The sequence below is a fragment of the Polyodon spathula genome, chromosome 6 (genome assembly GCF_017654505.1).
Source record: "Polyodon spathula isolate WHYD16114869_AA chromosome 6, ASM1765450v1, whole genome shotgun sequence".
NCBI classification, from domain to species: domain Eukaryota; kingdom Metazoa; phylum Chordata; class Actinopteri; order Acipenseriformes; family Polyodontidae; genus Polyodon; species Polyodon spathula.
In genome coordinates, this window is record NC_054539.1 from 57740323 (window position 1) to 57861353 (window position 121031).

The window sequence follows — 121031 nt, forward strand, 5'->3', positions numbered from 1 at the left end:
GTCTCGTTTCACGTAAAGCGTTTTGTGAAGGTGGTCCACTATGAAAGGCGCTATATAAAAGTAAAAATTATTATTATTATCATCTTGAGTGTGTTTTTTTCTATTTTTTTTTTTTTTTCGCTATCTTCTAATGTAATTTCTCTTCATACAAATCGGCATGCCTACTTTCCACTTTGCCATGTTGTGCCCTGGCGTGTCAGCACCATGCAGTGCCAGCATCCTTTCGTACCTGTTATTGGCACGGCACGGTTTAAAAAATATAAGCATTTTGTCCGTTCACAAGGCTTACTGAAATGGAAGAGAGCTAGTGGGAAAGTTACACATTTGCAGCAGCTGAAAACCAGCGATTTGTAGATTTGCTTGTTTTAGTAATAGCAGAAAAATTTGCTCTCACTTAATACTGTCCATAAGACTGCTGCCTTCTATGTAAATACTTCATTTATATTTATTCTGCTTTCGGTCACTTTCATATTTTGTTCATGAAGTTCAATAGTTCAATAATTCATACATTTTCTGTAAATAAGATAAATAATTTAATTAAATTTAAACAAAACGTTATTGTCAAAGAGTTTATGCAAAACCAATGTCGAGTCGTCACAATAACCATCAGTGCAAGAAACATCAATAAATTCACCTGGCAAATTCCGTTGAAAATTGCTTACCGTCAAACAGGCAGATATATCAGACTGAGATAGGGATTGATAGCAAAAATAAGTAAATAAATAAAAATAACAACCGAATAACTTACCTTTTAATTTACCAAAATGAAAATTATGTATTATGGATGCGGGGGAAACACATTAACAGTACGCTGTGCAGCGTCAATCTGGAAATCTGGGTTGTGTGAACTTGTTTTTGTTCCATTATGAAGCTACACAAACGGGAAATACAAAGGGCGGCCAGTTCGTATTTGCTTGCTCGCCGAACCTCCAGTCTCGTAATGAATTGAGGTGCCCCCCTTCTGGGTGATGTGCTTTTCATTTCCCCCTCTCACGTGACACTGGCACATCAACAGCGCAGTTCATCCCATCTGTTTAAAGGGATGAAGGCGGGCTGTGCTCGCTCAGAAATGGGAGCGCCAAAATCCCCCTTACACGTGCAGTAGCAGTCAGCCGTCAGCCAGAACTGGCTACGATGGTTTTAAAATGTCTGGATGGAGTGCAGCCAGTTAGCGAACATGGTGATCAGACGATCAGCACTCATGTGCCAAGAAGTAAAGGCTACAAATATGCGCCGCTTGACTTCGGCTCTCAGTCTTGTGTAGTGTGTTACTTTGCAGAAAGATAGAGAACGTTTGAGCTGTTTAAATATTAAAATTCACAAGTGTAATTATCTTTGTCTAACTTTAAATTAATTTGTCTTAATGTATTAAAGACTTCATAAAAATGCAAATTCAATGCAGGTGAAACATAACGTTTCTGTTTTGCAAAACAAATAATAAAAATACTAAGTTTACTATTTAAGAACACAGTATATATACAGTTCTGGCAATGTCCAAGTCAGATTGGCAGATTTTACCCGAACTGAAGTCAAAGTAGATGCTATAGTCAGAGGTCAAAGTACGGTGGGGTTGTATTACAACCTTGCTTCCCTAAAAATAAAAACAATAAAAAGCTCTTTCTAAGGGCGTGAGCCAAAGCAGAGCAGCAGTGCAGAGCCAGAGCGGCGATGGCCCTCAGTACTACCCCTTCGAATCCTGGGAGGCACTTGCACCACTGCCAGCATTGGCACTGCTTGAGTGCCCCACACCATAGTCGGAGCCGGAGTGCCCAGCTTCAGTGACAGGGTTCATACGCTAATTGGGAAAAAATTGTGGAAAAATGCCAAACAAATTTCCAGAGCTTGAAAATGCTTGAAAAACCATGTTTCTGTTATGAAAGTATGACAGTCTGAAATTTTACTAGCAACACGGGAGAATGAAAATAACTCTGGGAAGGCAGGTCAGTAGCTCTAGCAGCAACTGTCTAAGCAGTTTACTAGTAGCAACTGTGTGTATTGTATTGCTTGCGACCAAATCCCACGAGGATTGCCCCATGTAACACCCCTGACAACTCAAGCAATCCTGTACAGTCAGCGTACTGGTATGTCACATGACTGCCTGCTGTAGAGAAACAAAGGAAAATGGACAATATGTCCAAGTCCTTGTAAATGCTCATAGGGTTTGGCGAATTGAGCATCTATTCTTGTAAATACTTTCATCAAACTATGATTTCATTTTATTACCATACTGCAATAATTATGAAGCAGTATCTCCTAATTGTGCACACCACAGGGCTTTTACACATCCACAGCAGACCATCTCAATAAAACCTTAAAGTGGTGTTGGTACTTGTCACAATTACTGTATGCAGCTCATCATTTCAGCACTTTTTAAAAATATATTAACCCATTGACGTGGAAGAAAATTACAACTCACATCATTTGTAAATGTTTTAATACAGTATAGCTGGCCAGAAAAGGTTTGCATTGGGGAGGGAAAAAATAAAAATAAAAAAAACACAAACAAGGTATTTGTATTAAGAGACTTCACCCAACATTTCTTTGCTGATCCCTTTATTAGGCCCTGTAGGGATGTCAGTAGTGGATGCAATCAAACATATGCTTTTTTTTTTTGCTGCCAGCAATGTTGTTCCTGCCAAGTTAGAAATGTAATTGTAGTCAGGGTACAATAGTGGCATCTTTGTTATCAAAACAAGTTCTGTACAGTAGAACAAATGTGCATTTATAAATGGACCACCCAGCACGTTACCCCACATTCCCCTTTTTTTTCAGTCATTGAATGATGTTCAGCCTTTCACATGGAAATGTTATGGACGTGTTTACTTTGTGTTTCCGGTATCCAATCTTTTGAATATCCCGACCCCAGTATCCTAAACAACATTAAGTTAAAATGCTGTGCTTGTAGACATGTAATCATTGCATGTTTTCAAAAAAGAGTGTCTCGCAAAAATAATTTGTAAAACATGTTTATTTTTTTGTTACATCTTTCAACATTTATTGGATGGATATCAACGTTAGCTGACCTCTAGATTTTCAGAGATGGTATCCAGACAGACTGATTTGTTAATAATTTACAGAGACATAAATGTAATGTGTATTTCTTGATTAACTAGAGTTGTCCTCAACCAGTATACAGTAGTAGTCCAAAGAGGCGCTTTTTCTTTCACACAGGGTTACTGGAAGATTTCATGCATTCAGAGACATCAAGTTTTATGCCACTGTTGCACATCTTTGCCAAGTTCTGCAATACAGAGTACATATTTGAAATATTGATGTACAGGTATAAGACAGGCTTGTTCTTTACAGATAATATTTTTATATGCCACATATTTCAAACATAGTACCAAATTATGTTGTGGATGCCAGGCACAATGGAATGCAAATATCATATTCAGCACTCTGAACAGGACCCTGCAGAGCTGAACTGAGTGACTAAATCTGCATTCATATTTAAAAAAGGATGGAATCTAAGAACATCAACTTATTACAATGTTTTATTTTTGGGGATCCTGTATACTTACATTAGCCGCTCTGGAGATGCTATTTGGTGAATTAATAGAAGCCAGCTCGTTAAAGATGCGCTTCAGTTCTTGGGAGGTAATCTGTTGCTCTGCAATAATGAAAAGTATTAATATAATACTATTGATTCAATCAAGATTCTAGTACAAAAATGCATTATATTTCAGGAAGCACAGTTTCATGCATGTAATGCAAATGCAAACATTTTGAATGATGGTAACATCTGTTCATTTACCTGGTTCCCGGGCTGGTTGCAGCTGCATCTGCAGGTAGGAATGTCTCAAGAGTTCACTGATGGAAACCCTCTCTTTAGGGTTGCGAACCAAACACTTCTGTTAAAAAAAAAAATAAATAAATAATAATAATAATAATAATAATACTGTTCTTTATCAGCTTTCATACAGCATCTTTAAGTACAAAATTTAAAAACAAAAAACATTAACCATAGCTAAAATACTGGTACTATACATTAGGTTTCCTAAGAGTTCTAGACCCTTTTGTGCTCTGTGCGATTTGCTCAATTCTCCTCTAAGTTTTTAGTAGCATCAGTACATATCTAACATGCCATGGCACAACAGAAAGTAATGCCATAACTTACCATCAACACATCCCGAAGGTCTTTTTCTGGAATATCAGGAAACTCAATTTCATAAGATGGATCTATTATGGCCTGCAGTTTAGTAATCTGGTTTGTAATGTGTTGGAATGGAGTTTTTCCATAGGTCATACAGTATAAAATACAGCCAAGTGACCACACATCACTTTTAGGACTAATCTGAAAAAAAGACATGCATTTTAGTATGAAACAGTGACCGTTGTCTTTAAAAATAAATAAATAAATTAGATAAACTAAAATAATGTTAACATGAATACATCAAGAAGACTATCTAAGCTAAACCACATTTATCAACCATATTAAGATTTCTAATTTATTCTTCACATTTAACTGACTAATATGACAAAGGATTCTTTAAATTAATTGTAAGACTAACATTAACATTATTGAAGATTACCAGTTCATGGATCAACACTAACTTGCCTTTGACCTGGGTTTTCCTGCAATGGACGAATTGTCTTTAATTGCCTCGGGAGGCATGTAGTTAAGTGTGCCAACCTAATATTGAAAGATTTAACAGTATTATAGAAACAGATAAACAGATAGTACATGGAACAAATCCCCAACAATTAGTTTTCAAATGTTGTCCATCCCCCATCTCCGTCCACCCCAAATTACACAAGTCCGTAACAGTTACTACTGATAAATTGACTTACCTGGGAATCCTTCACAATGCTGGTTACATCTGGTTGGATTTGGTTGGCAATTCCGAAGTCAATAAGTTTTAAAGAGGCATTCACTATTACGAAATTGGCAGGCTTCAAGTCACTGTGAATAATACCTGAACAAACAAAGAAAACCCAATATGAAATTGAGCAATACAAAAGAATAAAAAAGGAAAGAAATAGGGGGGGAAATGCTTCTAAAAATCAAGAACTAGCACGGCAAAACGACAAGTAGTTCCTACCAATCTGATGGATGGTTTGAACTGCTTCCAACATGTTTTTCCAATAGAATTTGCGCTCCAATGGATTTACTGCCTTTTTGCTTCTTAGCCAAGAATTCAGGTCAAGATTTCCACACTCCATTAACATGTATATGTAGCTGTTAGTTATTTCACTAAACAAAAAAGAAATCCCACACTAAGATCAATAAACTACTCCTATATAAAAAGTAATTATTTTGCCAACAAGACTGTAAAACCATTTTTTCCTTTAATGTACCTGTTCAGATTTAATTCATTGCTGAAAACTCATTCCCATCTATCAAGAAAACTACACACAACCATTGTATTTGGATTGGTTTTCATTTTAAAATAAACCGTTCACAATTTAAGCGATTCTACAAAAATATTGCAAAATTATCTGCTGAATAAAATGTAGCTTGAATGTCATGTATTACAAAAAAATAAAAATAAATCATGTAGCATTCTATGTCCTACAATATTATCTACTTACTAGTCATAAAGCTTTATTATCTGATCACTGTGTTGCTGTAGTCTATTCAGATGCTCAATCTCATTCTTGTAACTTTCAATAGTCTGGTTGTCTGCATCCTCTAGATTCACATATTTAACAGCAAACAACTGTTTCTTGTGGTCCAAAACTTGGAAGACCTATTAAAGAGAAAATTATGAACATGAATACTCAAACACAACCACCTAGCAAATTTTTATTTTTATTATTTTTTCTTTAAAAACAGTAAAGGATGTCCTGGTTGCATTTGTCATAACAAATCCCCTTGTGTAAGATTCCTTTGTTCCCATCCTCCTGTTTAGAGTTTTGCAGAATCAGTGCATGTCAATCAGAGTCCACACTGAAACCTCACACTAAAAATGCAGTGACTTTCTAACACTTCAGACTAACTGAAGCAGTGCAGCCCCAGTGAATTTGAGGTTTCTTTAAGCGACAGTACCTTACTTGAACCTCCTCTTCCGATTTGTTTTAATACATAGTAGTTTTTTCCTTTGATCATAATGTAGTCATTGGAGTGCACAGGCGGTACCTATTAAAAAAAGGGATTAAATACATATTATTCATGTGTTGTAGACACATTACATAAGGCTGTACTTTCCTTGTTTTTGTAAACTAATATGGATTGACCGGTTCTAAAATTATAATGTGACCCAAGTCTTAATCTGCATTACGTTTTTGAACAAAAGTATGCATTAGTCAATTACCTGCTGGAACTGCTGTGAACAGCTGACCTGGTTAAACGAAGTGGACGGGCGATATGGTGTGGATGACACATTTTGACCAGGTTGTTGATAAACTGAACGGTAGTTATATGGTGTGGAAATCTCTGCCACCACTCGAGGTTCCTTTACAACTGGCGTTCTGTAGTTAATAAATAAATAGATGTAAAAATAGAAACAAAAGGTTGCAGCCGAGGAGGTCAGAATCAAAAGTAGATCATTTTAACTTGCTATCTTGCCAAAATCCATTGTAAGACTTTCAGAAGATTGAATATCAGCTACATGCATGTTAAGGTACCATCACCTCAATAATCAAGTAGCATTACTTAATGTAAATTACAATGTACACTCAAATACATTAGGCGAACAACAGAAAACCAGTTTAGAATAGCAATTAAAAAAGAACAGGTGTTCAAAAAGTTATAAAAGGAAGTGGACATGCTGGCTAACCTGATAATACAGGACATCTTGGCATTTGGCGTCTCATATACAAAACCTGGAACCTCTCTGTTTGATGCAGGTAACCTGTCTTGGCTTTGCTGTGGATTAGGCTGTTCAGCAGGTGACTGCTTATTCTAAAAAAAAATGTAATTTATGAATAAGTAGCATATATACATACATAAACCATTGTTTTAATATAAAAGTTGAATGATGGAGCAATAACTGGTATAAGGTTAAAGGCTTGAAGAAACAGTTTACTTTCAACCTAGTAATCTTACCTCAGGAGAGATTTGTCTGCCTATTCGTGCTGGTATTTTCCATTCTGAGACAGTTTCCATATATGATGGTTTAGGGCTCTGCTTCCCCACACTTGAAAAAATCTTACTATGGTTTGACACAACTTGCTCCTTTAGTTGGCTTGAGAATAATGGAGCCGGTACTTGTGACCAAGTTTCTAGAGAAAATAAATAAATACTTAAGGTAGAAGACCAATACAATGTGCACAACTAAATTAATATTAACTGTTGAAGTTGATTGCAACAAGCAGTACTGTACCAACTTGTATTAGTTATCAGCCAGAACTTCAAAACCCTCAATAATTGCTATCAAGGTAACATTTTTAAGCCTTTGTCCATGTATTAAATTTAGGCGGCAAATGACTATGTGGAACGGCACTAACCAAAAGGGTTGTCTACTTTAACAATAAATACATTTTCAACTACAAAATTATGTGCATGCTACAATTTAAGTAAATAACATATAAGTTACCTTCTCGTTTGGCAGTGACACTGGTATCTGTTTTGTTAAACAGTGTCATAGTTGAATCAGCTGTGCTTACCCCTTGGTCAACTGAGTTTACAGGGCTGACATTTGAGGTAGGCTGTGGGGAGGGGGAGACACTGGTTAAAAATTAAAAATGACCCCTTCAGTGAAAGCTGAAAACATTTCAATAAACAATTTTTTCACACACCAGCCAACACAAGTATTTTTTTTACACAGTATACTGTACATTTGACTCTCTCTAGATGAATTGAATGCACTAGAGTTCTTAAACTACAACAGTTAAATAAAATATTGTTTAAATACCTTCCAACTTGAAAGTCTAAAAGAGTCCCCATCTCCAGCAACTCTAATTTGACTTGATTTCGACAACAAAGGCGCAAACATTCGATTAGCTCTTGTTCCAGAGGTTTGTCTGAAATATATATATTTTTTATTTTTATTTTTTTTATCAAAATCACATCAAAATACAGCAGTACTGAAAGTGAAGTTCAGATGCATTCTGCTGGAGTGCCTTTCAAAAGCCCCATACATGCGACAGTAAAGCCATATTGGAAAATGTACTTAAGACATTTAAACTAGTCATATTTTACAAACTACTTAATTTGGGCTCCTTACCTTTTCATACTACGTCCAAGGCCAGAAGGGTCACCTCTCTTCAGACTAAAAGTATCAGGAGTCATAAGTGGCTGCATGGGAACTCGTCCCAAGTTTAAAAAAAAAAAAAAAGATACAAAAAAAAATAATAGTATCATGTAATATCAAGTTAAATAAACAGTTAACCATATCAATATATAAAATGAATATAAAACATGAGCAATACCATTCTGTCTGATTTTCTAAATTGTGTTTGTTTCCAACCAACATCAACCTCTTCTAGGGAACTGCTCTTTTGATTGATTCTGAAAAACACAAATATCTGTAAGTGTTAAGGATTTATTTATTTATTGTCATGGCTGAAAAGTCTAGAGGTTTAAATAAATCTGTCTAAATGTACCCTTGTGAAACGGCTAAAGTACACCGCATGTCTCCAGTTCCATCATGGTTTTTGCTGCTCTTGGAATCTTGCATGCTGTGATATGTTGGCACTATAAAGATAAACAAAGTAAATCACTTCTCTAACTAAACTAGTAACTTTGCATTTAAATTGTACACAATTAAAATGTATTATTAACATATGCTATTGAGGCTAGAGCACAACAGTATTGTCTTGTGTATTGTTCAATTGCATCTGTTATGGAAAACACTTGGGTTTCACACACTTGTTCCAGATTTAAGCCTGATCAAAATGTGGAAACAAAAAATATATATAGACCAACCAATCATATTTTCTTTATCCTCAGGTGACAGCAGCTGCATTTTTCCAGATCTTAAATTGCTCATAGCAGTCTCTAAAAGTTCAATGGGCTTAGCATTCATGTCCCATGCCTTCTGTAGAATTGAAGTACTTTTCTTTAGATTACCTTAAAAGAAATACATTTGTTATCATTACTAGTATTAACAGCAAAATAAAACCAATTGTTTGCTTTTTTAATTGTAGGATTTACACATTTTACAGTATAAATATAAAAAGCTGCATACCTTGAGACAACTCATATTGTGCATGAGCAACATGTACAAAGGCAAATATTTTGCAGTTCACTCTAGCCATATTGAAGTCATCACAGGCATTGTCTGGCTCTTGAATGCTTCAAAGAAACAGGAACATTTAAAATGAAATTATTCTTACATTTCTGATTAATTCATAAACGTTGTTTTAGTTTAACAGAGTTCTGACATTTATGAAATGAATCAACCTCCCTAACCACCAAATCATATACTTAAGCCTTGCATATAAAATACACCAATATTTACTGAGATAATATTAAGTATATACTTGCAGTACTGGAAAGTAAATAGTAACACATTTGTAACACAATTTAGATGTATGCAGCCCTCAGATGGTGACTGCTTTTCTGTCAGTCCACTAAATTTTGTTCCAGAACATAACTATTATTCAGCAGTACCACTCTACCATATAACTTTTTGAACACTCTATACTTACGCTTTCAGCTCTGCAAATCTGACCAGAATCCTTGCATAGCTTTCATTTTTACAATGTTTTTCAATAGGTAGAGAAGCCAACACTTGGCTGTAAATGTCAATCAGCTTTCTGAGTAAATTTGAGTCGGTTTTAGGGTTCCCTCTCTCTTCAGTCTTCATCAAAAATGAAAGGCATGTTTCAGGGGAGTTGGAACTTAAAATCTGCTTTACATTTCCACTGTGATCTAAAGGGGAAGGAGAAATTCCAGGTGCATAAATACAGAAAATGTTGGTTATAGACAAGCAAAAGCTCAAACTAAAATTGATAAAACATCTACCTATAGTGAATGAACAGCATAATGGTTATGTCATAACCAGAGTTTGCTTATCTTATAGGAAAAGGCTATAGGAAAAGGTAGGGTGCCCTGACAACCAGTGACATTTCTCTACTCAAAACCTGGCAATGGGTATGACTGTGTGCCCTAGTAGAATGATGTACATGTTATTTTTTAAACCAAACAGGGTTTTATCTGGCTTATGTAGAACACAGAACTTACCGGTGGCAGAACTTTTCATCAGATTCAATTCACCAGTAGTATTACCTTCAAACTGGAATCGTGTTTTAATGTTCTTAAGCTTTTGAGAAATCAGGGCAAATTGCATCTGCCTGTCAGTGAGTTCATCGTCCATTTCTAAAAACAAAATATATGGTGAGAGGGATGTATTTTTTATGTAACTGTATACAAACACAGACTAAATGGCTAGATTTTATCCATGCTGTGGCATCTATGACTTTCACATACAGGGGAAATGACCATCTACAGTACTCCCTTTGAAAGTGAGGTATTTAGAAAACAGAAGAAAAAAACTCATCACTGTAAGGTACTGTCATTCAATTAATTACTCTTTTCCCATTCACAACTGCCATAGATGATAATCTAACTGAACAAAACTGCACATATGTCAAATAAAACCATCCGAAAAATGCGTTTATATAAAGCAATTTACTGTTCATACTATCGACAACAAAAAGGAAGTTTGTTGTCAGATCCTTGCTTTGTGTCTATACAGTTGTAGTACAACAATATTACTAACGGGCATGGCCGAGGTGAAATGAATGCTTAACGACATAAGTTAAACACAGGTAATATTATATACTGATGCCACAGTATATTCAATGAGACATAATAACTGTCAACTAACTGTTTTTCTTTGTTCACTAAATTCACTAATAATACAATAGCAAATAAAAAACAAAAACCACAACACTCACCAGCGGTTGTTTATTCTTCGAGACTTTCAAATTTCGCCACTTCCGCTCTGCTCGAAGCTCATTGGTTGTTTTGCATTTGCCAATAAGAATCAAGATAATATACGCAGGCTCCACCTCCCCTTTTCTGTTCATATGATTACCTCGGGGGTAGTTAATAATTCATGAGATTGTAGGTGACCAATCACATGGGAAGTAACTCACGCGCTTCATACTGTAAACTGCAAAATTGCTTCTGGATCGGGGATAATTTGTAAATGAATTTGTTAATTCATCAATCAATTTGTAAAGTAAGTTGCCATTAGTTCGTAAATTAGCTTTTGCGAATTGAAGTTTCAATTTAATTTGTCAATTGATATTTGAACATTGTCAATCATACGGGGCGAAGGGGGCGGTGGGGGGGGATGTGTCTACAATCGATTGCGCTGTACCCAAATATTGCTATATATATATATATATATATATATATATATATATATATATATATATATATATATATATATATATATATATACACACACACACACACACACACACACACACACACACACACACACACACACACACACACAAACCACATAACCTTTATGTCGTTGGTTATTCCTGATACAAAGTGTTCGTACATTTTATTCATTATTTTAGTGCATGGTTACATTCCTGATACAAAAGTGTTCGTACTTTATTCATTATTTAGAGTGTGTTGAAACTCAAAAATAAATTCCAGAGTTTAATGAATACCAATTCTATAATACAGGTCTTGTGGGATAATAATATTTGAAATACTATTTATAGTGTTTTCATGCTATAGGCTGGGGTTGAACAGCAAATGGAACCCAAGCATTGCTACAACAACGTGTCATGTTCTGGAAAAGATACATGCCCGTTCCTCAGCAATACCCCCTCAAGACGTTCCGGGTTCATACACTATTGCAAACGTTAGGTTATTACCATAACCCTGGTTCCCTGAAAAAGAATGACAACCATTACCAAATGGGAAGAGCCTGTTCGTCACACTTTTATTCATTAGGGCCCTAGAGTGTGTTGAAACTCGAAAATAAATTCCAGAGTTTAATGAATACCAATTCTATAATACAGGTCTTGTGGGATAATAATATTTGAAATACTATTTATAGTGTTTTCATGCTATAGCGCTGGGGTTGAACAGCAAATGGAACCCAAGCATTGCTACAACAACGTGTCATGTTCTGGAAAAGATACATGCCCGTTCCTCAGCAAATACCTCAAATTCTGCAAGGAAGTATGTGAAACGTTTAGTTATTACCATAACCCTGGTTCCCTGAAAGAAAGCCCACAAAGTTGCTTGGCCCCTGGTAGAATGGGCTGTAATGTCCCCCTGCAAGGGGGAGTCTGTCTGTTCATATGCCAAGCGTATGGCATCCGACACCCAGTGTGCTAGGCGTTACTTCAAAAGTCATTACCAGTGAAAGGTATACAGGTGTCATCGATGGACAGCGCATGAATCTCACTTACTCTTTTGGCAGATGTAATGTCTAATAAAAACGCCACTTTGAGGGAAACAGGGCGCAGCTCTGTTGAGGCCATGAGCTCAAATGGGGGACTTGTAAGGATCCCCAGCACCAGCTACAGATCCCATTTAAGGACCATGCTTTTCGTCGGAGGATGGAGCCTACGGGCCCCTTTAAGAAACTGCACTGCCAGGAAGTGTGCCCCAGATGGACAGAGTCATGATCATCAATTATTGCTGCCAGGTAGACCTTCAAAGTGGATGGCATCATATATTGCTGCCAGGATTGTATACCTTCAACTGATATTGTGGAAAGTGGCAGATTTTCCTGCATCAAACAAATGTTGTAAGAAGGTTAGAATTGCCTCAATAGGGCATGTCACAGAGTTGTGACCCCCAGCAAAGCACCAGTTTTGGAAAACCTTCCATTAATATGAATACTGGGTGGTGCTAGGCACCCTAGCAGACTGTAGTGTCTCTACCTCTGCGTCTGGCAGTCCTTGTCTGGATAGATGGCTCCATTCAACAGCCAAACCCAGAGTTGGAGCTGTGCCGGGTTCGGGTGCCACAATAATCCCCCCGCTTAGCTCAGGATAGTTCAAGATCCAAATACCCCGCAGCCTGAATGGAGCCAGTGCAGCATCCATGCACTTGGAAAATGTGCGGGGCACCAGCGAGAGGCCAAACGGCAGAATGCAGAATTCGTACGTGCTGCCTTGAAAGGCAAATGGGGACAGGCGTCTTTCAGGTCGATCGATGTGAACCAGTCGCCCGGCTGGACGGACTGGAGGATATGCTGTGTGGTCAACATGTTGAACTTCCTTTGTTTGAGGAACGTGTTGAGGACCCTGAGGTCCGGAATAGGTTGGAAACCACCGTCCCTCTTGGGTACCAGGAAGTACCTGGAGTAGAACCCGCTGAGGGCATCGCTTGGATTTACCAAGTGCATGCTGGTCCAACAGTGGTAGAGAGCACACCCTTGAAGGGTGTAGGCCTTAAGCGGAATTGCAGAGCGTAACTGTGTCTCATAGTCGTCAGCGCCCAGGAGTCCTGGGTGCAGCCTTGCCATGGGTCGTGTCCAGCGGTCAGTCTGGTTGTGAGGGGGGAAGGTGGCAGCTGGAGCCCCTCAGGGGCAGTCTCCCTTGGGCTTGGGAGGGGGCACATCTTTTTTAGGCCCCGGCCTCAGTCTTCAGCTGGAGAACCGGTTACCCCTGGCCGGTGGTGGTCACTTGTCGTCAGCTTTTCTTCTGCCAGTTTGCTTGGCCTGAGGTGGAGGGCGGCGTTCAGGCCTAGCTGCCCCAGCAGACTGGAAAGGCCAACTAGGGCGCTGGCGATAGGCAGGAAGGTGTGAGAACTTTGAAGCGACCACCGTGGCCTTGTGGGACCTCTCAAGGCTCACATCCACAGTCGCTCCAAATGCCTGCCCTGGTGTTATTAGGGCATCCAGTAATGCAGCCTTCTCTGTCTCCACCACTTTGGCCTGGGTCAGCCAAAGATGTCGACGGGCAGCCACCAGCACCGCCAGAGACCTCCCTGATGACTGACCTAACTCCCGCATCAGGTCAGTCATCACTCCTGTCACCGCGTGAAGCTCCACCGTATCTGTCTCCGTTGCCCGCTCATGCAGTCTTGCTGCTAACTGCGACTGGTAGAGCACCAAGATGGACATGGCTTCGCTGCTCTCCCCGACAACGCCGCTGAAGCATATGCTTTCTTCAGCACTGTGTCAGTTGTCCTGCATGGAATGGAAGGGCAGGTAGGGTCTTTATCCCCCCTGGTGAAGGTGGACCCTTGCACCAACACAGTGACCGTGTCCCCGATGGGAGGGAACGTGCCCAGGCCAGCTTCTTGGGCTCTGGTGGTGTGCAGCAGGAACTCTTCTGTTCTGGAGACAGAGGGAGCAGACACTGGGTGGTTCCAGGCAGTGCGAACCAGCTCCAAAAAGTCCTCACAAAGAGGAATAGCATGTTATGTAGGGTGCCCTCTTTGCTTGAGGAAGCAATTCCCCTTTCCATCCTGCTCCACAGGCCAGGGAACATCAGTGGCAGCAGCTGCTCACTGCATCAGGGCACGGAACTCCTCCCTCTGAGAGGTACGCAGGAGGGTCGGTGTGGAGCCCCGGCTGTGGCCTGCTTGACCGAAGTGACGAGGTCGGAACAGTCCGACCTTGAGGCAATAAAGGTGAGCTCACCGGGGCTTGGGGTTTTGATGGGGCTGGAGACGGACAGCAGGAGTGGAGGAGCTGGGGCTGCCTGATAGCAGAGGGCAGTCTATCCTGAGCCTGCAGCAAGGACTCAAGCATGGCCTGCTGGGCTCTCACAGTCTGAGCCAGCTCTTCAAAGCGCCTCTCCGCAGAGCTCTGGTGTTTCTCCAGGGATGCAGAAGAGCTCTGACGTTTCTCCGGTGACGTTTCTCCGGTGACGTTTCTCCGGGGACGCAGAAAGCCCAGTGAACGCCCCCTCGAACGGTGCCATCAAGGCGGTGTCAACTGCGATTCCATGGAGCATTTACGTCTCCCTACTGGTGGTGGGGTAGGAGAGGGTGAAGCAGGGGTATGGGGGAGCTCCCTTGCCACTGTAGCAGGCGGGGTTCCGGAGGTCCTTTGAGAAGGGTGCTGGGCTGCAGCAGACAGTACCCTTCCATGCCCCGAGGAATGGGAATCCGATGGGGAGAGGGCTGCCCTCCTGCGCCTGGTTCTATTAGTGAACCGGCGACAAGGAAAGCAGTTCGACTCTCCTGTCAGCACCTTGGCTGCATGAGCTGGTCCCAAGCACCGGGCCCAGCGAGTGTGCCCATCCTTCTTTGGGAGCTTGGCTGCACCCTGGTCACACTGGTGAAACCCAGTGGAGGACACTGCAGAGCGCACTGACATGAGAGCATGGTGTGGGTGCCGAGCATTAAGCGTCGGTGCCGAGTAACTGTCAGCGTCGGTGACCGTAGTCGGTGCCAAGGTAGGGATGCGCTAATCAGCGTCAGTGTCGGCGGCGAGGAAGAGCACAGTCAGTGCTGAGCTGTTGTGGTCAGCGCCGAGAGAGTCAATCAGCGTCGGAACGCCGAGCTGGATGGTAGCTGGAGCCGAGTCAATCGGTGTCGGGGTCGGCGCTGCGTGACAGCGGGGTCACCCAACAGCAGCTGCCACAATAGCTCATGCGATCAAGCATAGTAAGTACTACCACGAGATAAGAAAGAGAAAGAAAAGCTTAGCACCAATCTCTTTAGAAGGGTCAGTATAATCTATCTGAGGAGCCTAAGGCAACTAGCAATCTCAATATACTCATAAAATGTAGAATCTTACCGTAGCAATCAGTTTTGCAGGCTAGAGACTCGATCCTGAGTGTTTTCGCCATGCAAAAAAGCCAAATTACAGCAAAAGGAAAGCGCAAAGCGATCCTAGTGTTGTCTCAGTGAGGTGAGAGAGAAAATGGCGATATGCTACTGTGAGGACGTCCCACTTAAGCAGGTGGTGGGAGGGACTTCCCTCTCACAACAGGGTCCTGATATGGCAACTTTTTTTGTATGTGCTCAGTGACTGACGGGTCAGAGAGGCTCTTCCCATTCGGTAATGGTTGTCATTCCACTTGAAAGAACATAAGAACATAAGAACATAAGAAAGTTTACAAACGAGAGGAGGCAATTCGGCCCATCTTGCTCGTTTGGTTGTTAGTAGCTTATTGATCCCAAAATCTCATCAAGCAGCTTCTTGAAGGATCCCAGGGTGTCAGCTTCAACAACATTACTGGGGAGTTGATTCCAGACCCTCACAATTCTCTGTGTAAAAAAGTGCCTCCTATTTTCTGTTCTGAATGCCCCTTTGTCTAAACTCCATTTGTGACCCCTGGTCCTTGTTTCTTTTTTCAGGCTGAAAAAGTCCCTTGGGTCAACACTGTCAATACCTTTTAGAATTTTGAATGCTTGAATTAGGTCGCCACGTAGTCTTCTTTGTTCAAGACTGAACAGATTCAATTCTTTTAGCCTGTCTGCATATGACATGCCTTTTAAGCCCGGAATAATTCTGGTCGCTCTTCTTTGCACTCTTTCTAGAGCAGCAATATATTTTTTATAGCGAGGTGACCAGAACTGCACACAATATTCAAGATGAGGTCTTACTAGTGCATTGTACAGTTTTAACATTACTTCCCTTGATTTAAATTCAACACTTTTCACAATGTATCCGAGCATCCTGTTAGCCTTTTTTATAGCTTCCCCACATTGTCTAGATGAAGACATTTCTGAGTCAACAAAATCTTTTTCATAGATTCCTTCTCCAATTTCAGTATCTCCCATATGATATTTATAATGTACATTTTTATTTCCTGCATGCAGTACCTTACACTTTTCTCTATTAAATGTCATTTGCCATGTGTCTGCCCAGTTCTGAATCTTGTCTAGATCATTTTGAATGACCTTTGCTGCTGCAACAGTGTTTGCCACTCCTCCTACTTTTGTGTCGTCTGCAAATTTAACAAGTTTGCTTACTATACCAGAATCTAAATCATTAATGTAGATTAGGAATAGCAGAGGACCTAATACTGATCCCTGTGGTACACCACTGGTTACCACACTCCATTCTGAGGTTTTTCCTCTAATCAGTACTTTCTGTTTTCTACATGTTAACCACTCCCTAATCCATGTACATGCGTTTCCTTGAATCCCAACTGCGTTCAGTTTGAGAATTAATCTTTTGTGCAGGACTTTGTCAAAAGCTTTCTGGAAATCTAAATAAACCATGTCATATGCTTTGCAATTATCCATTATCGATGTTGCATCCTCAAAAAAATCAAGCAAGTTAGTTAGACACGATCTCCCTTTCCTAAAACCATGTTGACTGTCTCCCAGGACCCTGTTACCATATAGGTAATTTTCCATTTTGGATCTTATTATAGTTTCCATAAGTTTGCATATAATAGAAGTCAGGCTTACTGGTCTGTAGTTACCTGGTTCAGTTTTGTTTCCCTTTTTGTGGATCGGTATTACGTTTGCAATTTTCCAGTCTGTCGGTACCACCCCTGTGTCAAGAGACTGCTGCATGATCTTGGTTAGCGGTTTGTAAATTACTTCTTTCATTTATTTGAGTACTACTGGGAGGATCTCATCCAGCCCAGGGGATTTGTTTATTTTAAGAGCTCCTAGTCCCTTTAACACTTCTGCCTCAGTTATGCTAAAGTTATTTAAAACTGGATAGGAACTGGATGACATGTGGGGCATGTTGTCAGTATCTTCCTTTGTAAAAACTTGTGAAAAGTAATCATTTAATATATTTGCTATTTTTTTTTTCTTCATCTACGATTTTGCCATTTGTATCTCTTAAACATTTAATCTCCTCTTTGAATGTTCTCTTGCTGTTGTAATATTGGAAAAACATTTTGGAATTGGTTTTAGCTCCCTTAGCAATGTTCATTTCTATTTCTCTCTTGGCCTTTCTAACTTCCTTTTTGACTTGCGTTTGCAGTTCTGTGTACTCTTTCTGCGTACTTTCTTTTTGGTCCTTTTTTAATGCTCTGTAAAGTGCCTTTTTTCGCTGAATATTTTTTTTAATTGATCTATTAAACCATTTTGGCAATTTAGTTTTACATTTAGATTTGTCTACTTTAGGGATATAATTGTTTTGCGCCTCTAGTACTACATTTTTGAAGAACAACCATCCTTCTTCTGTGGGTGTTTTCTCTATTTTACTCCAATCTACTTCTGTTAGTCTCTGTTTCATACCTTCATAGTTTGCTTTTCTAAAATTGTAAACCTTAGCTTTAGTCATTACTTTTGGGGTTTTAAAAAACACTTCAAATGAGACCATGTTGTGGTCTGAGTTTGCCAGTGGTTCTCTGACCTCTGTTTTAGTTATTCTGTCTTCGTTATTTGAAAAGACTAAATCAAGGCATGCCTCCCCTCTAGTCGGTGCCTTGACAAATTGTGTTAGGAAGCAGTCATTTGTCATTTCCACCATTTCTATTTCATCCTTCGCGCTACCCACCGGGTTTTCCCATTTTATTTGGGGGAAGTTGAAATCCCCCATTAGTATGGCTTCTCCTTTGCTACACGCATTTCTAATGTCATTGTATAACAGATTATTGTGCTCACCGTCTGAATCTGGCAGTCTATAGCATGCTCCTATTATTATGCCCTTTGAATTTTTGTCCGTTATTCTGACCCATATTGATTCGGTTTTATTTTCTTTGTCCAGGTTTAACACCTGGGCTTCAAGACTGTTTCTTATATATAGCGCTACCCCTCCTCCTCTTCTGTCCTGCCTGTCTTTCCTATACAGTGTATACCCACAAATATTATATTCGTCCCCATCACTCTCAGACAACCAAGTTTCTGTAACACCTATCACATCATAGTTACCTGTTAGTGCAGTAGCTTCAAGTTCTAGAATTTTGTTTCTGATACTTCTAGCATTTAGATAAATACATTTAATGGTTGTCTTACCTGAGTTGTTGTTCTTGTTTTGATGCGGTCTCCCTTCTGTTTTTTTGTTGATTTCTCCCCCCTTCCTTTCTAGTTTAAATGCTTCTGAACCTGCTCGAGGATCTTTTCTCCGAGTAGACTGGTTCCCTTGTTATTTAAATGCAGTCCATCCCGTCTATACAGATAGTCCTCGTTGTAGAATGTGGTCCAATGATCAAGATAGGTGAAGCCTTCCCGTGTGCACCACGTCTTCAGCCATGCGTTTTGATTAATTATTTCCAGCTGTCCATATGGTCCTTTGCAAGGTGCCGGTAGTATACCAGAAAATACCACAGTTTTGGTTTTCTCTTTTAATTTCCTTCCTAGCTCTCTGAATTTGTTTTGCAGGGATTTTGGTCTGTCTCTTCCAATGTTGTTTGTACCGATGTGGACGACTACTACCGGGTCGTCTCCTGTTCGTTCTAGGAGCCTGTTCACATTCTCAGTGATGTGCTTGACCGAGGCTCCCGGAAGGCAGCACACTGTTGTAGTAAGGGGGTCCAAACTGTGAATTGAACTTGCTGTGTTTCTCAATATGGAGTCCCCAACAATCATGACCTCCCTTCTTTTTGCTGTCTGGTCACCACTGTCAATGGGATCCTGGATGTTGTTCCTTTCATTCTCTTGTTGTTGGTTCTGCTCATCAAAATTCTGAAGTGACTCAAATCTGTTGGTTGTTTAGATTTTTGGTGGTTGTGTTTGACGAAGTTTCTTTTTTTCCCTGCTTCTGCCTACCTGAACCCAGCTGTTCTGACCTTCTATCTCCCTGGTGGCTTTCAGTCTGTTAGGGGTGATGCAGACTTCCATGAATTGTGGGCGTGCCTGTTCCTCAAGATCCTGTTGCTGACTCATTTCTTCCAGCTCCATTTCTAGCATACTTACTAGTTTATGGAAAAGGGAACATGCTCTTGTGAAATGTATGTAATATTATTGCATACAGCCACTAACACAGTAAATTAACGAGTTATGTGAGAGGCTTAACTAAAGAGTTAATTTGTTTTTTGTTTACCAACCCCTGTATTTGCAAAAGACATAAGGAGCAAACTGTCGGAGAAAACTGAAAACCAAGTGGCATATGTGGTGAGCAGACAGTGAGCGCATTACTGACTGCAGCTAGATTCTCAATGGATACTTGGAGCAGAACAGCTGTCTCTGAGTTGGCGCGTGCGTGTTCTCCGCATGCGCAGTGTTCCTCCTTTCTCCGGTAACCAGGCTGTGTTGGCAACAGCAGCAGTGCATTCCAAATAGCTCGTGTAGAATCTCAATATAGACACATTTTGACTTAGTTTTTTTTGCCAGACCCATGACATATATTCAAAAATAAATAAAGTCCTTTTACATCATTGCAGTTTTGTAATAAGGAGGGTATTTATTGCTGTGTTTTTTAAGACGCTGACCTTGTGCTGAATGTCACCTGGAGGATCGAGTTATTGGTACGGTAAGATGTCGGTGTATTACCATTATGATAGGACAGTAGTGGACATGATTTCAGCTTTACATTTAAACAAGGGAGTTTAAAATAAATAAATAACATTGGTGTGCATTGCAAGATTCATCGACTGTCTTTTGATTTAATTATTTTGTGGGTTTTTTTGTATTTAGTTCTATATTATCATTATGGTGCAGTCAGCGAGGTTTGCAGTATCTGGTAATAATCTGATCATGTATAAAGATGTTTTAGCAATACATCTTTATTTAAGTGTTTTATATTTGTTCTATTATAACTAGATTACTAGCAACTAGATTAGAAACGTGTTTATCTACTGTGCACATTATTTTACTGTTCAGAAACCTGGCATGTATTATTACAATTATAATTATCATTACTATTAATATTGCTATTGTTATTAGTAATAGTAGTTTTCCAAAATATTTATTTTAGTCAGGCAAAAGAATACGCTTTAATGTTGGCAGTACATACTGCATGTTTATCCTTGAGGTTTCCATACTGGAAATCAGCATCTGCACGAAGGATAATAGGCATATTTGTTCCTTCTTAAAATACCCTTGGTTGGTGCATGCATTATATATATATATATATATATATATATATATATATATATATATATATATATATATAATAATATATATATATATAATATATATATATATAATTTTTTTATTATAAAAATAATAATTAGGTTAATTATTTTTCATAAACAATGCAACTCGGAACGTATTGCGCATTGTTATATTTGTAATTCCATTGTAATTAGAAACGATTGATCGCCTGTACTGCTTGTGCTACTGTACGTTTGGAAATAAGCCGCTGTCTGGGCTGTGAAAAACCTGCTGACACATTCAGACTGCTTTTGTGTTTCACAGAGCTGACGATATCTATTTCGCATGGGCAAGCTCTTTTTTTCTCTTTTTTAAAAAAAAAAAATGTAAATCTGATGTCTTAAATTTGGCAACTTATTGCATTGATTTTATGATGGTGAAAATGTTATTGTAACGCTACCGGATGCAATGTAATCTTACAGCTGACATTAATAAGATAATGCAGTTTTGTGCTACTGGGTTGAAACGGCAATCCAAACAGTACTGCATAGAATAATTAAGAAACCATTATTCTGTCTATTGTATCACCGAAGTGCTGGTCTGCATGTGTTTATTTGGATTCTAACAGTAAAAACAAATAAATAAATACATGTCACCTATGTATCACATTACAAGTAAAGCACCCGATTTGTAATTTGAGAGGTTAGCGCAAGAAATCAGATATATTTACACTTCGTCCTACAAAGGAAAAATTAGGAAACCCATAAGGCAGATGTAAATTACCAAGGGATTTTTATAGGCGCAAAGGAAGCTACTTTGATTGCTAATGGCTGTACAAATATATACCTACCAATTTCACTTAATGTCAAATTTAAATAGTCCTTAAGACCAAATACTTACTGACAGTAGAATTTTGTGCTGATTGGAGTTACTCAGAATATTAAAATAATAAAAAATCACCAAAAACACAAAAAAAAACAACCCTGTAATTGTTCATCATAGCTCAAATTTAGAAGCTTGTGCAGCAATTTATTTAAAAACTGGCAGATTGTGACTTTTTGACCCTGTGTTGAAAGGTAAAGCTTGTGAAATTGTGGCCCTGTCCATACTACATAACCGATCTCGAGAACTGTACTCACAAACATATTCATTAATCCAGCTCAAAGCGTCCACTATGGAGGGTTATTTGTGTCAAAACTATCCAGCAATTAATTTGTCAATTAGTTTGTCAATTCATGAATTGGTCCATTTGCCCAGCAATTCGTCCATAAATTTGTCAATTCATACAGTAATTCATAATAATTCATTAATTAAATTGTCAATTAATTATACGAAAGGCCATAAGGACTTTAGTGTGAAGTGTTTGCTCGGCGCTTGACTTGCAAATTTCCAATCAACCAGACAAACTTCCCTACAAACTTCCCAACAAACAAACTTCCAACTGTCAATCTTGCACTGTGCCGAAAACACTGCACCCTTTCTAGCCAATGGGAGCACACACTAATATTTTAACCAATAAAAATCCAAGCTTACTCAAAACTGATTCAGTCAATAATATTGCACTTTATTAGAAATAGTGTTTCAAAAAATATTCTATTTAGCAAGATACTTGACTCCTCTGATTATCAGTGTAGAGTTCCGTTTTTTCCGTTGCTATTTTCAGAGCACTGTCCCATTTGGTGGAGCATGCCAGTAACACTGGTTACTTTAGAAATACATAACATTACAACATAAAATATTATTAAGACACAGCAATGTAGTACAGTAAACAAACTACCGGTAGCTACTTGGACAAATTAGGTAAAAAAAAAGGTACTGTTCATCTGTATATTTGTTAAAAAATGACTTCACAAATAATTAACATACACAAAAATAGTAATAAAATATACACAAAAATAATAATAAAATATATCTGATATGATATAGCTTTTACATGTCCCGCTACCCGCTTCTGAAAGCTGTCAATAGATATGATCATCAATGACACGTGTGATCAGCAGTAACTGTATTTACTGCGCATGCACCACGGAACAGGACAGTGCTCAGAAAATAGCATTTTTCATAATAATTACGTATTGTTATAATTTGCTAATGTTCCTGTTTTCTTCAAAAGGCCTTGGGCAAATGTGAAATCTACTTCAAAAGTTTGATGCATTTTTTTAACATGATGAAAACCAGCAACATTTCGTACACCTCCATTAACTCTCCATAGAATTTTTTTGCCGAGCTCTCTCCACAAAGCTTTGTGCGCAGTGAGACGGAAGTCTCCATTGAAAATCAGCAGTCGAGTACCTTGTTAAGTAGAATATCTTTTGAAACACCCTTTCTAATAAAGTGCAATATTATTGGCTGAAACAGTTTTGAGTGAGGCTGGATTTTCATTGGTTAAAATATTAGTGTGTGCTCCCATTGGCTAGAAAGAGTGCAGTGTTTTCAGCACAGTGCAAGATTGACAGTTGGAAGTTTGTTTGTAGGGAAGTTTGCAGGGAAGTTCCCCTGGTTGATTGGAAATCTGTAGGTCAAGCGCCGAGCAAACGCTTCACACTAAAGTCTGTATAGCCTTTCGTATTAATGAATTGACGAATTAATGAATTATTAGATGAATTAACAAATAAGTTTGTGAATTACTGTATAAATGGACAAATTGCTGGACAAATGGACCAATTCATGAACTGAAAAACAAACTGACAAATGAATTGACAAATTAATGGCTGAATAGTTTTGGCACAAATGGCGCTCCCTCTTTTAATCATGTGACGCCCCTTTAAACAAATTGAGCTGATTCTGTTTCATAATTAAACTCAGAAAAAGCTGTTAATTACAAAACAATCGTTGTTTTTACCTTCATATTTTGCGTGAGCCTAAGTCTGGTCCCTGTAATTTTATTTCAACCAGAGCTAACAAATGACGCGAATCATCCCCGATCCTCCTTTTAACTTGCATTTCATTTTTGCAGTCGCCTAATTTAACGCTGTGCTTTTGTTATTTTCCCCACTAGTTTAACAGAGATGTCCGGACAGATTTTTTTTTTTAAACATAAAAATGAATACCCAGTGTGGAGTGTAGACTGACAGCAAGTCCTTCTGGAGCCTGTTATGAGTATTTAGCGAAACATATCACAAAGCATGGGATATTGCGATCTGATTTAGAACCGGACTCGATACTACACCATGAGGTGGTCCCGAGTCTGGTTCTCGAGTGAGGTATTAAACGCTGTGTAGTGTGGCCGCCAACCGTATTTAGTACTTTTAAGTTTTAAATGCATACTATGGTTTAAATGCATAGTATGGACAGGGCCTTAGCTGAAAACACAAATTCCCTTCCCCCCTCTGCCCCATGGACAGATGTTCATGCAACAGTGCTACATATGTCACAATTCTGCATTAGCCTAAATCCAAGAATAGCAATTCTACTGAACATTACTCAGATGTTGGAAACAGGAAACAATTGTGGTGTAATAATTACAGAATCTTTCACAGATAACACAGATGTTTAAAGACCAATATGTTTTTTTCATTATTAATTGAGCCATGCCTACATGAATCTATTTCATTAACCTGATTGCTAGTTAGCTGGATGTATCTGCAGTTGACAATTAATCCCTTGTTCTTGTTAAATAATTCAGTTGAATAAATTGCCATAAATAAATAACTGCACATGCTGCTATAAAATGGTAATGAAAAAGAAGTTTCCAGGGCAGGGATTGTGTCCTTGCCCAGTTTCATGGACATGAACAATTGATTAACAATGTTTTTTATGTATTTTTTTTTATATATGTATATATAGGTCTTAACTGGATAACCAAGGAGGAGTTAACATCATGGAGATTGTTACTCATTTCATTAATGATACAATTCAGTTCTACACATGGAGCCTTACCATAGCAGGTAATTAAAAATGTTCATGGGTTTGTTAAAGATTTGATCTAGGAGTGTTGATCTAATAAAGTTACAGTATCTATGTGTTGTTTAAATGCAAACAAAAGCTTAAATGTTTCAAATAAAAATTCCCCAGACAAAATATAATGTGAGTCAATAAGGACAAAGGTCCTGATATATATATATATATATATATATATATATATATATATATATATATATATATATATATATATATATATATATATATATATATATATATATAGTGAGAAAGTGTAGTTCGGGGAAAACGCAGGACCACACCTCCCAGAAGGACACGGGATGAAAAGCCCTAATTTGATTATTATTTTATTGTTACTTATCACCTGCACCTTGCTATTATTGTAAAATAGAGCCAGGTGCAGGGTATTAAAGGAGAGCAGTCAGTCTGCTCAGGGCTGCTGCTGTGTGGAGACACCGATTGATAGTGTGTTCAGTTGTAGCAAAAGATACTGTGTGAAGCCTTTTTACTTGGTCTTGAAAAACTGTGGTTTTGTATGATTTGTCAGGTAAACAGCTTAGCTGTCCCACAAGTGAGTCAGGGAACCTACAAATGTTTAGTAAGAGCTCCGAAGGAGCTAGGTGTTTTGCTTCGTTTTTGTTTATTTTGTTAATTATATATAATTTTTTTAATCAAATTCTGGTTAATATCAATGACCTGCCATACATCCGATTTCCACCTCTCTTAATATCACTTTTGAAAATGTACATGCAAGTAATTTTCTGTACAGGAATGAAATGTTTACACTTGGGATGTAATGATGACTAATGTCACAATATGATACATATCGCAATATACAGGTTGTGATACGATATATACAATACTTGTGATGGCCCTGATGATGCATAATAAGATCAATGGATCATTTAATGATAGACCATTTTGTTAAAAGACAAAAACAATTATGAGTTCGGGAGAGTATATATTCGTACAAACTATAAACACCCTTATTATTCATTCAAAAACCACAATGTTGTGCTTTTGATCTTGTATCACTGTGCAAACCACACATATACATATTCTTTATAGTATTGTTTCTGTTTCACCTCTCATAAAGGAAAGATTATTGTTGTTCATATTTGGCTTTACTTGCATATCTGCAGTTTTGTGCCAAGTGTTTTGAATGTAATATTTAGATCTGACTCTAAAGCTATGTAACTGAGAGCCATTATTTATATGCTCATTTTTTATATTACTTGGGCATGTCACTTCAGCAAGGTCTTAAGAATGTAATATTTCTCTGTTTCATCTTGTTCGTTTCACATTTCACAAGCTCAAATTTCACTTTAACTGCTCAAGTTTCTGAATTACGTCTCACGCCATCTTGCTGTGTGATAAACTATTATTCACTAAAATATGAAGGCAAAAATAATAAGCTTGATATTATTTACTGTATATACATTTTGAAGGGTTTACTTCTCTTGAAGAAAAACGAAGTTTACACTGCTTCTCTTTGTATTTTTCTGTTTCCCAGACAAGCGGGTGGAGAAGTGGCCCCTAATGCAGTCCCCTCTACCCACGCTAGCAATAAGCTCTCTCTACCTTTTCTTCATCTGGCTGGGTCCAAAGTATATGCAGAGCAGGGAGCCGTTTCAGCTGCGCTCCACGCTCATCATCTATAACTTTGGGATGGTGATACTCAATTTGTTCATCTTTAAAGAGGTAGGATTACTTCATTGTACACTATGAAATCAAAGTATTATTATTATTATTATTATTATTATTATTATTATTATTATTATTATTATTATCAGAGATGATTTTAATTATTTATGACTACAAATGAACTTACCTTTTGAAAAGGCTTATAATGAAAAACAGTAGGTCAATGAGGGTTTTTTTTAAAGAATCTTGTCTTGAAATATTGCTCTTAAAGTGTGGCTATGCATTCAATACAGTATCGTGGCACCCACAGCCTCCATCTGTTCTCATTCGCGTTAGTGAACCACACCAGCATCTCTTCAACAAATGCATTTGGAAATACAGTATTTTGGGGGGGATGCATACCGGAAGTGTAAACAACCCAACAGAACCATCACTCAGTGCTATGTATTTAAAATGTTTAGTGTTGGATCCTGCAAGCCATTTACAAACAGGTTTAGGGTATAATCCAATTGTGAACAGTGACGCACACTTTGGGGAGACTATCCACTTGGATGCTTTAGCTCAGCCTCGAGTAACTGAAGAATCCCTTAGGCTGCTAAACCTGGAACTTTAAATAAAATAAAAAAGAATAGTAATTGACATAGTCTGCTTGTGTTTTATTTGTGTTCATTCTAAACCTGGACCACTTGGGTGAAAAGGTGATCCCTCTTTCCTATTTTTGTTTTGCTTCCTGAGCTTTAACACATTTTGTAACTGCTGCAGTGGTAGAAGGAGGGTAACTGTTTGACTATTAGAATGACAGTTTTGACAGGCAAGTGAGTTTTGTTTTTTTAACTATACAAAATATTTTTTTAACTCTAATGTGCCATGGTGCAAGGATTCAAGAATTGGGTTAATTTTACCAGGAATCAAAAAATTATTCTGTCATGTTCTTATGAGCCAAGTGCAAGTAGGTTAAGCATACTGCCCTGCATGTGTACTATTTACGTACTGTACGTGCAGAAAATATTTCACTTTCAGTAACAGGTGTGTGATTAGGTTTGGCGATGGTAAACTTTGTTCTGTTTTTGTTTTAGCTCTTTCTTGCTGCAAGAGCAGCTGGATACAGCTACATTTGTCAGCCAGTGAGTTACTCTGAAGATGTTAATGAAGTTAGGGTAAGTATTCTTTTGGCCTGTTAGTGGTTGCTGTCCAATGTCCTGAACAACATTGCTAATACCAGTCTTAAGAATTAAAGAAGATCTGCAACCCAGCACATTGAAACTTAAACCTCTTGTATACTGAAAATCAAAAGAAACGTGTCACTTATATTTGAGCATCAAAAAAAAAAAACATATCACTTATATTTGGATACAATTCACTAGATGTGATCGAAAAATGACAAACTCTGTTTTAGAGCAGGTGCAGTGACTTTTTGTAGTGCTGATTAACAATTGACATCAGGAAGATGCTGCAAAATGATCTGTCGATCTTGGGCAGGTGTTGAGACTCTTGGTCGCAGTTTGTGGCCTGTCATTGACAGTGTGTGTCTGGTTATACCGTCTTGCCAGGTTTGACATTGCTGGCTGTGAGCACCCAAGACAACAAGATACAGTAGGCTGTCTTAGTCCAGCCTCCAATATGCCGATTGCACGAAGGCGCTTTTCTTTTGACAAACGTGGCTTATTGTTTTTTTCTGTGATTTTCTTTATTGGTTTTATTCATGAAATCACTCCATATCCAGTGTCCAATCAACTGTCTCACTAATTAGGTGATTAAGTGCGTATGGTTCAGTCATAGTCACTTAAGAGTGTCATTGTCAAGGATGAATGATTGAGTGATTAAAAAGAAACCAAAAACATTTTGTCAATGTCCATCATATATATATATATATATATATATATATATATTGCCTTGCAAAAGTATTCAGACCCCACACATTAATATTTGGTAGATTTGCTCCAGGTTGTTCAGGTTGGTTGGACGATGCTTGTGGACTGCAATTTTCAAATAGTGCCACAGATTCTCAATGGGATTGAGATCAGGACTTTGACTGGGCCACTGTAGGACATTCACCTTTTTCTTCTTGAGCCACTCCAATGTTGCTTTGGCCTTGTGTTTGGGATCATTGCCCTGCTGAAAGGTGAATTTCCTCCCAAGCTTCAGTTTTTTAGCAGACTGAAGCAGATTCTCTTGCAGTATTTTCCTGTATTTTGCTCCATCCATTCTTCCTTCAATTGTAACAAGATGCCCAGTCCCTGCTGATGAGAAGCATCCCCACAGTATGATGCTGCCACCACCACACTTCACTGTAGGGATGGTGTGTCTTGAGGCATGGGCAGTGAAAGGTTTGCGCCACACGTATCGCTTTGAGTTTTGGCCAAAAAGCTCTATCTTGGTCTCATCTGACCACAAAACATTTTCCCACATCGCAGCTGCGTCATTCTTATGCTTTCTTGCAAACTCCAGACGTGCTTTCAGATGGTACTTTTTGAGTAACGGCTTTTTTCTCGCCACCCTCCCATACAGGCCAGTGTTATGCAGAGCTCTTGATATGGTTGACTGGTGCACCATTACTCCACTCCCAGCCACTGAACTCTGTAGCTCCTTCAAATTGATTGTTGGCTTCTCTGTGGCTTCTCTCACAAGTCTTGATGTACAGCCCTCAACACACTTTTTAAGACAAGTAAAATAGATTCTGTGTGCTGGAAATATGTAGTAAAAAGCAGGCTGTTTATTTTACCTTGATTTTTACTTAACAATTTACAAAAGCTCTATTTAGTTTTTTATATTAAATAAAAAAAGGAAAAATAGTTAAACCATTTAATTTGCAGTTGTAAATGTTTAAGTAGAACCTTAATGCCTGATGAAAAAAGGCATATAGAAGGGTTAAATATATAAGCAACTTGCCTGAATCAGTGGTACCCATGAAAACAGTGAATAAAAAATAAAACATTTGCCTTTTCTGTGCAATAAAAAATGTCCCTGACTCACAGGCTTTCCAAGAGACCTGGAGAAAACATACTATAGGGCCATATTTATAAAGCATTGACCTTTTTTTTCTTATTAGAAAACAACACATTAGAAGTTGTAGTGTCAGATACATCTTTCATGTGCTAATTAACAGTCCCTATAGGCAGTTCAGATGTTTATTTTTGATTTTGGTTGAAAATGTACATTTTTTATGGCTTACATTACCAGTCCATATTCCGATAACAGCTTTGTCGCAAGATACATTTTCATTCCATACATGTAATATAGTAAACTAGTTTTGTTTGATTAACTTTGACAAAAAAATTAACCGGTATTTTAAAATTTTTCCATTCAAGGGTGAAATTGACCTTTATGCTTTAAATTTATGCCATTGAGAAATGTCTTATTTACCAAAACCCCTTTATCATGTTCAACATGCAACAAAACCATGGTTACCAACATGCTAATTGAAATAATGTTTGGTCACAGCAGAGCTATACGTATAGATAAAGATCCTCAAATAAACTGTGTATTACACAGACTTCTATAGCATACATTTACAGGTAAAAATAATGTGCACAGAACAAAACTGGAGATAGTTGAACAGAACTAACTTGCACTTATTATTCAGAGTCTGAGGTCCGCCCCTCTCCTGCTTCAGCACAGCTGAACTCAGAGTCACGGCAAGGTAAGGCAGACGGGCCCGCTGCGTCCTGCCGCGGAGACTGCAGCCGTTGGCCAGTGTATTGTGCACAATATTCATTAAGTGTTTTCCTCTTCCGCCCCATTTTCAAATCAAACTAGTAACTGTCACTGTATACCTATAGCAAAAGCTTACCTACACCTTAACCTGCTGATTTCAAAGTAGGCGCTTAGAATGACAGGCGCTGTAGCTGGCAAATGAAAGTGCACAGGGTGCAGGTCTTGATGATTGATAGTCATTTAAACAAACGAGAGCATTATAGCGCTGCTTCAGTCAACAAGATCTGTCAGAACAAGAAATGACTGACAGTGAAACTACAGTAGCCTATTGAGGGACCACTGAGTTCACTGACAGCATATCTAGCCGTTTAGAGTGGAACGGAGAAGTATAAAAACTACAAAAACTAGAGATGATTTATAAATGATTATTTTCAGTAAGAAAAAAAAATAGCCAGTTGTTTTACTGATTACGATTGAAAGTAACAAGCCTAACTATAACTAAATGTTTTGGTTTTTTTTGTTACTATTTTGTTATCATTTTATTTTTTAGTTATAGTTACTATTAACGGATATGATTTATGTTCGTTAATAGACATTTTTGTTATTGTTACAGTTAACTAAAAAAACATTGCAGTGGAGCCATGCTTACGGCTTTGAAGGTCACTAATGCATTCAATACCATCAGCCTGAGGGTTACACAGTCTTATTTTACAGAGCAGTCTGTATCGGCCTTTCTTAAATTGCTTCACAGAACATGTGATGAAATACTGGGCTTTACTAAAAGCTATTTACACCAAAAAAAAAAAAAATAATTGAAAGGAAAACCATTAATAATTCTAAATTGGACATTAAATAACTTAAGCCCTTAAATTAACTGACAAGCCCCTTAAATTGAATAATTAGTTCATTTTGTTATTTGGTATGTTTTTCCTTTCAGTAAAAACTGTGGTGATGACAATTTGGCGCTTTCAGCTAATTGTGTCCTTCAGAGGAGGCCAGATCCTGTGGCAGGCTTGTTAATCCCAGTGTCCTTTCACTGCCGGCAGACCCTGTCCTCATAAATCTGGAACGATGCTGATGAAATATGGAACTGTTAAAATAATTTGTACAGATTTTCCAGTTGTTTGGAAGTTTACCTACCAAAAGAATCCTTAAATATGAATACTGAATGTGTTTGCAGTTCAGATGCACTATAACTATGGATAACACTCCAAATTTTTACATTATTATAAACTGCAATAAATAAATATCTTAATTGTACTACTTATGAAAACATTACTGATTCTACAGTTTATCCCTGCCTTTTATATATTTTTTAATTTTGTTATGATGTACAGCACATCAAAACTACACAAAAGGCTGTAACTGCATCTCGGCATCACTCATGTGGTTTATCACACGAACAGAACCCTGCGATGAAATTAGAGTTTCGGTCTACATTATACCAAGCTTTTCCCAACATTTTTTGTAGTTGGTTACCTTTCCTTACCACGCTATTATAATGTGTTAGTACCTGTTTCTATGCATTTGCAATGCTCTACCACAGTAAACTTATTAAGGAGCTTCCAGCAACTCCTGATCTGGTTTACCTCAGTCAGGAGTCAGCAAGGGCAGTGCTTCATGAAGAGGACACATTCAACATCATAATGCACTTACCAGAGTCTAAAAGATGGGGAAAAAATCCTGCTGTTGAACCCCAAGACTGTTGTGGACAGCACAATAGATAGATTCTGCTCTGTACTGTACTTCACAATCTGCTTACTGTCAAGCTCCTAATGTCCACAGAGCTTACGGGGTCATTAGACCTCCTTATCTCCAGGTTACAATTGTAGCTTTATTCCATATGGCTTGTGAGTTCTTCTAGCAGCTTTTTAGTCTGAAGGGTTGGGAAATAAACTTTATATCTGGTGTATTTCACCTAATCTGAATTTCAGTTAAAAGGCTGTAAGCAGTATGTAGAAATACAAACCCTAAATGGCACTAAACTGTGCAATCAAAAATATCATGTGCCCCCGCATACAATCTGCATTGATTTTTACATTTTTCTAAAAGTTTAATCATTTATTGTATCATGATGAACTGTAAATAACTGTAATTGAATGCTGTGCTGTAGGTGACAATCAATGTGACATTTTGAATAAATACAAAAGTATAATGTAAAGATGACAATGCTATAAATAATACTTTTCTCACTGAAAAAGTGCATGAAAGCTTAAGCAGTAAACCTAAACAAAGAGTATTTTATTCAACTAAATCTGCAGCCTTAATTTGGAGATTATTTATACAGTGACACCAACAAGTATTAACACAGTGTAGTAGCAGATACTAAATTAATAATTTCACTCACTGAAGGAAACTAGTTACTAGATTATTAAATCCTTAGGTAACCTTCGAGGATAATGCATATTTTTTACAATTGTGCTTATTATATTTTATTTAGTACGTTGTTGCAAGAAACTTTATTATTCTGTTTGAAGTAGGCAACACTATTAAATATGTTGCCCACAAATTCATAATGAATTCTGGCTGAATGCTACAGAAATAACACCTGAATATCATATGCACTTCCTCTGAGTTCTGATTTGATTCATTTTGAATTCAGTCCTGTTAATTCATGTGGATTTAATTACCTGTATTCATTCCATGTTGCTTTGGAACAAATTATGTTGTAGTTAGATTTTTTATATAGACAGGCTTAGTTGGGTCTTCTGTAGACCTGATTTTAAACTGTGACATGAGGATGTAGGTGGTTTAACATGTCTAAAGTTGCTGTTGGTGCACAGAGATGTCTAAATCTCTACATGAGGTTACAATTGGATTTAGATGTCTAAAAATAAATGTGATTTTCATTGGCTTAGCGCTGTAGTCCTCCTCTATCTAAGCTGCATACTTGTTTTTTTATTGTAGGCAAATTAATAGGAAGTGATGTATTCTGTCTGTTTTTGACATTTAGACGTGTGCACCTGACCTGCTTCAGAAGAAAGGATAGGTGGGAGACAGTATTAGCAAAAGTAAAGGCAGTGTTTGAGGTTAAACAAATGGAGTGACACAATCCCATCACGTACAGATGGAGCCTTTATTATGAAATATTTTTCTTTCAAGCGCCAGTTTCTAGTCTTTATAAAAAATAAAAAATAATCCACAAAAAGATGAGCAAGTAATGCTGTCTTTTAGCTTATATAATGCCACTAAACACAGTTCACTTACATGCATTACATACCAATCACCTCTTGCGATAGCCTACAGAAATTGAATATTTATAGGTCTTCTAGTTTAACAAAAAATAAAAATGGCCGTCATTGTGTGCAAGTTCTCCCTTACTCAGATGAATTGCACTGCTTTTTGGATGCAGTTTGAACATTAAAACAATAATACATCACCCTGCTCTTGCAAAGTAAACGCATTCAGCCTCAGAACCTTGGAGGACTGGGCTTGGGCCAGCACGAATTACCTCTGACATAGTTTAAAAAAAAAAAAAAAATGTTATAAGGTAATTTCAATGTTGAAGGATGTGATTGCAATTACCGTACAGAATTACAAACATTTCCAATTATATTTTTCAGATATATGGCCCTAGGGGAAATATAGGGATTAAGAAGGAAAAAAAGGTTTGACTATTGTACATATGCTTCTGTAGGAAGTTGTTGTTATACAATATTACAATTTGTATATGTTTCCCTATGTTACAGTGACAACACGTGTGCCCAACAGGAAGGCAATTTGAACTTCCGGCAGTAACTGATGTTTTTATTTTTTTATAATGAAACATACCTGAATTGTCACATCAGCCTTTCTTTTTCACAGTTTTGCTTAATCGTGTTTGTCTGTCACACTCTACAGGGTGAATAGGATAACTGGCTTCATTGCACAAATCTTCACCTAACATTTATCATACACTCTTAGCCTCATATAGACGCTTCAAATTGATTTGGCTACATTCTGTTACATTTATACAAATATTTTAACCAGTACATGCACTCTTTCACGTTCTTTTGCGATTTCTGAGGACCCTCTGGTTACAGATAATTTTATTCATTGAGGACAGTAACTGGATATGTTCATTTACAGGAGGGAGTGAAAAAGTAGGATAAATATTTGTCCAGCAGAAGGTGTAGGCTACATAAAATCATAGACCATAATGTAGTTTACTTATAAATTGAAACACATTTTGTAGCTTGTGTGGGAGGAACAAAAAAACATTACAATCTAATGAAATAAAAATAAAATCTACTTTTATATCTCTAGTAGGTAAATCCAACCTGTGTAGCAAAACTAGTGGAATCAAGTTTTGTTATCCAATCAGTTCACTGACATTGTTTTACTAAGTAGCATGACTGTGCACTGGTTTCTCTCCTGCCAGTTGATTTGATATCACTTATTGGTCGTTGATATTTTTTTCATAACTTTTCAAGATTCTGTTATGTGTGTTCTCAGTCATTCTTTAATTGTTGTTTTTGATTAGATCATTATTTACCAGACTTGGTAACTATTCCAGCAAAAACGCCTTTCAGATGCTTCTAAAACAAAGAGTGCATTTCTGAAGTTATGACTTGGGGAGTGCAGTTTTCTAGTTGAAGAGATGGCCAGAATTGCAGTTGCACACCACTAATTATAATTTATGTTTTGCTGGAAATAAGCGTATTAAACAATCAAGCAGAAGCAAGAACTGACAATGAGTGAGAACACACATGATATTAAATGGGTGTGAAATTACAGAGTACACGTTTATGCCATTATGTTTGATAACCTTTTATTTGATTCTGTTTTGCTGTATACAGTACTGTGAACATGTGTGACTGATCCATTCTGCCTGCCTCACAGATAGCAGGTGCTCTGTGGTGGTACTATGTCTCAAAGGGAATTGAGTATTTGGACACCGTGTTTTTCATCCTGCGAAAGAAATTTAACCAGGTCAGCTTCCTCCATGTCTACCACCATTGCACGATGTTCACTCTCTGGTGGATTGGAATCAAGTGGGTGGCTGGAGGACAATGTGAGTACAGAGAGCAGCGCTGACTGCACAGAGGGAAGGGGATTCTCCAGGGGTTATAGAGGTTGTTCTCTGATTAAAATGGGAGGTAGGTCAACTTCAAACAAAATCAGCCAAGCACAGGCTGAAGCAGAATAACATTTTTTTTTTTTTTAAATCCAGATCCAGATGAACCCAAACTATTAGTAAAATCAAATCTCTGCAAATACCAAATGGTTATTTAGTTAATTAAAGTATACTGTAATAATTTGCAAGTGCAATTTGAGATCACTAGGTGCAGTGTAAGTGTAAGATGTCGGTATCAGATTTACAACAGTTGCTTTTGGAATAGTTTTCTACAGCTGCAGTTCAAATACTGCAGTCAAGTCGTTTTTATTGTGCAGCAATAAAAAAGCAGACCCAAACACAGCCTTTAGATACTTATGTGCCTTGCCTATTTTTTTTTTTTTTCAAAGCTTAGTATAACAAGAATCCAGGTACTGCTGTTAGTTTTACACTAGTTATTTTAGTATTTACAGTTATTAAACAGATTGTATGTTAATGGTAGGAAATCTCACAAGCTTATAGGCTATGATGCTCTGTAAACCCTAACCTTCTTGAACTCACCACGAGAAGATGTAGTAATACCCGTGTACAACAATAAAAAACTAAGGGGAAATACAACTTTATTTTAAGGAACTACTTTCCCCCAGAGGAAGAATAAAAAAACGTCATCAAAATAAAAACTAAAACATAAATAAAATGCACATCCCATATCTCCATTGACTTATAATCACAGTCGGGTATTCTTTCCTGTAAAATATTTAAAAACCTGAAATGTTGCATTGAGGAACTATATTTGCAAAATGAAGTAAAATAATCAGAAACAAAATGTAATCTGTGGACCTGTCATAAAAGGTAACTGCAGTTTGCCGTTTCTTACAGCTTTCTTTGGAGCCCACATGAATGCTTCTATCCACATCATCATGTATTTATATTATGGACTGGCAGCATTTGGCCCACAAATCCAGAAATACCTATGGTGGAAAAAATACCTAACTATAATACAAATGGTAAGTGAAGCATTCATACTTATTACAAATTTATCCCCACTGTTGGACTGTTTGCAATTAAGTTGTTTCTACTGTATTTGTATATGTGACAGGGCGAAAGCCCTTAATGTAAAATAGTGTGTGGCAGGGGTGGCGTTAAATCTGTCCCTGCCAACAATCACAGGTGTGGCCATTCTCCAATTAGGTAATTGAGTGCTAATTGGGGAGTGGTCGGCTGTATAAAAGGGGAGAAATCCTTTGTTTGGTGGAGGTGTTTGGAAGTGAGTTTGTGTTGGATTGTTGACAAATAGTGTAGTAAAGGCAAATGCCCAGCCTACAGTTAAATCTTTTTTTTTTTTAACCTTTTATTTTGGCCCTCATGCTGTTTGTCTTGATTATTTGTGATAATAAATTTGCACACTAGTGCTTAAACTGCAGCTTTCTTGACTTTGAGTCTTTAGGGGGCATGTCAGAAAGTTGGCAGAGCCTAAGTTCTTAAAGAAGAGCTTTTTTCTTATTATTTTTTCAGATTCAATTCCACGTCACCATTGGCCACACAGCCCTCTCTCTCTACATAGACTGCCATTTCCCCAAGTGGATGCACTGGGCCCTGATTGCCTATGCTGTCACCTTCATTGTCCTCTTCGCTAACTTCTACTACCAGACCTACCGGTACCCCACGAAGGAGACGTCCTCCAAAGCAGGAAAGGTGGCTGTGAATGGGGCCGTGTCCGTGACAAATGGGGTGAGCAAGCCAGAGAGTAAACTTGTGGAGAATGGGAGGAAGAAGAAAAAGGGAAAAGCAAAGCGGGAATGAGATGAATAAGCAGGCATTATTGAAACAAATGGGTTTAGAAATGAGGAAGCCTCCAATTTTGAGAAGTGAATGACAAACGCTTTAAGCAAGCTATCTGAAGAGATTGTTCTTCAGCGTGTTGCAAAGCTGTTAAATGGGGGTAATGTGTTTGTAATCTAAACCGTTTATTGCCCCGTTATATGTAGATGTCATTAATCATTATTTATAAATGCTCCATGAATATTTGCCATTTAAAAAAATATACTGGTAACTTTATTAAACATGACAAATACACATGGGTGCAGAAACAGTAATATATTATGATCAAAAACCATATCATGGAATAAGAAATTAGTCAAAAATGTATGTGCACATTCAAAGTTGTAAGGCTGGCCTGCTTGCAGCTGGAGGCATCCAGTTACAGCAGCCTGGATTAGATGTCAGGTGTAACATCTCAAGCATTCCTATGTGTTTATTATTATTGTTATTATTATTTTTTGAATCACGGTTATGCTGAAGCCGACCATAGATCTGTGTTTCAGCGGGGCTGGGGCTGATCTCCATTAAGCAATGAGGCACCTTTCCAATTTCAGTCCCATTTGACAAGAGGGGGGAGAGATGCACGATAGATTGTTAATCCTTTTTGTCCTGGGTATCTCACAGCAGCCCAGTAACACCAACTACTGAGACAACCAGGTCTGGTCTATAATTGCACAGATTATGGTTTGGTTGTAACCATTATTAATGAGCCATTTTAACACTCTTTTTCAGATACCGCCTCTCTTAACACTTTGTTACTCTTCTAGTTTTAAAGTACAATTTATTTATTCAAATGGTTACTGATTATATGCAATATTCCAGCACATCATTGGTGCATTCTATGGCACAGTTTTATGTTTTGTGTGTATATAAAAAAAGTCTTGTGAGTAACATATTAATCAACAGAATTACAATCCTTTTGTTATAAGCTTGCAGAAAAGACTAAAAAAGAAGAAAGATTATAGATGACATTTGAAACGGGGCCATCTGTGTTGATGACAGCAAGCTTAAAGGGAGATCATTATCATGTTACCCAAGCCTAGTTAAAGAAGTGTATGCACCGATCCTAAATAGAATATCTGGTGCTTTTAACAGCAGCTTTCCTATTTGGAAAAGTACTATAAAATATGGTACATGCATATTTATTTCCAAATATAGGGCAAATGTTAATACCTTTGAAATTCCCTTAACACTATTTTAGTAACTAAACAGCACAACAGTAGATTATGTTACTGGTACATTGTTTTGATGAACCAGTTAAAAAAAAAAAAAAAAAAAAAAAAAAAAGGTTATTGGAAAATGTTACTTTTCAGACAACTGCAAAAAAATATAATTATCAAACTAGCACTGAACAGCAGAATTGTACCTTTTTGTTCAAAGAAAAAGCTGGTATATACGCTTTGCTTGGAAACTACAACATTTTAAACATTAAGAGTCTACTGATGTTTTGCTTTTTATACTATGACATGTAAATCAATGTAATTTCTAACTTGGTTGTTATGCATGCAGTAATTACTGGACAGACTCACTGGGGTGTATTGTTAATGCAGTGCAGCATTTTGCATGTACATTTTGAGCATTGTTTTTGAAACACAGTTCACAGAGAGGTATTCTGAAGGAATTGTAAACCTCTGAAAGCAAGTTTATTCAGTTTAGATAATTTCTCATTGACCAAAGCATGATTGAAAACCCTATGTGCAGATGGTACAATACTCTTCAGCAAGTACTAGGCACTGTGTCTATATATTTAATGATAGTTCAAACTGAACAAGCTTATGGCATACTTCATTATATCAAAGAAAACTGTCTACATACAGGTCTCTATTACCTCAAGTCAATGGATACCTAAAACAGTTACAGACAGTGATTAAGATAGCAAATTCATCTGAATTAATTAAGAACACTGTTTTGGATAAATGTTCTCTTTCAGAGGCAGTGCCAGCTTCATCTTGCACAATAGAATGCCACCCTCAGTGCCCTCACAATATTACCAGATATTTAAATATACTGTTTTAGACAGTTTTCACATTTGTATCTGTTCCTCATTTTAGTTTAAGCTTACCAGAATAGCTATAACCATACAAGTCTATAAACCTTGCATTAACAAATTTTAATGTATGCTATTATAAAAAAAAAAAAAAAATCCTTGTGCATTTTAAAGAACATATAGATACAGATGCCATTAATAGTTTTTACCTTTTAATGAGGTTTTCGGTCATTATGAATGGGAAAGCAATTACAAAACAACACAGTTTAGATTGATCCGCAGAGAAGAAAAAACAAAAATATTGGAGAAACAGGACTTGAAACCATTCGTAATGCTTGCGATTTTCTTTTTTCTCTGCTGTGTAGTTTTAGCTCCAGTATCACAATCTTGTTAATCTCAGTCCTTATGTATGGTATGGCCATGATACATATGAACAGGTTAAATAAGGAACTTAGATTCAGTAATCAGATTTGTTAAAGGCATCTCATACATTTTTTGCTGGTACTCTAATTTGGAAACCCTGATTTTACTGATTTTAAACAATGTGTTTTAACACTTAATGTCTAAGGATGTAAATGCAATTTTATAGTCCGCCCATACTTTCTGAATGTGTCATATCAGACTTTGTTGTTGTTGTTTTTTTGTTTTTTTTGCAATTGATGCATATCCGATTTACATGGCAAATATGTTGAATTATGCTGTTCTGAATTGTGTTTTTTCTGTTTCTAATAACTAAAATAAGTGTTGTATTTGCTGTGTAATTGAGAGGATTGTACATTTCAGAAATGTACAAAAATGTAAAACTCTCTTAAACAATGCTGTTCAGCATTATGAAGAGCAGTTAGAAACCATAGAAGTATTTTTTTGTAAATACTGATGACCATCATTCTGTAAAAATTGTCTCATTGCTGCAACTACAATGTAAATAAACAGAATGCCAATCGGTTTGTCGTTTCATTTCTTACAGGTGTCTCATACTTAAAATATCACAAGTACTACATTTGTTTATTATTGAAATAAGTAATATGTTTAAAGTAATAATAATAATAATATATATATATATATATATATATATATATATATATATATATATATATATATATCTAAAGCAGTGGTCCGCAAAATGATTTAGGTACGGGCATAAATTGATCTTATCTGGCTGTTTGTGAGCTATTGTTGCATACCTTATTATCTTAAACATTGCTTTCCCGCGACATATACTATATATAAAGAGTTTTAGTGGGAGTTATTCTTGGCTTACTCTGATAAGGCCAAGTCTCAGGCAGTAATTGTGCATGATGCGCTTATTCTTTAAGATATTTTACATAAAATATGCAATGCAAATATTTTTAAATAGCATGTTTACACAGGTAATCATGAATAAACTAAAATAAAAGAGGTTAGATGGTGTCTCGCTTTGCTTCAATTTGGTAAATTTGTCAACACTACTGTTTTAAAGATTGCTCAATTCCCTTACAACTATTCAGAGAAAGTGGATTCATAACTAAATCTACTACGGTGTTTCGCTTGTCTGGTGAAATTAAAAAATATATAGAGCACATTCAATTTTAAATAATGAAATGTATTATTTTTCTCAATAACAGTCTGCGAAATTCAATGCTGACCCAGCATGTAAACACCCAGCCTCTGCTCACGAATGACTGGATAGCTGTCAGATCTTTCACTTTCCCACTGCTAATCACTCGCCTTTATTTTTCATGCAGAATACCGTGAACGACCTCTGCTTGCTTATGATTGGACAGCTGCGTAAAACTTGGCAGATATTTGACTCTCCTACTGGTTAAACTTACTGTCAGTACCTGCAACTGAACAGACACAGTTTATGTCCCACCCAGCTAACTTATGATTGGGCTACCGCGGTCTTCTGGAAAACAAGTCCAATACATACAAGCACAGCATAAGCGAACAGCACTGTCAACAGACTGCGTTATTTATTTTCCCACGCTACGACCCGTCAGAAATGTGTTCATAAGCCCATAAGTTAAGAACAGCTGCGGAGGGCACAATGACCTGACTTCACGGGCACGAATTTGAGGACCACTGATCTAAAGAAACCATAAACTGCTAGGGGTAGAGTCAAAATAACCAATGAAAAAGTATAAAAAAATAAACATTAATTTTCTTGAGCTTTTTTATTTGATTAATAATGAATATTACAGTACAAAGCATTGTGATGTCTTGTAATGAAATAATTTTATGTTTGGTGATTTAAAAGTACATGTTAATGTTATATTGCAAAAGTTACTGTTTTTTTTTTTATCTGCAATTTGACAAATATATTGGAATTTAACAAAATAAAAACTTACATTTTTTTTTATTTGAATTCCCACACAAAGTAAACAAATATAAAACTTTTAAGTAAAATCCAATTTACAGAAAATAAATTGGTACAAAAATATTCCTAACACCACATCTCTTTTCACTATTGATAAACTGTTGAATAAATAGCAAGGCTATTGAATTAATATACCATTTAGTTAACTTTCAATACAAAGACACTGCTTTGGCACTGTTTATTTACTAGCAGTGCTATTTCCCCTTTGTTCAGCACATATTCTGATTTTGTAGAAGCTGGGCCAATTTCAACAACTGCTTTCCACGGTTTTTCAGGCTTTGGGACCACTCAAACCAATGCAAAATAAACTATGACTGACTTTTGTAGTTCTGGAAACCTCTCAATGGCACAGCTGATAGTTAAAATGGCTGCAGCGTTGCCTTCATTCCTCTTAGGGCCCACCTTGTTGCTGGAACACTCTCCTTGTGAATGTCGAGGTGAAGGACTGGCTCCCGTGGTCCCATGGACGAGGTATACACAGGGCACTGGTATGTGTCAGTGGTTCGGGTGGCTTCAATGAGGCTGGCTTTCTCTGCCCTGGGCATACAGTGGAGATGAATGACTGGCAAAGGGACCGGGCCCCTTCTAGGAGGGGCATCTAGGAGCTCTGCCTCAGTCTTATGCCAGGACACACCCCACAAGTAGATTCCATACACAAACATCCCCTCCTGTGGAGGATCCCGCATCTGGAGGGGAGAGGAAGCATGCAGCACAGGAGATGAAGGCATTTTGAAATCTTGAAGTGGCACCGCATGGTGCATGGTGAGCCGAGGACACCTTGGCTGATCTAAACACACACACACACACACACACACACAGACAGACAGACAGACAGACAGACAGACACACACACACACACACACACACACACACACACACACACACCCTGGTACAAGGCATTCTGTTTTTCTGTTTCGTCTTCATTTGACTTATTTTATAAAATGAAAGCCAGTTTAATCCCATCAGATTCTATAGTGGGGCCTCATCCTTCACCCCCAAAAAGCTTTTCAGAATCATACAGTAGCCCCTCGCTAAACCAAACATGTTTGTATTCTCTATGTATTGTAAATATACGTCTTTGCGCTGAAATAACATTAATGTGTTTTGAGTAGGCTACACATTACATTATGTAAATATAAATCTATACAGTAGGCCTACAGTACAGTAGTAAAATCAAATGAATTTGAGAATGTTTAAAACATGCTTTCAAAAATTCTTAAATTGACGCAACTGTAAACATCGCAATTGCCTGCAGCTTTAGTACATTACAATATTCTTGATCCCTCATTTGCACTGTCTCACCCTGTTTTTGTGAATTTCTGCAGGAACGCTCAGAATTACATATTCATTCAAGACTAAAGCGCAGAACTGCAGCTGCAAAGCATTCATTAAAATGATGCTAACACCGTTGTTTGTTTAGTATATTTCATGCTTCACTTCTGGCTAGTTTGCATGTGATTTGCAACGATTGCGACAAAATAGTTAATTCATATCACAGTATTGTCAGGGATTCCATTAGCATGACAAACTAACTGGTCATGTGATAGGACAGTCCCTGTGTATTTTACAAATCTGAACTTACATGCTCCTTGTCTCTTTGAGTGATGACAGTCTGGAACACCATGGGCTCAATGCTGCCTGTTTGTTCTGCATGCTGCTTTGCACTCTGCTGCCTGAAGACCCCCAGCAACCCCTTGGGGTTCCTAAAGGCACCAAGCCAATATGTGGGCATCTTTTCTTGACCCTGGCATTGGAAAAGGGAATTGTACTTAGAACAGAAATGTAACCACACAATCTGCAGCGGATAAACTATATCATTCTGTTTTTAAAAGGACAAACTGTGAATATGGTTAAAACTCTAAGAACTACTTCTTCTTCTATACACCAATCCCACTGCGATGGTGCTCATAGGTAGTAAATGCTCACTGCAGTTCGCTATGTCCAGGGCTACTCGTCGTGGCTGCCCGCTATCCCCTCTGCTGTTTGCCCTGTCATTTAAACCATTAGCTCAGGCTATCCACCAATCTATCACTCATTCCCCTATTACTTTTCATTTTAATTATCTTCCTAGAACTTATTTAACCCCTCGCAGACGCTACCAAATGAAACATATCCCTACCCCTGCATGTGCATACTGACCCCTAGATACTGTTAGCTCCTTTTTATATATGGTTTGGGAGTGCCCTGTTGTACAGTAGCTGTGTTTTGGGATCGGGTCTCTCCAGCTTTGTCCACTGTTCTTGAGAAGAATATCCCTTGCTCTGCTAAGGTATTAGTACTGAATGATGACTCATCCCTTGATCTATCATTGCAGCAGAAACAGATCTGGTTGGCTTGTCTCACAGCAGCTAAAAAAAAAACGATAGCTCTTCATTGGCAATCTCCACATTCTCTGCCCTACAGCCTTTCTTGATATAATTTAAATGGAGCTTTCTACTGCTCAGGTCCATGGCGCTGGGGAGGGGACTGTGCAGGCCTGGAGATCAGCTGCAGACTCCATTAGATCTTTGATTAATCTTCCTTCAGTTTTATCTGACTGATATTGGTTAGGGAGGTCCTTTGTGGGGGTGGTTTTTGGGGAATTATTATATTGTATTTAAAATGATATGTTTTTGTATTCGCCCCAATAAATAAACATTTGATCACAAAAAAAGGACAAACTGTGGAGCTGACAATATATAGACAATACTGTATATTCTAATGTGTACAGTAAAAACCAGTCTAATACAGCTCATCTACGTACCAGAATTCTGTGCAAATCGGCATGATTTTTGGGTCCCGACTAAATCCCTATTGATATTAATGGTGTGATCCCTTCTACAATCTGGCATGATTTAAGTCTCTTATGCTTACATTTAATGTACAAATCAGACTGTGCAATCATGTGATTTTTCTTTTTTAAGTTAAAAACTAGTATGAAAAACAAAACAAAAACAGACTATTCAAATGAAAGGCATTTGATTATTGAATGCTTTTTCCTAGCAATTAGTGAACACCTGTTTACCAAGTGATACTTTCTCACTTAGCTAATGTACTTAATACTTATCAAATGTGTTCTATTAAATCAGCATGGTAAACAGATATGTGTTGTTTTGAATGTGAACCTGAATTGAGCAAAATTATCTTTTAAAAGCAAATACAAATGGTTCTGCCTGCAATTAATCAACACTTTACCTTCATAGAATTTGACTTTCATTCCATCGAGAGTTTAGGAAATGTGCTTGGATTGATGGGTACCCATATATCCAGTGTTGTTTTCCTCGACTAACTTACCAGCAGCAGAATCTTTTCAAAGTGTGAGACCCGTTGCTGCAGGTCGCTGATCCAGGCAGTGTGCCCCTGTGTGAGAGGAAAGGCCCTCCCTGCCAGGCAGCTCCAATGTTGGGGGACTCTCTGTTGGTACAGGTCCCTGGCCACACTCAGCTCCATCTCAGACAGGCGCCCTCCAAACATGCTCAGATACTCTGTGCTGCTCTTGATTGCCTGTTACAGACAGAGGTGTTCCACTCGTAAGAATGTACCAGTAACTCTGCTACTTATACACTGTATGAACCCTCTTTATATCAATTACTAATTCTGAAATAACAAAGTGTTTTTGTATTCCTTTTTAAATTTATTATAGTTTATTTTTATTTTTATGTTGTGGTAAAAATACAGTGGCAGATCTGCCTTGATTTACCTTTTCACGGCTCTTTTATAATTTCTAGGCTATGAATGAGGTTTATGATAATAAAATATATATTACACAATGCATGGCCCCACGGCAAAAGGGACTATCAACACGTGTACAAATTTTTTTTTTCTGGTTAATTGCATTAACATTTTTTTTCTTGTGGAACATTTTCTTGCCTGTGCAGTTTAAGTACATTATGATAAAGTCCAAATCATGTTTTAAAGTTTAATGGATACTGTACATATAACGCTCCTATAAACAAACAGCTGGGGAAATCTTTTGCTGTGTGGATAACAGCTGGCAATCAACATCAGTTCATTGTTCCACCAATTCCACTGTCAAGCAGTGTTTCCACAATGGCCTGTTAATAAAATATTATTGGAAAAGACAGGGCACTGGGTGCAGTTCTCAAATATAAAATGATGTGCAAATATTTTAAGCAAAAAGAAAAAAAAAAAAAAAATATATATATATATATACATACATTTTTTTCTTTCAAGCAAAACATGTATGTGATCACACATTAAACTAATTTTATACCAACTCTGCATACACCTAACACACTTATATTTCATTAATATCTTTTTCAAGATGCAAACAGAAGATATTCCCCACATCTTTACATACAAAAGCTACAAATCTTGTCATAAATCAGAACTGAATATTTTACATGAGAAAGGCTGATTTTTTTACCTGCAAATTCCTTCTGACTTCTGACAAGACACCCATTAGATGGTTCAGCTCTTTCTTTATAAACAGGTTGAATGGAGTACCTCCACCTATTTTCTTCAGTCGCTCAGTGATAAAATCCTAACCCATTTGTTTGCAAACAAAACAGATACAATAAAACACATGGGGACTGCGACCTGGTAATAAAATGCATCAAGGGGCATCGTAATTCAAACAGGAGAACTCTAAACAGACAGTGGGCAAACACTGGAAATAGTAATTATGCAAATTTTATGATATTATATATGCTTTTGGCATTCATTTCCCAGATTAGGTTTTTTTAAATGGTAATTATAAATATTAAAATTACTTGAAAACTAGACATTAATTGAATATGTAAAGATTTATTGAAGAAATGTAATATTAGTCAAACACAGTTACCTTGGTCCATCCTTTGGGAAGTTTGGCTAAAATATTGTAACACATCTCCCACAGCTCTGGTCCTTTGTTTGGTTTCAACAAAATCAAGCTGTGATTCCCTTGAGTCGCCACTAGAGGGAGATTGTTGATATTAACTGCTGTGTTTGATGGGGAACCTAAATAATATCAAAGAAAACTGCATGAGACAAATATAGCAAATGCCTGATATTACAACTCATGAGCACAACGCATTTCCTCGGCACAGTAGTAATAAAGATTGACTTGCATTGTGGTGTAAGAGAGTGTTGCTGATGGTCAGATGGTACCAACGATTGGTTGAGGGAATACAACCAACTGCACACATACTCTTCATCACCGAAGTGGAGCTGGAAATAGAAAAAAAGAAATAGTAAGTTGAGTTAAGTTTTACAAGAGCTATAATAGAACACTAAGATGCGTGTTAGCTGCTTACTTCTGGGGTAGAGTGCATGCTGACTGCTTCGGGCACATCCAGGGAATTCCTTGGAACAGAATCGAGAGCCTGCAACAGGGAGCTCAGCTGGGTGCCAGGAGTAAAGAAAGCTGCCGGGACTCTGTACTTCACTGCAAGAAATAAAACACAATAGGTTTTATTTATTGATCCAGACAGCAGTTGATCTAAATGCAATTGTCTTTCAACTTTATATCCTGTTGGGGTTTTCGCCCATGCATGATGTATTAACCTACTTACAGTATTCTCAAGGCTTCTATGCTAACAATTATTAGGGGGCTTTGATTGAAGTCTTTAAAATCATTGACAAAGTTAGCCAGTACTTTAAGCGCAGCACAGAAACTAGGACCAGAGGACACAGTTGGAAATGAAGTAGACCTAGAACAGAGGGTAGGAATGAGTTACCTATCCATGTAGGTTGATGCTGAATCATTTGGATCCTTTAAGACCTGACTTGAGGCATTTTTTAAGTCAACCAGCAACTGGAAACTGGATGAGCATGGATGGGCTGAACGGCCTGTTGTTTGTACATTTTCTTAGGCTATTATGTTCGTATGTGCACACAAACTAAACTGTACCAACTATACTTACACTTAGACATATATTGAGTGTGTCAAATTCACAAAGAAATACAATCTAGGGACCAACTTGCACAGTGCAAAAGTAAAACTAACTTTATGGAATTGTATAATTAAACTCTATTGCCAAATGTACAAAAGTAAACTAATCAAACAACGAAGTAAATTAATAGCATGCTAAGTTAATTTAGCAGGTGTGATCTCAGAGATATGTTAAGATGATTAGTGAATAGCTAAATGTTTAGTACTAGTAAACTTGACTGACGCCTGTAGCCTACTTATTATCATCACTAAATACAATGACAAAAGATATATTAGAAAGGTCAGTACTAGAACAGGTTTATGGCATAAAGATGATGAAAATTGTATAGACCCCAGCATGGAACTATTCTGTTTTGAGAGATAACCGCATTTGAATAATGCATTGGCTTGGGAGATACTCCTCATTAAAATAATGCACTAGCTTGGTGAGACACTTACATTTCGTCAGGTCACAGTCCTTCTTTGTAGCAGTAGAACTAATCCAGAAATCAACCAAAGATGTCAAACTGACCCTATCACTCTCATCGGTTATGTTACTCCCATAGATCACCTGCAAAACACATTTTGGTTCTTGTCAGAGAAGGAATTTGTATTACATATTTTATTACTCTAAACCAGCTATATTAGCCTCAATCTTAACCCTAATCCTAATACTTATTAACAGTTATTACCATATAACAGAGAAAATTACAGTAATTAACACATTGTTGTCAGGTAAATATAGCTGGCGACCAGGAGAAAAAAAAAAACAAAACATAATGTATAATTACTATTCAAAGCAAAATGTCAAAGAGTGGTGTCTTACTTCTGATAGAAGATATCTAATCCCGGGCCAGGGCACACCCTTCCCCTCAGCCTCAGGGTCTCTGTCTCTAAATTCCTCTGTCAGTACGTGCAAGGCATCCTGGGGAATTAAAATAAATACAACTGAGTTATGCTGATCCATGTTTTTGTTATGTAAAATGGGACATTTAGCAGAATGTTCTAACTATAGATGTTCGTATTATTTTAATAGTGTCTCTTAAAATTAAAGCTGACCTCCTTCTTAAAAAGTAACCACTTTAAATTTATACCATACATTTACAATAGTTTACCACAGTCTGTCATATTTATTAATATGTTTACCATTGCTTTCTCAAAGTACAAGCTGAGCTAGTATGAAAACGAGTTGCATACTTGCTATACTTTTACTATGGGAAACTTTAATAAAGGCTTGCCCATTCAGTAGGCTCAAAGTGCCTTCATTAATATCTCTTGCTGCTTTCTTATCAACATCGATATTTCTTGCTATTTCTTAAGAAAAGGATTTGTTGCCATTTATTTCCATATTGACTGGTGGACTTACATCATCATCTAAAACCAAGCTATCCAGTTTCTATCCACTGATACCCAAGCTATCCAGTTTCTCACAACACATTTAAATAAAACATTTGCAAATTATGCAGAATTTTAACATGATATATTTTTATTATTGAAAACTATATATATTTTTTTTTATTTTAGAATACATTATTAACAAGGGAAATCATCTTTAAGCACAATTTGCATTTGTCAACATGTTTTTAATTTAAAGCACCTTAGTCAAGCAGAGTTTTAAATGTCAGCTTTGTTTTCTATATAGTTTTTGTATTTAGTATTTTAGGATTAGTGGGTTGTGCTGAGCATAATTACCTGCGGTGCTTCAGAAGCACTAAATTGAACAACAAAAAACAGCAAACAAGACCAGTGAGACCATCTGCACCTACCATAAATTGTTGATTTCCAAACATCATGGTGTCTCTGCTGTTCCAGCCCATAGCACCCCCGGATGCAGCACGCAGCCTCACAGCGCTGTGCAGGAAGCAGAGGTTGTGCACCACTGCTGGCCACTCAGGACGACTGCTGGTCTTCAAGGCTTCCGAGTCAACGCCCTGCAAGCATCTCAGCATGCCGTCCTTCATGTTCTATAACAATGTGGCAAACAGAAGTCTTATGGAAGTGCAATGTTTGTATGCTTAGGGGCAATGTTGACACCAGTGTGGGGAAGTTACTTTTAAATAGTAATCCGATACAGTTACAGGTTACTTGAACAAAACTGTAACTACAGTAAATTATTATTTTGAGAAACTTAATTACTTAGTCACAGTTACAAACAGTTGCTTCTCAGGGGTGGCCAGACCCTGTCCTGAGAGATCACTCAACAAAGGTTTTTGTCAACTTTCTTAAATGTGTATTGTAGTCTTTTGTGCAATTTTTCTCTAGGTTTTTACAGTGCTTTACTATACTGTGGTCTATAACTTTGAAGATACAGCTATGAGAGCCACTCATTCCTTTGCTGACACCATTTTCTAGTAAGATGATTCAATAAAGCAGTCTGTTTTATTTGGTTCAACACCAATTCCACCAAACTGGAAATGCAGTTTTTGATTACAACATGTGGTAGATTTACTAAACCTGTGATTCTATTAAACAGAGATTATATTAATATTGTTACCTTTGGCTGGTCAATAATAATCCGGTGTGATATATGAAGCAATCTAACTGGCAAGTTGAAGCTTGCTGGGGCAGAAACCCAGAGCCGAAAATTCCGATCAGGGTTCTTATTCACATTCAGAATGCCTTCCAGTGATGTCATCAAATGTGCAGAATTGTGGATGTTCTCCAGTAAAACCCAATTCCCCTGGTTTCACAAAGAACAAACCACATTAAACACTGATACAGTCCTGTTGCTGAGGGTCAATGAACCACAACTTTCAGTGTACCCATCATATTTACATGTAAAAGTGTGACTTATTTACAGTAAATTTAGATGAGCATGCTTTCCAAATACAAGTAAAAATGTGCGCATTCCAGATGCATGATTGTATAGAAAGGTGGATCTGGTATCTCCTTATTTTCCCAGAATCAGACGCTCTTAATAACTTGTGCACAGAAAGTCTTAACCTAGTTTAATCACAATTGGATAAGTGGTTCTCTAGATTTAAGTGTGACATGCCAATGTACTATGCAAACAGTGTGGCATGTAACACGCATCCTCAGCAGGGTCAAAGGTCTGCCTTCTGATGGAATTATGGGAAAATGCAGCTTTAAATGTGCTGGAATAATGTGGGCCCTGCAGCTTTAAGTTACCTCTGCCATGCCTTGCTCAATCAGACGCTTAATCCTTCTCCCCTCAGTGACACCACAGTTGCTGACAGAGAGCACCTGAGTCCTGCAGCTCCTTCTGTGAGCCAACTCCAAGACCAGCCTGCGGGTGGCATCGCCCTCAGTGCTGAACTGCAGTAAAATTGGGCTCTGGGCTTTGGACTGCTGGAAACAGTATTGGAGATCAAATGGGATCTCTGCTGTGTATCTAGGAAGAAAACAGTTATCCAATGCAGTGTATTTAGATTACAGAACTAAAATAAATAACTGTGACCTAACTGCAAAACATATGTTGCTGAATATAAGTTTGAAATCAGCCTGTTCTATTGTAGTACTTCCCTATAAAGTCACAGTCCCTTGCTGAATATTAAAATGAATGATATTCCAGACTGTATTGTGAAGACCATTTCAGTGAGTATCAGGTGTCAATGCTGAATTCCAGACAGACAGGATGGTAAAATAATGATTCACTTATAGTTCATTTATAGGTTGAATTTAATAAAATTTGGTTTCACTATTTTATAACACACAGCTAATAACTCACCCAGTGGTCACTTTCAAATAATAAACTAATATAATTACTTCAGCTAAAACAGAAGGAAAACAATCCCCTATAACTAGTGTAGAGCTCTGCTTGCCAGAAGGTCTATGCTCACTTGAGAGGCAGGAGGTAGAAATGTTAGTGGGGAGGGTGCCGACAAGCAGGCTCTTATAGACAGATTCATCACATTATGCGGCCACTCATTGAGTTTAGAATAAATATGTGTTTGATTGAAATACTCATTGTAGTCCACCAAAAGAGAGAGCAGGACTCGAGCGCCTCTCAGAAATGTTTCATCAGTGAGCTGTGGCTTTAGAACAGGTGTCGTTAGTGTCATCTTTTCCTCTATTGAATGCAAGACGAGAGCAGTGCCAGGTTCTTGTATAATACAGAACAATATTTTTCTTTCTCCAGAGAACTGATGAAGGTGTTGTCTAAAACATTAGTCTGCTTTCAGTGTTACCTCTTTCCAAGAGCACTGCTGATGAAGATAGATGCTGCGTGCGCAAGCCTGTCACTGCGCACAGCCCTTACTACAAGAAGACGCTGCAGAGGACTCAGTTCATCCAGCCCTTCAGGACACTTCCCCTACAGACAGACGCAAACGTTACTTATTGAAGGCTATCAAGAAAACTAAATAATTTATATTATGCTGCTCCAGATGTATCTATTTATCTGAAAAGGATTGAAGAACAATGTCATAAAGGAACACCTTCCATATGGCAAGCAAAACCAGCATAATGTGAGCTCCACGTAAGGGAACGTTATACATCACAAACAAATACACATGGAACTAATGTCAATAAGCTGTGAAGCAGCAGGGCAATTTCACCTTTGTGGGGTTCTCTGGTTGGTCACTGTCGCACAATGCCTTCCAAGTCATTTCTTTGCCATCCTTGTACATCCGATCAAACAGATCCCAGAACCAGCTATAATACACAGCCAGGATCTAAACGACAGGTAGCAAATCATATATATTTTTATTTTTTTATTACACATATCGATCAGTTCTTAAGTGCAGATTGATACATGTTTCGTGGGGGAGGGGAGGGGAGGGGGGGGGGGGGGGGGCTTTTAAAACACATCATATGAAGGTCAAATGTTGAAAAGGAGCTGGCTGATATTTCATTGGCTGGTTGATCTTAAATTAATTATTTAGTTTTCCATCTTAACATCATATATTTCTAGAACTAAATTGCAGTTCTGTTTAAGTATATACGAGGCAGTGTAGTGGTCTAATTTGCTATAGGTTTAATAAATACATTATTTTGTATTGGCCCATTCCCTTGAAAACATTACTACTTTGTTTCTGCAGTATACCATGGTAAAAGCATACAAACGTGCAGTAAAGCATAGCAAAATAATGATAAACAAGGCAAGTTATAGACCACAGTATGGTAAAGCACTGTAATAAAAAAAAAACATGGCTAAAGTAACAGGTTTGAGATGCAGCTTTATCATTTTGACAATTACATCAAGTACAATAAATACTTACAAATACAATGGCTGGCTATAGTGTTATCAGTATTACCTGCACATTTTTAAACTGGTCCTCAGTCATCCAGTCAAAAGGGTTCTTGGAGTGCTGCCGTGCCTCTGAACCTTTAGCCCCGTCCATTCCCTGCATCACCACAGCACACAGCTCTGGAGAGAGGATGAACTCCATTTCACCAGGGTCAATGCGGCCCAGAGATCTTTCAATCTGTACAAATAAAGCCATTTTTAAATCTCTTCCTTGCATATTAGGGTAATAAAGATGACAGACAAGAAACATGACAATGCTCAGATTAAGGCAAAGCTTTAAGCAAACCTCTAGCATAACAGCATTTACTCATTCAGACAGGTAATTTGGTGCAGCAGTGGTAATGTTGACTGCAGTACATCTTTCATTTCGCTCATTTCATAGCTGTTGTGGTTTGGTTGGCTTGCATTATGATTCGTGAAACTGCTTCTTTCCTTGTTGCTTCTCTCCTGTCCAGCTAATTTAGTAAAGATGCTGAAAAGTTAAATGCAGACTTTCTTTCTGCCCAAATAAGTTTTGGTTGAAAACCCCCGATTTAGAAGGCATCCAGTACAAGCTCACTTACCTCAAATGCCAACAGCAGGCTATATACCATCCTGTCTCTCTCCAGCAAGTATGTGCCAACATAGCAGAATATATTATATGTTATCCGATCCACAATAGCCTTAATTGTATACCTGTGGTAGGAAAATAACACTTGTAAACTTTCTTTACACCTACATTTTGAATGTTATTTTCCATAGTAAACCGGTGGTCAACCTTGCCGTTTCTTCGATTGTTTCTTTAGCTCAGTACACAGTTCCCTCAGGTGGTCAAATATAGTAGTTGCACCAGTGAACGTCATTTTTTAAGGTTTGTTCACAGAAAAGGGTTGCAACCAGTATACTGCACTGTTAAAACAATTGCACAAGCATTTACGGCTTTAGAATGGTAGCATTTAATGTAGAGCACTGCAAACAATGTCAGTATTTATTTATAAAGGAAGGCTAAGAAACAAAGGGATATTAAACTGTTATGTATACCTCTCTGAGTGAACCACAGAAGCATCGAACACTTCCAGGAGCTGATTATAACTGATGTGATATGTGCTATTCAGCTGTCTCAGTGCGCTGGCTGTATCAAACATGATTCCCGCCCTCAGGGCAATGTCTCGGAACCCTTCTCTAGCAGTCAGTGCAGTCTTCTCTGATAAAGAAAGCCTTGCTCTTCTGTAAAATAAATAGTTTTAACAATGCCAGTGCCTCCACCTGTTCCATATAATGTACAGACATTTTTTGTCACGTTTTCCCAGTGTGTATATACCTAGAAGAAACCAGCAGTAAGAACCCTAATTCTTTTTTCATCCCGTTACCTGTGTTGCACTCAGCATTTTTTGCATGTCTATTAATCCCCATTTAGTTCAAGTTTTGCAATAACAGACATGAGCTGACCTGTAAGAGAAACTCTTTAACTACTACTTCCACTTTTCAACTGAAAAAAAAGTGGATTTTATACACACGTCGAGAAGATCCTATTAAAAGGTATTACCCCCCCCCCCCCCCCCCCCCCCCCACAAAAAAAAAAAAAACTTTGTACTTCTTGTTAGTGTTACATAAACTTACAATGCAATTGTAAACATCAAAAGCCAGAAAGCTTGCAAGCTGATTGGCTAAAAGAAACTGCCCACCATATCCATTGCAACTACTTAGACTACCTAGCAGCTATATTATACAGCTGGTTATTTATTTAGTTAATTATTTCTTGGGGAGAGGTTGACAGCATTGTAAAAAGAGATTACGTTTCTCTGGCTTCATCGTAGTGCTGCTTTAAGTCGCTCAGTTTTTTGTTGATAGCCAAGCTGCTTAGAAGAGTGCAATCACTGGACAAGGTCTGAGCTATCTTCATTTCCACGTCCCAAAGGTCCTCCATGTTTTCAAGGCATTCCTATAGAGAACAAAAAAAGAACCGAAACTGACATTCTAGTATTAATGTTCGATTTAATCTTTGTTTACAGGGATTGGACAACAAAATAGTGTAAATGGGCTGGCGCATTACTGTTGAATGTGTTATGCAAATAGAAAGTATTCTGTAATACAGTGCTCCCTCGCTATAAGGCTCTTGGTTATAACGTGACTCCTACAGCATGTCCCCAATTCCCTATACTAGTGATTCAAGAAATATTTATACAGTAAATAGAGTACCAGAGATCAAACTGTAAACAACTTCTCATTCCAACTTCCGTTTCTGTCTCTCCCTTTTGATAAAGTATCTGAACTGAAGAAAAGCTGCGCTGGCACTTTATAACACAGACACCTTATTAAGCATTCGTTTTACAATTAAATAAACAATAGGCCTATTGCTTGGTTATCCTTCCTAATGTATTTACTTGTTTTGCTGCAAGAGGAGTTGCAGCTTTCACTGGGAGACGAGACGCTTCATCCCCGCCCTCTCCCGACCCGCTCTGATTCACGCACTTGGTTTGCTTGTCCGTCGCTTCGAACTGAACTTCCAGCCGCCATTTAGCCAGGCTATTTATAGTTTAAAAACCGCTAATTAAAATGATCCACGAGTAGGAATGTTACCTTTTTTTTTAATTTATTTTATTTTTTGTAAATAAAATAAATAAATAGCAGTGATTACATGGTGCTTTATGCATGGTTAATCATGGAAAGTTAAATTTTTGTTCACTATATGTACATTATAGAGAGGGAGTTATTTTATTTTGCATTTCAGTCAGATGGGTGTTATGTGCCGCGGCGGCCCCTACCCCCTCCCCCGTTTATAACGCTCATATTGTTTGTCCCCCGAGACCCGCGTTATAGTGAGGGAGTACTGTATATCAAATCTGCATCTCCTTGCAGCAAGTCAGTAATGTCTTACATAACAAAAGCAGTTTAATTTTCAACCGCCAATAAAATCTAGTACAGGGCTTCAATATGAGATGACTGAATGCAAATAAACCATGGGCTTTTAAAACATGATTAAACACAATGCTTCTCAAAAGCAGTCACAGTCTGTTGCTTGTTCTTTAATGTACTGATTAAGGCTTTTTTGTGGGTTTTTTTTTTTAACTTTACTCTCACATTTAATTGGCTTTAGTGTGAAGCTTCCTCAGATTTTAACCTGAGCTCTTCCAAATTGGCTACTGGGTAAATGCGCTTATCTGAATGTCATGCTGACAGCATACTAATACATTCAAACAGCTGACACAGGAAAAGAAAGTGTAATCTCTAAACTAATTACAACCACAGGTGACTGAAGCTCATTCTCAAAGGGGCCCCTGTGCTTGTCAGATGTTGCTCATGGAGCCTGGCTGTTTTAGCACAGTGCGTTAACCTGGGATCTATCCAAAGTGACTACCACCTGCCCACCAGACAATGCTGCCCCTACAATGTTAAAAGACATCATTTAATTCACATGTACATTTATGTAATTACACATTTGACTAGTTTTTATTCTGGAGATTGGAAATGTCAGAAATGTATCATTTTAAAATAAATCGGACCAGGTTGGGCTATATCTAATTATAGAACAGCACTTGTGTTTTACTCAGCTGTGATTTACATATAGTAGAGGGATCAGAACTCAAGATTCAGAGCAGAAAAGCCAATCTAAACGATAAACATGTCTCTCTGTTCATTTCAAGCATAGATCTTCACACAACAGAGATCTTAGTTACCCCAGTGCACTTTTAAAACACGATCATAGTGGCATGGTTGTATATTATTGGAATTAATTTCTAAGGTGAAATATGCTGGTGACTTTATTGCATGTGCTAAAAGTTTTGAGTGCAGAAACTGTAATAAATGATGATAAACAGATGAAAAAAATATTATGCAGTATTCCTGTAAGTAGGGTAGAGCATGCTGGTTATTTAGCAGTGTTGTTTGGTAATGGAAAATGTGTGTAAGTCTACTCTGGACCCACCTGCTGCAGAGCGGTGTATTCCTCCCTCAGCCTCGTCTTCTCCAGCTCCACAAACCTGTCCAGCAGCTGTTCCACCAGCCCCTCCCGGTCCTGGTAGAAATATGCTGTGCTGCAGAAAGCTGCCACCTCAGGAGGGACCTCCTCTGGGAGGCCAGGGGTGTGCAGAACCAGCCTGAAACCTGGCTGGCACTCCACTTCATGGTCTGCAACCTAGAAGCAAGTCCAGTCTGTTATGGGATTGTCAATTCAGAGAAAGAAAAGGGATCAAACAACAACAACAACAACAACAACAACAACAACAACAACAACAACAACAACAACATGGCTGATCCTCCTGTTGTACAATTGACAAATCCTCCAGTGGAACCATCGTTATTCATCAGTTATATTCACTCAAAAGGTCGTAAATGATAACTCGTGTTAACCAACAAATTGGTATGTAGCATTGATTTTGAAATTTTCAAGAGGTCGTTACACTTATTTCGTTATTAAATAGGGCTAATGTGATTTTCTGAAATTACGTTCATTACCAAAATTCTGTTAATATACTAAACAAGCAGTGCTTGTCCGGGTCCTAATAAATGTTTTCATAAGCTACTAAAAAATAAAATAGGAAATTAGAATAGTGCCATAAATCAGGGTCGAGCAATTTTTAGTCATTTAAAACTTTTCATTTTATGATCCTAATAATGGACGTCAACACGGTTTTCACCCTCACTGCTCTCCATGTAAGTACTAAAGGTCATTGAAATGATTTGCAAAACACATAAAACAAGTTAGTTTAATGCTACTCACAGCCTAAAACATAAGGCATTGTCCTTACTGTTATTTTAAAAGGCGATGTGTTTCTCTCAAATTCTAGCTGGGAGCGGAGCACCTGGGCAAACCTCTGGTCAGTGGCCAGGCTCTGAAGGTCGCAGTAGGTTAGCAACAGAGGGATCCCTTCAGTCAGACAGGAGTCCAGTTGAGACTGGAGCTCCTAAAAACAAACATACACTTTAAATAAAATCACAAGCAATGCATAAAATGTATAGAAAGTAGCTGTTTGATCTTATATTCATTGTGACTTTGTTGGACGCACCATAATGCTATCCAGAACACAGACATAAATTCATAAGCCAATACTATCCTCCATACTATCCTCCATAGCTCTCGACACCTAACTTTAGTGCAGTGAATTATCTAGCAGACGCCAGCTTTATCAGGTAAATGTACAGTAAACAACAACATCTGTACCACATACTTTCGTACGGCATCTCATTGAGGCCATCAAAAAAACACCACATCCTTTGTTTTGTCAATCAAGAGAATTTGTCTTGTGATCGAGAAAACCCTGCCGTTATTTTGTGATTACAAGATCATTTCTCAGGATTTCGAGAAAACGGAAGTGATTAGTGATGGCCTCAACAAGCCGCTGTACTTTTGTGCTTGATTTGCAGGTGTTTCCGTATCCAAGACTGTTGATTTTTTTACAGCTTCAAACTCCTGCTGCAGATTTCCACCATAACTTCCCAAAAGACATTACAGTGCCAGTAATCATTGAAGGTATCACAAATAAATCTGTGATGGAAGGGGAGGTTAGGACACAAAGAGTCACTTACATGATACTTGACTTCCATGCAGTCTGGCAGAAAGTGGTTCTTTACCCACTCAATTGACTGAGCTGTTGGGTCACAGAGAAGCACCCAAGTGCTATTAGAACCTTTATGTTTAAAGATACAGGAAATTGTCTGGGTATTCTTATTCAGAGCAGGGCCCTTCATTTGCAGCTTCTGGATTTCTATCTAAAAAAAGAAATGCAAAAAAACAAGAAATATAATCCATAATCTATTTAAATATCGTGTTTCAGTATGATCATAGAGATGAGCAGTGGCGAAGGAATAGCCAGTGCAGCAGATGCAACTGCACAAAAAAATGTAAGTGATAATATCCTTTACATTTATATTACTGCCTTAATGAAAACGGTAAGTACTTACTGGATTGTGCATAAACTGCATCAGAGTCATTTGTCTAAACAGCATCTTCTGAGGGAGAGGCAGCCCCCCTTCCTCACACTTTAGCAAGAAAAGCTCACATCCCAGTATCCTTAAAGCACATTAGAAATCACAATTAATTCAACTCTAGATAGTTTTTTCTTCTTCTATATATTTACAAGCTGAAGTACCCGGTGCTGCCTGGGGAAATTCAATATTTCAATCTTTCATGCATGACAAATTATTGAACTGTAGTCTTATGGTTTCCTATAAGTTACCGATCTTTGGTGTCGCACAATGCAATCGGACCCCTTTCCCTTTTTTTACACTTTTTTTGGGGGGGAGGTTTGCCTTTTTTTATTTAAATTTTTATTCTTTTTATTTATTTTTTGGTTTTGTGGGTTTCTTTAATTTGAAATACACGGCTACTGTAGTGATCCAGCAATGGGGTTACTAAATAAAGTACCCCGGGGGTCAAAACATAGCCCTCGATCTTCCCCTGGATGAAAGAGGAGGCCATGCAAAGTTTGGTTGCACTTTCTCCTGCGGGGTCCGAATGCATAAAGGAACAGACAGACAGACAAACTTTCTTATTTATATATTAAGATTTATGGACATGTACAGATCTGGTAAAAGACCATGATCCACAGTATAAAACTGCAAAACAATCTTAGAAACTGCTACACTTATTATGAACATTATTAGGTTTCCTAATTGTTTTTGTAAACTGGGCTGAAAAACTGGGCTTTAAATTCACGACTCTCTTAAACAACTGACCTTGACTTATTTGCTTCACTTGACACTGTCAAGATTTAAAAAAAAAGAACTAAAAATGGGGACTTAAATACCTACTAAAAGTATAAACAAAAAATATATTTGTTGTATTCTGAAATTTACCAAAAGCTGGTGAAGACGCTCTCATAGAGTTAGAGAGAGAGAGAGAGAGAGAGAGAGAGAGAGAGAGAGAGAGAGAGAGAGAGAGAGAGAGAGAGAGAGAGAGAGAGAGAGAATGCTTTTACCTGCCACCTGCATTAAAGGGTCCACAGTAGGTGAGGAAAGCTGCAGCGAGCAAACAGTTTGTGAGCAGTTCAGACACAACACACAGTTGCACAGTTTCTTTCCACTGCTGCTCCAGATTACTTAGCCTAAAAAAAAACAAAAAACAAAAAAGTGTATTTAATAATCTAGCCCTGAAGGGGATTTTAGAGACTGAGTAAACAGGTAAGCCTATCGCACCTTTATAAAAGTTTACCATAGTAAAAGCATAGCACAGTGCAATACATAATGTTGTATTTTTTACACGGTTATCACAGATTTCTGATTTTTTGTAAACGTTTTTGGCTAATAACTGTAGATAAACATGTATCAAGATCGACTGACGCAGAGCTAAGTTGGCAGAGTGTAAAGTAGAGCTCTGCCGCAACACAAATTTTACCCTGTTCCAAATGTATTAATTGGCCCAAAATGAATGAGGCATGCTGTAAGGTGCCACATTTAAATGCTTAAATGTACTGTGCTGGTGCTCAGAATGGGCTACCGGTAGCACAGATTAACAGCCTAATCTGTAAAATAGTGCCTCCCCTCCAAATGGGCTACCTCAATTGAACAATAGGTAGGTCATCTGGAGAGGCAGAAATGAATTGTGTTGACCAAGTGTCTTGACTTTATATTATATTATTATTATACGATGGATAAAACCAAACATACATAATGAAAAGGATAACTTAATGAACCAAGTTTATTACACGACGAATAAAAACAGTTGTACATAATGAAATAACTGGTATAATTTAATCCTCAGGGAGATCAAAAAGGGTAATGCGGACCCTAAATATGCTTCCCTTCTCGGTACTCTCCCTCTTTTCCTGGGTCGTTCACAATGGTCAGGGGCCTGCACTCTCCATTGTAAGAAACATATGTTATGACTGCTGCCATATTGCTCTTTCCTAGTGGCTTTCTGACTTTCTGGCTTTTTGACTTTCTTTGTGCCCAAATAAGACCCTTTTAGGGCCAGCGCTGCTGTTGTGCCGCTTCATAAATCTCATTTTAATATCACAGACTTCATTTACAAATGAGCCCCACCTACAATTTGCCTATGCATATAATTAAGACTTGACATGCCTTAAAGTGCATGGCTAATGAGCAGCAGAGCACACTGCACGGCGGTGTTAACACAGCCTTAACTTGCCAAAAGTGGCATGATATATACAGGGCAATTTTAATGCCGTCCCAAATACTTTTATGTTTAAATCATGGAATATCTATTTTTAGACTGATGTGCTGTGAAAAAAATACAGTCCCGGTACAGAGCATAGTGAAACATAGTAAAGCATCGGTGAGCATTGTAATACCTAGAGAGGCATGCTAATGTTTATTAATAAACATGGCAAACTATGGTAAACTATGGTAAATGCAACAGGAAAAGCATGGGAAACTGCATATACTGTGCATATTTTCTGTGGTTAACTTTTATAACTGCACATCTGTATTATACCATACACTACACTCGGATAAGTATCTTCACGTGCGTCCGCAGAACTAACCTCTTCAACACATCTTGTGCTGCTCTGAGTCTCTCCTTGTGGGAGTGCAGCTCAGTTTCAATTCTGTGCTTGTTAGTTACTGCTACATCATACTCGGACTGAAGCTGTTGAAGCTGTACAAGAGAAATGCAAGTTAATATATACAACAGAGATGCTGGGGGAGGTGCTGTGTTGTAAATTATTATGAAAGAAATTAAAGTTAGACAACTGGGTGACTGTATATTAACTGGGACTGGGAGCTGGATGTCAATCCTCACAAACTTTAGTTTCAGAGCTGTAGGGACACAACTTTTCAAATTAAATTGTAAATGCTACTGTGCACTGAACAATATCATACCATGTAGTACATTTTATGACCACATCAGATATTAGGTTGCCTAATAGAACTAGATAAATGTGCATTAATTTGTACTGCTTATCTCAACCCACCTCAGACTGCAGTACCGGTAGGTCATCTGCAGTGAACATAGGCTTCTCTGGTTCAGCATCTAGCAAGTCTTTCTCCTCACTTTCTCCAGGCTGAGAATGCACATGTACAGCATTACACGCACAAGCTGACAATTAACTTTAACGTTGTGTGAGATATTACCAAGAAAGACTCCCACCTTTTGTATTTCTTGATCCTTCCACTCACTGTCTTCTTTCTCCACCTGTAGCTCCTGCACTCTGCTGAGACAGGCCCTCAAGGGTCCACAGAGGCGGGTGTACTCCACCAGGGCCACCACAAATGCCACCAGAGTGGCCGCCTCCTCCGAACAGTATCTCGCAGCAGCAATGGTGATCCCCCCTTTCCTGACACTGCTGTCCACCACAGTGAACTTCTTGGCAGGAGTGATGCTCTGAGGAGTAGCATCTGGAAGTAATGGACAGTAAATAACTTAAAGCTGCATCTTTTTGATGGCCTCTGGTACCACAACACAAAACAAAATCTTCCAGCTTTTCAATTTACTCATCCAATTACAAATGGAATGCACCACCTCATGAGGCAAGAACAGCAAGTGATAAGCACGGATGGGTAGGGATGTTGAATGGATATCAGATTTAAATATTAGGCAAGATACATATATCTATAATGTCATTCACTACATTAGTGGATTTGCCTTCTGTGCACTCTGCTTTATCAGAAATTGTTGACTATGCAGTTTGTTTACATTTTCAGTGACACAGGATTGCTGTCACTTCGAGACATCAATCCTACTACAAGACATCACCCTGCAAGTCAAATGGCCTAAATATGCCAGTGATGTTGCCAATAGCAGTAGCAGAACATTTGTAATTTCTAAAACAAGGTCTTACGTGGAGCAGCGTTTTCCAGCAAGGACCCTTCACCAGTGACCCCCAGGCTTCCCTCTTTGGTCTTTCCCAGGTAGGATTCCACCAGCTTCAGGATTTCCTCTGGTAGACCATCCTCCAGTCTAGCCACACTGCAAAAAGGCATTAACAGTCAGGCAAGAACCACTGATACAATATTATTAAAAATAATTCATCTCATTACTCATGTTAGAATGACTCTCACAATTTCCTTAGGCTTGCTTTTGTTTTCTAGACTTGACTTACACTCAGTGAAGCCCATTTACCTTGTCACAAAATTATAACATTATGGAAGTAAGTAGTTTCTCTTAAGATTAGCTCTACTTATTTGCCTTTTCTATTTACATATATAAACATACATACACTATTTAAATATGTGGTATGGTAAAGTTTCAGTACTTACTTGTGAATCATGTCTACAAACTTGCCGATATCACCAACATAGTTTTGTAGTGTTTTCCACCATGTTTTGTCCACCTTATCTTTCCCATCTTTTCCAGTTCCTGATTATTAGAAAATAATTAGACTAAATGGGCCAAATTCATCAAGGGTTTTTTAAATCAAAGTATTCATGTGAACCCTTGCCAAACAATTTGTAATGGCATTGGAGTGGTACAGCAACAGCAATTGGTTCTGCTATAAAGGGCAATGCTAGCACAAAGACAGGTACAAGGGTATAAGCCTTTGGTATTGTACACTAGTTTTTTTTTTTTTTTTTTTATATTTGGACATACCAATAAAGTACCATGACATATCAGAATCAGTTTGCTACTACAGTGCCAAATCCACAGTGTTACTGTTGTTGGTTAAGCTGTAGTTCTGCTAAGACTTCTTGTGTATTAAACCTTTCTGTAAGGGAAAGGGAAAATAAACTATAAATGGTATGAAACACACTTCTGTCCTGAGATTAGCTTCCGAGTTATTTTATTTTTATATGCACCACGAACTGAAAATAGTATTTGTGTAATGCCCACTGCTGAGATACACAATAACTCGTTGTTGGTATGGTGGCTCTGACTCTACAAACATTAAGCAATTTCTTCAGAGAAATGTAAAGTACTTGAAATGGGTATGAATGCTTTGCATTACTACCTTTTACAATTCATAGCTGTGTTTTACCATGCTTTCACTACTGCTTTTACCATGGTACTGTAAGAGCAGTTATCAATGTTACTGAATGAGGTTGTTTTAAAAGCCAATTGGTAGTGAATTTCCTCTTATCTGAGTCACTGATTATTTTTACTGCTATACCGAGGCCGTAAACTGACAATAAAAACTCAGTCTGGGAGTTATTTGTCATTGATTGGTATTCAATTGTAAAGGTGAGGGAATGACATATTTTTTTGTTTTGAAATCAATGAAAAATGTTTGGTCCTTATTTAATTGAAACAGTTTTTAGATCCACCAATGTTTAGATCAATCAATTACTATCAGAAACTATCAGAAACACCCCTCACACACTGTTGGTTTTCTTAACGTAATGATGTACTCAGATCAATCACTATTTAGACCAATAGTAATACCGAAGTCAGTACTAAATGGTGCTTTCTGGAATTCAAGTTTTGCAGAAACACATGCCTGTATAACAAAATAAATACCCAAGCTATTGTATAATAGGCAGATTTGTTTAAAGGCAATGTAATACTTATTTTATTTGCATTTTGGGTTTATTTTAACTTGTTTGATAAGACAATTATCATTTTTACCTTCTCTTGTTGACCACATTTTCGAGTTCTGTGCAGAACGTGAAGTCACAGACTTCTGGTAGCGTCTTGCTTCTGAGAGGTCATTAGAATGTCTATTGGGTCTGGATGTCTCCAGGTCACTTGGATTGGGTATGAGGTCCAGCATTACCAGACCCATCTCCAGCACCTGTTACCAAGAAACAGCTGGTTCATATACCAGTGGTGGCTGGTGGCCAAAGGTGTTTACACCTCTGATGCAGGTGAGGGGTGGGACCTGGGTAGGGGTGGGGTGGGGGTCCAGGGGGGTGGGGGTGGGGGGGGGCAACCTCAGTGGTAGAAGCACTGTTCAGTGGATCTGTTTCTTGTTGGAAGCGATACAAAAAGTTTGCTCTGCGATGTCTTATCATGACAAATTTTTCGATTACTTTATTATTAAAGTCATATGATCATTCATCCTTGACCATGACACGCTTGAGTAACTATGACTGAAGCATATGCACGATCACCTATTTAGTGAGATAGTTGATTGAACTTGATATGGAGTGATTTCATCTGTTGAATTGAAAGCTTGAATAAAAGCAATAAAGAAAATCACAGAAAAAAAAAGCCACGTCTGTCAAGAGAGCAGCGCCTCCGTGCAATTGGCATGTTGGAGGCTGCACTAAGGCAGTGTACAGTGGCTCGCTGTCTTGGATGCTCACAGCCAGCAATTTCAAACTTGGCGAGACGGTATAACCAGACATACTCTGTCAATGACAAACCACACACTGGGAGACTAAGAGTCACAACACCTGCCCAAGATCACCAGATCATTTTGCAGCATCTTTGTGATGTCAATTAGTAATCAGCACAATAAAAAGTCAACGCACCTACTCTAAAACAGTTTGTAACTTTTCGATCACATCTAGTGAATTTTATCCAGATATAAGTAATAAGTAAGATATAAGTAAGTGATGCTCAAATATAAGTGACACATTTCTTTTGATATATATATATATATATATATATATATATATATATATATATATATATATATATATAGGAGGTATATATATACGGAGGTCATTTTTAGTGTCATACACACTGCTGGTGTTAAAGACAGAGTTCCCAAGGTTAGGATCCAGGATTTAGTAGATGTCTTATTTCAATATTTCCACGACTTGGACATACTAGTTTACTCAAGATCTTTGTAACTTAGTCTGTCACACGTTGCAAGAATTGACATATATATTTTAAAGCTTTTTAGCTGTAAAACAACAGTAATCCAGATCCCTCCATCAAAAAAAAAAATGCAATACATCTTAAATAAAATTGCGAAATTGCAAAACATGATTGGTTCCATCGGTTCCATTATATGGTGCATATGAATTCCTAATACATTTTCTTCACCTTGAAAAGTACCTGAAATTCCAACTCTTTATTGCTCGTGTTTGGTAAAATGTTCCTGTGTAACGGGAAACACTCCAACTGAATTCTACACTAAATCACACTTTTCTTGCCCCTACGGTGCATGGAACTCACAGTTTTAAATGAGTTTCACTAATTACACAGTCTAATTTAGCAAACTTAAGGACAAATGTTTATACCTGAGCAAGAAGCAATGGTGGATTCTGACAACGACTAATTCTCTCAATGCAGCTCTTATCAACTTTATTGCACCAGTGCATCACCTGCAAAAATAATGACAACATTGCAATAAAACATTCCATTTGCAAGCTATATACTTATTTCTTGAAAACAAATGCAAAACAAAGTACATTTTTCATACAAACTCAAACTGCTGCTTATTATTAGCATTTTTCACCTGATTCTTTGCATGTGAAAGGCTATTTCTTGCTTCCTCCAATTCATTCTTTGCTTTTTCTAGGTCTTCAGTTAGTTTATCAACATGTGATTTACTTCTAAGCTCCTTCATTTCGTAAAATGCTTTATCATACTCATCATAGTCATCTGCAAAGGCAAAGTGTTAAAAAAATATACTTTATATTCAATTATTCATGTTTCTGTACAGACCTATCCCATCTAACATGCAACAGCACATTAAATATAAATCCCTTCTTATTAAATAAAAATATACTTTTTTTTATTTATAATATTTTTTGTAGTTTCTATTTTTTGTAATGTGTAAAAATCTTATATAATGGTGTAAACATCTTGTTTAGGTTTGTCTGGGGGGATGTACAACAAATAGTACAGTAAAAAAAATTAAGTACAATATGCATCCTCAGGGGAATGTGTCAGTTAAAAAGACTGAAGATATTACAAAATCCCAGTAACAAGGCCAAGAATGCTTATAAAGAAAATGTAGGGTCATTTATACAATGAAATAGGCTAACAAAAAGGGGGACGTGTTCTGATGACGTCTGTATCGCTGTTATAGAGGAAAGGGTTTCTCGACTTGTTAAAAATGCCATTGACGACACCAAGAAACTGTGTAGACATTTGAAAACGTATTGTCCAATTATAAAACACAGTAATGCATTTTCCATTAACTATTTTAATAAAGCCGTACCGTCTTTCAGCAGAGCATCAAGTTCTATTTCCTCTGAGTCTGACTCTAGCTGTGCCAAAAAAGCCTGCAGACTCGCCGCACCTATACCTAAAGAAAAGCATTGACAGAACCTGACTTTTACATTCTACCATCAATTGTATACACAAAATGCATATTACCCTATGAAAACCGTCACTGCAGTATTGTATTATTAAACAAGGTGTTACCACTCTTCCTATATCCAATAATGTACATCAATTCATTTATTTACATTTGTCAGTATGTATGACCTTCAATGTTGCTACAATGGAAATGCAATGATTCTGCACTAAGGAGCTTTAGTATTACAAGTACAGCTGCAATGACATGAGCCATTGGTAGATTGGTACAAGTAGTAACATTTTCATATATTGACATAACACTGTTATAACAACAACAGGATGCAATACACACTAGTAATCCATTGCAGTGCCATGGTACCAGATTGCTTTCAGACAGGGTGCATCATGACCACTATGCAATATCTGCTCCACTGCTGGTAATACTGTGGTCTGCTGATGGTTCTGCCAGGGTTCTTCTGGGTATACCACAGTAATGGTAACTTATCGCTAACTGATCTTCCTTTTCATAAAAAAAGCAGGACTGGCTACTTGCATGCCAATATTGCTTTTTAAGCACCTATTTGCTAAAGTTTACCTAGCTGTCCCTTGAGGCTCTCCAGTGCTGATGTTCTTGAAGTCAGTCTCTCTAATAAGTCTGATGCTGTAGTTTTGGCCTCTTCAAACTGTTCAGTCAAATTTCTGATTGAGTCCTGGGTGGTTCCTGCATCAGCCCTCGTCTGGGCTAGTGTTTCCAATACTTTTCTGTTAAAACAAATAAATCAGCGAAACTGCAGAAAGTACTGCAATACTTTTATGGTTCAGGAACTTTGTTGTACTGTACATCCACATTTGTTTATACCAGTACATTTTTATTTAGAAAATTGTTAAAAGTCCTGATGTATGATGCAAGAAGATTTATAGCACTGCAACAACTATGAGCTGAAGATGTGGTTCAAAATGCAGGTCCAATGTCCCGTTTACAGAACTGTTCCTCTGGCAGCCTTAAAATTATGCAATACAGCCCCATGTGCAGCAGGTTTTGGAAGTCTTACAGTGGCTTGAGAAAGTATTGACCCCCCCCCCCTTGGCATTTTTCCTATTTTGTTGCCTTACAACCTGGAATTAAAATGGATTTTTTGGGGGTTTGTATCATTTGATTTACACAACATGCCTACCACTTTGAAGATGCAAAATATTTTTTATTGTGAAACAAACAAGAAATAAGACAAAAAAACCGAAAACTTGAGCGTGCATAAGTATTCACCCCCCCTCCAAAGTCAATACTTTGTAGAGCCACCTTTTGCAGGAATTACAGCTGCAAGTCTCTTGGGGTATGTATCTATAAGCTTGGCACATCTGGCCACATTTGGATTTTTGTCCATTCTTCAAGGAAAAACTGCTCCAGCTCCTTCAAGTTGGATGGGTTCCACTGGTGTACAGCAATCTTTAAGTCATACCACAGATTCTCAATTGGATTGAGGTCTGGGCTTTGACTAGGCCATTCCAAGACATTTAAATGTTTCCCCTTAAACCACTTGAGTGTTGCTTTAGCAATGCTTAGGGTCATTGTCCTGCTGGAAGGTGAACCAATGGCTTTTTTCTGGCCACTCTTCCGTAAAGCCCAGCTCTGTGCAGTGTACGGCTTAAAGTGGTCCTATGGACAGATACTCCAATCTCTGCTGTGGAGCTTTGCAGCTCCTTCAGGGTTATCTTTGGTCTCTTTGTTGCCTCTCTGATTAATGCCATCCTTGCCTGGTCTGTGAGTTTTGGTGGGTGGCCCTCTCTTGCCAGGTTTGTTGTGGTGCCATATTCTTTCCATTTTTTGATAATGGCTTTAATGGTGCTCCGTGAGATGTTCAAAGTTTCGGATATTTTTTTATAACCCAACCCTGATCTGTACTTCTCCACAACTTTGTCCCTGACCTGTTTGGAGAGCTCCTTGGTCTTCATGGTGCCGCTTGCTTGGTGGTGCCCCTTGCTTTCAGAACAGGTGTATATATACTGAGATCGTGTGACACTTAGATTGCACACAGGTGGACTTCATTTAACTAATTATGTGACTTCTGAAGGTAATTGGTCGCACCAGATCTTATTTAGTGGCTTAGTAGTAAAGGGGGTGAATACATATGCACGCACCACTTTTCCGTTATTGATTTTTTAGAATTTTTTGAAACAAGTTATTTTTTTCATTTCACTTCACCAATTTGGACTATTTTGTGTATGTCCATTACATGAAATCCAAATAAAAATCAATTTTAATTCCAGGTTGTAAGGCAACAAAATAGGAAAAATGCCAAGGGGGGTCAATACTTTCGCAAGCCACTGTACAAACATATATTCACAGCTTCTTTATTTCATAAATGAAGCTTGCCAGGAAAAAGATGACAGGAGCATTTTGACAATGCCCTTACAATGTTACGATAGCTGGACAAGGTATGTCAGGTATTAGGGAAAACATGCTGCAGTAACCTTAACTGTGAAATGCTGAAGCAAAATGTTTTTGCATGGAACAGTAAAAAACAATCCTTTTGATCTTACCTCAGCAGAGCTTCTGTCTTCTCCTGCTCTGTGCACTTACACAGGTATATGTGTTTGAAAGTGTCCAGGTATTGCCTCAATGTACTCTGTCCACAGAACACCTTGCTGTACACTGCGGGCGCAAGACCCTTATTATCCATCAGTTCAATTCTTTCCTGGAAAGGAAAACAAACAGATGTGAGCGATTCCGATCCTGACCCTTATCTCCATAGCTTTTAACAAACTATTACTGAATACAATTTCCAACAAAAAAAATTCAGAGCGATAGAAAAAGAAAACCCTAACAGCAACTTTTTCATTGTTTCAAGACAATAAATAACTAGTATGTTGATAACATATAGCCCTTGCCAGGTAAATACAACATTTGATCGAGCAGTACCATGAAAAACTATGAGCATGTAAAAATGTAAGAGTAACATCCAGAAGACTGATGGTTAGGTTCCTACATATATAACCCTAGATTGTGATGATCTCATGTGACGAATGTCCTATTCAAGTTGCTTCACAACTAGAGAAGCTGTTTCCTAGATATGAATACAATTGTAAAGTGTAGCTTACTGTCCTACAGTATGTATGGGAGTCTCAACTAATTTTGGGGATATACAGTATCGTTGCTGAGATTATGCATGTTTATGTTACAAATCCATCTGCTAACCGTAAGATTACAGTGAATTTCAACTGGTGCCTCTATCCGTAAAGAATACAAAATAACTAAAAAAACAAAACTGTGATAAAAGATAATTGATGTATTTTTTTTTTTTGTTTTAGCATTTCATGCATTGCAACATTAAATGACTGAACAGTTATCATAGTGTTTAATCATAGTGTAAGTGAGCTGGCTGTTGCACAAACATTCCTACCTTGACAATGGCTTTTGAATATGGCATGTTTGGCACCGTGACTGGTTCTGTTTTCACTGTCTCTTTGCCATCACTCTCAGTTTTCTGTAAAGTGACAGAGTTGAGGGTCAGGGCTGGGTCACAGCTTCCAGCCCAGGGAACCTGCTGGCATTCTTTTAACATCTGACAATGAATTGATGCCATTGTACCTGCAACCTGCTTCCTTTGGCAAACACAAGCATAGATAAAGTGTATTTAGTTTTAAAAAGCAATCAGAATAAAACCATTCCTTTATAAAGTAGCCATAGTAAGTTGCACTGCAGCTTTTCTGGTTTAGCACATTATTTATCATGGTTTGTACACATTTTACCATGTGATTTACAATGTTTAAACTGTGTTTCTAATACACTGTATACACGTCTTTACTTCAAAACTTAAAGGGTGTTTACTCATGCTTTACCATGCTTTAAAACATACAAAAGAGGTAGCGCATTGTTCTACTATATGTTTTACTGTGGGCTCAATATGTTATACCCCCTATTTATCTAAACACAAAAGTCTTTTCTGTTTTCACCTTATTTCTTCAGAGTGCTTCTCCAGAATATTACATTCACTAAGGTAGTGTGCTGTTTCATTAAAAACTGCCTCTTGAGTCCAGTCACAAATCCAAATGATGTGACAGCACGAAAGGAATCCAGGATATTTCCTAAAATAACAAAACTAAACTTAGGGCTGGAAAGTTGATGTCTTTAGTCCGATGCAATGGCGTATATTTACGGAGAGGAAATGAAATCTAGATAGAACAACAATGCATTCTCTCTCAGGACTATACTTGGTTATACTAGGAGACTGGAAAACACAGACAGTAGTCAAAAATCTCCATTCGAAGAAATAACAATTTGTTTACAGGAACCCCCACCAAGAGAAAAAGCTTTAAAGAGAAAAAAAAAAGATCTCTACAGACTAAAAACCTGCTTTACTGCTTTTTATTGATAAGAAACAGTATCTTGATTCGACCACGGTAGGATTTCAAAAGACATGTGCATTGTGAACCTTTGCCATTCAAATAAGGAGTACCAGCACCCTCTAGTGCTGGTAGTGTCAGTTTTATCTAGTGATGGGCACCAATATTGTTATTTCGATAGGTTATCGATCGATATCGATAATAATTTCCACATCACGATATCGTGGGATTAAAAAAACAAATTCAGGTACGCTTGCAGAGACATACTTTTTATTGCCAATACTGCTAAAAATACAAACACAGTATAATGAAGTTTATTTTATATTAAGATACAACAAACTCTATGCGTGCCAATCATTGTCAGTCTTCCAGGCAAACACCACACACTAAAGTATTATTTAACCATTTTATTCCACTGATTGGCGTTTAGGTACCAAATACTATTTGCATGCTGCATTATTTATTTGCGTTAGCGGTTCATTTCATTTTGTCCATCTGATTACTTACGCTATTATTAATGTATTTTTCATTGTGAACTTCCGGTTTTATAAATTAGATGTACTTTTAAAACGTCAAAACACATCTAAAAAATAAAGCAAAATTCTGCATGACACCGTACTTAACACATTCAGAGGTGTCGTGGGTCAGCATTTATATGCAGAGCATCTGAAGATTAAATTACTTCTGGATTGACTAGAAAATAACAACCCCGAAGTCTTTGTGTGCTGAAGTATAGAAATATTTAGGTTTTGAGGTGGTTGATGATGGAATAGTAAAACAATACAACAAGACCTTGCTTTTCTCCATGGATATTGTGAAGCAAAGCATCACCAAGTTAAAGTAAGTTATTGATGTTGATATGTAAAATATCTGTTAAAGTCTATATATGTATATGTTTGATATTGCAACTGTGTTATTATATTTTTTTGTATTTTGGAAGACTTTGATATTATCGATATCGATTTACAATTTTCATATCGTTGCCCACCACTAGTTTTATGCCTTAAAAGGTGTTTAACTTATTAAAATTCAGGAATATTCTTGTGAACTAAATTTACAAAAATGATAGATTTGTTTTATGAAAGTACTTCAAGATTCACTGAAAATGTAAGGGATTCCGGTAAATCTTAAAGATAGTTGGTAGAATTTCCAAAATTGAACGTATGGTTATATATTTTGTATGAAAGCGTGCAGAGTATCTTCAGGAGATTGAAACTAAAATTCTCGATAAATAATACATGTAAATAAATGTAAGTTAACTGCATTATCAATGTTGTTTATAACATTCTTTATAACACTTTAATGCTGCATTATTGATTGTTCATAACAGATCTTCAGTTTCTGTCGCTCTGCAGGGACGTACGTTCTTGTTGTACTCACACAGAGGCAGTTCTCAGCAGCACATGGTTTGGAGGCAGGCACATGATCACCCGTAAACTGGACTTAACTCTGGAAGCAATGTAGCTGACTGGGTCATGAGCAAGATGGGGGTGTTCCGTCTGAAGGGCAGGGTTTATAATCTAGATAGAACAATAGACCAATCAAACAACTGACATAATGGTGGAGTTCTTTCCCCCGTATAATCAGACATGTAGAGACAGCTAATATTTTTAGGACTGTGAAGTGTTAGTATGATGACTTTTGTACAGCGTCCTGGGATGCCTGTTCATTAAGGGTACTATGATAGTGTATGCATGGTCATTTTAAGTTTTTAGCTACCTGTCACTTTCATAATTGTTTTTTTTTTTTTCGTTTTGCAACTTGTACCACACATGCTACCAACAGTATGCCTTTTTTTTCACATGCTCTTTACAACGTCTGACAAGGAAAACAAAGATTTAAAAAAACAAACAAACAAAAAAAAAACAACCAAAGAGAAAACCAAAATAATACATCATACACAGACAGTAGTGTACCACTGGTACATCACCTGTAAAAGATCATGCATTTCTTCTCTGGAGAAGAGGGGGGCATAGTCTCCACTGATCAAAATGCTGTTGATAGCGTCCAGGTAAGAATCGTCTCCAAGCTCCCTGGCCTTTTAATGAAAGGAGGATCGGCAATAACAAAATGCTGCATCTGAAATACTTTACTGTTTGTTTGCGTGTTTAAATTGTGTTAACAATCAATCAATATATTCTACTTTAAACTATATATATATGTGTGTGTGTGTGTGTGTGTATGTGGGGGGGTGGGTGTGTGTGTGTGTGTGTGTGTGTGTGTGTGTGTGTGTGTGTGTGTGTGTGTGTGTGCGTGTGTGTGTGTGTGTAAATCCTTTATTCCTAATAGTCATGCATCAAATTCCCCGACCAAAAATCGTAGTAGCACCCCCATATTAAAATGATGTGCAAGACAAAATTAAACAAACTTACTGTCAGCAACAAAGCTGCCACCTTTCTGTCTGTAGCTGCATGTCTCACTGCTGATTTCAGACTGTTGAAGAAGTGAGCCTTTTGAGAGGTGTCGACTCGCTGAAGAGGTATATCAGTGATGTAGAGTGCAAGCTTCAGCAGTGTCTGTAGGTGGCTGCCTGGAGAATTCACTATCATGAGGTTGCCGCTGTTTAAGGAGAAGCAGTGGGTTCATGGCTGTTTATGCAATGTACAGTGCAGCATGTTGCAGAATAGGAATCCAGTGTAAGCACATACCAGGTTTTACAGGTTAACACTTCTAGTTCCACCAATTTTGCATCTGGAACAGTCCTCAGTTGAACCAGAAATGGAAGCAAAAAGCAGTGCTTTATCCCTATGTCCAATGTTGTTGTGGAAAAAACTATGCGTTTTGGAGAGACGGACATTTACCCAATTCACCCAATTCACTTTGAATTAGCGGCATTATACAATTTTGTTTCAATAGACTGTGTTGTGGTATGAATTCAAGCAGATGCAAAGACTATTTAAGTGTAAAATGTAAAGTAGATAACTAAAGAGCAATTGTAACAGGCAATACATTTCCTAAGAGACTTTACCTATGCCGATAGGCAAGGACCCGATGGATTCGCACTACGTGAGTCAAAGTGTTTTCAGACAGTTTAATATCCAGTGGTTGATTCCCAAGCTCTCCGTTGTATTGCTTCAGGTAAGCCTGAAGACAGCCGTGCACTGCACCTATTCCTCTCACTGTCTGTAACTGAACCTTGAAGAGTGAAGGACAGCACGTACATGTCAGTGTTTCTGCACAAGATTACAAAGCTTACAATTTCATATTTTATTTACTGCCCCTTTAAGTTCTGTATGAGATTCTGGGTGGTTCTTTTTGCATTACTAATTTTTAATCATTATTATTTATTTAATGAGCTTTTTGATGTATTGGTGATTCGACCCGAGTTCAGGTGTTTTATTAATAGTTCCCTCTTTATACTGTGGATGGTTTTCAAGATTATTTGATGAAAGTGAAATTATACCTGCACTCCCTTATCTGAATTCCAGGCTGACTGCTGTTTGGTTATTTTCTCATCTATTGGAAAAGTCACAATATGCTCATGCACAGAATCATTATGAGAACCGGGGACATGCTGCAAAAAAACAAAAAACAAAACAAAAAACAGAAATAGAACTATATCACTACATGTAGATGTATACAGTACACATGACACTTTACTATCCTAATTTCAGTTCAGTTTGTTTTTATATTATTTTTTTTATTTTCATTCAATTTAACACAGTTTCAGCTATACCTGCACATGGTGCAACAAAGTCTGTTTACTCAATCTTTAAATAAATATAAATATTTTTTGAAAGGCAAAAAAGCACCTGTTAATTTCCCAAAACTAGAACCAGTCATCTGAGTACATAAGGTAGTTTGAAGGACTCTTAGTCACTTCCAAATTGTTTATTTCTTATTTAATACATTTTTCTTAAAAGAATATGAGCTAATTAATGATGGCTGAAATGTGTTTGAAAATGTGTTTGAAAAGATAAAAGCATACCTGTTCAATAATGTTATCCAGCTGATCATGAAACCAGTTAAGATCAGCATATCGACACAGTCTGTCTCCAACGATATATCGCATTTCATGCTTCCAGTAAGAAAGTACCATGAATATATCCTCTCGATGTTCATAAGATAAGTTGCAGAGACACTGGGTAAAAGGAAACAGAAACAGTATAGTTAAAATAGTGGTAGCATATCTACGGGAAATGCTTGGCAAAACTGCAGATTCTCTGCTTGTAATAATGCAGGTTCTGCATTAGATGTTAGGTGCAATTGTTTTTAAAATTTACTGCTGTGTGGTGCCCTCATCATTGTGGGGAATAGTGATGGAATTCAATGGGTTCTGACAGGGAGTTCCTATCACCTTTGCAAAGCCCTAGTTTGGGATAGCTGTAGTAGGCAGGGCCATTCCAGTACAGAGTATGACTGGGAAAGTCTGGTTGTAGGTTGTTTAGAGAGAAAATCTACAGAACATCTTAGATGGTGAAAATAGGCTATTGGCTAGACACAGGGATTACAGTATAGACATGACTTTCAATTTTGGCATATATACATTTGGGACAAAATGACTGGACGCTAAAATTTAAAAAAAAAAAAAAACTAAATAAAGTAAACTTACCTGGAAAACCCTGGCAATTTCTCTTAAAGAGAACAGGTAATGCTGCCTTCCTTGGTCTGTGGAAGGGCGGAGGGATGTCTTAATGGATTCCAATATGCTGCATGAGGCCGAGACTAGTGCATTATGTAAGTTGCCCTCCAATTGTTGCCCATCATTTTTCATCATGTTCGCCTGGATATGCACACAAGCAAAATGACTGAATAGTACAACATGATCCTATTGATAATTTTTAATTAATGTAGCATGTTGAAAATCCATACCTGGAGAACGGAGAAGATGATTTGGCTCAGTTTAGATCCCTCAGGCGATGGGAGGTATAGTACTGCAAAGTGCCGCTTAAATCAACATTTTAGAAGTTACATTAACTTACAATATTGTTCTTGTACTAATACAAAGCTGTTTTTTTTTTTTTACTGAATCACTTTTGTTCACGTATCACTTTTGGTTCTTATAGGGTTACAGTCTTTTTAGAGGATACACATTACTTTACCTTTCCTGTCTCCTGTGTTGTACGTATTGCAGCAGTTGAACAAAATGCAGATTGTTTTTATATTTTTACTCTCAAATGCATTTCTCAACTTTTACTTGAAAGACAGAAAAAAGAAAATTTCTCACAATATCAAAGCAGGTACTCACCAAAAGTCTCTGTGAAATACTGTGTGTGCTGTCACTTGGGTACTCCGGCAATGACATGGCAGCCTGTACCACAAGCGCTTCAATTTGGCGGCATTCGAATGGTTTGCTGTGTTTCACTAGCACTTTGTCATCCAGGACTTGCCGCAACAGCTAATTCAAGAAACCAGAATCCAATTATAACAGAACATAACTATAAATATATACAGCTTGTACGTATATCTGATTTGCCTTTGGAGACACTATTAATAACATTTAACAATTTTTTTTCCTGCATTTTGTTAAAGAAAAGAAAAATTTAATTCGATTTTCTAAAGAATATACAGCTACTGGCAATACGTCCTATTATTTGTCACCCCAGAGCCCCATCTCGATGATGGTTGTTGTTTTGGATTAAAACACAGGAGGTATGGTCTTTCTCCTTTTTAAAGAATATGCTACTGCATAGTTATAAAGATGGAAGAATGTTACTGTACCTCACCACAGCACTGAGACTCGGGAAGATTGATATCATCGATGAAAATCTGTAAAGTTTTCCCATCTTTTGCACCATAAACAAAACCTACCAGGAAAATAAATAAACAAACAAAAAGTTTTTTGTTTTTTTTCTTTGTACAGTAATCAATCGATTTGGCATACGCTACTATTTCGAAGACCACTCTGTCAATGAAAAGTTTGCTGCTGCTTCCTGGTACCTAATGAATGAATGTGTCGTAGTTTAGACTCACTCCAGTGGTACGGTTGCAGTCTGATCATGTAATCTACAGCAAGGTATTAGGAGACAGTCATTTATCTATAAGGCTACATTTGCAAATCCATACTTACTGTTTAAAAAAAGAACTCATACAGAAGGACAATAAAATGGAGACTAGTAATGTGTATGCTGAAAATTAGCATTGTAATGTATAACTCTATTCGTTTAGATAATGCTGATAATGCATGTAACCTTTTACACGGTACAAATGGAAAATGATTTATCTAGGATTATCATATTTATTTTTTTAAACAAACAGGCTAAATGTTTCTATATTTGATTTCTGGGTTAATCACTATGAATTTTATTCTTCATTATATTAATGTTCATGCTGGCTCTTACCTTGTCTGTGAGTAGTACTCTCCTCAAACATTTTCTGCAGGTTTTTAGCTTTCGATGCTCCAGAGAACACCATTCTCTTAACTAAAGTGTGGGATTTATCTAGACAGAGATTTAGAAAAAAAAAAGCCTGAGGTAAATCACAAGTGATGAGAATTTTCAACAAATGATAAAAAATACATATATTTTTATTTGTAACAAAAAACCTACTCTGTGCATAAATAAAGTCATTTATCAGTGCTGTCTTCCCAGAACCCGAGGATCCCATCAGCAACACATTCTGAGAGGCCATGCCTGCGTATTCCATGAATGTGCGAACTGCAAGCTGGTAAAGCAAAGTTCATAGTACATAACAGAAAAACACTGTACTGCACTTGTGAGAGAAAAAATCAAATAATCATTCATTTATTGTAAATACCACACTGATTCATGTGAACTTCCCATTAACTGTTAACCTATAACCTTCTGCTTAAGGTCTGTAGCAAGTCTGTTATATGGAATGTGAAGTTTTCCACAGTAGTGGCACTTACCGTGTCTATGGTTTCCACAAAGACTTCCCCCAGAATGTCTATCTGCCTTGTGCAATTGCGCTCTGAGATCCGAGACTGCCAGAGGTCCCACTCCCCTGACTCGTCCACGTAGTAATTAAACACAGAGACCTCATCATCATAGTCTGGCAAGCTAGACAATGTGAGAGAAAAAACAAGACGGGCATCAAGCTGACTAGAATTGAAAAGATATTCCTAATGGTCAGTACATCACAGTCAAACAAAACACACACAGGACTGTTTGTACATGGTAAACACTGCTTGTATTGCATGGTGGTACTGCCATGGTACAATGGTACTATTCAACTTCTTCCTCACAACTCTGTAGTTACCCTGGTGATAGAGAATTGTCATTGTAGTGGCACAGCTTTACCACTGAAAGATCATTCAACATAGGTAACTACAGGTAGTCTTAAAGACAGGCTTGCTACCATTCGGTTTTATAGCTAGCCTTGCTACTATTCAGTTTTTTGCGAAATCAATGATTAATATCGACATTTATTTTAGAGAGAATTTATGTTTTTTTTTTTTTTTTGTCCCAGATCTTTATTTTTCAATTCAAGCAGAGAATGGGTGAAATCGACTATAATTCTTTAAAAAAAGAAAAAAAAGAAACAGACTTTTTATGCCATTGAAAAACGTCTCATTTAGCAAAACCCCTTACATTATAATTGAAATAACGTTTGGTCACAGAGGAGCTATACCTTGTAACAATAAAGATCTTACACAAATTAAAAAATGATCTCAAATAAACCATAGAAAACACAGCATCTAAACATATTTTTTGGGAAATCAAAAAAGTAGCAAGCCTACTTATAGACTAAAATGTTATTTTGGTAACATTTTTAACTTACGTTGAAGTGTGGGATTTCAGGATGTCACTAAACCTTTTTTTATCGGATCTTTCCAGCAGTCCTCCAACAGTCCAGATAAGGCAAAACAGGAAGAGCCTCTCGATGTGTAGCGGGCCTCCCAGGCTCTGGGCCTTGTCATGCAACATGGCTCCCAGCAGGTTGGTGATTGTTTGAAAAAGGCCAACTTCAGTCAAAGGAACTGGGGACCTAAACACCACACAAGGAAATTTGAAAAACAGCTGTTATAAAAGAGAAAGGAAAACTTTAAATGCAGTAAACCATTAGGGCCATATTGAAAGGTTATCTAAAATAAAATTAAAAATAAAAAAAAAGCTTCCAATTAGTAATTATTTTATTTTATTTTATTTTATTTTTATGTTCGGTAACGTTAGCAGTTGTTTTATCCTTTTACAAATTCTTACCCAAACCAGATAGGACAAGGGAGTGCATTAACAATTTGTATAGATCATCAAATTATTACTGTAAAATTGTTTATATGGTATTCCCAATCAAATGTGCTGTACAGTAACATAGATACTGTAGATGAATAGTGCATTTTCTATGACAACAGGACTAATTATCAAGGGGCTGTTAGGATAACACAAGTGTCTATAAAGTTGATGTTCAGATATTCCAGTAATATTGTATGTGAAATGTTTGGTTTCTTACTTGATATCACGAAGAACGTAATTAAAAATGGGGTCCAAAGCTGTGTTGAAAGCCTTAGACAAAACCTACAATACAAAAGTGAAAAAACATATTTAACCCACAACTTTAAAATACCTATCTTAAAAACACTCTACCTACATCCAGTACCACTTTTACTGATGCTCTTATCATTTATTTTGAAAAGAGAAATAAATATATACATAACTGTACAGTAGCCCTCTCCTCAATGTCGGTCTGCTATCTTTGCTGGGCAGTTCATTTTGAACTGCAGGCACATTAGTTAAATATAAAAAAAAAAAACAGGCACATCAGTTAAATATATCTATCCAGTACAGACAGCATGTTGGGAACCAGCATGGAGGGTAGGAATGCTCTGAGGTGTTGTATCTTCTGAGAAGCTGCACAGTTATCTAAAGCTAATCAAGGGTAGTTTTTTTAATGAAATTTTTATTTTTCTACAATGTAGCAGCACATTTCTACTTACAATATTTTCTTGTTCATTTCTTCTTGCTAACCAGGCTTTGGCCAACGGTCTCCAGCCAGTTACTTCGCTGTCTATATACAGTATGCCCTATGGAAACAGAACAAACTGCTAAGAAACGGAAGGCTTACAATGCATGTCAAACCATCCACTGTGCATAGCCCTGAGCCACCACTGCCTCCCACATGCACCTCATGCAAGAGGATGAGTAGTTGGGTCTCATTTCAAGGCTTCAAGGAATACATCTGATTTGTGCCCTTTTATTTTTTGGATTGGCTCAAAAAATTCCAATGGGGCTGCAGACTTGTTTTAATGCAGGTTTGCTGTCTACCAATGGCACACCTTTGAATGATCACAGGAGAAGCTGTTTGTTAATAACTTGCCTTTCTTAATGAAGAATAGGTGATCCACTATAGATTACTTTAATTACAATGTCTTCAAACTACATGTTTGGAAGCTTTCAGAAATGTTTAACAGGGATAGAAAGTTCCTGTTTAAGCATTATCATTTCAACTACTGAGTGAGGTTTTATTTTATGTGGCATTGTGTTTGTTAGGCTCTTGCTTTACTCACTGCTCTGGAAATGGATGCTGGGGAAGCCAGCTGGAGTTCAGATGTTTCAAAAAGAAGCTGCATGTTGCTTGTTATTTGCAGGTGTTCTCCAGTGCTCAAATGCAAAACCTAGAGAAAAAAAGAGAGTTTTTATGAACAAAAGCAAAGCATCCACTTGTCACAACCGAGTGCATTCACTCTCTGTGCAACCCTGTAGGATATATAAGCCGTTTCTGATATTGTTACCACAAGCATAGCCTGAAATATTGCTGTCTGTACAAGTCACCTGAGATAATGAAAGTCCTGACAGTACAGCAAATAGCATAAACAGCAGGTAATACCATACAGCCTGCCAGATACTGTACATACTTAAAATCCTTGTTTCCTTTTTTTTTTAAATAAACTTCAGAATTTTATCTGCAGTGAAAACATCTGTTGCAAACAAAGGGAAATACAGTACCTTTTCTTGTCCCAGAACGCTATTGAAGTTGTCCATCCAACTTGAAGTTAGCGGCCCATCAAAGCAGAGCCAAGTGTTGCTACAATTCTTTTAAGGAAAGACATGTGGAATAAGAGTTCTATTGCACATTAAACCATTTACAGCTGAATAAGACACAAGACAAAAGCAAAGACAAATAAAATAACTGTAGAGGACTAAAACAATTGTAACGGTATAAGATCAGTTTTACAATTTATGGGCCATTATAAAAAGGTTTAACTCTAGTGTCCTCATCTCTAACAGTCACGTAACCCAAAACATATATTTACCCTTATAGCCTTTCTCCAGGCACTGGCGATGATACCATCCTCCCAGTTCTGAGAAGGAAGCCGTGAGCCTAAGAGCAGTGTGAAGTCATCCACAGCAAGCGGGTTGAATTTAACAAGTCTGTGACGGACTGGCTCATTCCTCATAACCACTGGGCTCCCAGCTTGCTGCTGTTGGTGGTCTGCTGGGAGGAGGCTCAGGGCCTGAACCAGAGTGGAGATACAGGAGCTTTTACCAGCCCCAGGAGGACCAGCCACAATAATGCCTGCAGGAGAGATGCAGGAGTTGTTCAATGACATTTCAATTCATTATTGTGATAGCATCCATAACATCAAAACTTTCAATCAGAATTCTTAGGTATAAGAACTATAAGAAACTAAGTCAAGTAGTTAAAGTTTCAGCTGGCGTCTTCTTTAGAACTGTATTTTCACCTTCAGGGCTTGATACCGGATCTCTCTTACCGTGATGCACTTGGGATAAACTGTAGAGCTGCCTGACTTTGTTCACCCATGGACCATTAGGAATTAGATTCTTATCCTTGGCTGATGCTAAAATAGCATTGTCTATGCAATTCTGAGGAGACTGGAGGTATCCATTTGGGCTTGACAAGTCCAGCAGTGTTCCAAATATGTCCCTCACAATTTGACTAAAAACTGAAAGGTCCTGTAAAAAATGGAATATTCAGCGATGCATTTGTTATAGACACCATTCCATGTCCTTCGAAATTTTCGCACAAAAAACAGAATATGTTCAGATCTCAAGGCTGATGGTTAAGTTCACAAGCTTTGTTAAAAAATGTGGTAGTTTTCTCAACCACCTTCAGCCTTTTCTAGGCCTAAATATGCATTTACCAGTGATGCTTGTCTGCTTAAAAATAGCTAATTGAGCAGCAACAGCATAGCTTGTTAACCCACTCAAGACACCCTTGGCAACTCCACTCAGCTTTCAAATGGGTCCACTGGTCCTGATTTCTGTGATAAGTTTGAAATAGTGACTTTATTTACCACTTTGAAAATTTATAAAAATTTGAAGAGGTCTGCTCTTACTCTTACTGTGTCATGCTATCGCTTGGCTTTATGACACTTTGCTGTAATTTCACAATGGCATACCACAGTAAACTAGTATAGGGGTTGAGTGGAGGCCATAGCGAACAGAAGCCCTACAGAAGACTTACATCTCCTTCCATCCTGGGCGCAATGCATTCCCACAGAGTCTCTCCTACCAGTGCATGGTCTAGTCTAGCGGCAGTTGTCATAGTGTTGTTGCTCACCGTCCTTGTTTTTCTATCAGTGCTAGGCACTGTCTTCAGACTTGGTGACAGACCTACAAAAATGTAATTTAAATAGTTGGCTCCCGTACAATTCACATCTGTCCACATTCCATGTTTTTTTTTTTTTTCCATTAATGTTGCTTTAAATTACATATTTAAAAAAAAACTGACAAAGTAAAAGACAAGACAAAGAAATAACAACATGTAACACACTGTATACCAACTTAAGAGACTAACAGAAATTCTAAATGAATATACAACATATTATAATATACAGAGCTACCTCATTATAACAAAGCTGTTTTGTATAAGAACATTCACAAACGAGAGCTGGCCGTTTCCCCTTCTAAGCTTGTTCAGTTTAATCTAAGCTCGTCCATACACACATATAACATATACATGTGATTCCCTATAAATCGCCAACCTGGTTATGGTTACGTTGGTATGACCATGGCTCTCAGTTTTTCTCATCATGCCATTTCCCCTGGACTTGTATTCACATAGAATGACGAGGGAGCACTGAATACAGTTCCTATGAAAGGCTCTTACTCATTGCAGAACTACCGAAGGGTTGAGTGGAGGTGATGCTGCTGGACCTGGAAGTTCTTTCCCCCTCATTCCTGATTTCCAGCCTGTCCTGTCTGCCTTCTGCTCGCTCTTCCCTGCCTGCCCCCTTCTTCTGAGCAGCTCGCTTGAGCACGGGCACCAGCGAGGACAGACTCAGGTGGTGGTGCACTTTCTCTGGGCTGTAATAAAATAATTAAAATATACAAAAGACTAGCTTATAAAATGACAAATAACCCAACTAAAAACGGTTATGCTTAGAAGTCTAACACAATGCTGCAATTATCATTATCATAGGTTTGGTTTTAGGTACTTCTTTAAAAGATGCTATAAAGACAGTGGCAGCATAATTAATTTATTCACAGACCCCAAACTGAATTTGCTGTCTACAAATATAACAGACTACAGAATAAAAATGGATGTATTAATCAAGGTAGAGATGTTTCATTGTGTGTACTAACAGTTGGTCTTTCACCAGTTCAGTAACAAATTGAAGCCGGTGCGCTAGCATTTTGGGGCTCTTGAATCCAAAGGCAGTGAGATTTGCTCTGAGAATGACACTGTGGTCTGGTGCTGTCAGGGAGACAGTCCGGAACAAAGCGAGGACATCACTCGGAAGCTGCTTATACTCAGACTTGCAGCGGACAGTCAGGAGCAGGGCAACATTTCTGTTCAAAGTAATCTGGGGACCAAGAGCATATTATATTTTAAGTGGTGTGATAAAAATATTAGGTTTATTGCAGTTGTCATGGTTGCTGTCCAACGAAAAGTGTGTCCTTTGCATGAATTTTAGGAGAGATGATGTAAAATATCTGTAACCAATTAAACTAATGGGGGGGGATGTCCTGGATTGCATCAAGCAGCTATCAGTGTTTATCCTGGGATTGCCCCTGAAAATAGGTGATTGCTGAAATCCAAGGGTATTCCCAAGTTCTGTAAAATGCTCAAATAAAATCCAGGGGTGGGCTATCCTGGCAGGGTTTAAGGTGATCAAATCAACCCGATATTCATTTGTTTAGGGTTCCAGGGTTAATTCACTTTTTTAAAATTATGAAACCAAAATCTGGAGTCAAGTGGTGTAAGAAAAAAACTGACCTCTTTTCCATCTCCCAAAATGCATGTGTTGAGCTTTGCTTTCAGACTGTCATACAGAGTCTGTGCACTGAACATAAATGTAGAGACTGATGGCTTTGTCAGCAAGTGGAAGTCATCGAAACCCACCCAACATCCATCCTGCAGAATAAGGAAGATTGTCAGGTTTATGAAACACAATCATTATCTAACTAGCTTTTCCACTCTGCAATCAATTTGAGTGTTACAACTTGAACTAGCATTGTTTTCTTAACTACACTAATATATTATTCTTCTTGTTTTGTATTATATTCTGCTTCCAAACAACCAAACTGATCAAGATGTATTTGCCCTTTAAAAGCAGCTATTTTTCACGAGCAAGGTCTTTTGAATATATTTTTTAAATTAATCCTTTCTGCAAAAACAGCCTACCATATTCCTTATGGCATTCTGATAGCTCCATATCTATACACTTTTATCTAATGTTATAATGACAGATGATTACCCTTGCTGCCCCGTGTAGCACTGCTGTGATCGTGGCTGGATCTGTATATGAAGAGCAGTTGAACAGAAGAAGGAACTTCCCCAAAAGATGGGCAAAACCCTGTGTAAAATCAAATAGATTACAGCTTCTAGAAGAGTAAACATGTAAACATCATAATTCAAGAATGCTGTATTTCAGGCAACGACAACAGAAATATTTAGCAGATTTAAGAGGATTCAGAAGGTTTCATGATCCCTGCTTGCCTTAACAGTCTCCGTCTTGCCAGTCCCATGGTCTCCTAGAACAGCTGCACCACTTGTTTTCTGTATTATCTAAAACACAAGGTGAGAAAGGATGCCTTCATCAATATTAAGAACTGATTGAGAGGCTAATAGTACTGAATCACAGCTATGTCAGTGATTAACTGTGTAATCCAGTTACCAATGGAAATCACTTGGCTCCTGTTGGTGTTGGCCTTGAAGAGTTATAAACATTATTAAAGCTTCACTAAAGGCTCAAATCTGGACTGCAAATATTTATAACCTTTCTGAGACCTCATCATCTGAAGCTGAAAGTAATATCGCTATGCTTCGCAAGCACAAAGGACAAATGTATTTTGTTTTAAAAACATTAACAATTAACATTGCATATCTTCATAGATATATCACACTAATACCCTCAACAGACCAGTTTGACCAATAAGTGCCGCAAGTTGATAATTTATCTGGTGTCGGGCACTGTTGCTTGAAAGAGGTCTAAAGAAGAGTAGGGGTACTAGATTAATGAGTTGGTTTCAGTTCTGCTGCAGTTAAGATCACATGTATGGTAGATTTAATTGAGATGGATATGTTTGCATGCTTACATGGGACAGAGAAAGAAAAGACTTCTCGGTTATTGGATTCATTGTGACAGGGACTGCAGCACCATAGAACTCGTGGCCAGTCTCGTACTGGGCATCATGTATACATAAATTGTGGCTGTTACTTCCATCTGTTAACCAAACATAAACAATTAGCATGGTTCTCAAAACAGGGGTCAAACTCGAGCAAGCCAAAGTGGTCAAACGTTCATTGAGAAGCCTTGTAAAAACAATGAAGGTTTTTGTCAGCAATGGGAATGTGCCAGCCTGATTTTTTACATGCTACTTGATAACAGGCCCATTTATAAAAGTTTACTGTGGTTTACCATGGCAGAAGCACAGTGAGAGCATGGTAAAGCATTGGCAAGCATAGCAAAGAACAAAGCAAACTATGGAAAATGTTTACAGTAATGTTGTTGCTAACAGTAATATGCTGTGACAAATTTCCAAACCACATTAAAAAGTGTTATTGTATTGAATTGTGTGGAAATACAGGCAATTTCCAAATGACAATGTCTCTGAGGTGGAGGATCAATTGAAAGGTAAATGTTGTCTACCAGTTTCATGCCAATAAAACCGCAATGCTCGTCTCCATTCAAAATCTGTGATCTCCCGGACTTTGCGAGCGTTTAGACTTTCCATCACCTCCCGTAAATAAACTGCAAACTGTTTGGAAAAAATAAAATAAAATTAGAAAACATCTTTCCACCAATCAGAAAAGAAGTCAAGAAGAAGCACAACACTATTAAATGGTTGGAGCTAAATTCTTTAAGTGACTGTGTGGCAGAATGGAAGCCCTGCATGGATAAATAGTGTGTGTGTGTGTGTGTGTGTGTGTCTGCATGTATGTGGGGGGGATTAAGAAAAGAGTGATTTATTTTGAATGTAAGTTTAGCAGAGATGGGGTTAAATCCATCCCTGCCAACAATCACATGAGGAATGTGGCCATTCCCTAATTAGGTAATTGAGTGCTAATTGGGGAGTGGCCACATGTATATAAAATATGGTAAATCCTTTGTTTTATGGAGGAGTTTAGGGTGAATTTGTGAACTGTGTTTGTACTATGATTTTGAAATGTGTAGTGAAGACGAATGCCCAGCCTACCGGTGCTTATAACCTTATAACCTTTATTTTGGCCATGTTCATTTTGTGTTGTTTTCATTAAAGTGTGCTTTGTATGTAAAACTGCAGCTTTCTGTCTCTGGGTTTACTTCTTGCCAGTAACTAGCCTGGGCCGTGGCGCTACCCTTTCACAAGCTGGAGCTGAAGTAATACATTCTACCAGTCTGGGTTATCTGGGCTAATAGTGAGTTTAAAAAATAATGCCACATACCATGATCATGTTTTCCAGTTTTAGTTTCTGGCTGTATGTCACAGATTCATCATTATGTCTCCATGTGCCCTTGGATATGATGGTAGAAAGCCTGAAAATCATTCCTGCGTATTTCTTCAAAGCTCCTGGAAAAGCCTTGCGGTCAGACTTGAAATCAGTAATAGCAGCCTCACAGTCCCTGGTCCAGCAGTACAGCAAGCCCAGTCTTGCTATTTGAAAGGGATTCTGGAAAGAAAAATTGTGCAATATCACAGACAATACTTCCCTAAGATGCAATATTGCACAGATCTTTGCTGAAGGGGTTTCATTTCAACCCTGTTTATTATGCAAGTGGCTGAACAATCAAACTACAAACACCCACAATGTGTAGAACACACTTCTGTGTAAACGGGAATTCCCTTATTTGGTTAATTCATGAAGTAAAGCTATCCTGTTATGTGTCCCAACATCCTATTCACAATGTCAGGGCAGGTGTTTCTGATTTTTGTTCCAGCCCCTGTATGTGTGCTCTGCCTGCTTCATTTTTCTTACTAGTAAATTCTGTAAATTACATCACTATCATGCATTTTGCTTCCCTTTTTGAAGGAACTTATTACTGTATGTGTTTATTTTAAATTGTTCAGCCCAGAAAAAAAAAGGTTCAAGTCTAATAGGACAATGATTAATCAATATAATAGGATTGAATAAAATTAAATGCACACGCTTCCTGTTCCTACCCTGTATGTCCACTCATCAATGCTAACTCCCTGACTGATGTCCATGGCTGCCTTATTAATGCAGTTCTCCAGGGTCCTGAAAATTGCACACTGCAAGTCAGTGAGCCACTCTTCCACTGCCAAAGAAATGGGAACCTGAACAAATAAACGACAGAATAAAAATGATAACTCAATTCTAAAATTAATCAGTTTTTATTTTTTAATTAAAGATCAATGCAAATACCCATATGGCTCTGTACTATACATATATGTTTCTTTTTCTATATCATCAATCATCACTAAATTCACTGTACCTCTTCGTCTAACTGAAGATGTTCGCCATCTTCTGCGATCACCGACACAGCTTGCATAGCTCTGTTTGGCTCTCGGCCGCTGACTGGTATAGGACTTCCCATTGAAACACCAGCCTGAGAAAAAAATACAGAAAGAAAAAAGAAACCTATTCTGTTTAAGCAAGACAAACTTCAGTTTTTAGCCATCAAGGAGCTACATTTCTCATTTTACATGTGTTAGCAATATATGGGGCCAATCTACAAAACCTGAATGTTATACGGGTCTTGACAGTTGCAGCAAACTTATTTCAGGGTAAAATGAACATATCCCACCCGATCATTCTGTAATGGCAGTAAATGAATAACATTTGGTTTTCCACTGCATTTATAGTCTGTGATTTCAACTGTATACATACTCTCATATATACAGAAAGCTTGTTTAGAGCGCTTTAAGTAGAAGGTTTTTGGAACAAACAAATACCCACACATACATTTCCACTAAGACCTAAAGGTAATAACTTGATGAAATCTTAAAGTGCAGCCCATAACAGAGGTGTGTCTTACAGATCTGATGGATTTGGGAAAGATGCTGTCTGTGTCGGTCATGTGTGTAAAACTTTGCTGGCTCGAGGATCCCAGTCTTTCAGTGACTCCTGGAATGTGCAGTGTCTCCACAAACTCGCTCACACAGCTGTTGCTACCCTCCCAGTCGTCCATCCTCTCCAGCTCCACATTGTGAACACCACCGAACATTAAGCTGCAATCAAAGCAAAGATCCCACAAGACATACTCGGTTCTGTTACTTAGGCTCTACCTCTCAGGTGTCAGTTAGAGTTTCTTAGAGGGAATCCTAAGTCTCTGTTCTGGAAGTAGTTCCATGTATATTCTAAAAAAAATTATATAACGGATTCTGCCGAGCCAAGCCCCGGTTTGAATGATCAGATAACGAAGACGTGGAACTTGGCGACTTCAGATCAGATGATACAGACTCCGCAATCTGATTGATTACACTTTCCTGCTACAATTCATATATATACATATATATATACACACACACACACACACATATACATACACACACACACACACACACACACATACAACACACACATATACACACACACACACACACACACACACACACACACACACACACACACACATATATATATAGACACCGCAAGAACTCAGTCAGTTTTTTGTATTGAACATTTTAATGCTATAGTGCTACTTTGAATGCTATGTTAATGCATTATTTTGTGTTGTGTTTTCACACAGGACTCTCCAATTTCTTACTTACAGAGATAATGTAAAGCCATTTATTTTAGTGGACTGAAAATTTCATGTGTTTATATTTTTTTAAGTGACTTTTTTCTACTGTTTTTCATGTACAAATGTGGTTTTTCATGATGTACTTTTGCACAGCACACTGCAGTTTTAAAGTTTAATGTTTGTTTTGTGAAAATATTTGAAATAGCAGAACAGTGGACATATGAGCATGGCTGTGTGCTGTGCTCTACCTTTGAATTTTAAGCATGTCTAATTGTAAATGTAATCTAGCTCCCTAATGTTAATAATGCTTGTAATTTCACCCCTGCCTGGGACAGCACCCCACTTTTTCCTTAACAACAACTTTACACCCCCTGAGCGTGACTCTGCAAAATCCAGTAAATATCATAAGGGACTCCTGTGATTAGAATTATAATTTGCCACTCTGTGTTCTGACTTAATTAAACGTTTGAAAGGTAAACAGTATACATTTAAAAAAATAACAAATGGCAGGAAATTTTCCATTTATTCTCCACCACTACAAGAATTAGAATACACTGCCTGCCGTCAATTTATTTTTTGTAGTTCAACAGTTACCTGAAGTTCCATCCGTGTACTACAGTACAAACTGTGAAATGTATCAGTTTCAACAAACAGGATTCTATTTTCAACAAAAACAGATGAGTAGTTACCCAAAATGCTTTTGAAGAGAACCAATGTCTGTTGGATGGCTGATAAAAGAGAGAAGAACCAGGTCTGGCAAGAAGTAGAATCGAGGGAAGGCTTGTCGTCTCCTGTCCAGGAAAAAGGTGAGAGACTGGCAGCAAATCTCCAGCTCTTTATACATGTTCCGCAGAACCACTTCTTTGGGGAGCACCTCCGCACAGCAGCACTACAGAGAGGAAAACAGCAGATCATTTGCTGTGTTGTTGCAGTTCTTGCAGCCTTTCATAGACATGCATTGCTCTGGTTCTGGTTACAAGTGCAAATGCGAAAGCGCCTTTGTCTAGGTCATTAAAGTAATTATCATATAAATCAAAGCTGATGTTTAGATATTGACCTGGAACTTTAAATAAAGCTGAATACAAAATTTAGAAAATACCTGTAATACGTTCTTGGTGTTATTGGCCGAGCGCATCATTTTAATCCAGTTTCTCTCAACTTTGGCAAAACGCTTAGCTTCCTGGGGCAGTTCCTAGACAATATACAGCAACTGATATGTTAGTATAGTTGAGTGACTTCATGGATATTATCATAGGCTACAGTCCAGAATAGGAAACATACCAGGTTCAGTTAAATAATTAAAACATATATCCATGTACTCCAGAGCTGTCTTTAATCAATAGATAATATATTACAAATTATAAGATGATCTCATCCAACTGGGTTCCAAATGCAGCCATCCTTTCTTTATCCTTTGATAAGTCACCTTCTTTTGGCCTCTCTCTTCTGCCCCTGCAGCAGCAATCAGTGACATTTGCTACAAGGTAATGCCCACTGTGTTTATTAATCAGCCCAAAGCCATTGTTGAAAAGAAAGTTTAAGAGCATGAAGTAACAGAAAATGGAGGTCTAACCTTGGCAATGTTTGGGTCACTAAATACAGACTCTAGGTTCTGCCAGTGATCCTGCACTTCCAGCCACAGTTCCAACACAGCTCCTACTTCCTTTAGCTTCTCAGACCAGGACGCAGCCTCCTCTCTCAGAGGTCCAATGTGCTTTGAAGTCAACATGTGGGCCAACAACAGCCTGGCATCCTCGACCTGTTCCAGTTTGTGCACAGAGTCCTCCTTCACCAGGAGCACAGGCCCCCGGTTCCTGTGCGCTTCAAAATTGAGAACCTTCAAAGGGGAGAAATTTCACACATAATGAATAACCAATGCTGGGCACTGGCTAGAGGAGTCAGCAGAAATGTTCTCTTTATAATATCTTTATAAAAGTAATTTATGCCCCTTTTATGTAACAACCAACATGCTCCTTTGTGCACAAACCCACTTTATTGTATTGCGGGGAATACTTTGACAAGTTGTAGGAATGCAATGGGGTTTATGGAGTTTAATTGTCCTTCCTTTTTGCAGAGGAATATGGTCACCTCAGAACTTTCCATACTGGTTATGGACCATGAACATCTGTGGAGTGGGGAACCCCTACACTGTTCAAAACCTAAATGATACAACAAAGGAATTCTTGATCTAGTTGTCTACCTGCTCTGTCCATTCTTCCTCAATAGTCCTCAACTTCCCCTCCAACTTTAACTCCTCACTAGCCGCCATGGCTATAGAATTAATTTCCTTCTGGTGTCTGTGAAAAGACAGACAAACAACGGCTTCTGGTAAACATTTCATGTATGCCACTTGGCCATTGTATGACAATAATCCAAGCTGCCAATAAAACTGACCAGTGATGGTGTGGTGTGTCTTCCTATTTTAATACAGCTATATTGACCACATTTAACAAGTATACTTTTTATATTGCATTTATACACATTATACAGTAGTGACCTGTTCAAGTGAAACTCATGTTGCTGTATTCGAGAAATAAGTAAAATAGCAAATATACTTAAAAGTAGGTTTTCATGAAGATACAGCATAAATACAACATAACAGAACATCGAAACTGAATATGAAAGGGTCAGAGTTTACAATACAATTCCACAGATTACACATATGAATGTGTTTTTAATTCATTTCTGCTTAACTGCCATTTTGTTCTACACACATTTTTAAACCACATGCACCTACTTTAACAACTCAATCCCTAAAAGATGATGAAGCTTGAAAACAGTGGCTTCCAGAGGAAATGAACTGCCTGTGACTGTCATCACTTGAAGCCAGTGGCGATTACGGATTTCCTGTGGAAAACAAGATAAAAACACTTTGATAACACCTTCATCAAACCTTCAATAGCATCATGAAAATGGTAGCAATAAATTTAAACACTTATTCTTAAAAAAATGTTTTTTAATTCATTCAAAAGACGCTCTTAACATTTCAACCAAGCAGGCATATCTGTATTTCTTCCCAATCTGCTGAAGATAGTAATGTGACAACAAACCGATACAATGTTTCTGTGTATGTAGACATTTTTTAAATCGGTAGATCAACGTGGCTGCTTAAAATATGTGTTGCTGTTTAAAATGAGGTTCAAGAGTCTAAAGTCCTTTTAGTTTAAAAAGGCATCTACCGTAGGATAATGACCTCTCTACTCTGAATCTGATTTTCTAAGACAATTCGTCAGGTTTATAATTGTATTTTAAGTGGGAATACAACCCTATAGAGATGTGTCTAAGTCAATATAACTTATTAGACATGGATTTAAAAACATTTAGACAGTCCAAAAAGTTATCGAATGTGTCTTTCTGTTCATACCTTGGCAGCGAGGCTATGTAAAATGGGAAAGCAGTCGACATAGAACTTAAAATTCCTGGCCATTTTATCATAGGCATCCCAGTTTGTTAGTCTGTCTTTCCAAGACTGGCATTGAGACCAGTAATCCATGACCTGTACTTAAAAATAACATACATGAATGAGGTGGTTTGATTCTGTTCCAGGGAATACTGCTGGGGTTTGAAAGTTTTCTATGTAACAAAACAGCAGGCCAGTGCTGCTCTGTTCTTTGCTTACATAGCATAGCAATAGACCAATACAAGAGGCAACATGTAGGTTGTTTTCCTTGTGTACATTTTAGACAGCTTATTAAAAGGTTCAGAAATGAATCTGATTGGTGTGTATTTGTAGGATTTTGTTATCATGTTTATCTGAAGCAGTAACCATAACACATTAATTAATTTTAACTTGTCAACAGTCAACATAACATCACAATTATAGCAAAAAAGTCCCACCTCTGCATTGCTTTGTTTTAAATTCACTTCGGCCCACAGGGTATCTCGGAAACGCTGGTCAAAGCTGAGAAACTTCTGGAAGAGCTCATACAACGTACCAAGGAGTTGTAAATCCTGATGAAGCAAATATATATATATATATATATATATATATATATATATATATATATATATATATATATATATATATATATATATATATATATATTATGAAAAACCTGTATAATGTTTGAGATTGAAATGAAAATAAAAAAACACATATGCAGTCTAAGTGCATCAAAATATCTTTCTGCAAACTCAGACAGCTGACTTCATAATATAGTATGGCTTCTACTGTATATTCCATGACTATTTTAATTACCTTTCCAGTTCTGTCTAGTTCTGGGAATGCTTTTGGAGTGATACCAAACAGTCTCTGTAAGGAGTTAAGAGTCTTCTTTTTGGCATCGTAAACTTCAAACCTGCAGAAAAGAAAAAATACAGAAACAAAGTCAAATCAAAGTGCGTTTTAATTCACATAGTGGAAGTTAACTTACATGTCCCACAAGTGGTAACTTTCAATTATGCTGACACTAATATCCTAAACAAAAGCCACACAACTTCTGTGAATACAGAGAGAACAGGCTCTGTGGTCACTGTGAGACAGGAGAGGTCGAGTTGCATTTTCTCCTATACTACGATAAATATGCTCAAAAAATATGCCCATATCTTTAAAAAGATAACTACTCCACTCCCACACCTCCTACACAGGAGAGGCACTGCTGGGGAGGGAGGGGATTATTTAGTATTTAGTGTTTCAATGTTTAATTCAGTGACGTTGTCTTGTTCTATATACTATTTATATTTAAATATGTTAATAAAGTTTATAAATGTTGTATTATTATTATTATTATTATTATTATTATTATTATTATATTATTATTATTATTATTATTAATAATAATAATAATAATAACTGTTATGCACTTTGTAAATGCTTTGACAATACTGCCAATGTTAGTCATGCCAATAAAGCAACTACGAATTGAATTGAACTGAACTGAATTGAACTGAATTGAATTGAATTGAATTGAATGCTAATTATTCACACCATATAAAGTAGGGTGGTGAAGCAGGCACCTGGCGATTCTGCCTCTATGGAGAGTTCTGCTCAGTGTTAATTATGAACTTTGTAGTTTTTAACTTATCGTATCATTGAAAACTATTCAGTGAAGCACAATCTTTCTGCATTATTTGCAAGTATAAATATTCTGGTAAACATAAATAAAAATCGCATTAACTGTACTTTGACAGTTTTTGTATTATTTCCCTTTTAAAAAAAACTACCCTTTTAGAAATATCATTTCAAGCGTTTTGAAACTGGTAAAAATCTAATCAAAATATACATTTAGAATCCAAAATACACATGTTCCATGGGACCAAGTTTTTTTTTAGCACTACCCTTATATAAGCTCAATTTTCATGTTTAAATCATCAATGAAAAGTAGACAGTCTAGGCTTTCTGACTACATAGGCCCTTGATCATAGGACAGTCAGAAGGTGAAAAAACATGTTTAATTCCTTTACTCTGAGATTTAAAAACCTAAACCAATCTTGGCTGAAGTAAGATTTACATTATTTGCTGTTGAATGTATCTATAACGTATCGTAATTTAAACCAAGAGCCTATCATGGTTGGAATTTTAGATATGTGGGCAGAAATACAATCTGCGATTGGAAAATTTGCAAGCGTGTCATTTTACATTTTACAACAGTGATTTAGGGTGGGGAGGATAGAGCTTCACTCAGTGTTGCCTGTATGATTCAGGGCTTTTTTAACCTCAAAAATATATATATTTAAATGATTACAGCCCTGGGATAATAATATTTTTAAATGGACTAATACATCACATTTTAAACAAGGCTTTAATAATTGTGTTTTGATATATAGTAAACAAGACTCGTGGCTTTAAAAGTGACACATACGCAGAGACCTGCAGTAATGACTTGCACTGACAGAACTGTTTTGTCTGTGCCATGCCGTTCTTGATAGTTTGCCCACAATGAGAGGTGTATTTTTGGGAGGCTTGATTGTACACTTAAAACTATTGAGCTCAATGAGCTTTTGGCATGATTCTTTAGTATTGTTCACCATTCTTCAATGCAAAATTGTTCCAGTTCATTCAAATTCTGATAACTTCTCTTATGCATAGCCTTCTTCAACTCATACTAAAGATTCTCAATCGAATTAAGATCAGGACTTTGACTAGGCCATTCCATAACCTCGATTTTATTCTTCTTTAACCATTCTGAAGGAAATTTTGATGTGTGCTTTGTATCTTTGTTGTGTTGGAATGTCCAGTTGCATTTTAAACCAAGTTTTGTAGCAGAGGGTTTCAGGTGATTGGCCAATATCTTCTGGGATGCTATGGAATTAATTTTACCATGTATTGGAACTAAATTCCCTGTGCCATTAGAGGAAAAACAGCCCCATAGAAGGATATTACCACCTCTATGCTTGACAGTAGGTACGGTGTTCTTTTCTTTGTACGCCTCACCAGACTTTCTCCAAACATAACAACTATCAGCATGACCAAATAGCTTGATTTTGGTTTTATCATTTCAAAAAACCTTTCACCAGAACTCATATCCATCATTCAAATGCCATTTTGCAAACTAAGCGATTATCCATGTAATGTTTTCCTAAGAATGGCTTTTTCCTTGGCCTGTAACCATTGAGACCTTCACCATGCAATACTCAACCTATGGTTAAAATGGAAACCCCAGTCCCACGCAGCCAATTCACTTTGAATATCTTTGGCAGTCAATCTCGGATTGTTATTAACCTTCCTCACAATTCTTCTACTTGTTCTTGGTGAAAGAACCTTCTTTCTTCCAGACCGAGTGAGCGTTGTGACAGTACCATGAGTCTTGTACTTCTTGATAATAGAAACAATAGTTGAAATTGGGATACTCAAATGCTTGGAAATCTTGTATTCTTCTCCAGCTTTATGAAAAGTAAATCATTTTCTGCCCAAGGTCTTCAGACAGCTCTTTATTTTTTCCCATATTGACGTATTGGTAATGGCTGCAATCATCCTATGCCTAACCCTTTTATACTCTCTAAGAATGTTCACCTACAATCCAGCCTCCATCCATTCTAGACTTTTCTAGAATTAGGTTCTGCATTATCATATTGACATTTCTATCACCTTGTAGACAATACTATCATAGCATCAAATAATGAATACTTTTGAATCAGCATTTTTGGAGTTTTGCAAAAAATTTTAAAAAAAAATGAAATAAATAAATAATTGTAACTTTTTTTCCTCATCCATAAAATCAAAACTTGCTACAAAAGATTTTTTCTAAAATTCTTTGTTTTCGAGAAATTTATAGAAATTATAAATCCACTGGGGTATGTAAACTTTTGACTACAACTGTTTATATAGTTTTAATTATGAAGGCTCAAAGTCAGTAGAGGGCGAAACTCAAATCTATGATGTCCACCGGGAAGAAAAGGTAGCTAAATTTGTAGCATTTCCAGTTATGTTTAAATTTGTTAAAAATGAAATGTAATAATCTATTTTGGATTTTGTTTGTTGAAATCTAAAAAAAAATTCAACCACCCTATATAAAATACATTGTATGATCTGATTTAATAATGAATGAAAGAGACTCACTTCTCCTGGAACTCCTGTAGCTGATACACTGCTTCCTCTGGCCTGAGACCCGGGGCTGCTGGGCCCTGAGTGTCAAAGCTGTTTCTGAACTGAATCACATTCACTCCGAAGCTCTGCCAATAATGAACATGTGTCAGATTACATATGTAGCCCGCAACCCCCCGCCCATCAAAGATGAATAACACAAATATGAACCCATGAACAATATTCACAGTATGTGGAAAAATGTACCGTAACATGTCTATGCTAAGATTTATTTTTCTTATTTGAGGGGTTCTACAGCCAATGAGTCAGAGGTCGAAAATGCAAGTTGACAGGTATAAATAAATAATTGTGACCTAAATACCCTTAAAATCCTGTCTTATTCTGTCTGTACCAAGTTCTACCACACAAGGAGGACTAGTTTTCATGATATACAGTTAAAAATAGGTGTGGTAGATTTTATAAAGTATCGGTCTTGGGAAGTAATCATCCTGCATGTGAGATAAAAATAGTAATATTAATAATGAAATTATAAATTAACTGTTTATACGGTTCCACATTTATATTGGAGGAGTTTTTGTTGCATCAGTTATTTAGCAGTGATTGTCATGGTATTTGAACATATCTCTTACCTTTACTTGCTTATCAAGTTCCTGTTCAAACACATCTTTCTTGTCCTTCAATAAATGCCTCTTAACCTAACAGTGTGAGAAATGTTAAATTATTTTTAAAGGGACTTCATTTGCTTTTGCAAGAATGAAAATAACTCAAAATGTGCCATTTTTGAGACAATCTCAAAATCAGACTTGTCATTAACATGGATATTACATTCCGGTACATAACATTTTATTTAGCAAAAATCAGTATTGTAAAAAAACATACATTTTCTGCCAAAACAATTAGCTCTGCCCACTTTTCCCAGAGATTATCTACTTCTGTTGTTTCTTCTCTTGGGATCCTTAGTTGGTATGATCTGTGAAATGCATTTTAATAATCATGGGCATTAGTGGCAGTTTTGTACACATGAAAATTAATTATGAAAAAATAAAGAGACACATACAAGTCAGTTGAGAACAGTCATGAATATCAAACTTTATGTTATACATCAACATATGTACACCTGTCTATACCCTGGATAAGGCATTGTTCACAATATTGGACTCTGCGTAAGCTTATATTGAATATCTAAAAATCACAATTAAAAGTTAACATATTTCCACCCACCTGAGTTGTATATAGGTGCTCTCAATGGGTTGGTATATCCCATGAATTTTGTTCTCCATATCTTCTATCTCTTCCAGCAGGCAGAGTGCATAGTTTAATTGCTCAAGTGACAGAACTTCAATTGTTAACTGCTGGTAACACGCATTCCTGTACTGAACAACTATATCCAGCCTTTTCTGGAATAAAAAAGGGAAAAATGTAATCTGTGTATGCACCTTTAATTCACTTTCCCTAATTAAGATGCTAGACACCATCTTAAAGGGTACATAAGGACCTTTTTATTTTATTGTGTTACATGTGCCCGCATAGACCTCTCAGAACTACTTTTCCCATCACCCTCCTGCTCACTTGTAAATCCATCTTAGTTACATGTGAGCAGGAGGATGATGAGAAATGTAGTTCTGAGAGGTCCATGCGGGTACATGGGAAGCCAAGGCAGGGACTGCAATTTAAAAGTTTAAAAAAAGTGGTCAAAATGTAAAAAAAAAAAAAAAAAAAAATTCAAACAATACACACACCTTACGTAAACAGTTGTAGCAACACATGGGAACATGTAACACAATAAAATAAAAAGGTCCTTATGTACCCTTTAAAACAACTAAAATCCTAAATCATTTTAATATACTTTACCACACATGCCTGCGCTTTACAGTGCTTACCTATGCTTTACCATGCTTTCACTATTCTTTATTACACTTTGCTATACTTTTACTATGGGAAACTTTTATGAGGGTCTCCATCTAGCCTCCGTAATCATCAGTAAGCTTGGTAATCTAACTAAAAACAATTGACTGCTGATCACTTTGAACTAAATGTCTGAGATTTCCTACCTTGACATCTTGGTGCAGAACTGAAGAATACTTAAATTTCCACACTCCAGCAAACCCCTTCAGAGTATCTCTGATGAGAGAGGAGTCTAACCAAAGGCATCCGACCTGAAACACCTGTATAAACATTAATTATTTGTTTATAACATGTGTTATTACTGAAGGATGTAGAATGGATGTAGAAAAAACACTGTGCAGAAAACAACATTTGCAAATAATATTTTATTTATTATTATTATTATTTTATTATTATTATTATTATTATTTATTATTATTATTATTATTATTATTATTATGTCTGTGTAATGAACACAAAGCAATTAACTTGACAGCAAATTAAAAATGGCCAATAAAAAGTTCTCTTGTTGCTCACAGATTCTGTTTCAGAGAAAGAATAATCAGCTAAAATAAATTAATGTTAGTCAGTACAATGCATTCCCAGAATATACTGCCCAGTACTGGTAAAGACAGAGACAACTTACAAACAAATGCAATAGATGTTGCATATACTTTTTCAGTCATGCTGAAGCATTTGTCTAGTTGCATTAGTTTCAAATCAGTTTTATATTTATATTTAAACCTACTTGCCGCTGCTTGGTTGGCATGTGTTTCCATATAAAAGATTGCAAAAGTTTGATAAGAACAATCTCAAAAGTGAAGACTACAGGGCCATTCCGGAGAAGACTTTGTTGCATATTTCCATCCCTAACTTCCTTAAAGGAATCAGAGCAGTATCCATGGAGGACAATTTAACTACCTTGCAGACATGCTGAATGCAGTGCCGTTCTGTCTGCCAAACGCGGTCCTACTCACTCATAGTGCTTAGGCAGGTGGATATTTAATTTTTTTATAAACCAGAAAAAACACTGTGCATACCGGTGGGAAATCTTGTATCTTCTGTTCAATCTTGTGTACCCGTTCAACAGCTTTATTTATTACAAGCAGCTCATGATTGGCTGATGTAAGTTCGGTGTACTGGCAATTCATGTCATCTTTCCACAGAAAGTCATAATAGCTGTAGCGAAAAATGTGTTTTTCGATAGCAGGTTTCAGACCTGAACAGAGAAACACATGACAAAAAATCATATTGCTCTTTTGGTGAAGTAAACTAATATGTTGAACTATTAAGATCTCTGTCAGTATGTTTCATTTTTTAAATCCCCGCTTACTGATTATGACATGGTTGATGTATCTGAGGATGTGTTGAATGGTCTTGTCTTCTCTTATATTTGAAATGAGAGTCTCTTCCTGGGTCTCTCCTCGCTCCCAGCGCACACAGTCAGAGAGGTCCAGCACAGCCGAAGCAGCTTCGTTTACAGCATCTTGAGCAACTTCACATGTGGGATCGATCACAATGGTGGGGATGGTCAGTCTCAGTTTTAGGCTGCACCTATGTGAAGATCACACACACACACATTTCAAGTAATTTCAGGGACACTTAGGGATAGAACAGAGAAAAACACCCAACACCTATAAATCAATACACCCTGCTAAAACAGTACACGCAATACCAGTGTGGTACCATATACTGTACCACACCATATTTGACATAGCTTCCATTTTCTCCATCTGGCTTCTGTTTTTGGAATTCATTGTAAGAGTTCAAGTTGAAGTTACTATAAGCAAAGAAAGCATAGCAAAACAAAGTGGTGGGTGAATCTTATGGCGTTTAATGTTTTATTGCTCTGGTGTAATTTCTACTGTAAATAAAGTTTGTTTTTCAGTGTTCCTTTGCTTTGGAGCCATGCATTACACTATATAGATATCCTTCAATCAACTCTTATTAAATTTTAATGCAATATATCACAGTAAAATCAAACAAATCACAGCAAAGGAAAGCACATTATATAGAAGTATGGTATAGCATATAAAAACATCCACAGTAAAGCTTGCTGAACACATGATGGCTGGTAAAAGCATACTTACTACAAAATTACTATGAAGACCTTTACTCTCATTATATATTTTACAGTACAGCAGTGAAAAGGTACACAAGAGGGACCCAACAATTTTTTATTACATGAAATATTCTTTAAAAGCACTGTTTCTACTGAATTATATTGTGTCTTACTGACCTCAGATGGCTCTTTTGGTCCATGACTTCTGAAATGGTGGATCTGATGATGCTGGAACTACTGACCTCACTCGCTGTGTTGGTGTCAGTGTCACTGGCTGTAGCAGAGGAACCAGTGAGAACCTTCTCTTGGTGATTGAGGCTCACCTCTGCAATAATCCTCTCCATATCGCAACCTGTCACTTGTGCAAGTACCAACAGAGAACGACAGACACAGGCAAACACAGCCTTGCCAGTCTGACTGCAGAAGTACTCTAAAGAGAAGGATAAAAACAGACTGTATGGGTCAAGATCAAGAGTTAGAGAGGGGTGGGCAATGTATAGTATAGCCACAATCAATCCCTTAGAGATTCCCTCATGAAACGATCTATAATGATAATGCAAACGTTTTGTATATAAGGACTATGGCAGAACAAGGCCAGCTATGATACCATCTTACAAATACAAACACTGGTGGGCAGCTGTATCAAGCCTGCTGACCCTTGTGCTACTGTATGTTTTGACCCTATGACCCTTGTGAGACTCTGGTGCTCAAGCACACTGAATAGATACATACCAAAAACCTGACTGTCGCTCTCCTCATAACTGTTACAGCCACCAGCTGCCAAAGACAGAGATGTGTGCTGTCTTGCCTGTGATAAAGCCTGTCTCAGGCGGGAGTGGGAGTGTTTGTTCAAAGGCTTCAGTGGGGCAGAGTCTCCTAAAGAATCCTCCTGGTGATTATAATTGGCGTGATGGTTAACACATATGTATATACATAATAACAATGTTAACTGCCATGTAGAAGTTTCATCAGCATTATATGACTAGCAGCATTATTTTATTAGCTAACATTATCCTGTTATCTTCTACTTTTAATAAACATGGGAAAGATATTAAATACCTATATATTGAATTACTGTTCTTGTCTTCCCTGTTATTTTAGTGAAAATATTGCTGCATCATTTAGCTCCTTACCCTTGCGTTCTTTATGGAAAACCTTACATCAGAAATGGCTGTCTTTATGGTTTTCACTATTTGTTCCAATTCTGCCTGGTTTCTCTGCAGAGAAGATCTTATCAGCTGTAGAAATTCTGCTGGACTCTGAATCTATATATATATATATATATATATATATATATATATATATATATATATATATATATATATATATATATATATATATATATATATATATATATATATATATATTGTAAGATAGCAGGGAGGGGGTTAAAATTCCTCCCTGCTAAAACCTTGTGAGAATGCACTGTTGGGTGAGTGGGCTAAGGGTTTAAATTGTGTTAATTGTTTGTATTGTTTAGATAATCCCCTGCACCTGGTGCTAACTGTAAATTGCAGCCAGGTGCAGGGTATTTAAGAGAGGCAGCCAGTCTGCTCAGGGTTGCTGAGTGAAGAGCTTGTGTGTGTGTGTGTGTGTGTGTGTGTGTGTGTGTGTGTGTGTGTGTGTGTGTGTGTGTGTGTTCGTTCGTTCGTTCGTTCGTGTTCAGTCGTATCACAAAGAGTGCTGAGTGAAGCCCGTGTGAGTTTGTGTTTTGGTGTTTGTGTCAGGTAAACGGCTTAGCCGTCCGGAGTGCTTAGTTAGGTTCCCATTAATGTTTAGTCAGAGCTCCAAGAGAGAGCTAGGTGTTTGTTTAGCACATAAGTGCTGAAAAATCCATTTCTGAGTCCTGGGTCTGGTCGTAAAGGGGCAACGAACTCTGAAAGTGGAGCAATCTTTCACAATATATATACATTAACATCAGTCATGTGATCCATTACCACAACAATCTAAACAATATAAGTTGTTGAGCATTAGCTATACATTATGCATATTGATAATATGTGTTACAGGCCTCACCACACAGGAAATGAACAATGACTAAATCACTTTAACTATCTGTTGATAACATGGTGACGTCTGGTTAACTACCAATGGTTTCAGCTATTTCCTGATAACTACTGAAGGAGTAAGTGTAATTACATGGAAATGACCTGATGGAGATTTTAGTTTATTTTACCATGCCTCTACACATTTAAAGTCTAAAGTACTCATACAGGTATTTTAATGGTACAACAATATATTGTTTATCTTAGATAAGTTCTGTAAATATCATGATTGCCTTTTTGGATATATCTGCTACATTTGACACCATGATCACATAATTCTTCTTGATCGCTTTGAGAAAACTATTGGCATTACTGGCACCAGGAAAGTACTGTATCCTTTGGTGGATCAAAATTGGCTAATTCTCTTGCTGTTTCTGGTGTTCCACAGGGCTCTATTCTTGGTCCTTTACTTTTGAATTTGTATATGCTACCACTGGGTAATGTGATCAGACAACATGGTTTTAATTTCTACTCTTATGCCGATGACACCCACATTTATTATAAAATGAGTTCAGATGATGTAAACGTAAACTCCAGACTATCAACTTGCTTTGACAAAATAAGGGCTTGGATGTCAATTTTTTTTTTTTGTAGTTAAATGCAAACAAAATTGAATTTCTTTTAATTGGCTCTAAAATAGCATTAAATAAAATCCCACAACCAATGACCTTTGGCAGCATCACATTTCAACTGTAGTGAAGTCTGCTTATTTGCGGAATATATCTCAAGTCTGTCTGTATCTTGCAGAATCTGGTGTAGAAATTTTAATTCATGCTTTAGTTTCATCCTGTCTGGACTACTGTAATCCTAATCCGTAAAGCTGACATAATAAATGCATTTAAATCAAGGCTTAAAACACATCTTTATGCAGAGGGCTTTTTGTAGATTGGGATGGCCTATTTTAGAATTTCGTTAATATGTATTTTATTATATTTATTTATTTTTTATTTTTTTATTTTTTTCCAATTTGTTTTTGGATGTTTTTTGATATTTTATTGTATATTATATTATATTATTGTATAGTATATTTATTTGTCATGTGAAGTGCTTTGGAATGCCTTGGCATGAAAGGCACCATACAAAATACCTTTCATTGATTGATTGATGGATACTACTGTTTTATAATAAGAAATGAAAATCCTCTCTGACATAGTCCTTGAAACAAGTTCCCAATCTGTCCACAGCTTTCTGAGATAACAAAGCATGTTTTGCACTTGTCAATCCAACTACATTTAACTCATGTAATGCAGCATAAGAGACCCCAGAGGGCGAAAAGCGTGAAAAAGGTCTAATCAAATAATTACTGACAGCTGTTCCTTGAGTATAATGTAATTTCCGTAACACAACTCTTACAGATTTGCAGTACAATGAAAACAGGATCCTTACAATTGTTAAGAACATGACTATAGCACTTAATCCTTAACACTTTTGTACAGTCACTTACCCTTGGTTCAGAAAGAACCTCGTCTGCACTGAATAGCTCCAGATTATGGATGGCTTCAAGAGCTTTGTCTATGACTGTTTCTTTAATTTGTGCAGCTTTTTCAACAAGAGCCCTCAGCCTTTGGAGAAAAGAAAATGAACAATAAAAGGGAGTGTAGTATAAACATAAGGCACATACAGTAGTTAAAATGACTGTGAGTTTAACCAGTAATGAGTTACAATTTTAATCTTAATATTTTTTATTCGTTAATTAATCTTAGCATGTGTCTGCAAAAGAGACAACAGTTGAGGATGTTATACTGGCAAGGGAAACTGTTGTCTTGAAATAGACTCAATACATCCTCAAGAACTAGGAATTATATGACAGGTGCATTGGTATTTCCTTGTTTCTAGCTCCTGATTTATGATTAAAAGACTCAGTTAAGTGCTGTTTCTGCTCTGACTTTGACATCAATTTAAGACTATGCTCGGCAGCAGGCTGCTGTTACTATACTGTGAATGGACTCTTTATGACGTTTGATTATTCAAACAATAGTGTATCGTTTTATCACAGGATAATAGGATTTGGAATCCCAATGAAAGTGAATGGCACAGAGATTTTACTTTTTAAAAGGGAAGTGTAGAACTAGGCGTCAGTATGGTCTGAAGCTTTGGACAATTAAAGTGTTTTCCATTTCTGTTCTTACCCACAACTCAATTAAATTAAATTAAATTATGTATTATTTAACCAGGATAAGAAACCATTTACATATATATCTCATTGACAAGGAGACCCAACAAGACTACAGCATTACACAATCACAATAAGTGCCTGGACTTTCTATGTAAACTCATAGGAGCCAGGCCAGGCCTACATCACATAGCCTGTTACAACGGACAAGACTACACTGGAAACATAGAACGAACCTGGTGATATCTTTGTACACCTGATGCAGGAAAGCCTCGATGTCAACACTGTTCCAGGCTAATAGGGAGAGACCTGGCTGAAAGTGACTGTTCACATATTCCCACTGGGCTGCAAACTGCACAGCCAGACACTCTGGAATTGCCTTCTTAACACACTGGTACTCCTGCAGAATACCCTGCAAGTGACTCTTATACATCTTGAACTTCTTCTCCTGTAATAAACATACAACACATCATTTTCCAGATTCAACATTTGTTCTCTTGGTGTTACTAAAGCAGTGCCCAGTATTATTTGAAGCATACGTCAATGCATATATAATGGATATGTACATTTTGCATTTTTCTTCCACCCTTGCATTTGTGATTACCTGCTTTAAAGCCAACATGACTGCTTGTGGAACTTGCAGCTTAAATCTGATCATCCATTTGGTTTCTTCAAAAAGCTGGATTATTCTGTTTGTGTAACACAGTACAAAAAACTTATTATGTTATGTACAGGAATTAATGTTTTACTGCAGCCTTAATGATGATAAGAGAATACAAGAGGGTAAATAAAGAGACACCGTACGTGAACATGGGTTTCACCTGTCAAAGTTATAATACAGAAAAATCAATCGCCCAAAGAAAAGAGACGTTTATGATATCGTTGTTATACTGCTGAGTAGAAATATTATATATATTATTTTTTTTTGCCTTGGATCACAATTCACCATCAGCTCCTGTGTGCCGGGGTCTCGGACTAGCAGTGTGGCATTGAGCCCATCAAGACATTTATCTGCTTGAGACCTCCACTCCTGGTACCACAAGGTTTCATAAGCCACCAGCGCAGCAGCAATTCTGTTGTACAACTTTACAGTCTGACTGTAGCTGATGGATGATGTTATGACTCTCACTTCTCGGAAGATCTTACAAGAAAAGATACAGTGGCAATTAACTTATACATTTCTTACAAGAGAGGGTACTTTATATCAAAATTTGTATGTGTATAGTTTAGATATGAGATAGTTCAACACGTTAAGAACTTCAGACATTGGAAAAGTCACGTGTTGGTTTGGTTAAAAAAATCTATTGTTGATTACAAAACAGATGTATTCCAGGTTAGTATTGGGGGGGGGGGGTGGGGTGGGGTGGGATGGGGTGGGGAAGGATCAAAGAGGGTGGAGTGGGCTTGGTCAAAACCATTTTCTAAGTCAAAGCTTAAAGCTCAAAGCTCACATTGAAATTCAGTCTGATGTTTAAATGGAAACATACTTTCATTGGTTCCTCTATTTTTGACAGCAGTTGCCTGGACCAGTAGATAGCACCAGCAGCTGGAGGTAAGTTCTTAGGCAAGACCGGGTCATCCTGCAGCCAAAAAAAGAAAAACAATATGGCGTACAGTTACCTGTAACCTAACACAGATACATTTTTTCATACTCTAATTGTATAACAATGGAATTAGCAATATGCACCAGTAATCCATATGGTTCCATGTATAACATCAGTTCCAAAGTGCTATCAACAAGACTGCTGAGCAATATTCTTTTGATATGGACCTGTAATGGTTCTGCTAACCCCTTCTGGGTTATGTGCTAGTATAGTAGTAATGGTATCCCAATTGTACTTTCCAGACATTTTGCACTGATAACTTTTATGCAAGAAAGCTCAAATGATTAGGCAGAGTTACAGTACAGCAAGCTGTAATGCCTAACCGAATGACCTTAGCCAACACCAGCCTCACCTTCTGTTTTTCATATGTTTCCTGAACCTCTTTAATTTCTTCATAGAACCATTCCAAGGTTTCCATGTAGCACTCATTGATCATGGGCTGAATACCCTGACGTTGACCAACCACTGAGAACCTATTAACAGAGAGGTACAGCATCTGAGCAGCTGTGCAAAACATCTCTGTATGTTTTATTCTGCCATGGAGAATTTCCCTAGCTAACAAAAAAATGACTTTTAGAGCGCTTTCAGTTCAAGTGCTTGAAACAAAAAGGTGCTATTATCTGCACAACATTTTGACAATCTAATCAAATAAAAGCTTTGTCCCTTATTTCAGATGTAACGCCGCAGCTTTCATCTGCCCCACAGTTTCAGCAAAGCAGGACAGGTTAGCATGTGTTCAGTGAATTATAAATGTAAAGGTAAGTCCTTCAAAGTGAAGTATGGGTGTAGACTTTGTACTGTATTTGTGGACCAACGTGTAGAGGGCTGCACTGTAGGGTTACATCTAACAATGACAAGCTGGGAACCAAACAGCAAATGGAGGGTAGACTGATAAAATATCTAAAGCTGTAAGCCCTAACTTTTATATTTAAGTTACAAGCTGTTACTAAATTAATTAGCCCATGCTATTGATTTTGTGATATTCCTGTCCTTATGGGAAACTGGCTTTTAGGAAGCCAAATTTACATTGACAGAATAGCAAAGGGAGGATACCTTTTAAGAATGGAGAGAGCTTCCTGAGTATGCATCTTTCTCAGAAACAGAGCCTGGATGTAGATTGAGAGGTATCTCTCCAGCTGCTGGTTCATCACAAGAAATTCAGAATAAACATCTTCAAATTTGTCTAGATCCCTGTGGAAATGCAAAAAAAAGATAATATTCCTGTAGCATGCAAACTGATTCTGTGTTGGTATAAACACACAAATTGTACTTGCAGCATCCTTTCATTAATATGAAAAGATGTTTTGGAGAAAATATCCTATTTTTAGGATCAACCAACACAAACACATACACTAAAAGTACAGTTCTCCCCATTCATATTAAATACAGTACTTCCAAACAGAATTGGCTAATGTGAATTCATTTTTTGTGTGATAAAGTTATTAGCCAAAACAGCTGTCTACCTGACTTGGTTTTACCTCTTACCTTTTCTCTACACCTAAGAGCACCTCAGTCCTGACAGATGATGCCATGGTGTTTATCATATTATTCAGGTAGTCGCTGATGATGGATGAGAGGGCGCAACCTTCATCCTCTGGATCGTTCCAGTTATAAAGATTTCCTGAAAAAAAAATCAATGTTCAACAACTCCTGGCTAAGCTAAATACAAATATTGTAATGATTAATACAACTCCGGCCTGGTTAATTCTTCAACTTAGTATTGAGTTATCCTTCTCTAGAAAGTGAACTGGACATCCCTGCAAATGAACTGTAGCATCATCACGTGTTGCTACAACTATTTAAATAACGTACCTGTAATTTGTCTTTTTATTGTTAACTTTTTTACACTTATAACTTTAAAGTATGTTTCAAAGTTCTTTTCAAAATGGCCGCTCTAGTGCAGTTTAAGGATTATTGCCCACATTGTCAAGCACATAACACAGCAATAATAATCATGATGTGGCATGAAACAGAAAAGCCAGAGCACTTGTTATGTTTTTTTAATTAATTTTTTTATCACTCTTCCTGCAGAGATTTAGATCTCAAACCCCCAGAACAGAGCTTTGAAACATACTTTTGAGTTATAACTGTAACCAGTTGTCAGGATGTTAACAGCACTGAAGGCAGAATGTTTTCTTCTACAGTATTTTACATGAAATTGTAAGCTTCGTCTCAATACCATTAATGTATACATTCTCATTTTTTTTCTTTTAAGGGACCACCCTTTAGGTACAGTTCACCAAGTAATGACGTAATGTAAGATATGTGACATGGATACCCAATATGAGCTGTACAATTCACTTCCTACTGACTGCAGTTCTGAGTGTTCATTGCTGTAACCACATATGTGTTCATTACTCACGTAACATCAGCTTCTCCTCATAAGACAATGTGTTTACTGCCTCTTCCTCTTCCTCCTCTTCTTCCTCTTTGCTCCTTAGCTGTTGAGGCTCCTTGGTTTCCTCCAGGGGTACTAGTTTTTTGGACTCAGATTTATGGTGTAGAAGTGTGGGCAGCCCAGTTGCACTCTGAGGTAGCACAAAAGCAGGGAATAACTTACACTGTGAAGCAGCCCACTACCTGGCATGATAATGATAGCAAAGAATATAGCTGTATTTTTTTTTTAACATTTTAACAAACATTTTCCAAGATCATCAATCTTGGGCAAGCACAGTTAATTTCAGAGATAAGATATATAAGATATTGCTGAAGTATTAACCCACCTGGACCTCATCCTCTTCTATTAGTGTTTGCAGCGGCGCTACAGACAATCCTGTGCGGCAGGGCTCTGTTGAGTATAGCTTTATCTCAGCCCTTAATGAGTCTGCAATCAAAGAATTAACAATCTTTCATAACAAATAGCTGAAAACTGCATTTGTTAATAATAAAAGTAACAATCTTTACCAGCTTCTTCAATCAGGTCTTGGCAGAACTTTATTCAGGAAATTATCCTGTTAGTTTACTATTTTGTAACACCTCTGTAATGACAGACTGACACTGTCCGATTACTGCTTACCAAGTTACCATGGATATGCCCTGCTTTCAAACCTAAAAGACTGGGTTAGTGCAATGGTCATTGCTGGGTGTGATACAGGTTAAAAACTGCACAAGCAAACCAGTCTAGGTTAACAGGGGATGAGTGTAAAGGGCAATGTTATGAAATGCACTGCTTTTAAGGTTTCTAACCATTGCAGTTGAGAAGAGGTTCAAGTCAAACCTCTGTACCAAGTACTCTCGTAGACCTTCACAATGTTGCACCCTATAGCCATACACTAGTTAAAATATTAGACAGGGATAGGTGCTTAAGATGTTTACCTATGTGGTCCTCTCCTGTCAGCTCATGGATACTCTCTCCATCACCCAAGTCATTCACACGGAGATCCTCACAGCTTGGCTTCTGTAAGCCTCTGGTCTGATCCAGTAATGTTTTATACTGCAGAAATACAAATTACAAGACAAAACCATTTTTAATTATGTTTAAAAAGCAACAAAAAAGTTAAACAAACAAATAAACACATAAGAAAAGAAATCTGAAAAATGGAAGACTCTTTGGCATTTGGCAAATGAGTAAAATGGATTGGTTGTTGCTTACCTGTTGCAGGGTGATAATTACATTAGAAAACTGTCTTAGTTTGCAGCAAAGAATATCCAAGTTGTGCATAATGGTCTCTTCATCTGTGAGAGGTACACCTACACCTTGATAATCATGATTTTGATCTACTATATGGGTAAAAAAATTATCTGTTAGGGCATTCAGTGAGATACTTTACCTAAAATATATCTAATACATTTACCTCATTAATTGTATGATTTAGCTTAAACTGGATCTGTCAAACAAACCAAATAACTTCAACTTAGTTAATTACAAAGGAGTAATACATGTATTTACTTTTAGTAAACAGATAAACCATTGTATTTGAGTTTAAAAAACATACTTATATTTTAAAGGGTATATAAGGACCTTTTTTTTATTTTATTGTGTTACATGTTCCCATCTGTTGCTGCAACTGTTTAAATAAGGTGTGTATATTGTTTTAATTATTATTTTACATCTTGACCACTTTTTTCACTTTTAAATTGCAGTGCTCTCTGGCTGTTTCTATTATAGCTCCAAGATGGCCTCTCATGTATTTCTTTCTCAGAACTACATTTCCTATCACACCTTATATACCCTTTAAGTAGACTCAGCCTGGGGTGCCACACCAGTAGGCATTGCTAAAGCTACTTTTTCTTCCAAACGCAAAGTGCCAATGCAGCGCTCCCTGTAGGCCCCAAAACAAGATGGCCAACTCAGGATTCGAGCCACGTTTAAATGACTCACCCTACACTCCAAATGGCAGTGCCTTTAGTAGGCAAACCACTGGGGAGCCATATATTCTGTTTATTTATATAATTATTTACACAAATAAATGATACACATTCTACCGAACACAGAAATATATTACACAAGGAAATAATACATATGTACACTAGTATCAGCTTACAGCAGCTCGATGTCAGTGATGTCTTTATGAGACTGGCTTTGGTGCCCCGCCCTGCGGAAAACGACATCAGTTTTCCTTGCATGGTAGACAGGGAGCTTGAGGAGGAAAAATGATTGAGCCCATTAGAGCCGCCTAGAGCCTCTCGTAGCTGGCGCACAGTGTCCAAGAAACAGGCCTGCAGCATCAAGCAAGCTTGTACTCTAGAAAGACAGAAGTCAAACAGAAATGACTAAGACACGTACGATACAGGGTATTCATTTGTACACAGGACGGTACATCTCAATGTGGCTAAAATAAATCATAGAAACAGCACCACTCACACCACTTGGTATCATACCGTGGATTCATGATTTAGTACTCCTGGTCAGATATCCCACTCTTCAATAAAAGGCAATAAAAGGAGTCACCTTTCATACAGCGTGTTTGCATTTATTGTCTGCTCAGGTTTCCTCTCCTTTCCCTTATTCTTGGGGTGTGAAACAGCTTGCAAAGGCAATAAATATCCTCTCTCCATCTCTTCTCTTATCCTGTACCACAGCCTGTCTTCAGAGTTACTCAACACAATCCCCTCCTTGAGAAACTCTCGGCAGGCCAGAGTCAGCTGGTTACCTACCTGTGGAAAAAAAAAACAGTTGAAAAGTTGTCCTTTCAAATTACACCAGAGAGTAAAGGTGATGGGGGAGAAAGACTTTCATAACATTTAGTGAAAATTGGGTTTGGTCTATATAGTATTGGTAAGCCAATAAGGTTAACGCAGTGGGCTATCCGTCGCCCCAACAATTATGACCAGCCTCCAAAAAAAAAAAATGCACCTGAAACGAGACTTTAAGGCTGTGAGGAAGTGAGACAGGGAAGCATATTAGAATTGCATTGTGCACTGAATCCCATATGTAAATAATGAACTCTCAATCCTGCTCAAAATCACTTCTCCATGATAAACCTTAAATTTTTTGCTGAAATGGTTAGTAAGCTTTGGATGTAATGATCTAAGCAGAAACAACACCACAGAGTTATTCAGAACACACATAATCAAACAGGAAATCAAAAAGAAATTAAAATATTATTAAAATAAAACCGATAACATAAAGCAATGAGGAAAGAAAAATCTAATTTAATAATAGCTGAAGCACCTAACATTTGCTATTTGAAGCCTGGACAATAACGTGTTCAGATACCTTGGTAAGCAGAAGACCCAGATATGCATTCCGAAAGAAGAAACGGGACATTGTATCAATCTGTTTAATGGTGTTCACTATCCCAGGTAGAACTGTGTTCATCAGGTTCACTGGATTGTTCTCACTGGCCAGGGAATCAAAGTGGCGATGAAGAGCTTCGAGATACTTCACTCTGTTCTTTGTGTCATTCGCAACATCTGTAATGCTAAAGCATCAAAGTGGATTCAATATGTAACACAGTTACCAAAGACCTTTATCACAGACAGAGTCATTTTAAAGAGTATACAGTGTTACACGTCATTTTTCTTTTTCATTGTTAACATCCTGACAACTTTTTACAAGTAACTTTAAAATCTGATTCAAAGCTCTTCAAAATGGCCATTCTAGTGCACTGATAGTGTAAGGATTATTTCCGATGTTGTCAAACAGGTAACACAGAAATAACGACCCATGGAACAGAAAAGCCAGAGCACTTGTTATGTTTTGCAGTGATTTAGAGGACAGAACTTAAACCCCAGTGCAACCGAGTGGACATTTAAAAAAAAAAAAAACTTTTAAACAGACTTTAAAGTTATAAGTGTAAAAAGTTGTCAGGATATTAACAGTGAAACGAAAACTCACAGCGACGTTATTTAAACAGTTGTAGCAACATGTGGGGATGTATAACGCCCTATTTTTCAGAACCCCTCTACTTGATCTTTAAATATTTAACCCTGTATTAACAGAAAGAATAAGAATACATCCCGAGGTTGGGGCTATACCTGTAGATGGTAAAATGACCTTTTCAAGAAGAACAATTGAACTGTTTACAATACAAGTCAAATCTATTAAAACTAAAGCCATGCATATACATTATCGGTACAAACAAATAACACTTCCTCTGAATGTTTACATTGCTCAGGTCTGGTGGCAAAATGTGCCTGTTTCGATAGAGACCAAGGGTAACCAGATTACCTAGTGCTTCAGTTGAAATAGGCTTCAGCAGAAATGTTCATTATAGACTACCACAATGGGATTATACATTCGATGAAGATGGATATAGAAGGAAAATAGCAACATTCAATGCAAATCAAACATCAGAACTGGGGTAATTTCTGAGTGCTTCTAAAGAAGTCACCTCATATCCACAGCTTTCCACTTTTTCAGGAGGCGTGACTTGGTGGAGATGAGCAGCCCAATGACATTTCTACACTCCTTCCCTTTCAGCTGCTCTGTGATGGATTCCAGGCTCCTCTGCCTCCTCTGCCAGCGATCAAGCTCAGTCAGGGGGGTAGTGTTTATATCCAGAAGCCTGCAACCCCAAACAAAAACACATCTATGGACCTCATTCATCACAACTGCTCTTCTATAGCTTTACTAATCACCTGCCGGTCTCCAAACAATTGTTTTAACCATTGTACAAAGCACCTCCTTAACAGAGTTCCTCTTACCTGTGATTAGCTAACAAGCCCTGAAACTCTTTCCTGTTTAGAGAACTCCTCAATCAGCTGCAGTAGCATCCAAGTCCACCTCTGTGTAAGGCTGAAGTTGGGAGCCATAGTATTTAAGAGACCATGTTTTTTTTTGTATCCTTATGAAGAGAATGTGAGTGCTAGTGAAATGGCATTAGAGGGCTGAAGGAAGCCACGAGCATACTGTCTTACAACCGGTTCCTCGTTATAGAGGGCCTCCTTTCTGTTCAAAGACCTACTATCACTAACTCCAACCTCTGTAACTGACCTGTCATCACCTCCTTCATTGAGGACCTGCTCGATGGTTTTCATCCAATCAGAAACAAGGGCCTCGTTTTCACTAATAACATCTGAATCAATTGCGACTGACCGCTGCTGCATGATGTCTGAGCTCACTATTTGCGTTGGTCTCTTCAAAATCTACAAAAAAAAAAAAATATATATATATATATATATATATATATATATATATATACACACACACACACACACACACACACACACACACACACAGAATACATCTCCCACATCATAAGAAACTACATTTATTTTGTAAAAAGCAGCTTTATTTTGTTTTTGCTTAACATTGAAAAGGCTGCACGAGCATTGCATTTTTCATTTCCATCCAACAGCTTTAATGTTACCTGTTGCTTTTCTGATCTGACAGCCCCAGTTGAATTCTGCAGGGCAGACACATATCGCTCCAGTCCTAACAGAAAGTGAGTGACATCGTCCTGAGTGCAGCTGCCCCAATCCTCCTGAGCTCTTAACAGAGGAATGTACATCCCGGACAGCTGGGATCTCAGACTGTCGACAAAGTTGTGCTTAATTTCTCCACAGAAAATATCTTGTTCCATCCGAATAGGATCCACATCTCTGTCAGTCTAAAAAATGTATACAAATAAAAATGGAAATGTTAGAAATGGAAATGTTAGACATTCTAATATTGATAGTAGATAGTGGCTTTTTGGTTGCACAACTAAGCTCTCACACTTTGCAAATTCTGCTGTCATTGTAGGTAAACACCAGAAGATTCAAATACCAACTTCCCATGAAAACAGCTTTGCCACTTTTAGATACAGTAGTGTTGTATTATTTGCTATTATTAATGCCAGAAAATACCATGATTGAACCGTTCACCTTTAACTTTGCTATATTTGTAGTAAACTACAGTATTGCAATTTGCAGAACTTTCCCTTGTAAACATTTACTGCAGTGAACATGGTTACAGCAAAGAAAAATATTGTAAAACTAACGATGGCATGGTAAAACACAGGTAAGCATGGTAGTTGAGTATGGCGAAGCATAGTAAACCCATGTTTAGACATGGTAAGGACCTATACATGTTTAGTAAACCTCCCAGAGGAATATTTTGTGTACCACTAAAAGTTTTTGTTCCAACTCAAATCCTAAGGATATGAAGGTACATATATGTAATGAAAAAAAGGTGTCAAGGATAGGTGCTATGACTTGCAAATGAAGAGCTGTGAGTCATGCCCCACATGGTGGGAATGTGTTTGTAGTTTATAAAAAATACATATAAATAAACATTTTGATGACCTCTGTACTCCATGTGGGAGAAGGCCTGGACAAGTAAATCTGTTATGTTAATGGATGTTTACATAGTTTGATGTTCAACTATATAAATATATATATATATATATATATATATATATATATATATATATATATATATATATATATATATATATATATATATATATATATATATGCGCAATAAAAAACAAAGACTTTGTTTAGCATCTGTCATTAAAATAATATTTTACTTTTGTATTTATTTCAAATTTTACATCCAGGTTCACATACAATTACAGTGATTTATAATCTATCACAGTTAAAAATTGTCGTTTAGGATTTTTATTTTGGCGTACCAAACTTTTACTTGCAACATTTTGAAGCTTGTTACAAGGGATTGCCAACTAACTAATTTACACAATTAATTAACTTAATGGGTCCGGAAACTGGCCTTTGTCCACTTGAGCTGGAATAAGGTAGTTTTACTGTTGTAGTGAATGTCAGCTGTGACTTCCAGCAGTAAATTAAGGTCAGGGCTTTATTGCAATCCTAATAATCCCAAAAAATTATTAATGTTAAGCATTAGTGTCTTGGTTTTAGATGTAAAAATCAGATTGACCAGTACTTGTAGAACATCTACTGGCAGAAGATTTTTAGGTGTTTCTTACTACCTCTATAAATTATACTGTCAGTAAGAAACCCAAAGACTGGTGTGAGTAGGGTTAAACATCAGGGCTGAAAAAAGAGTTATATTATTTTATTGGACTTTATTGGACTCATAGGATGTGTTTTGTGCATTAATTGTCAGCAACAAAAGCAACTGCCTTTAAGTTAAACCCTACTGGTGGTAACATCTGCCTACAAATATACAGATCTACCACTACCTACAGAAAAGTGAGTTTGAAATTAAAGATAAGCTGTATAGGGGCAGATATGCATTTCGTGGAACTTGCCTCGTGTCGAAGAAAATACAGAATGGCTGTGTTTCTGTATTCCATTTTACTATCCAAGTTTTCTGCAATGTTTAGGTCGCATGGTTGCAATTCTTTCTGGCTTTCAGTATTGGCAAAGAAAAACAATTTGGCGAGCCCTTCAGCTAAACAAAAAAAAAGGAAAGTAAAAATTACACGTTAAATAATTGCAATTCACATCTCCAATAAAAAAGAATATTTATGGTTGATTATGGTATACTACCGTAAAAGCAAAGCAGAATATAGTAGGACAACATGGTAAGTATTGTAAGGAATTGTAAAAATAAATGGTAATGCTGTTAACATATACTACACTATATACTTGTGAGCTAAATAGAGTATCTATGTAAGATATACATTTTAAATATACTGTATAAAAATATATTACTACGCGCCGAAAAATATAAAATAGTAAATACCACATAAGACAACAGACGAAAACGAAACCAGTGTAAAGAAAATGCATGTGTAAACTGAAGAAGCAAACACACTTTTTGGGGATATAACTAATGGCAGACTTAATGTTTTAATTGTTTGTTTTTTTTAAGATAATAACATACAGTATCAGAGCATGTATGTTTTTCACTAGTGGTTTGCAGAATCTCAATAAAATACCTCTTAGAACATGTACAGACATTCCATACAATTCCCAGCCATGTTTCAGTCTCTGTGTTACAGTACACTGTGGTTTTAATTCTGAAATCCGCCGACAGACTAACCTTTGAGAAATGTATCGATGAGTTGCAGGTTATCTGCTTGTAAAAATAACTCTTCCAGTTCTGTTAGGCTGTCCTTCCCTCCGACTCGAAAAGTCTCCTGCACTTTAGTCGCAATCCACCAATGTCTCTCGTCCATTTTATAAAAAATATTTTAAAAAAATGTAAATGTTGAATCAAAACCCTTCATGTGGCTGTTTCTTCTGCTAAGCCATGTTGCAGAGCAGCAGCTTGTGGTTGTCAAGGCCAACAGTAAACAACAGCTCCCTAACAACTCACTGGGCCTGTGTGGAGAGTGCTTGCCCTTGTTACATCAAGAGTTATACCGTGCTATTGTATTCAGGTATCCAATTCGCATTACCCATTTAATGACTGCATAGGTGCAGTAAATGTTATCATCAAAAAATTGTTAACAAACATGGCGGTTAGTTAAAAAAAAAAAAAAAAAAAAAGTAAAAGCTGCAGCAGTAAAATGGTATACAGTACTGTAGTAAAAACAACAACACTGCAACCAGTATTTTAGGTTGCCCACTCAAACAGTTTTAGATAAAACAAATAAAATAAAAACACTGTATATTATATTTTCAGTTACCTGCTGGAAGGGAGATTTGTAGTTGTAATTACAATAATTAAAAAGTTAGGGCACACAATCACACATTTTATCCCACCCCCAAAACAGCTTAACATGTTTATATAGCAGAATGGTGATTAGTGAGTAGCATACTAACGATATGTTAATCTATAAAAAGGGTCAAATATGCTGCTATGAGATCTCATAGCACAGGTTTTAAATTCCTATAGGACATACTATAGAATGTTTTATTTATTTTTTGTTATAGTAGTAAAGTGCCCATTATATACTATTTACTTCCATAAATAGACAGCCAGTGTTGTAGTATATTTTTACATATTAAGGGATGCCTCTAGTTTGATTTTTATTTGAAAGAAATATACAGCATCCAAATAATCTCTTAAATTGTTTAACATAAAATGGAATTAACATGCATTATTTCAAACACAAATGAACCACCTCCAGAGTGCCGAGTCACATCTGAAACAATGGTATACAAGTAACACAAACAAAAGCTTCAAGGATTCAGTGAAAGTCTGTCTAACAATGAAAAAAGTGCATGTGGTAACCAAACTCTTGGTAACAAGCTCAACAGAATTCAACACAAACGACAAACATCCGTGCTGATGAGAGTCTGTATTGCACTGCTTTTGCTATGCTACCCTTTATTTACAACAGTGATTCCCAACCCTGGTTTTCATTCCAACTGAGCTCTCAATTACTTAACTAGACCCTTAACTGATCTAATAATTTGCTTAATTAGACCTTTTTAACTTTTCCCAGTTCTTAAAAAGTTGCAGAGTTCAAGTTACTTATAAAATGTTGTAGCTAACTTGAAACCTTTAATGCGTTTAGGACCTGAAAACATATAAAAAGTTCTAATTAAGCAAATTATTATTTCAATTAAGGGTTTAGTTAAGTAATTGAGAGCTCAGCTGGAATGAAAACCAGAAGATACGCTTTAAAAAGTGGTAAGCAGCACACCACGCTTACCAGTGCATGCCTAAACTACCGCTAAGAAAGTAGGGAAATGGCCATTCAAATTCTGTATGTTATGTTGTTTTCGGTCATTTTCATCTTTTTAAATTGAATTTATCATATTGTCCAGTATTTTACATTGTTTTTAATTGAATTTTTCCAATTTTTCCCACCATTAATAAAATAGTTTCAGAATATTTATCAAATGCAATACATTAGGGCTTGTAAATTTGTTTACTTGTGCAACTTTGAGTGACTTCTCATTCCGTTTTGTTTGTCGTAAACTGTTTTTTTTAAGAGAAATTGGTTGACTGTTTCCAGTTTAAGGACCACATTCTGATGATGTACCACTTAAAGGCCCTAACGGTATGATAAATAACACATTATGAGATTTCTGCATTACCACTTTGGATTTTAACTTAGTTTCCATTTATTATTATTTATTTTTTAATCACGCCTTAAAACTTAATTTATTTTGCCCATGCCACTGCTATAATGCTCACTCTAAATTTAGATTTTTTTAAGAGACAAAATTATATTTCTCTTTTTGACATACTGGTAATGCAGTTTTACCTGCAGGGATTGCTGTGATTTGTGAGGACGATAATGCAGCTCTTTACTCAGTTAGCCCCCCCCCAGTATGGAATCGCAGCCAGAAGTAGACTCTACAGGTGTTTCATCAACGAGCCACCTGTTTGGACCTTACAAAAGAGCAAGTGGTATGGAGATATTGAATAGATAAAGATACAATATTGTATTTATGTGATGAACTTAAAGAGGATTTAGAGTCAAGCACCATGCACTGCCAGTAGCCCTGTATGATATCTTAGTGTACACGCACATGTTATTAATTTTCAGAAAGTGCAAATCGGGTATGGAGGATATTTTATTCCCACATGAAAAATAAATACATAAATAAATAAACAAATGTCTATAGATTTATTTATGTGTTTCTATATTTATTTATGTATTCATTTATTTTTCATTTATTTTTTATTTTGGCATAAAATATCTGCCATAACTGGGTAAATGCAACAACTTCATTAATACGGAAAATACATTTACAAAATGCTCTCTAACTTTTCTCTCTCTGTCCTGACGTACTTGCTTTATTATTATTATGTTCTATTAAATGTACCTTCTCTTGTTTCTTCATATCTCACAAAACACACATGTGTTGTTTTTCTCCACGTTTATAACCTTTCAATCCCACCTGTCCATTGACTGCAATCCTAAAATAACGTAAAAACGGTCGTGTGCGTCATTAACATATAGGTTTCTCATTTAAATACTGCATAGTTATTCCGCCAACTTCATGTAAATTGCACCCATTTTTGCACATGACTGCCATTGCTTTGCTTGGGGTCAGTAAAATATTACATCAGGGTAAGAAACAGGCCCAGCCATGTTTGAAGGAGATAATTTGTTTAAAATTTCCCAGGATAGATGCTAGAATTGTATAAAGAAATTATTCAAAGTAATAGGAATGTTAAACAAAATGAAGATAAGCTCTTTTTTTAATTAAACTTCAACACTTCTATGTTGTGATTAAATATTCAGTATATATGTATTTATATATTAATTTGTTATTTTTTTTAAAAAAGATGGTAAGATTCTGTATTTGACTGCTATTGTTAGGAGATGCACCACATTGGTATTACAGCTGGTTAAAAATAGAATGTCTAGATCCTCAAGGGCTTCAAAGTAAGGAAAATGCTGCCAATTCCTCAAGGTGGAGAATGAATGGAGAGCAATGCAGGTTATACAATTATAGAATAACTGGAACACTGCCAGGATACAGCTTTATTGTTGCTGGATAAAGCTAGCAAGCTCATAAACATAGTACATACTGGTATGGTGATCATAAAAGAGTAACATACATTTATATTGTCATTAATTAATGAAGGCCTACTTTAGTGATCTAATATAGCTGTCAGTAACTCCATTAATAAATAGTCCAACATTTTCATCATATGCAATTTCCTATCTGCTAATTATCCTATTATGTTTTCTCTATTCTATCAATATCTTATTTTTTTCTGTTTAGATCATTATTTACCATTGCTACCTATTCCAGATGTGTGCTGTTAAATTCTATTCCCTCTGATTTTCCATTTACTAACTCACAGTTGCTACAGTCTCAGATGGGATAGACATTCCAGTTGCAGCTTTCAGAAGCATTTTTAGCCAGACAAATAATAATTTAAGTAGAAAAAGCAATAAGTATACATGCAAAACACAAATAGGATATCATAGGATATATGAAAATGTAATTGGGGTAAGACATTATGGTTGATTCTATTCAAAACTTTGATAAGACTAGAATAATCAGTAGTCTTTGGAAGAAGCAAGTATTGTCAAAATGCAAATACATTAATATTGTGTTTAACTTGGCACATGTTTAATGAGCACAAACATACTGAAGTTTTTCCTGGCTATGCAGCTTTGCACTGGATGGGGCTGTTGCTTAGTAATATAAAAAGGCTATGGCTGATTTTCTTTATGTTGGAATGTTTCCTATCTTTTGCCCCAGCTGAATGTTTAAAGACACAATGCATAATAAACACCATTCACAGGCATTAGTTCATCTTGGCAGCTTCTGTATAGAGACGGACCACCCATTTCTCAATGCATACACTGTGTGACACTACATTTATCAGGAGAATCGCTGTGCTTTTCTCATCGCAGACTCAATGCAGGGAAGGAACTTGCTGATGAACTCCCAATTACTCCCAATTATTTAGAGCAGGTAGATCAATGTTCTATCAAATAGGAAAGTGTAGTTTTGAACGTTCTGAAACTTCCAATAGAAAATTATAGAGCTTTGTAGTAGATCTGCTGAAGCACAAAGGGTACAAAATGAAATGGCTCTATGAAAACGGAAAGGTCTGAAATGCAAATCTTGCTGCAGAATAAAGGGGGTCATGGAGGCTGGATGCAAAAGTCCATGGTTTGACCATTGTGTGATGTGGGATTAAAGGGTCATGACACAGTGCTGGATCGTCAGGGAATTGGAAGACTTCAAGATGAGTCAAGGCATGAGCTGGGGGAAGACAACAAAATGTTTTCACTTTTAAAGTGCTTTTTATGTCAAGATCAATCAAAGCACATATAAAAATGTAAGTACAGTAATTACATTAAAAAAATACATACCTAAACTGTAACATTAAATTATACAGTTGCATAAATCTCTAGTAGGTTTTGGAATTGAGTTCCTGACAAAATGTTGCTCCCAGTCCTTTCCAAATGTAACTAACTAGGATGCTATCTCCGAGCTCCTATTTTATAAAGGTAGCCATCCAGCAAATTAGCAATCAATTACAATTTTAATTCTAAGCAAACAAACCAAAAAAAAAAAAAAAAGACCACACAAGATATTTCCAAATTTACAAGTGTATGGCCTCAACCCTAGCACAGGAACATATGGAAGGAGTAGCTCAGGAATATAAGCAGGACCATGACCATGTAGGC

General features: G+C 37.3%; 4 protein-coding genes and 1 long non-coding RNA gene across 6 annotated transcripts; 1 reads left to right on the plus strand and 4 right to left on the minus strand.

Moving 5' to 3' along the window:
* Nucleotides 1–2990: 2990 nt before the first annotated feature.
* Nucleotides 2991–10807, minus strand: LOC121317388 (dual specificity protein kinase Ttk-like). Its single transcript, XM_041253264.1, has 22 exons — nucleotides 10786–10807; nucleotides 10070–10204; nucleotides 9535–9757; nucleotides 9072–9178; nucleotides 8810–8953; nucleotides 8488–8578; nucleotides 8314–8392; nucleotides 8109–8179; nucleotides 7797–7905; nucleotides 7479–7590; nucleotides 6989–7164; nucleotides 6720–6844; nucleotides 6255–6411; nucleotides 5990–6079; nucleotides 5533–5690; nucleotides 5043–5194; nucleotides 4792–4916; nucleotides 4559–4633; nucleotides 4118–4294; nucleotides 3755–3851; nucleotides 3522–3610; nucleotides 2991–3241 (listed from the first exon to the last, which is right to left on the minus strand). The coding sequence occupies exons 2-22, from the start codon at nucleotides 10200–10202 to the stop codon at nucleotides 3164–3166; spliced, it is 2568 nt and encodes an 855-aa protein (XP_041109198.1). The 5' UTR covers nucleotides 10203–10204; nucleotides 10786–10807; the 3' UTR covers nucleotides 2991–3163.
* Nucleotides 10808–19904: 9097 nt separating this feature from the next.
* On the plus strand, nucleotides 19905–36794 carry LOC121317389 (elongation of very long chain fatty acids protein 4-like). Of its 2 annotated transcripts, none has more exons than XM_041253266.1 (7): nucleotides 19905–20150; nucleotides 24500–24600; nucleotides 26106–26293; nucleotides 27313–27393; nucleotides 34712–34883; nucleotides 35805–35932; nucleotides 36441–36794. In XM_041253266.1, exons 2-7 carry the CDS (start codon nucleotides 24534–24536, stop codon nucleotides 36726–36728), a joined length of 924 nt encoding a protein of 307 aa, XP_041109200.1. In that variant the 5' UTR covers nucleotides 19905–20150; nucleotides 24500–24533; the 3' UTR covers nucleotides 36729–36794. The 2 variants fall into 2 exon arrangements, with proteins under 2 accessions (XP_041109200.1, XP_041109199.1); XM_041253265.1 differs by having other exon boundaries at nucleotides 19905–20145.
* A 4296-nt stretch (nucleotides 36795–41090) lies between these two features.
* On the minus strand, nucleotides 41091–96807 carry LOC121317709 (dynein heavy chain 8, axonemal-like). Its single transcript, XM_041253863.1, has 73 exons — nucleotides 96796–96807; nucleotides 96600–96665; nucleotides 95986–96098; nucleotides 92686–92785; nucleotides 91225–91334; nucleotides 90688–90784; nucleotides 90061–90324; nucleotides 89587–89679; nucleotides 89177–89376; nucleotides 87780–87972; nucleotides 87237–87350; nucleotides 86944–87078; nucleotides 86228–86452; nucleotides 85452–85560; nucleotides 84898–85025; nucleotides 84299–84367; nucleotides 83576–83713; nucleotides 82942–83162; nucleotides 82466–82662; nucleotides 81821–81969; nucleotides 81108–81309; nucleotides 80649–80911; nucleotides 79902–80009; nucleotides 79332–79418; nucleotides 78848–78912; nucleotides 78179–78385; nucleotides 77307–77457; nucleotides 76987–77101; nucleotides 76780–76878; nucleotides 76160–76245; nucleotides 75687–75836; nucleotides 75051–75221; nucleotides 74427–74579; nucleotides 73902–74012; nucleotides 73467–73633; nucleotides 72871–73057; nucleotides 72429–72536; nucleotides 71879–72018; nucleotides 69556–69757; nucleotides 68696–68850; nucleotides 66753–66919; nucleotides 66078–66164; nucleotides 65370–65515; nucleotides 65152–65235; nucleotides 63587–63752; nucleotides 62284–62383; nucleotides 61866–61993; nucleotides 61175–61422; nucleotides 60999–61088; nucleotides 60570–60682; nucleotides 59046–59171; nucleotides 58030–58138; nucleotides 57655–57837; nucleotides 56877–57032; nucleotides 56054–56263; nucleotides 53925–54070; nucleotides 53170–53355; nucleotides 52713–52824; nucleotides 52157–52327; nucleotides 51458–51574; nucleotides 51089–51213; nucleotides 50070–50292; nucleotides 49435–49620; nucleotides 48707–48904; nucleotides 47767–47865; nucleotides 47400–47511; nucleotides 46324–46454; nucleotides 46138–46237; nucleotides 45873–46027; nucleotides 45456–45572; nucleotides 44363–44572; nucleotides 42672–42833; nucleotides 41091–41775 (listed from the first exon to the last, which is right to left on the minus strand). Exons 1-73 carry the CDS (start codon nucleotides 96805–96807, stop codon nucleotides 41449–41451), a joined length of 10650 nt encoding a protein of 3549 aa, XP_041109797.1. The 3' UTR covers nucleotides 41091–41448.
* A 1580-nt stretch (nucleotides 96808–98387) lies between these two features.
* On the minus strand, nucleotides 98388–100320 carry LOC121317710 (dynein gamma chain, flagellar outer arm-like). The gene is made up of 4 exons (XM_041253864.1): nucleotides 100094–100320; nucleotides 99188–99408; nucleotides 98895–99073; nucleotides 98388–98396 (listed from the first exon to the last, which is right to left on the minus strand). The coding sequence occupies exons 1-4, from the start codon at nucleotides 100258–100260 to the stop codon at nucleotides 98388–98390; spliced, it is 576 nt and encodes a 191-aa protein (XP_041109798.1). The 5' UTR covers nucleotides 100261–100320.
* Nucleotides 100321–112543: 12223 nt separating this feature from the next.
* LOC121317390 lies at nucleotides 112544–113523 on the minus strand. Its single transcript, XR_005950499.1, has 3 exons — nucleotides 113433–113523; nucleotides 113057–113208; nucleotides 112544–112628 (listed from the first exon to the last, which is right to left on the minus strand). It is a non-coding gene; the product is annotated as an uncharacterized LOC121317390 (long non-coding RNA).
* Between the last annotated feature and the right edge of the window lie 7508 nt (nucleotides 113524–121031).

Bases quoted from the DNA above. Each gene is read 5' to 3' on its own strand.
- LOC121317388 (XM_041253264.1), bottom strand. From the start codon at position 10,202: ATGGACGATGAACTCACTGACAGGCAGATGCAATTTGCCCTGATTTCT. The intron at 8,393-8,487 runs GTACATTTAGAC...TGTGTTTTTCAG, and splicing joins ACTTTAGCCGTTTCACAAGG to AATCAATCAAAAGAGCAGTT. The intron at 3,852-4,117 runs GTAAGTTATGGC...TTTTTTTAACAG, and splicing joins ACCTTCGGGATGTGTTGATG to AAGTGTTTGGTTCGCAACCC.
- LOC121317389 (XM_041253266.1), top strand. From the start codon at position 24,534: ATGGAGATTGTTACTCATTTCATTAATGATACAATTCAGTTCTACACA. The intron at 27,394-34,711 runs GTAAGTATTCTT...CCTGCCTCACAG, and splicing joins AAGATGTTAATGAAGTTAGG to ATAGCAGGTGCTCTGTGGTG. The intron at 34,884-35,804 runs GTGAGTACAGAG...CGTTTCTTACAG, and splicing joins GTGGGTGGCTGGAGGACAAT to CTTTCTTTGGAGCCCACATG.
- LOC121317709 (XM_041253863.1), bottom strand. The intron at 83,163-83,575 runs GTCAGTTTTTTT...CTTGGTCCCCAG, and splicing joins TTTTGGGAGATGGAAAAGAG to ATTACTTTGAACAGAAATGT. The intron at 77,458-78,178 runs GTAAGTTAAAAA...CACATTGTCTAG, and splicing joins CTGAAATCCCACACTTCAAC to CTTGCCAGACTATGATGATG.
- LOC121317710 (XM_041253864.1), bottom strand. From the start codon at position 100,260: ATGGAGAGGATTATTGCAGAGGTGAGCCTCAATCACCAAGAGAAGGTT. The intron at 99,409-100,093 runs GTCAGTAAGACA...ATCTTCACATAG, and splicing joins GACCAAAAGAGCCATCTGAG to GTGCAGCCTAAAACTGAGAC. The intron at 99,074-99,187 runs GTAAGCGGGGAT...TTCTCTGTTCAG, and splicing joins CATCAACCATGTCATAATCA to GTCTGAAACCTGCTATCGAA.